Source organism: Liolophura sinensis, chromosome 13 (assembly GCF_032854445.1).
Source record: "Liolophura sinensis isolate JHLJ2023 chromosome 13, CUHK_Ljap_v2, whole genome shotgun sequence".
NCBI lineage: Eukaryota > Metazoa > Mollusca > Polyplacophora > Chitonida > Chitonidae > Liolophura > Liolophura sinensis.
The window spans coordinates 17,881,566-18,008,445 of NC_088307.1; the positions used below are offsets into that span (position 1 = coordinate 17,881,566).

Below are 126,880 nucleotides of genomic sequence, written 5' to 3' on the forward strand. Positions count from 1 at the left end.
TACGAGCAGAATTCGATGGATTTCGTAAGAAAGACGAAATAGGAGGTGATAGCCTACGTTGAATATGAAACAAAACTTTTGCGTTGCCTTGCTCGACAAGACGTTCATACAAGTAAATATGGACACCACGACAACAACACAGCTCAACAACCTGGTGTGTATGTGTGTATAATATGCTATATAATAAATATGCCTTGTAACAACAGAGGTCAAATTAAACGCCTCGCCTTCAAAGACACGTCTTGGAGATAACGGAGGACTTGGGCGGGTGGAGCCTTCGCCCTTGTGGTCGATATGCATATAACACTACAGAAGGTAATAAACATTTATCGGGACTGCAAAACGTGCTGAAACATGTAGCCATGATGCGTTTAAAATTGCATTATTTTATCTAATTAGCCTCAGGTTTTTGCTTACTCAGCTGGAAGAACTCAACGGCTACAAGGAAATGCATAGTCCCATTTACATAATCTGATTCGAGGGGAAAATGCGAGACAACCTGCGGCATGAAATGGCTTCCAACACACGCGCAGTAACCCAGGAATGCTGTATATACTAAGACATTTACAACGCTCCAAGGGCGTCTTTGAAAGTTTCAAGTTCAATGCTGCATGGCAGGCGTTCGACTTGACCTCTGCCAACAGAGGAAACCCTTGTCCACTTTCTTCACAGAAGATATCACGCGTGCTCAGCAGCGCTCCATAGTGCAGTTGGATTCAGCAGCCAGTTCATGCTGAACATGCTACTCAAAACTGAGCCGCGGCGTGAAGTGGAAAGTGGACGCTTTATCTCCCACATTATTGCACGTATATGCTATATATTCCCTGACGAAATTGAAGCCACCAGTGGATATCTATTGTGGCTAACCCTTTAAGACATATAATATTAACAATAATAATGTCGGTGACTAGCGTGTTTCTTTTTCAAAGTGGCGTCGTCCTCTTTTAACTACAACACGGCTGAACGATAACCACTGGATGTAGCTGGTATCATGTTGTGAACGAGACAAATCTGAGAATTTCCTTCCCTTTCCATAGTACATCACCAATTTCCAAGCCTGCAAATCTAGAGGAAAGCAATTTACCCAGCCATACTCCGGCGCTGAGATAGGCTCGAAATTCAGGCCTACTGTTGGAGTTAATTCGTTAATTGGGAATGTGAAGCCTGGCTGCCTACTAAAGCCCAAGTTAGAACACAGTCAGGATTCAGGATTCAGGATTGTATCTGGTATGGCTGACACGCGTCTCGTGAGCACAGATGTGAGATGTATCCCTTGCCCGATAGGCTCATATGTCTCCCAGCGCTTGGAAGTACTACAGAAAGGGCCAGGAATCACCTGCTATCACCATGATTAATAATCAATCAAAACACACAAATCATCTTCTTCCTCCTCCACCCACTACTATCAAGTTATAAAGTTACATAAAACATGGTCCCAGTTTTTTGTTAAGTTCACAGGCCTCTACTTACATATGTATCCAATGGTATATTGTGACGCATATAATAAACGCATTAAAAAAAAAAAAAAAAAAAAAAATATTCTAATTTCCTTGTTTAAAATCCAAATTATTTACCATTTTGTATAACCCCAAATTTGAAAACACCCCTACAAAATTTCATGTAACAATTTTCATGCACTTCTTGCCAATATCAACAGCAATTCAGGTCCAAGCTGTCAAATCTGCTCACTCGGATTTTGGCCATTAAGATATTACATAACACCAAAGAGTAGGGCAGCCTTGGAGAGCTGAAAAGAGGATGCACACTTATGTTCCCAATAGACAAAAATGGAACCCCCATTACATGAACATGTTTATGACAACATTTGTTGGGGACGTTTTTGAAGACCAAAAACCTAATAGTGAAGTCCATTCCCTTGTTGAATTAACATTAACATTTTAACCAAAATCTGATCATGAAAGTTTGAAGGTGTCAGTCTTCATGTTAAACACAGTTCATCATTCACTAAACTTAAAGTTCAATGGAATGTGCCTTATAAATCAGAAACCTTCCGCAGCTATAAGGTCAAAAACAAAAGGACTAGGTAAATGGGTTATTTCAAGGCCGAGAATGAAAACATGATCCACTGGATAAAAAAACAGTAAATGATGTAAAATTGGAACAGTAAGCTCTCAGTACTGCAATCCATACCAGGCTTATGGTTTGTAAAAACTTCACCACAAAATAAAACACAAACAATAACCTTCTCCATATACCCATTGCTGACACATGAGAGAAAAGAACAATAAAAGAATTCACTCCTTAGGTTAAAAGAAAAAAAAGAAAGAAAGAAAAAACAAATTTAAAATAAAAAAAAAAGAATTGGTAATTAATTAATTTGTCTATAATTTTTGTATCACAACTTTTAACCACTTGTGGAATTCAGTTCATTTGTATTATATCTATATACACACGCACTCCAATCATTTATTTATACACAACAACTATGTACAAATAAACATAAACAATGCAACAAAAACAAATATCACCTAAAAAGATAACAGTGTCACGTTCAGGAACTGAAACAGACTTTGTCACATCCACATTCTCGTCACTGACTCCTAACTGTGGACCAGTCCACTTCGAGAATAGGGACCAAAGGAATTAGCAGCTCCATTCATTCCCAGATACAACACAAAACTCTTAGACTAGAGAAGATCAGTGGGACTATATTGTGAGTTTTCTCTGCTGTTTTTACCCAGGAACAATACCAGAGATTTGTGGCCAAAATCAGCCACAAATACGTTTGCCAAAGCTAGTCTTCAGTTTAGAATAAAACAGGTGTCCATTCCACCTGCTTGAATTATACACTCTGAGCACATGGAAAAGATTCTTATTTTGAGGTACCTTTTTGAATTTTACTATCCAAACCCTTTCTGGTGGGCACAAGAGCTGCTAATTCCCAAGATGGCGGCCATCAATGTTACCCTGAACTTGATACTTGATATCTTCTTAAAAAATTTACAGGGACTGTCGCAATGATACCTTAACTCAACCCACATCATGACTGATTTACCAATAAATGGCACAATTATCACACAAATTATTTACCTTGATTTTACCATGGAGAGCGTACAGGTGCAGCATTATCATCTACTTTCACATTGACTGCACAATACTTAAAAGGTATGAAAATGATACCCAGAAAGTGAGGAGTTCATGATTTTCGTTTTTTCCTTTTTTTTCTGCCTTTTGACAGGATGAATGTTTCAAGTGAGTTGAATGAAGATATTAAAGGGCATCCCGACATCTCTACAAAGCTTCATCATATACGTACAAGTTTAAAATAGACTCTTTTTCTGACAATAAATTATGCATAAACCTGAATACCACTATTTACAATCACTAATCAGACAGGTTGAGACAACAGTTCAGGACAAGACAATCTGTCACACAAAGGAAGGTGTAGGATAAAGATCAAGGTCAGGAGAATAAAGAGAGAGAACACATATATTAGATCTGAGGTCTTGATATCCAGTGGTCTGGCGTCAGAGATCCGTGACTGTTTGGCTGTGCAATCCTTTCAGTTTCGTTTTCACTTTTCAGAAGGATCGCGACTTCCAGGCGCAGGTGTCTCGTCATTAAACAGAGGATTCTTGACCTCCATTTCCCCGGTCTGTTGGTTAAGAACGGAAATAACAATTGTTGAACAAGTCTAATTTTGTTTAGTTTTTCATGATCTTCTTGTGGCAAATCTGTCAGGACTTCACTGAGTACATGTGCAATTGATCACACAAATCGTTTTGCACCAATTGTACCCAGACGAATGATAAAATTTGTGCTCGTTCATGTACGCACATAACAACTGCTTGTCAGATATCAATAGAGGAGGGTGTTTCTGCCTATTTGAAAGTTATGTAATATGGTTACATTCCATTCCACTCCATTCCATTGCAGTAGTAATAGAAGATGGCTGCCAGCAGAGTTGGGAGAGTTCTTGTACTTGCAGGTACAAATGCACGTTTAAAGGCAAAAAAAATGCCAGAAGATATTAGTACTTTTTAGGCTGAAACTCACATTTTTCAGTGAGGTATCACCATCTCAAATCTTCAACATCTTTACAAGACAAATAGAAATCTTCTGATGAGGTAAAATGAGTAACTCTGTCATGCAGAGGTCAAAATGTTTTGTCATTTACTCAATGTTAAGAGCTCAAACTAAAAAATGACTTCAAATAAAGCAAAGGTGATTATGAATCCTGCAAATATTCCAAATTCCAGACTCATAAATGACTCTTTGTTGTACTTTATCGACTTTCATCTTGTTTCACTATCGCTCTAAGTGGAATCTTATACATTTCACAACTGAAGTCTTACTGGACGGCCTTACTGGACAACCTTACTGGACGACCTTACCGGATGACCTTACCGGATGACCTTACTGGACGGCCTTACTGGACGACCTTACTGGACGACCTTACTGGACGACCTTACCGGATGACCTTACTGGATGACCTTATTGGACGACCTTACTGGACGACCTTACTGGATGATTTTGTCAGGGTCATTATTATGAAGAACTTGAAATATCACCTATTTGGACGCATCACGTTTGAAATCTTTGATCAAACACAATAAATAAGATGGTTATACCCAAAACCTTTTTTTACGATACCAACAGCTGTATAAATATGAACTTACAGGAGCGAGACCTGGGCATTCGTAGACGGTGTAATCGCCCTCGTCATTCTCTTCCTCAGATTCCTCCTCAGACGCATCATGCTTCATCTCCCCATTAGCCCTGTGCAGGAGAGTTCAGACACACAATGAATATCTCATTACTACAAAGTCTGGCACATCATCAATCAAAATTTGTAACATGAAACAAGTTTTTTCTCATGAATTACAAAAAGTTACAAAAAAGAAAGTTTCCTTTCTTGTAAGTGCCTAATGACATGACAGGTAACATCACTTTGGTCGAACAAATCATCAATTCTCCTATTACTTCATGTCCTTAAAACAAGGCTTTTGAATCTTTAATAATGCATTTGTGAAAAGACAAGACAACAAATAGCATAACCAGAGTTATTCAGAAAGAGGGTTGAAAACAGATCTAAATGGTCACGGATATTTTTTCTGACGTGCTTGGCAGCTCTAGAAATGAAATTCTTATATAAAGGAATTCTAACCCCTCTACGGGATGCTCCATGTTAGAGCAACCGGGAAACATGATTTATTTATTTACTTGATTGGTGTTTTATGCCGTACTCAAGAATATTTCACTTACACGACGATGGCCAGCATTATGGTGGGAGGAAACCGGGCACACCCCGGGGGAAACCCACGCCCATCCGCAGGTTGCTGACACACCATCCATGTACGGCCCGAGCGGATGCTAGCATGAGCTGGACTTGGACTCACAGTAACCGCACTGGTGAAAGGCTCCTGGGTCATTATGCTGCGCTAATGCGCTAACCGACTGAGCCACGGAGCATACCCCCACCCCACCCCCACTAAAACATGATGCGGTATGGTTAAAAGGCAAAACAGGGTTTGGATGACGTAAGCAGAAACAGCTGTGTCCTGGGATTACAGAAATAACTCACATCTGACAGGATAAAGCACCTGATACCACAGTGGCGTTTGGACTGTTTCCACGTGCATGATTTTGCTTGATTTGAAATCACCAAAAATAAAAATGCTATGCTTTTTAAACTACCTATAAGATACTTTATTTAAGCACCTTATACACTGCATTAACAACAGTTGTGGTATAATGTTAACTGCATTTTGTGTTCAGCTTTTCCTCTCACACTCTCTACTCACTTTTCCATGGCTATCATCTGTTGTTTTTGATGTTGATAGTGGTACATTTGGGCGCTCTGGGCCAGTTTGCGGTCTCCTGTCGTCGGGGCCCTGTCCTTGTTTGGTCCAGTTATCCCGTATGCAGGGTAATCCACGTCACTCGCCATCTTGGCACCTTTTTGTAATCTGCAACAACAGACAGGAAAAATACTGCAAATCAAGACAGAACTAAGTACTGTACGTCAACAGAGAACTACGAGGGTACCTACATAAACCATACTGAATGTCAACATCATTTTATGGCTAGCCTTTATATGTCCATACAGCAGGTTTATAGAGACCCATAGCGCCAACATTTTAAACAGCTTATGGTTTTCCTCATGTTAAAAAAGTAAGGTTTGATCACATTTCATGGATAAGTGGTGAAATGTTTTATTTATCTTTCAAATTTAGTAAAATTGATTGTTTATGGTGTGAACATAGTTTTCAATCGAAATATGAAAGTTAAAGTACTTATAACACATAAATGTCAGTAAGACATTTACAGTGTTAAATTAACACCTGTCTTTCTCTTTTCTTCAAGTTCTTTGTAATATGGGACACTTTGTAGCATTTTATTTATTTATTTATTTAATTGGTGTTTACAACATATACCCAAGAATACTTCACTTGTACGACAGTGGCCAGCGTCATTACAGGTGGGAGGGAACTGAGCAGAAATCTGATATATATATATATATATATATATATATATATATATATATATATATATATATATATATATATATATATACATATATATATATATATATATATATATATATGAACTCAATAGGTTCCTGCTTAAGGCTACATGTGTATAAACAATACAATATATTACCATGTTCAAGTATGTGTGTCTAATTAAGCCAGGAATATGGTTCATAATGAAAACAAACAAGCATATGTCATGTGTACCTCAGCAACAAGGCCTAGCCAGACCCTAGAGCTGATGGCTGTACACTTCATTAGGGAGCATTCTGTAATTGATTACCTTGCGGAAAGGTAATGGTGCGTAATCAGATTATTAATCAAAGCTGGCCATCAGGCACTGCTGCTGTCTCCAGATACAGTACAGCTTCTACAGTTTGCAGTGCAACACAACAAGCCTGATTCTACAGGCTCACTATATGGACACAGCCAAATGTGTTTCGAGAAATAAAAGGTCAAGCTGAATGCTAACTTTCAGGATACAATATAGGCTTTTTTCGAGAGACTGTTTTTTGAAACCTCTGACTGATGAAAAACTTGTTCTTTAATAATATTACAAGAGGAACAGGACAGGGATGTTGCGGCTTGGGGGGTGGGGGGTGAGGGGGGTGAGGGGGGGAGTTAGGGGGAGGAGGGGGTTAAAAGTACAAATGTATAGTTTCCCTAAAATGTGCACAAACCATTTATTAAACCTACTGAAAAACATTTAATTAATGACCATGAACAAGATAATGGGAATGATCCCAAAACATTTCACCAAGAACCATCTGATGAAATATAAATGATCTGAAGATTATTAAGGCCCGATGATAATGTCATCCGCACCTCCATTTATATATTTTCCTACTGAACAATTTTCTCATTTGCCTGTTACTTAATGCCAAACTCAAGAGCTTTTCACTAGCTTATACAACGGTGTTGGCTATAAAATGTGACATTGTAATGAATGCCTACAATCCTACTACTTTAAATACTGTCACTAGGCAGACTGCCATACATACATGTGCACATATCATGTGACTGCATACAAAACAAACAAGATGCGGTACCATAATGGCTTCCAAATGTGTCACCGGATTCCTTTAACTGACCATACAAATAAGCTTAAGAATTAAGCCCAACAATAATGTCATTTAATCATTAACAGGGTTACCATGGCTACTTGGTATACTCTCACATTTCTATGTATATATATATATATATATATATTTATATATATATATATATATATATATATATATATATATATATATATATATATTATATATATATATATATATATTGGTAGTAATGGTCTCAAAATGCATTAGCGTAATCCATTTTCTAAGCAGACAAATAACCTGAGAATTTACAGTCAAGTCATTTACATGTACAGCTACTTGTGCACCATATTCTGTGTTCCCTTGTGCATCCCACTACACAAGCCAGCCAGTCCTTCCTTCCATCCTCCCACAACCTGACACTACACCATCTCTGGGGACATCAAATCAGCAATGATAGCCTTGTACAACATAAGCAGACAAGACTACATGTGTTCATGTATATATGCAGCAGGCAACACCTGACAATGAACAGTCAGCAGGCTACAACTCATCAGGGAAGCATCAGGATTATTTCAGGTATAGACACTCAAATTCCAGCCACACAATTTCCTTATATCTTCCCCAAAAAGTCTATTCTACAGTTTATTCTTTGTCATGAATGCTCAAAAACATGACATTTGTGACAGTGTGAAATAAAGACGAAGCCAAAGCTCTTCATATCTCTGGTTTCAATATTTTGACAATAAATGTCTCCCAGAAATGACCAAATCCCTATACATTTTGTCCCTGTCATGCCTATATATTTCATCCCTATCACACCTGTACATTTTCATCCCTATCACGCCTGTACATTTTGTCCCTGTCATGCCTGTACATTTTATCCCTATCACACTGGTATATTTTGTCTGTCTTGCTTGTACATGTTGTCCCTATCATGCCTGTACATTTTGTCCCTGTCATGCCTGTACATTTTATCCCTGTCATTCCTGTACATTTTGTCCCTGTCATGCCTGTACATTTTCTCCCTGTCATTCCTGTACTTTTTGTCCCTGTCACGCCTGTATATTTTTTCCCCTGTCAAGCCTTTACAAGCACCCGTACTTGTACGTTGACAAAACCACACAGCCTAAGACACATTTAATTAATTGGATAATTTGGAAGGGTGCAATTCTCAAAAACAGCATTTTCAGCCAGTAGATTACAGATGCGAGATTCAATAGTTTATTTGATTGGTGTTAAACCATGTTAACAAGACCTGCGAAAAAAAACCCTTGAGACAGACAATTCCTGACATGCATAGTAACACAATGGATTTCCTAAGCAACATTCTCCATAATGTTTGATACCCTGTAATAATATTAACTTGTGCCACAGGCAGCTATCTCATATAAGAGGGTACATACAGCTGTATTTGCAGACGAACACAAACGTTTGAAACATTTCTGGGTGATGCTATGATAGAATGTACTGTAAATCTTCAACCTTATCCACCTCTAAAGCACTTTGTTCCCTGGAATCTTTGCATATCATTATTATGAAAATGACCCCAAAAATGATATGTTTGTGTCACTAACGATGCAATCTTCATGAAACTATGTAGATTATTTCTATACTCCCCATGGTTCTCTCAGGATGTTTCAAATTATTGGTCGCAAAAATATATTTTTCCACATGATTTTTTTACAGCAAATAAAGCACTTCCGCTGGAAATGTTTGTTTCCTTTTTTTCATGAAAATGTATTTATTTTTTATGGCCAATCTTCATTCTACATGTTCATGTACAAGGTTAGCAAATTGGTTATTTTTTATGGCAACATCTTTAAAAAAAATCAATACCAATTTAATTAAAAGAGTTCCTGTTTCAAATTGGCAGAAAAAAAAAAATCACACGCCCACTTATTTCCAAGAGCAAAATCAAGCCTGCGACAAATGTCAGAATGACAAAATTATTCTGTCTGATGCAGTTTAATAATGGAATTCATCATAACCTCTTTCTCCAACCTTTTTTTGTACGTTCACCTGTTGCCGTTAAGGCATATTTTGAAGATATTTTTCTTCTACACTTCTTCTAGACTTCTACATTTCTAGACTGAAAAAAAAATATATTTATTGTAAAGCCCCGATGTTTACAAAACCATCAAACATAAATTATTACCATTAGCCAAAGATAAAAGTTTGATTACATTTTTTTTTTTTTTTTTTCAAGATTAAATTGGCCTTTCAACATGTGGAAAAGTTTAAGAAATAGAGTACATGTGCTTAATTTGTTGACAAACCGACATTTTCAAAACTCCTTCAGGCTGTTATTTTATCTCACTCCTACAAATAGATATACATGTGCTTGTCAAGATTACATCTATTTGTTGATACCATAAATTTAGACGCAGTGGAAAATCTTTTTAATATTAATACAGAGTTATATAAAAAGCAAAATTATACTAATAGTAATAATATTATGTACAGAAAGAGTTTCATGACACATAAACTTTCCCCACCTTTTGTAATTATTTCTGGGCAGCTCTATTGTACATGTTCCTATATTCATGGTGTTTGCAACTCTGAGCTTCATACATGCAGTTGTAGCTTATTCTAAAATGAGGCAAACAGAGGACATTAGTAATCGTAATCGTTTTTGCAGGATTTTTCCTGTTTTCCTTTTTCACATACAACAGCAAAGAGATTGATTAGGGGCATCTTTCTAGGATACAAGGTCGAGTTCACTGTTTCATAGAAACGCCAATTACGACAATTTAGGTATAGAGCACAAAGAGCCTGCAGAATTAAGGTAATAGCTTATACATGTACTTGTCTGACAACCAGCGTTCAGCGCTCGCTCTGGATCTCAGCCTGCATTCACAGAGGCGGAATCCCAGGTTCTGTGATTATAGCATTACAGCACCTAACACAAACAACCGTTCAATTAGTACCAACCGTGCACTGGGCATAACGCCACACAAAGTGAGGGGGAGTGACGTGGGTGCTGACCTACTTACCCACCACTTGGGACGAGAGGGTCTTGAGGGTGGGGCGTGATATTGGGGGAGAGGGGTCAGCTGTTATAGATCTACAGACGGGACAATATGAATTGTCCGAGATATTTTGGGGACAAGTCATGTACCAATCTTTCTTAAACCAGTTTTTACACTATAAGGAATTAACACAGTGACTATGAAATACTGTTGGTGATTTTTCCACAGCATGTATCTACATCTCAACCCCATCCTATACAAAAATATGTCAAATGATGTGGATATTAATTTTACATACAAACTCTTCAACAGTATAACCTTCTTGACCACATGGAATTAAAACCCTTTACCACTGAAACAATTTTCGGTTTTCATTATCTCCTTTTCCCATCCATAGTTAACATACACAAAATGATATATTTATAATAACGGACACCACTGCCATGAGCATTTGATCATGTATATGAAGTTACATTTGCCACGCTCACCATCTTCAAGATTACCAGAAACAAGGCACATATTTTATCAGTCTGGCCAGGATTAAGCTAATCTTGCCAACTAATGCAAATACACTACATTTAATACCCACATAGATGATAAAACAGGATGAAGACATGTTGATTTCAAATCCAAATTTTAGTTTTATACATGCACAAAACTATAATTGGTATGTTTGCCCTTGGTGACATTTTTACCATTCTGTAACGTTTGCCATTCACATGTTGTATGTATGTATGCACACGTATGTATACTTGGGGTTTTACATCATACTTAACAAGTTTTCAGTCATATAACACCAAGCAGTCATTAGGTGTGTTGTTTATATATGAGTATATGTATACTGTGTCGTGTAGTGGCAGGACGAGTCCATGCTGCCAATGTGAAGTAACAAACAACTGAAGTATCATGCCGACGACACCAAACATGACACCCCGTCCAGCTACATGTTGATGTAAATCACACAGTCAGTCCTCAACAATTAACCTCATTAAGACGTTAACTTCATCTGAGTTCCATGTCAAGCACGTCTCACCAGCTTTTCCCTGCCCAGGGGCATTTAGGTGTAATTGACTTTACGACATCGCTTGTTTTCCATCATCCATGTCCACTGAAGCTTGAAATACCATAACAGCTTTTAATGCTTTTTTTCCCCCCTTCTTTTGCTCTTTTCACCTTCATTTTATGCATGGTGTACGATTTTTTTTTCCCTTTTTTTATGAAAGTATCTAAAGGTAGATTTGTACTTGCTCAGATACTGGCCTTTAAACCACTTTGTCTCATCAGGGGAAGGGAGGGATGAGAGAGGTGTTATGTTATAAGCCCAGGTGCTAATGACATGTACAGTGTATACTGTCAATGCAAACATATTCGGGTCAAGCATGAAGACTAATGCAATTTGATCAGCCTCTCTTGTAACGTTATAGCCCTATATCAAAATAGATATTGTCAAAAAAAAAAAGAATTAAAATACAGCCATTACAGTATCAGTATAATATTACCTGTATTGCAAATTCCTCTTAACGTTTAATCGAACAGAAGATCATTACCTTTATCTTATTCCCTTAGCCACTCCGAGCTGTGACCACATACATACACACACACACACATATACACATATATATGTATATACTGTAGCCTTGCACACACTTCTCTGCAGTGTCCCCTACCTTCCTTTACAAGGACAATTCACCACCCTCCCCACCCACCCCACTTACCCCACTCACCCTGCACATTACTAATACACTAATTCCTCAACCTTTTCGCATATGAAATAGCAACTTTCAATGTCATTTTTAGTTTCGTTTTGGAAACAAATTTTAGAGCTTCATAAAATGTATAATTTTATCAATCTACACAGAATAATGCCTTCAGAATATGCTTGAATAAACACCTTGCAAATATGCAAAATGACTGAACAATTACAGTAAAATGGAATCAAATTTTATTGCTTGCATCCTGAAAAGGTCTTAATCTTTAAGACCACATACATATGTTTGATAAAGCAATCAAACTGTTGCTTTATAGTCACTTTTAATTATCTTTTCTTCAAATCTTAAATGTTACATGTTTTCAAAATACATAACATCTATTACAACTTAACTTGAGCAGATAACAATGTTTATACAAAATTCTAAAACGCTAATTCATTAACCACCCTTTATGCTTGATGTTTTCCAGCAAGCTCAGTAATATTTCACTTATTACTCTAGAGTCAAGGTCAAAGAAAAAATTACCCTTTAATATAATGAGTTGAAAACACTCCCACTCTTTCATGTCTTACAACAGCTAGTGGGAAAAACCTTCAAAAACAACTTTAGGTTCCGAAAAAAAAAAATGATGCTTTTAATTTTGTGAAAATCCATGAAGCAAATATATCCACCATTTCTCTACATAAACAACCACCATTTCTCTACATAAACAAAATTTTGTGTGGCAAAAGAGAAAAAATAGGGATAATGTACTTGCCTTATCTGCTCCTATATCCACTATTATCCTCTAATATTCTATTTTCAGACTGTTTATATTAAACCCAGCACAACAATCAGAATACATCCATTTATATTTTGCTGATCAAACAACTTTATCTCACTATATCAAATTAATCCTATCATGTAATTATCTAGTCCTGCAACCGTAAGAGTTTTCTATTTATTACTTATAATAGCAGTTATTTCAAGATTTTTTTTATCATACTAGTATTTCATAAGGGTCATATGGGTATACAACAAATCAATCTATGCCTTAGTGGAAACCATTACACCTTTTTCAACTGCATCTTAAGCTAAAATGTGTTGCCTTTAGTTCTTACTATAGCAGTTTCTTTAATACAGCAGTCTTTTTGTGCTGACTAATTTTTTTAATTCAAAATATACCTTGGTTGTATGGTTCAAAAGAAGACATGGAAATTTTAAAATTTCAAGAGGTTTCAGTCACACACAAACAAGGAGTAAAACCTTTCGAAGAATTCTGATATTGCATTTGTCCTCAAAACTCTAAGGCAAAACAAACAAGCAATTTTAGAGGATAATAAAGGTCATAAAATATTACAAAACTCACAAACTGGTATATCATTCTAGATTCCAAACAAATCTTAAGACATCTTTCTATTAGCGGAGATGATTTGAACTCTCAGAATCAGCCAAAATGAGTATAACATACAGTCATATTCAAAATATTAGGTCAAGCACAATGTTTCCTTTGAACGTTTGAAGCAAAATCAAGGAATACACATCTAGAAATGATTTTTTTTTGTGTGTAATGCAAAATTTGTGCAAAATGGTCTAACTAAAATTATCGAAATACAGAGCTTTTCACACCATATACACGTGTAGGCAATATCTGTCGTGGGGACAGGCTCACAGGCAAAGTTGTCCTTTTCCAAGGTCTTGGCACAGAGAAGTAGCTTGCATGTACATTTGGCGTTGTAGTAAATGTGCCAACTCTGGCGAGAGTTCCCAATACTGCTGGGAAATCAATATGCTCTTGTCCGTGTATACAGCCGCCCTGAGAACAGCAGCAAAGGTGACAGCCAGTCGTCGGTAACATCCTCGGGCAAAGCGACGTCGCATTGAATGGTTATTCGCCCGACGGCAGGCTTAGTGCGGAAACACGCAGCTTTACGGCTCATTCTTCCACTCACCTCTCAAACCCATCAAATACAGTGACTACAAAGAAGGCGTGGTTCATGTTTACAGAAATGACCTTTTCTGACCACATTCACCTTCATTTTAGGAATATTTCTGTTTGTACATATATATGAAATAACCTTCCCAGCAGGAATTTTGCTTGTAAGTCATTGGATTTTTTGCCTGTATATTAAAATTTAAAAGATGCGACGACATATCCCACACCACCTTCCTCTATATAACAACAGATGGGGGCGACATATCCCCCACCATCTTCCTCTGTATAACAACAGATGGGGGAGACATATCCCACACCACCTTCCTCTATATAACAACGGATGGGGGCGACATATCCCACACCATCTTCCTCTATATAACAGCAGATGGGGGCGACATATCCCCCACCATCTTCCTCTGTATAACAGATGGAGGCGACATATCCCACACCATCTTCCTCTATATGACAGATGGGCGCGACATATCCCACACCACCTTCCTCTATATAACAACAGATGGGGGCGACATATCCCACACCACCTTCCTCTATATAACAACAGATGGGGGCGACATATCCCACACCATCTTCCTCTATATAACAATAGATGGGGGCGACATATCCCACACCAACTTCCTCTATATAACAACGGATGGGGGCGACATATCCCACACCATCTTCCTCTATATAACAACAGATGGGGGAGACATATCCCACACCACCTTCCTCTGTATAACAACAGATGGGGGAGACATATCCCACACCATCTTCCTCTATATAACAACAGATGGGGGAGACATATCCCACACCACCTTCCTCTATATAACAGATGGGGGCGACATATCCCACACCACCTTCCTCTATATAACAACAGATGGGGGCGACATATCCCACACCATCTTCCTCTATATAACAACAGATGGGGGCGACATATCCCACACCATCTTCCTCTATATAACAACAGATGGGGGAGACATATCCCACACCACCTTCCTCTATATAACAGATGGGGGCGACATATCCCACACCACCTTCCTCTATATAACAACAGATGGGGGCGACATATCCCACACCATCTTCCTCTATATAACAACAGATGGGGGCGACATATCCAACATCATCTTCCTCTATATAACAGATGGGGGGCGACATATCCAAAACCATCTTCCTCTATATAACAACAGATGGGGCCGACATAACATACACCATCTTCCTCTATATAACAGCAGATGGGGGCGACATATCCCCCACCATCTTCCTCTATATAACAGATGGGGGCGACATATCCCACACCAACTTCCTCTATATAACAACGGATGGGGGCGACATATCCCACACCATCTTCCTCTATATAACAACAGATGGGGGAGACATATCCCACACCACCTTCCTCTATATAACAGATGGGGGCGACATATCCCACACCACCTTCCTCTATATAACAACAGATGGGGGCGACATATCCCACACCATCTTCCTCTATATAACAGATGGGGGCGACATATCCCACACCATCTTCCTCTATAAAACAACAGATGGGGGCGACATATCCCACATCATCTTCCTCTATATGACAGATGGGCGTGACATATCCCACACCACCTTCCTCTATATAACAATAGATGGGGGCGACATATCCCACACCAACTTCCTCTTTATAACAACAGATGGGGGCGACATATCCCACACCATCTTCCTCTATATAACAACAGATGGGGGAGACATATCCCACACCACCTTCCTCTATATAACAATAGATGGGGGCGACATATCCCACACCAACTTCCTCTTTATAACAATAGATGGGGGCGACATATCCCACACCATCTTCCTCTATATAACAACAGATGGGGGAGACATATCCCACACCACCTTCCTCTATATAACAGATGGGGGCGACATATCCCACACCACCTTCCTCTATATAACAACAGATGGGGGCGACATATCCCACACCATCTTCCTCTATATAACAGATGGGGGCGACATATCCCACACCATCTTCCTCTGTGTAACAGAAGGCTTACGTGAAATTCTCACATCGACACAACATTGCATTATAAAGGTCTCAAAAAGTGTGGGAGCTTTATTCCAATGAAGACTGCCAAAAGAAAGCCCCTATTATTTGTAAGGTATGCAAGTACAATGGCTCCAGAAAGGTAAATGAGCAGTTTCTTTATTACAGAGAGAGAGAGAGAGGGAGAGGATGAGAGTTTAAACGTTACACGCGCAAAACAGAACACATGACCATTCCCTTCAGCACCCCAACTCAAGTACACTAAACACCCTACAATGGCACCCTATACCCTCACAAACAGGCTTTTTTCAGACCTGAGTTTCTGTGTCAGAATCAATATCCCTCAATATGTTGCCTGATGGGTGATTGGTCAGTATTTTTGTGCCTGATATTGTCCTGCGGGACCTGACGTAGATCTTGAGCTGTCAGGGTGGCAGTCAGCAGGAGAACAAACCGATACTGCCAGGTTTCAATACAGACTTGGAAATCCAGGAAGTCTAGACTCCAAATATCTGCTTTATTTGAACACACGACTTTTTTCTTCTCTCATTTTTAGATGGCCTAGAGGCTCAGGCATCACATTTAGCCGGAAAACTAATGAGGAAAAAAGGCATTCTGGACGCACAGATTTTCAATGTGGCTCATAATCTCATGCTGAACCAAGGTCAGGCTGTACATAAAGATACGTGTAAACCAGCAGGGAACTCACATCAACTAGTACCGTGCCTTAGGATATAGAGACACTGAAATTCAAGAGTCTGTAACCGCCGTCAAAAAACAAAAATGCAGGCTAAAAATGAAGTGATCACGCTAGTAACAAAAAAAAGGGGGCATTTTGTCTCAAGGCTCTCCATCCTTTGTAATTTGATAGTTCTGGTTTCAGTTTCTATGGGTGCTGGGGGTGCTGGGTGAGGGGCATGAGGGGCATGAGGGGCATGAGGGAGTGAAATTTCCACTTTATCTATTCTCTTGAGTGTCCACATCAATCTTTAATATATAAAAAGGAATAATTTATTTTTTTGTGCATTACACAACAATCTAACTTTAGCATTGCTTCATGGGTCTTTATTTTTTTACTGACGTACATGTGTATGTATCTCAAGAAGAGACTAGCTTTATTTGTAATTGAGCCAATGCTAAAACAAATTTTAAAAAAAATCTGAATCAATGCAAAATTCAAAATCCTCTTTTTTGTATTGGCTGATCTTGATGTTTTCATAACATTCCTGTATTTCAAGGTTTTATGATCACATAAATATGTCTTCAACAGGAAATCTTCCTGGAACAGTCCACATTTCCCACAAATTAGATGACTTTCATGTTTTATTTTTTGTACCCTCTGGCAACAATTTAAAAAAAAAATACTCTACCCAACAAAATAAAGATTTAAACTCGTCTTATTCATGAATAAGAAAATAATCAGAAGTACATGTATGAATGTAAAATAATTTACACTGTTTTCACTGGTCACTATTTGTGAAGTTTTCCTACATTATCCATATTTCCATATCATTATAATTAACTTATGTATATATTATATACATATATATATATATATATATATATATATATATATATATATTTTGTTTTTTTTTTACAGTGACAGAACTGTAACAGTCTACATACATGTACAAGCCGTGCCAATGTTAATCATTTAGTCAGTACTTTAACCCTTTCTTTGTTACACTGTTAGCTTTAATCACTTGTCCATCCAGCTCAAACATGTTCAGTCCATGCTGGGATTAGCTAAAATACATGTATGACAACTCTGCCTAGCAACCCCCACACGGAATGATATATAATCCCTTTCCTGACTTAGATTAAAATGTACAGATAAAATATAAAAGAAAAAACACAACAAGAATCCAGGGGTCCGTTTCACCAAGCGAACATAACATTAGGTGCACCGTAACTTCCACGTCAACCAGCACTGTTTAGTATTACGCAGCCATTGGAGTTACACAGACACAGCGCTTTGTGTGCTTTGTGAGTCCTACTTTAGATGGGTTACCAATGGTTTGAAGACCAGAACCCCTTTTGTGACACATATATGTACAAAGTGCCGTAAAACAACAACACTGAGGAGCAGCGGGATAGGATACAAACCTCTGAATGCTCTCAGCATGATTTTACATACAGCTGAGAAAAGATTGACATCCTGAGCTAAGTTCTCATCTTTTTCAGGCACTATACCACCATCAATGCATTATTTAACTTCTGACGTTTGAGGAAAACACTAATCAAATCACTTATTCAACACAGAATATATTTACAGCGAAACGCAGACAGAAAGAATGAAATCTATTTTCGAAAACTGCCTCCAGTAGAAACACAGCTGGCATTTAGCAGATACAAGAACTTTGCTTTTAAAGGAAAATCCAAAAGTGAAAGAAAATCAATTGGACTTTTTTAAGGTTCTGACTTAGCTGAGGGCATGTATTTGCACGTTATCATTCATTATGTTGAAGCTTCCAAAGGCAACCAGTCAAATTGATTTTTTTTTTTTATTTCTACCTTGACCCCATGCTCAGGAATTCTAACGATATATCACGGTAGTCAGTGGGTGATAAACCAAGGTGACCAAATAAAACCACAGACTTTTGGCACGCTATTCTGGCTACCTTTCAATGTGATTTTTGGTGGACACGGTGGAAGACAGATAAATTTCATGTAAGGCCATGCAAGGAAAAACCTTCAACAGCTTATTGCCATCCAGGCTCAGAGAGCAATGGAAGCAGGTGATATCAAATGTTAAGAATTTTCCTTTTCAAGAATTCCACTGAGCCCATGTCTTGTGTGGCCTTGCAATTAGAAGGCAAGCATCTGTATGGCCACTAGAACTGTGACCTGCTCAGATCCAATAAAATTCTTTGTCTGGTACATAACAGGAAGAAGAATATAGATCACAGAGGTCAAAGATCAGCTGCACCTGCAGAGAACGTGCTGACCTATTTTCTATCAGCCCAGGAACAACAGCTTTTCATTTGATGTTATCTCTGCTCTACGATGTTGAACAGATAACATCTCAACCTTCTTGTGAACAAAACAAAACAACTTAGAATTCTATTTATCCAGCGCTAAAAATCTGAACAAAAAAAAAAAAATTTTGGGTAGAGTAGTGAAGGTCAACCTTGAGCAAAAACATACTATTAAGAAGTGTAATAATTCAGTAAAAATGTGTCAAAATCTATGGGATACTAGTACCAGTTATTGTGAAAAATATAGGTCATCTGGTTTAATCATCAGGAAAACAGTCTGTTCCATTTACGATGTTGTCTTAAGACCATATGTCACTTTCATGATCGATATACTAGAATTTTTACCGTGCAATGTTAGCAGATAAAACTCTGCCATAACAAAAACCATGCCCTAAAATGTCTATTTCTTCCACAGAGGCAAATTCCGCTATCAATACTGATCAATATAAGTGACAATGATGGACAGGCTCAAGATCCATACCGTATTGACCAAATAACGTGAATGACCACCTGGAGATAAGAGACATAAAACTTGGCTGGGAACCTTTTACTACCATCAGTGCTTTTGACACGGCTTTTCACTGCAGAATAAAATGCTCATGGGTCTGCCATTAATACATTATAAAATAAAGAAATAAATAAATGAAAAATAAATAAATAAATAAAAACAAAATATAAATAAATAAATAAATGAATAAAAAAAATACTGGATTTGCCTGAAAAATCGCCAATTTCAGAACCCTCAGCCTGAGGCGAAAAGAGAAGCATTTCAGCATTTAAGGTGTGGAATCTCAGACTTTTAGTGACCAATAATAAGGTTTAAATTTGATGACCAGCGTTTTAGGAGAAAATCAGGAAAGAAATGCTATTGACATTCTACATTTTTTACTTTTTCAGTCAAGCTTGGAACCAGGAGTTTCCACTGTTTTCCAACAGGAGTAATGAAAAAAAACATGTTTCCAGCTATAAAGAAAGCCAGTGTTATGATCGATCGAGAATAAATGATCCAATCAGATATCAATCATCTGACCTATATATGATCCGGAGAACAAAACATGCCAGAACCCACTCACAAACCTATGGATATTGATTTCTCTTCGCTGATCAGAGATTTGCATCAAAACTCTGTCGTCCCCTGAAGACATAGGAGTATTATGATACGCCCAGAGTGCCTGTCAAACAGACTACACAATCACGTAGTGCTCGAACTCTGGCCCGTAGTTAACTTGGGGCACTTAGACAGGTATATTCTCCAGGTATCTCCAATGGAGATCTTAATTGGCAAAACTTTTCCCAACTGCTTCCTTTATACCATATACATATAGAGTATTTGACCAAAAATTCACTCAAGACTAATTTATTAAGCAAATCATTTGCCACAGTTTAACTGATTTAAAGTTGATTTACAGTTTGCTTGGAAGCTTAAAATGCCACTCTGGTCAGAATACAAACTGCGTAGAAATATTACAATGATATGAAAGAAATCCTACAGAGTAGGCCTAACACTATGTTTCAATAGGATTTTGATAAATAACACTATTTAACCCACATAACTGAAGATTCCTTTAAAAAAACAAAATCTTCGGCTGTGTCCATAAAATTTTCCTGATGTGATGTGATAATATTCCCTGTATGATGTCAGATTAGGCAGATGTGACATTGAGTAAGGCATTTATGCTGGGATGACATCAAGAGCATTTGAAAGGGCACCGTCATTTGTGGATATACGTCAGCGATTGATGACGCCATGTGTTCGTGGGTGACGTCACACTAGGCAAAGTGGAAGGGACAGAAATATTTTGTTTCCGTATACTCTGACGAAACGTACAATATCGGTTTTAATTCACTGCAATATTTTCACAATTTAGGAAAGCAATTCAGACTATCACAGTCTTTATCAATTTACCTTGCTTTTAAGACAGATGTTTTGAAACCAAAGTAGCTCTTTAAGGGAGATATTGTACAGCAAAAAATGTAATTTTCATTTACCAAAAGTATTAATTTTTGCTATCAGCATGCATTTTGAAGGGGGGGGGGTATGGCAAATACAGTGTTTCTTCCGTGAGGAGAGTTTTGCGTCCATTGATCATGTTGAACGAATGAAGCATTCCCCCCCCCCCTTGTTTATTAACTCACGCTGAGCTGTAAGGTTCTGGAGAAACTTCCCCACCTTACACCTTAAGTAATTCTGGCCTACAAGCAAGTATAAGCTCGCTGAACATTGTTTTTTTCAATGACAATCCACAGCTAAATTAACCATTACTCATACACTGCAAGAGAACAATGGGCCATTGAGCTTGGACATGAACTGCCATTTTGCAGGAAAAGGAATCCCATTAGGTTCTTCCAAGTTTGCTGGATACATGTATTACGGTGGGCAAATAAGGTGATGTTAACTGTTTAGATGCACAGTATTTCTGCTTCCCATGAAACATATCCAAACATCTAGCACTTCATCTATAATAACAATATCCAAATTTACATAAAATTCAGTGTTCAACATTCAGCTATGTAAAACGACATGACTGTTTGGATGCAGTATTTAATATACATGAACAGCTTTAAAATTTGCTCTAAGACACTTTCATAAAAAGCTGAACTTACCCCATTTGAACAAAACAAACTTCTTGAAACTATGCCTTCAGAAATATGCACAGTGCTAACACAGAAAAACGTCAATGTATATCAGAGCTACTGATGACATTTCAAATGTTATACAAATAAGTCACCTTTTCCTACAAACAACAAGTATACTTTGTTTGTTTTAATGTAAAAAATTTCTGTAGTTGCGTCACAGCATTTTATTTAAAGAAAATTACCTCAAAAAATCGAAGTAGACATCATTAAATTTACCCCTTAAAACTGTGCACAAATATACTTTCATTTATTTTTTTTAGATTATTATAAAAAGAGTTAAAGGCGTTCACATATTTGAATTGTAAGGTGGGCCTAATGGACCCTGCTATCAGAGTTTGGGAACTCTGATGAAATTTTTCCAACTCTAATCACGAAACTGAATGTTAGAATAACTGTTTTTACCCATGAGTGAAAGTTTGCTGAAATAACGTCCTCAAAAATTTCTTTCTTTGATGAACATCAGGAAAAAAGGTATGTGACGTCAGAGTTGCTGGATATTGTCAGTATGGCTCATAAAGCTCTTTAAAGAATCACTCATAAAACAAATGAAAGTTTTTTACGCATAGTTTTCAGTTGTGAATATGACGAACCTTAATTTTAGCTTCCTTTTACTTTATAGGGTTTCTTGGATGTAATCAATCTCAGTTGATGTCCACGGGCATCATGGCCAGAGGCTATTCAGAGATAATGGTCACCATTACTCACAAGAAACAACCTATCCCCTGAAGCCATCAAACCTGGAATCAGTAATGGCTGACCCCATTAGCACAGATAATAGCATGGACAGAGCTGACCCAGATGCTGATTCAGCTTGACAATTTGTGGTGTACTAGTGTAACTGATGGTACACAAGACTAGTCAGGGCATGTGTCGCTATAAAATAAAAGGGTCACCACAAGAAGAGATTGGTAAAGTCATGAAGGACATTTTTAATTAACATTTTTAATTAACATTTTTACATGATCATAATTTCTATTTTACATCATGCTCAAAATTTCATATCTTTTGGGGGAAGGGGGGAGCGATGGGGAATGGTCATGTTTTTCTTTCTTTCTTATTTGCTAAGTTACATTTTACAAACACACATTCCTGGTGATTAGGTGACCCTGAGGTCAAGAGTTCAAAGCCCTGATGGGTCAATTTTCTGCACAACAAGAATTAGATTGCACATCTATAATACCTGACACCGATCTTGACACACAAAACTCCACTTTTAACCATGACCTTGCCAATCATTGCGAGCTACCATAATTCAGTCGTGCAGCAACCCTGTATTTGGTGTTGCATGTGATCTGTTAGCTGATGAAATACTCGTGGACGGGCTATACAAAAGGGTTCAAATCACAGTAGAACACATCGTTTCCTTCTGTGACACTACAGTGCTTGTGTAATACCTAGCTGTTTCACAAGAACATATACACCGATAACTGTGACATAATAAAGTAAGAACAAAAAGAGTTCAAAGCTTTAAACTGCTTTGTTATAGGCCGATATACAGATACAGGTTCCCCATTAAGGACAAAAATAAGTGCCAACTTACTTGTACCAGCAAACACCAGCCACCCCTATACCAATCACTCCTGCAACACTACAGCCTGCAACTACAGCTGAAAACAGAGTGAGAAGAAAACTAAGAATAAAGACTGAATCTAACATTTGATACACTTGTATGAAAGTGCAGACAAATTGTGGTTATATGACACAAATTTATTCAAGCTCCAAGAAAGCTTAAGAACACATGTCTATATCCATGGCAATTTCAACTCATGTGTTGTGAAAATAAGCGCTTTAATCAAATTTTGAATCTTGACTTTACTGTAAATCTTCAACCTTTTCAACCACTATAGCACTGTTTTGCAGTGGAATTTAAGCATACAATTAAAAGGATAAGTTTGTGTCACTATCAAATATGTAAGCTTCATAAAACTGTGCACATTAGTTCCCTACACCCAACAGCTCTTTCAGAATGCCAGCCTGGAAGTAGGCAGCACAACAAAGACAATGTAAGGCACCCAATAGTATACTGTCAGGCACTGACTGTTTGGTTCAGGCCGTGACAGGACAAAACTGCCATGTAAACAACAATGCAACTATTTTATAACATGAACAGCTGGATGATTTGACATCATGTCCTGCATTAACTTTAAAATTAATTTCCAGGCTGGGGATGTTTCAAAATATTGGTTGCAGAGGCAGTTGAAAAGATTGAAGTATTAAGGTATTTCAAGTCTTTCTCAGGAATGACTTCAGGGGACAATTTCACAAAGCGATTTTGGGCGTTAGGCCTTAAATTGCTATCCAAATAAAGCTCCTACTTTTACTACACATCTATTAAATTCAAAAAAGATTACATTTTGGGCTTTTAATAGCTCAAACTTTAGTCTTTAATCGAATCCAAATAAAACTCCTACACTTTACTTTACACATTTGTGAAACTGATAATTCCGTGATGTGGTCGTAAAATTTCGTCTATAAAGTTTCCATTTTCAAACATTTTGTTCTGTAAAAAACATTATGTTTTGGGCATTTAATAGCTCAAACTTTAGTCTTAAATTGTAATCCAAATAGAACTCCTACATTGTACTTTACACATCTCTGAAACTGATAATTCCATGATGTGGTCATAAAATTTCGTCTGTAAAGTTACCATTTTCAAATATTTTGCTTTGTAAAGAAGCTTAAAAACTTTTAATAGCTCAAACTGGCTATGTGAAACACGCCCCAGGGGGCCCACACGTCCGTCAATAACGGGGACCTTCCAGGGTTACAGTGACAACTCACCGACATAATAAAAATCTGTCATGGACATTGCCACCACCTGCCCATCTTTTTTCTTGTTGGGATCTTGTTGTTGCAGAGGCTGAGGTGTAGGCCCTGATTTTGATGACGACCCTGTAGTCCCATTCTTTTGACTGCTTGCGTCTGGGCGTTTTGTTGTTGGCCTGTGAGTGGCCTTATGAGTGGGCTTTTCAGTTGGAGCTTCTGTGGGATTTAAGCTGCCACCTATTAAGAGAGTAAAACAGTGATTAGCATATAGTTTCACAGATTGACTGACCGACTGACTGACAAATTATTACAAAGATTCAATGACTGATTGCTTGGTAGATCTGTTACTTTAACTCTGAATTCTAAACATACTGGTTAAGACCTGATTGATTTATTTGATCACGTTGATTAGTGTTTTACGCCGTACTCAAGAATATTCCACTTACAACAGCGTCCAGCATTACGGTGGGAGGAAACAGGACAGAGCCCAGGGGAAACACATGACCATCCACAGGTTACTGGCAACCTTACCATGTACGGCCGGAGAAGACTAATGATTAAGGGAGTATGCCCTTAATGACATTATGAGATCAAAACCACATACATGTATGCCAGTATGTATGCATAAACTCTTACATGTAACTTATAAATAGCGTGGGTGCTTCCTTATTAATAAATCCATCAATTAGCACTGTACTGCGTTATTTTTACTTCACTGAACTAACATAAAATTGTCATTCTTACAAAAGTATTAAGTACTGTTAAATAGAAATCTCAACATGATTTAAACCCACACAAAGCCTACTAAGGCCTGAACATGTCTTAAATTCAACGCAACATGTCAAGAAATAAAAGAGAAAAATTCAACTCTGCATGCTTACATATAACAGTTAAATCAGATTTTCCTCCAGAACTCAAAGCTCAACAGGGAAGTCTCAAATCAGAAAGAGAAGAAACAACTGACTTTGTACACAACTCACAATGGGAATTAACACTGACAGTGAATCACTATCTATAAGAGCCCAATGAATTCTAATTTTTACAAAAGCTTTATAACGCATTTCCATCCACTAATCCAATGTTACTATAATTATCCTTTTTTTTTTACTTCTTAAAAAAGAAAAACATCAGATAGAGTATTTCACATTTTGCACATCACACATTTTGCACATCACACATTTTGCTTGATTCTGTTCATCCACCTTTATATATGGAGGCTTTTTGAGAAGTTTGTTTGATTTCTTATCAGAAATACTTAACTTGGCATCAAAATGTCAAATGTATCATTTTGAGGCCCTCCTGAAAGTGCATTTTGACATACAGGTACCAAACTTTAGGTGAAATACAAACCCGTAATCAACCGTTGTCCTTTGAAAACATTTTCACCCATCATGGATCACAACAATTTCAGGTACATGTATCTTAAATGGCCAATTACAGTAGTGTTGATAAGTCGTAAAGAAAGAAAAAAACGGTTTAAAATTTCAAACCAAAACCACTGCATCTAGACTCAGATGAACAGAATCACTGAACAGAATCAATGAACATAAATCTTCTGAACTTCTGAACTGGAAAACTCTTTACACCTGTATGTTTCCTTGTGGGTTGGTTTTCCTGCAGGTCTTGCCCTAGGCCTGACTTTCCCCACAGCTTTTGAAGCTTCTACAAGTCCTACTACTGTCCGGAGCATTAACTGCTTTTCAAAGACAAATCATGCTTCAATCAAGTTTCCATTACAGTGGTAAAAACGTAATCCTGTACTCATAAATGAAGATAAATGCATACAAGCGGTTAGCCTAGCCTAGATTCCAAAGGCAACACGCAACCTCTATAATACACTTAGATGTGAGTTGTATATGTCCTTGACCAACAGCCTCAAAAATCAACTGTAACCCTGCTGATGTTAAAAAGCCTTACTGATATCAACAAGCCTTCATAGCTTAATGCATACAGTTTTATACAAGCACAACATGCCAGTCTTGCTCTGAAGAGTTGGATGCTTGAATGCTGAATAAAGTTAGGGTGACACACAAACAATGTACTCGTACAAGGCAAACAATAATGACAACAAAGCAGTATGTCACACCTTTTAACACGGACATGGAAAATTCAAGACTTTTGGTTTATGGCCTGTATTCTTATTTCTTGTGTTGGTCTAGGGAAATCCCATTACTTTTGGTTTCTTATTCTGTCCCTTTATAGGGAAATCCGAACTCACCATCTGCTATTCTGTCTATGTTGAAATCTGGTACAAATTCCTTGCTGATTGAGTTTGTTTCTGCGACTGGTTGAGCCGGGCCTCCTGTGAAAAAAAAACAAGAAGAAAAAAGATGGGTGAAAATGAATTTTTTTGTTTTTTATCTATTCCCAACAATCATCATGATCATGATCAGCTGTTCAGATGGTTATGTCTTTGTACCTGTCAATATTAGGGTAAGAACCAAACATTAATATAGCCTGTTGAACCTGAAACTGAAACTGAAACTGAAAACCTGAACAAATACAGTTCAAAAAAAGTGCTACCAATATTGTAAAATATCACACAATATCAGAAATGCATTAAGAACCTGAAATGAGATCATCAGTAGTACATGTATCAGAATTTAAATATCTGCAATATTTTGACAATATCACGCATAACTAATAAAAATAATATAGTCAGACAAAAACTGTCAATCTAGAAGATGTCTTAATATACATAACCGTGTATTTTTACATCTTCTTTAATTCATTACTATTAAAGGAAGCATCAGTACAAAAGGACATCTACATGCATAACAGGTTACAGTGTACACACGTAGCAAGTGTCACTGACACTACATTACAATTTGCAAAGGCCTGTAGGAATACATGCACCTATTTCTTCAGGATTCATGATCAGTTTCCTTGTACTTTCTTAGATATAGTGTCTGAATGCAACTTATTTAAAATGGCAATTGGAAAGCAGAAGTACATGTAATTCTCCAATGTAAACCTAGTAGTTGAGACGATAATGGAAATTTTGTACTTTAATTCTTCTAATTTTAGGACAGATATAAATAGTGCTGAAAACAAAGAATTACATTTCTCATCCAGCTTTTTAAAAAAGTAAAGATATGAATATGTTGATCATTAGATGGACTAGCCTTGAGAATAAAAAAAAAAAGAACTAGTCTAAATCTTCATGCCATTATACAAGTACATGTACACTGGCTAAAGAGATCAGACAACATGTTCCAAAAATTAGAAGAACTACAGTACGTAAAGTTCGTGTTCATGCAGGCACATATCCACTGCATCAAACTCTATTAAAACTAAAATAAACTATAATAACAAAGGGCAAATACTGTCCATCAGCCTATACATGTACCTTCAGTGGACTTAGGCCATTCATTAGCATGCTTTGGATAACCGGACGTATGCTGAATGTGCGAATCATAGTCCTTGCCAATTTTCACCAAATAATTCCGCAGACTGTCCAGTTGAGTTTTGCCTTGGACGAAGGTCGCCGGAAGTAAACCAAGACCAAGGTGAATAACAAACACACACGTATAGGTCAACCATGTTAGCATCTTGACTACAGACATTTTCTTCTGCTAACTGTGCCCAAGGCAAGTTCTACAGTCAATTGCTGTTCAAGAATCCAGTCAACCCACGCAGTTCACATCAAAACGCGGACTGAAAACTTGCTTCTCCCAGTGAGCATAAACAAAGCAGCTCCGTGAATCATATGCCGTTTCCACTGACAACTCAAGATTTCATAAGTTGTGGCTATCTGCATGTGTTAGTCCTGTCGGTAAAAGCTCCACAATATAGTAATGGTAAAGTCAAAGACTGTACACTATGCCTAAAGGTGTGCTAAGTAATATGTCCGTGTGAGCCTGCTGTGTAGTCTGTGGACTGTGAAACACAGGCTTTGGGCAGGAAGACACTCTAGCATCACACAATGGTCTCTCCACACTGTGATGAAATACAAGCAATCCTCAAAATACCAACAGAAGCAATCCTCAGGACAACAAACAGAGCCACTCCTCTGGATACAAACAGAAGCAATCCTCAGAATACAAACAGAAGCAATCCCCAAGAAACCAACAGAGTCTTTAGGATACAAAACCGAAGCAATCCTCAGAATACCAACAGGTGCAATCCTCAGGACACAAATAGAACCACTCCTATGGATACAAACAGAAGCTATCCACAGAACACAAACAGAAGCAATCCACAGAATACAAACAGAAGCAATCCCCAAGAAACCAACAAGAGTCTTTAGGATACAAAACAGAATCAATCCTCAGGATCCGAACAGAAGCAATCTTCAGGATACTATCAGCAGCAATCCTCACAAAAAAATGGAACTAATCCTGAGGATACAATCGGAAGCATTCGTCAAAAAAAAAACAAAAAACGGAGCAATCTTCATGATTCAATCAGAAGCAATCTTCAAGATTCAATCAGAAGCAATTCTCAGAAAACAAACGGAAGCACGTGTAACCCTATAAAAACAAATGGTAGTAATCCTCTAGATACAAACAGAAGCAATCCCCAAGAAGCAAACAGAAGCAAACCCAGGAAAACAGATAGAGGTCAGCTTCAGGAAACTAACCCCAGAGCCCCTGACACAAGACTGATCTGTTCACACTGTATGGGAACTCATGTATCTTTGTAAAGACGACAAATAGTAACCTTAGAGCAACCACTCATTAAAGCTTGGAAGCTACAAATGTACATATATACCCCAAACCCATGTCTGCCTGTGCCAAAAAGCTGTCAATATAGGACATACTTTACTAATAAGAATTTCAACAGCTTTATTTAGCCTGTAATTACTGACAAAATAAGACCTGCATGTACATGATTATTCACTTGACCGAAATGTTTGTGTTGGACAATGAAGTCAGCTTGTTTCACAAAGAAGTCATGCATCACAGGTCACTGGACGCCCCTAATCTGATATTCTGTTCCACTCAATCTGTGTGTGGTACTGCTTTTACAGCGCATTTTGTACCCCTTTATTTTATATAATTAAGACGCACAAGTCAAACAAACCATGAGCATCATCACAGCATAAAAGAAGACAAATACAAAATAAGCCCAAGAGGATGATGTATGATAATTGATGTTGTGATCAATGTGCTACTGTTCTCAATAGGGTTAAACAATATTATGCCTGTAGCGAAAAGTTGCTTAAATCAATAATACATATATGCACAATGTCACATGTTACCACTAATCAACATGTATACATACACATGCCAGCTTGTATACTGAAATTTTAATAAGGCCTGGATGTGGAAATGAATCACTGCTTGGGGTTTTCTGGTTATACAGGAGTTATGAGATCAAACTCTTGCCGCTAAGAGTAAAAAAGGTTCAATTCACTCGTTAAATATGTTTGACCACTTTTGCTAACATTAATTTTAATACCAATGACCTTAGCGCTCACACATTCCAGAGAGACAGAGGACACACTTTCCCTTCGGGAACTTTCTATAGTTCACAAATGCTTGATCAGCTCCTCTACTTTCTCCATCCAGCCTGCAAAATACCTTTTCGTGAAACTTTTTTGCAGGCCCCCATGTTATAGTATATTTCGTAAAAACAACAGATGTCTAACATTTCAGACAGGTCACACGGTACAGTAGTACTTTTTTTACTAGTACTTTAAATAGTCATAAAGGAGTTTGAACTCAAAACTTCCTTACATGTATTAACAGGTAAGCATCTTAACCATTCGGCCAAGACTTGCCCCTCAATGGTCAGATCATCTGGCTGGGTAAACAAGCTTGTATCATTAATTAAGTGGCCTATTACATCCCCTTCATCATGAACCCAGCCTAATTAACTCTACTGTTATTAACAGATTTCTCACATTTCAATCCAGCATTAATGACCTATGCCCAAGGCCAAATAACATGAACAATTGGCCTGGATGGCTTCAACAAAACCTGGCAATCAATCAATGACCAGGTGACAATGCAGACTACTCCTTACTATTAACGAGGAGAATGGACAGGTGTGCAGTTACCTGAAATATGTTTCATCCTAACAGTTGGAATCTTACACCATTATGAGAATAATTAACTTGCCCCAAAACCATGCAAGCTGCCAACAATACACGTTTCAACTCATATTTCACAAGTGGTACAGAATTACCTGTGCTTTGACTGAAGGCTGCCATAAGGTTAAAGAGACCATACACATCCCTTATCATAGATTTTTGGCAAAAAATCAATCAGCGTAACCTCCAATTGAATTAATTTAGAATAGCTCAAATAATTACCTTTCACAAAATACTAGCCTAATCTATCCAGGCATTACAGTTCAAAATAGGTAATAAAATTCCTAAACTTTATAACGTGGGTCCCTTTTTAACTTTTTCAAACTTTGGAATCGTTCATAAACGCATAGATACAAGTCTTATATTTAATATATTGAAAGGCAATATTTTGAGCTATTTTACGGTAAATACATAAAATGTCATCAGCGGTACTCCCATTGTAACACCTAAATGAGCATTCCTGTACATGTACCCATCTCAGGGCAAACTTTTAGCTCATTTACCATAACCTTACTCATACGTAGATTGGAAAGTTATCCCATATCTATACTAGGAGTTCTCCTAACAGCAGCAAAAATTCACAGAAATGGGACATTTTATCATTCCACATGCACACACAATACACTAAAGCTTGCCCCCAGATGATCAAGGCCAGGTGTCCAAACTCTTTATACCTGCAGGAACTTGTAGGCTATCCCCGGTGGCAGTAATACCGAGCTGATAATTGGGGAATCTCGATCCCTTTCATGTTTCTATGTCTTTCATGGGCAACAGTTTATAAGCAAACACGATCTGCTCCTGACAACTATCTAAACAAGCTGTCAACTCGAGTACATGCGCTACTTCACAAGTTCCGCCCCTTGACAATGATTTGATGATACATTGTATCCATATCAAAGTTCTCTGGCTTTCCAAAGCAACATGAGCAAGAGTGTTTGCAAGATTAGATATAGACGACAAAGAACCACCAATATCTTAAGTTTTTTTTTTTTTTAGCTCACCTTTCTTCAATCTGGTGTCCATGACTAAAGAGAGCACGCGTGAAAAATAGATTAGGCTTCATGTCAGTCTGCTAACCTGATTATAAGGATGATTCCAAAATGCCTGGCTATTTATATATGAAAAAGTGGTCTTCATAAAATATTCACACATGATGAAGATTCACTATTTCAATAATATCACTGATTGTGTTCAATAAATAATTCAAGCGTCTGATTGTGTTCAATAAATAATTAACATCTTTGATCATGTTCAAGAAATAATATTTCATATAAATTAAATATTCAAATTAATAAATACACATGTAAGGATTAAAAATCACCTTACTCTACCCATCCAGGTAGAGTCCCATCTATAGTGGACAGTCTATCGGAGTATAGGCCTTGTATTCACTGTTACAATTTCTATCCATTCTACCTATGTATTCTTTCCTTTGTGCACTATATACATACAGAGTACAGTTTGTTTCAGAATGCTGTGCGTGGGAAGGTCTGCCAGGAACCTGGGGATGGTCGTAGGTTTCCCCCAGGCTCTGCCGTTTTCCTCCCACCATAATGCTGGCCGCCGTCATATAAGTGAAACACTCTTGAGTACAGTGTAGAACACCAATCAAATAAATCAATAAATGTTTCAGAATAAAGAGCCTTGTTCCCACCTAGCCGAATGTTATGAGTGAATTTCAAGACAGTCTTTATACGACAGTCATGAAGTTACGAAACAGGTTGCGACGTTCTTTGAATTTTTGAAAAACTTTAAAAGAATGCACATAATACGGAAATTAATAAAAAAAAACTCCTTCACAGCAACACAAAGTAACTCCAGCATTCAACTCATGTACAGCACAGTATACACGTGCAGATTTTTCTACCTAAAACACAATTAATTCAAACATAGTTCTCAAATTCTATCATTGTTCATTTCCCTATACTTCCCGATGTTATCTTTTATGTGTACTTCATCATTTGTTAGCCAATGCCAATTAAATGTGAAGTTCCGTGATATGCGCACTTTGAAATACCAGAAATCTTTCACTTCACACATAAAATATAGCCACTTCCCAGGTCAACTTTAGTTTATTATTGTTTCTTTAGATGCTGAGCTATAAAACAATATTTTCCTCTAAAGGAATGTGCAGGCGTTTTATTGGTTTAGGAAGCCACCACACCTAGCCAGGGAAAAAACACCTGACAAACGTCTACACCTATTAAAGCCCCTACTATATACATATATGTATGTATATATACATGAGTCACAGACCCTCCAGCTGATGCATCTGTGTCTACCTGTACATACATGTATGAAGCTGTATCACTCATACAGGTGTCTCACATCCACCTTTAGAACACACAACAGTTGTTCTCACCTGAACAGGTGGGCTCCGCACAGTTATTTACAGGATCATAGCTTGTAATTTACCTTTATATACAACTACAGCCTACAGCATAGCCCTACCGTATACAATGTACAGTACAACAAAAAAGTGACCACCATACCACACGCGTGTTTATAGTGGTCACTTTTTTGTTGTACTGTATATGTATTCACACATCACTGTACATGTACAGTACTGTGAACAGTGATCACTGTATATATGCACGTGCATGTGCACAAACTGTTAAAATCAGTACAGCCTTTACACAGTTCTATCACCGTTAGTATAAACCAAGGCATAGAACTATTTAAAGTCCCGACAGAGGCAAAATTGATACATGCTAAAATTATTCAAATTTTCCATAATTTCCTGAGAAATTTAGAAAAAAACTTTTATTTAGTAAAAAAAATATATATATATAAAACAAACATCCTGAAAACCTGTATCTTCTACAACACAAACAAAAGTTTATAAGCTGTTCAAATCAGAATTATTAGCACATGTAGTACACTCCCAAAGTGTACCCAACTAGAAGAATGCTGTAACTATCTTCTTACATCTTTGTCCGTCTGAAATTGGTGTTGTCTGATTGCTGTTGAACACCATAGCCTAAAGCTTTTCACGTCTACGTGGACTCGATGGTTGGAAGAAACTGAGATGGGAGTGCCAACATAATACCGCTATTTAAAAACACTTCTGACTTGAAGCTGCGGCAGTAGCTAGAGCTGGATTTTAACATGCGATCTCATTACTCAAAGGTACTCAGCTGACAGTCACAGTGAGCCAACACTTAAACAGCCTGGCCCAATCAGGACTCCAATGAATACAAGTCATACAACAATATACATGAAGTCACAGACGTCCATGTACATTTACCTAAAACGGAAACATTTCCAGTTACGTCTGCCGAGACTCTCCTCGTGGAGAATGTTGATATAGGCTGTAATTATATCAAAGTGCTTAGATATAATTGATGATCAGTTATAATTACAACTGCAGTTCCAACCCTGCATTGTTACATAATGATGTACATGTATATTGATGTTGTGAACTAGGAGCAATACATGTATTATTAAGTGATGTTAGCACTCCAGGCTATACCCTACATTATGAAGATCTCACTTGTGACTTGTATCTATTCTCTTCCATCACAATTAATTATCCTTACAAAATAAGTCATTATGAACTTTTGAACTGGTCCAAAAAGACCAAAAAAATCAAAAAAAAAAAAAAAATATTAGTTTGTACTTTGACAATACCGTTTCTCACATGATTATGCACTCAATTTCAAAACATTATTTTATTCAAAATATGGGCCAGAGATCATCATCTAAGTGAGTCATACATTGCATGAACTGACCAAAGACTGTTTCCACAAGTCTGGCATGTCTATTGTTGGAGTCTGGAATGGTTTGAATAATTAGTTGTTTTAGCTGTTTTATGTTGCGCTCCACTATATCATTTCACTTGCCAAGACAAAATAGAGCTTTTTTAATTTGGGCACCCTTTTATGGAGGCTAATTTGGGCTAAAATATTTTCAAATATAGAGAAACCTGGACTTCATGCCTCTTATACCAAATTAGTGTCAACACTAAATACAAAGTTTTTTACAGTCAGTACACAAGAATACAAATCGTTTTTTTTTTCTATTCAAACACTACAGATAAATATTTCGCAAAATATTTCCCATAAATCGAGCTTTTTAAGGTATGCTAAAATGCACCTGTAAAAGGTATCAGAAGAGCCTTATATTTGACCATATGTACAATGGTAGTCAGTCTCGCGGTTGGAGGAGCCAGAAACAAAAGATATAACTTCTATATGGCAATCAACTGGGGGATGAAACATCAACAACTAACAAGTTTGTTACTCATCATGTTGAAACAGTATATAAATCTTCTTGCATATCAAACAGTTGAAATGACCAGCATGATTAAGTCCATGTATCTTTGCATACCTTATAAGCTACCTCAATAACTTGCACGTACAACCTTAAATGCCTTCACACCCACAACAGTCCAGTTTTTTTTTTTTATAAAACCATAAGTATAACACTAGGCAATAAATGACCAAAAAAGATAAATAAATAAATAAAAATGGAAAGACTGCTTACATTTTAACAACCTTTCCTATCTAGGTCTAAGGACCTTTTAATTTATCCACCAATTTAATTAAGGCAGTTTGAATACCCAGCTAGGACAAGCATGCAAAGCTCTGTAATTAACTCTGGAAAATATTGACCAAATTCTAAGCTGCTTTTGTAGCAGCATTGCATCCCTTCCCCCATCTCCACCCCCTCCTTTCCTGTAAGTGTGCTAGCCGGAGGCTCCCACCACCAACCTGCCATCAGCAGGCATGACAACGATATTGGCAGCTCACCCACAGCGATCAATTATTCCCTCAACAAGGCTTGCGAGTGTTTCAACAAGACGTGGGGAAATATTGGCCACTGTGGAAACAGTTCTGAAAGTGATGGTTGACCAGCCATGTGGAGTTGCCGTGGAAACTGTCAGAGAGGTTGCAATATCGGTAGAACTAGGTACCATATAACAGATTGCAAGCAAATGGCAGACATATCGTGATATCATCTTGTACAAGCTGAACGATGCCAAATCCGACTAAAACTGGTTACTTTCTTTACACGTATGACTTCATGAATGGGTTACATAGAAAAGAGATTTATTTAATTGTTTATCTGATTGGTGTCAAACATGCAGCACTCAAAGATTTTTAACCCACATATAATTATCATTTTATCATTTTTATGGGTAGGTGTAGGAGGCACTGAAATGACCTTGGTAATCCAACAAAGCTCCCAACCCAACTGTATAAAACTGCACTTTTTGTTTTTGGGGGGTTTTTTTCCTCTTTTTTTTTTATTATTAATCCTCTCAATTGATGATTTAAATTGTTTATACCACATGCTTGATAATATAATAAAATGAATGTACATCTATCAGCCCTTAAGATATTAACCCACGTCCAGCCTTTTTCCCAGTTTCTTTCAGTATTACAGTATCATACATGCATTTACATGTATGTACAGTTATTCTTCAACTTATTTTAATGTTTGCAAGATGTTTATTCATGCAGATTCTGAGGACTTCACTGTTTGGAAACTGATAAAATTATACTCTTCTGACGTTGTGAATTAAGGAACTGACCAACCCAACCAATGTTGTCCACTAAACCAAACGCTGAGGAACTAGAGTAATTTACACTACATTTATGGTGAGCTATACGAATACCATTTTCAGAGCTGACCATCTGTCATCTAATGCCTGCCACCTGTCATGAATATAACAGCTTAGTGTTCAAAGTCTTGATAAATGCTCGTTTACACTGCAAAATGTGACAAATATGGCTGGCTGCCTGTGGAGAATATCTCTGACTCTGATTTACAGAAAATAAATTTCAAATTTTAAAAACAATAGTGCATGATAAGTACATGTACATTGTAAATATACAAGGGAAAGAAACTACGACAATAGGCATTTGGACAACCAAGTTTCATAATTTCAAAGTGAAAATATATTTGTTTCTAATCTGGTTCCAGATGAATAGAAACATTGTGTGACAGCAACAGCATGCATCTGTAATTGCTGGTGGTTTTAAATATCACAGATAAGCCATAAAATTTCTTTCATATGATAATACTGATACTATATTATATAATACCGAAATTCTTTAACATTTCAATTTTCCCATGAAGGCCACTTAGGTAAATGCAACCTCCACAAGGAAATGTCATGTCCTTGATAACATGTAGATGTATTTCAAAGATAATGATAGAGGTTCAGTGACTGTGATCTGTCATACTTTGAACAGTAATGAAGAAAAGGTAAGGCATATCGGGTACAACACACTTTAGTACGAATTCTTTTGGCAATGACCGTCAGAGGGAGTAGTGTTGAATATATAAATCTTACTTACAAATGCTGTCACATCACCGATTGGTGTATTTATTTCTAGCATTTCAAATATAGGGCCTACATGTACCTGTCAAACTTTGGACAAGAATGAAACACACTGTTTGTCATCATCATGAGTGGTTTACACTAGTATTTTCTGGCTTGGATACGTATATGTAAGCCAAATTAGTCCTTGTGGTGATTATCTGTAAAACGTTTTCTGTAGCTCTCCAGAAATCCCATGGACTCGATCCTGATAATGATTATACCCTATGCTAACCACAGCCACGGGAAATTCGGCAGCTGACGTTTTCCACACGCGATTTTAAGACAAGATATTTCCAGATTTCCAGAAAAATTTTGATACTTACGTTCATGTCTTGATAGTGTGTAGTATCCTGGCAGCGACAGCAGAATAACTGCTATAACAAGTCGCCAAGACATGGTTCTTTTGCCCCCGAATTCTGTCCGTACCTTCCACTGTTCACGGCGACATCTTGCTGCTGACAATCCATATAATAGTCTCGCTATTTCTCGCGACACGCAAAACGTTACGAGACCATAATAAACAATATGGCGGCCGTGGCAGACGAGGTCATCTTTGAGGTGAGAAACTTTTTAACTGTACATTTCAGTACTTTTGGCCGACTTAAAGCCTTATTTTATGATTGACACGAATGGAGGACAGAAAGCAGAGTCTAATTATGATACGGTATTGACAAGTTAATCATGGAATATAGGGACAGTGGTGATTTTTCTTAACACGTCAACAGGTCGCTGTTCAGCTTTGCCCGGTGTTGAGATGGGTTGGGTTCAATCCGGGAGAGGACAATTAAAAAGTTATAATTTATCGTAATTTTGTTCTCCCTTATCCCATAAGTTATCATATATTGTGGAACGAATGTAAAAATTATATGACAGTTAGAACTTTGGCCTAAGTTAGCGATTCAATGGTCAAACTGACCGATTTGTTCGGGTCATTAGATCAGTCTATTTTCGGTCTGAAAACTAGGTCACGAATCCGTTATTACATTGAATGAAGGTGCAGGAAATGAAAAAGAACTTCTGTATATGACGCAGTACACGTTTTGTGTTTTTTAAAATATATTTTATGTTTCTGTTGTATATGTCACTGCCAGCCTGTTATTTGCTGTCACTGCCCGATGGTTATAAAACTTTAATCAATCAGTGCCTGAAAATAATGGACTTACAAATTTACACTCAGGCAGTATTATTTCCCATCATATACACATGTAGATCTCTCTAATTTGATTTACCTCATTGATGTTATTCTTAATTCCTAACTGGTAACTTGTTCGAGCTAATATTATAATTTTAAAATTCTTAACCTAATATACATAAGTAAATTGAAAAATGAAACTTAATATTTTAATATATATCCACATATGCAAGCAGTAAATGTCTGCTAGCGCCAGCTTGTCCATTGCTGTCCCCTCCCCCAACCCCCACACTTTTATCTGTCCCACTGACTCAAATCTCTACCCCACACCCACCCATCTTGTAAGGCTTTACCCCCTGCTATACCCTTTGGCTTAATCACATCACCATTGTCTACACATGGGTTATGTAAATATGATTCTTTGTCATTTACACAAATGAAATTCCCAAGTTGATCCAAATAAGCATTAAATAGTTTTTGATACAACCTCTGCTAGCCTTTTGTCCCAGAAATGCTTTTAGCAGCCACCTGGCTGGGTTGTGTGCCGTTACAGGGAACAGATTGTATGGTCAGGCAATCCAAAGTCTCTGACTACTAATAACATAGTTCAGAAGTTGGGGAGGGGGGTAATAAATTCTTGAATGAAGTAAAATGTTTTATCTAATGCTATGGTATGGACAGTTGAATTAATTCAGCTCATTTAATCCTAGAAATGAAAATTTTGTAAACCAGGGTTCCAAATAACCTACTAAATGTATGTTGCTGGCCAGTAGGACAAGTTTCCTATGAGATCTAGTAGTCTTTCTTACTTCTAAATATTGGTTGGCCCTTCAGTTCAATAAAGGAAACCATACCATAACTATTATACCATTTACTTTCATGTAAATGTACAGCAACTAATAGAGGACATTTTTCCTAAGATGATTTTTTCTTTGTAATGTACATGTAGGTACATCACTCATAACTGAATTAAATGTTGATGACTGAAGGGTCGGTCGCATCAGTTCATGCTCAACTGTGCTGGTCACAAGGTAAATTCCACTTGGCTCTCACTCATGCTTTTGCAACATATTTTAACCCTTTCTCCGATTAAACTGGGATAGTAAGCGACATGGAACAGCTGTTTAATCTTTGGCCTTTCACATGGTTTATATTTAGCATACTTGGTTAATAAAACTAGAATTGTATTTAATTACAAAGTGTGAGCTAATACATTAAGCCAGACTTACCCTGCAGGTAATCCAGAATGTTTCTGGATTGTTAGGATAATCATGGTTTAGTTTATCTTCTTACTACACTGTAGTTGTGGGGATGCCCATTTCAGAATTGCTTCAGTGCACATTTTAACTTAACATGTCCAACTAACTAGAATACATGACGTAATACTCACAGCTCAGTTTAATGAAAGAAAGAAGAAAAAAAAATCTCTCAGCATTGAAATATATCTTGCCATTTTTTTGGAAAGCGGTAAAATATTTTAATTCTGTCTAATATGTATATAAAAATATGAATCTTATGCTTTTAATTTTTTATGTGAAGAATTCAATCTGTGTTTTCATGTTTCAAGTTTTTCTATTTTGACTACATTTTAAACATTACATGTCACTAAATCATATGAAGTCAAGTCTTTACCAGTGTAAATACTTTCAGGGCCTGTCCCATGTATATTGGTAAACATAACTTTGACCATAATTTCCAGCCTTACAAACTTCCATGACCTATCTTTATGTATTATCCATTATGAATCTTTCAATCTAAAATTGTGTTAAAACCACTTTATTGTTAAAGTTTTGCACACATGTCTGCATGTTGTCTTAATACTACAAATGCCACTCACCTCCCCAGTCCCCCACACATCGGGGGACAGGTGGATGTTCAGTCAGCTTAACAGGCTGCGTTCAATCTCTTTCTGCCTTATTCTGTAATCCCCTCCCTGCTAGGAAATGCTCTTAAGTGCCACCCATAAATGTAAACATGTAATCCCCTCCCTGCTGGGAAGTGTTCTGAAGAGCCACCCATAAGTGTAAATATGTAAGATTTGCTTTTGGAATGTGTTGCTGTATTTAGTTGGTTTAGTTTAGCTAAAAGCTTAACCTCGCATTTAATTGCAACATAAATCTAATAAACCATCAAGTTATCCCCCTTCTGGAATTGACTCTTAAAAATGAGACTAGAAAAAAAAACATAACTTATTATTAGGGTCAGCATCTGCCTGCTTTTAAGCAAATGTGCCTGAATATCATGTCTGTTGTCACATAAGCTGAACTTTCTACAATCCTCGTGAGGTCAACATACATGGGTGGACTTGGTTTCAGTTTCGATTTGATGCTTACAAAACCATATTTAGTGCTGTAAGTAGTTGACAATGCTGGTAAGGTCTGTTGTTCTGCCTAACCTTTATGGAAGACCGGTTGTCTTTCACTAGCATGGTCATTTGGTGTGTATGTCAGGTTTACTCAATCCATTCAAAACTGACTGCCATTTATATAAGTGAAAAAAGTAAGCATGGCGTTGAACCACATGTAATAAATTTCTGATCAACATTAATCACCAGACATGTTAAGCATGTTGTTTCATACATATGATTTGTCTGGCTTTCAGTGCCCACTGCTGAAACTGAGGGGGACTCGAAAGAAAGCCATGAAGTTTGGAGGTTCTAACTCATGGCAACCCAAATACTTCTTGCTGAGGAAACAAGGGAACATCCCCTACCTGGAGTATCACAACAAGAAACCCAAGAACAAAAATGCAATTCCTAGAGGTAAGCCAGTTTTTCACAAATCTTAGCAATTGCAGGTTAGCCACTGGCTGTAAATTTGAAAGATTATCAGTTACCTCGTTGCTTGGCGAAGTGCATCATGTCAGAAATTCATCTCTCATTTTCACAAAATGCATGCATGTGAAAAAGTTTTTCTTCATTATTTTTCTGGTAATTAATGTTTCCTAATGGTGGTGCATCATTTCCTTATTAAAGTTATCTATACAACTTATGAACAACTGGAACAACTGTGTTATATTTCATGTGATATGTTGACTTTGTGTGATGTGTTTTGTGTGTTTTGGTGTGTAGACTTTATAATGTGACGTGTTAACTTTACCTGTTAACTTTATGTTTGTCTCTGATGGTTCTGTATTCGATGACTTTGTGTAATGCCTGGTGTGATGTCATTGGACTTATGTCATGTCTGGCGTGACTTGTTGACTTTATGCAAAGTCTCATAATTTTATGTTTTGTCTCTCTTGTAATAAGCTGACTGTGTTCGATAACTTTCTGTTTATGTTTCATGTCATGTGTTGACTTTGTATTTATGTCTCGCATAATGTTGGACTTTGTATTTATGTCTCACATAACGTTGGACTTTGTATTTATGTCTCACATAATGTTGGACTTTGTATTTATGTCTCATATAATGTTGGATATCGTGTTTATTTCTCATATCATGTTGACTTAGTATTTATGTCTCATATAATGTTGGATTTTGTATTTATTTCTCTTGTGTTGTATTTTAGGAAAAATACCTTTACGCCCCTCGTTCCGCGTGGAGAAAAGCATGAATGCCAAGAACCGGGCGTATGTGTTTGAGGTTATAACGCCAGCCAGACATCTCTGTCTCTCAGCAGATGAACAAAAAATCATGGATTTGTTTGTCTTCTACTTACAGAGTCAAGTCAGACTTTCTGGTGATGTTATTGGTAAGGTTATGCACATGTATCGATGTAGGAGCTTAAGAATTAACATCTGACTATAACAATACAGAATAAGAGCAGAATAGCCCTGTTGAGAAATTTTCTGTGAAATAAATTTGTTCCGTATGCCACATACTTATCACTACAGCCGCTTTCTGAAGCCACGCTATTTTGGACTCACATCAGTGGCAGCAACTTTGATGCCAGTCAACCATTGTAAAGTGGAACCTCATTAGACTGTGAAGCATGCATATCTATGAAGGAAAGTTTGCAACAACACAAATCTTTAAAGAACGAATATGGTGAGGTAAATTAAGGAAGATAATGTTGGACATCACTAACTTGATTAAATTTAGATGACTTAACCCAGATGGGCTGTAAATGACTGTGAATCTTAAGCCCTTTACTGAAAATGTCTTATAATGCCAAGACAAGGGTGAAAATTCAATAAAATAAAATGCCTCTTTTATTACCTACAGAAATAGCAATGTGGACACTTCTTATTGTCCCTTTTTTTGACAGTTTGTAGCAGTTCTTCATTTTCATATTCGTTTTTGGCAGATGATTATTTCATTGTGGAACCAGAAAACTCCGAAGCTCACAGAAGAATAGGATCTCGTGGTACTTGTTGTATATTCCATATTGCCCCATGGGGGTAACTCTGGCACTTCAGGTACTTATCCCTGTCTAGTTCTCTCCCCTTAAGACTATTAAGGGGAGAGTTAATGTTTCTGTTAAACATTGTTTTCATTATTATTCCATTTATGTCATGATGTGTTTCCTCACTGCAAAGTAAGCATAATACTGTTGTATGAAGAAGACACCAGATAAGACACCTTACTCGGTCCTAGTAAATTACCCCTGGTGAATTTATATTGGATCCTATTGTTAAGCTGAGCACCATGGAATGAAGTATATCAAGATAGCAAACGTTTTGTGACTCAACCTTATTTCATTGGCGAACACACACCTCAGACTTGCAGTTTAGAAACTAAGTGGTGTTGCATGATATTTAAATTTCTAACACATGGGTGCATTTTACAGGGATGCAGAAAAAGGGGAGATAATCACTCAACCACACCACAACCAAACAGTTATTCATTTGTTAGCTTTTCTTCTGTCCGCCTCCCCATTGATTCCGCAGAAAACATTCATTAACAAAGGTTTTTGAAAGTGGCCCTTAAATAAGGCAACAGGCACATGGTGTATTTCACCTAAAGTTTGGCCTGTAACGTTGCACTTTCAGCAGCACATTGAGAGCTTAAAATGATGTTTTTTGATGCCAACACATATGTTTTCCTGGTAAGAAAGTAATCAGGTTTCACAAAAAAGTCTTACGTGACTCTATAAGGTGAATGAATTAGTCAGAATTAAGCAGAGTGTTTCCCTTGAATAATGCCAAACTTTAGGTGAAATGCAGCTATATAAAACATGACGGCTTCGTTGTAAATAAAATTAGTTTTTTGCATGTAGGTATTTATGTAGCTTCCTTGTAGAAGCCCTGTACCGGCCACGATGCCACAGGTGGTGGAGCTTTGGCTTCGGAGGTGGTAGATCCAGGGTCAATCCTGGGTCACACCTAAGACTTCAAAAGAGGAAAATTGTAGCTTCCTCGCTTGGCGTTCAGCGTTAGTGAGAAGTGCAATGACTGGTTGACCCGTATCAGTATAATGGCCCGGGTGGGGTGACTTACTAATAATGACTGCGACGTCAACCAGTCATTGCACTTCTCATTAACGCTGAACGCCAAGCGAGGAAGCTACAATTTCCTCTTTTGAAGTCTTAGGTGTGACCCAGGATTGACCCTGGATCTACCACCTCCGAAGCCAAAGCTCCCCCACCTGTGGCATCGTGGCCGGTACAGGGCTTCTACAAGGAAGCGACATAAATACCTACATGCAAAAAACTGATTTTATTTACAACAAAGCCGTCATGTTTTTATATAGCTGCATTTCACCTAAAGTTTGGCATTATTCAAGGGAAACACTCTGCTTAATTCAGCGTATGTGATGCAAAGCAGCACTAGATAAAAAGGCGTGGGAAATCCGTCCTTCAACATGAAGGCACATTACACTATAAGGACTCCTTCATCGTCATATGACTCAAAAATTATTAAGTGCGACGTTAAACCCCAAGCACTCACTCAGTCAGTGGCACTACAACCCTTAGACAACAATATTTACAAAAACGCTGAATTCAGACCATTAATAATCGGTGACATTCTCTTCCAGAATTCTCGAGCTGTGCTAGCACAGTGGCCGCTCAAGTGCATACGGTGTTACGAGAGTAATTCTAATGGACAGTTTATCCTGGAGGCAGGTCGGATTGCCCCGATGGGGGATGGGGTTTATGTGTTCAACACCAGGCCAGGAGAAGACAATGCCATGTATGATCTGCTGGACAAGTACGTGCTAGCAGCGACAGCGGCTCTCAAGGTTTGTGCAGGAACTAGCTTTTGCTTAAATCATTATTAAGACGATTATAAGTGACCATAAAATGTACTCTGGATAGTGACGACACCCCCCCCCCACCCCTCCACAAAAAAAAACATGAAAAAATAATTTTACACGTGGAACTGCTAATCTGTTATGATGATAAATAAAGTGTATCAAATATTGGGTTGATGACATAACAGATTGTGAAACTGAAGTTATGAATTGAGACTGAACTGAGATTAAATAAGAAATATTTAATATATGAGGGAAAAATTATTTTTTGCAATGTGTTGTTACATTCAGTTATTGGCCTGTGTTTTCATGGTCAATCAATATTTCTATCAGTCAGTCAGTCATTTAAGCAGTAATCATTCTGTCAATCAGCACATGTCAGTTAATCATTCCATCAATTTGTTGGCCAATCAGTCCACTAATCAGTCAGTCAGTTAGTCTATGGATCAGTCAGTCAACCTCTGTATCAATCAGTCTGTCAGTATTTAGTCCTGTCTGTCAGTGTATTAGTCAATCTGTCAGTGCATCAGTTAGTCTGTCAGTTTATCATTTAATCTGTGTATCAATCAATCTGTAAGTGTATCAATCAATCTGTCAGTGTATCAACGAATCTCTCAGTATCTTAATCAATCTGTGAGTGCATCAGTCAATCTGTGAGTTATCAATCAATCTGTCAGTGTACCAATCAATAGTCTGTCAGTCAATCTGTCAGTGTATCAGTCAATCTGTCAGTGTATCAGTCAATCTGTCAGTGTCTCAATCAATCTGTCAGTGTACCAACCAATAGTCTGTCAGTCAATCTGTCAGTGCATCAGTCAATCTGTCAGTGTCTCAATCAATCTGTCAGTGTATCAGTCAATCTGTCAGTGTATCAGTCAATCTCTCAGTGTCTCAATCAATCTGTCAATGCATCAGTCAATCTGTCAGTGTATCAGTCAATCTCTCAGTGTACCAATCAATCTGTCAGTGTACCAACCAATAGTCTGTCAGTCAATCTGTGAGTGCATCAGTCAATCTCTCAGTGTCTCAATCAATCTGTCAATGTATCAGTCAATCTCTCAGTGTATCAGTCAGTCTCTCAGTGTCTCAATCAATCTGTCAGTGTACCAACCAATAGTCTGTCAGTCAATCTGTCAGTGCATCAGTCAATCTCTCAGTGTCTCAATCAATCTGTCAGTGTATCAGTCAATCTGTCAGTGTATCAGTCAATCTCTCAGTGTCTCAATCAATCTGTCGGTGTATCAGTCAATCTGTCAGTGTGTCAGTCAATCTGTGAGTTATCAATCAATCTGCCAGTGTACCAATCAATAGTCTGTCAATCAATCTGTGAGTGTATCAGTCAATCTGTGAGTGCATCAGTCAATCTGTGAGTTATCAATCAATCTGTCAGTGTACCAATCAATAGTCTGTCAGTCAATCTGTCAGTGTATCAGTCAATCTGTCAGTGTCTCAATCAATCTGTGAGTGTATCAGTCAATCTGTGAGTGCATCAGTCAATCTGTGAGTTATCAATCAATCTGTCAGTGTACCAATCAATCTGTCAGTGTATCAGTCAATCTCTCAGTGTATCAATCAATCTGTCAGTGTACCAATCAATAGTCTGTCAGTCAATCTGTCAATGTATCAATCAATCTGTCAGTGTACCAATCAATAGTCTGTCAGTCAATCTGTCAGTGCATCAGTCAATCTGTCAGTGTATCAATCAATCTGCCAGTGTATCAGTCAATCTGTCAGTGTATCAATCAATCTGTCAGTGTACCTATCAGTAGTCTGTCAATCAGTCTGTCAGTGTATCAGTCAGTCTGTCAGTGTATCAGTCAATCTGTCAATTTATCAGTCAATCTGTCAGTGTATAAATTAGTCTGTCATCCTGTCAGTCAGTCGATCAGTCAGTAAATCAGTCCAGCAGTCAGTTTGTCCATCAGTAAATTAATCTCTCGTTCCTTTACCTAGGGTCGCCATCCAAACAACCAGGAGCAGTTTCATGACCTACAGCTAGAACGAGATCGCCTGAATGCCTTGACAACAGTATCCACAGATACGTCACAGTGTACAGAGTTGTCACAGGCTACGCTGCAAAACTACAACCACAGGGCTGAAGGTAAGCAGCTCAGCCTAATATTAGTTGTGTTGCGGATATGCCTAAGATTATACTTTCATGATGCATGTACCTGTAAACCTTAGGCTATAAATGCATTTTATTATGGTTCAGTTTTCCGAAGTCATTAGTGACAAAGTTTTGATGATCGTTTTATTGTTTGCCAAGGATAGAGATCTCTTGTCTTGTCTTTTTGCCGTTATGAACAAATTTGTACTAATAAATCAGCTAACTTCAGATTTTACAGAAGACAGCCTTGGTCAGGAAACTGTACCACACCTGGTCACTAGAGCTCCCCCTGGTGGAAATGACACAGAATCATTAGGGTGAGATAACTCATCAGACTTTTAGGTTAATAATGTAGACAAGAATTTAGTGAAATTTGCCATGTGAATGTAAATGTATATCCCGTTGAAACTCTACAGCTTTTCATCATTGGAAATTCATTTGTGGTGACTGCTATTTGTGGCCGTTGACCTCATTTCCTCATTTTTTTTTTATTACTGATTGTGAAGTTCAAATTAGTCCTGGGGTCAAAACTCATGTTCGCTCCTTGTTCAGTTGTACATGAGGGATCTGCCAGCAACCAGTGGGTGGTTGTGGAACTCCCCAGGCTCTGCCCAGTTTCTGTCCACCATTATGCAGCCATCATGTAAATGAAGTACTCTTGAGTACATCGTAAAACTTGCCGTAAATCAAATAAATAAATATGATTAGTCCATATAAGCTTGCGTGATAAATGGATAAAACCATGAATGGAGAGATTCTAGGGCTCCCTTTGAGTCACAGATGCTAACTTTAATTTGAGGGAGAGGGTGGTTTTATGTATTTTTGTTGTTTGCTTGTTTTTCTGTTGAACCAAAAGTATTGTTCGTTTCTCTAGGTACCTACATCCTATAACCAGTAGGGCTGCTCCGCAATCTTTACAGTTGACCAATGAAATGTTTTTACAACCACGATCAGCCGACCCAAACTGTAATGTTTTAGCAGCAAGGCCACCCGTTCCTGCACCCTTCAAATCGCAAGCGGCGAAGTCTGCTAGTGAGGAAAAAGCTGCATTGGGTATCAGCGACATGGACAGTGTTGATGGATACTTTGATATGCGACAGTCGACAGAGAACTTAAACAGCACCTTGAGCCGTTCAATTAGTGTGACACCAATGTCACCTAGCAACAAAGATTGGTTCCCGCCTCCCTCCTTTGGAGAAGCGACCCAAGTGAGTGGCGGGAGCTACGCAGGCATTAAGGTCAACTCTGTTTTTGGGTCACCTCCAAGGTCTGTTCAGCAATTTGGGCCAGTTTTGCCAAAAGAGGATCAGTCTTATCTAAACCCAAGAGCATCGGAGGTAGACGATGACAGTCTTGTCAGTGAGAAGAAGAGCAAGCCTCCTTTGGCGCCTCGTGCAAAGAATAAAGATGGTGCAACAACATCACCACATCCTCGCTACAGGATGATGCGTTTGAAGTCGCGGAGCTGTGAGGACATGAGTGACTTCCACACAACCATATACATGAACAGAGCTGATGTCAACAACGAGAACAATGAAAATGATGGCAAGACCACCCCTGAACCATTTAATGACCTTGACCCTTTTGAGAACAAGCAGTACGCCACAGAACCTCGTGCAGGACGAAGATTTGTGAAGAAAGAGCGCACAAACACTAGCTTGTACGACCCGTCCACTCTGCCAGCAAGTCAGTTGCCACAGTATTACAATCACAACAACAATACAAAGCAGCCATATCTGGGTAGGTCTGTGTCTAACCCAAACTTTTTTGACCTGGAGAGTAAAGACATTATTACTAAACGAGATAAATCCCTCAAATCAACCAGCCTAGGAAAATCTCCTACTCGATCACTGGCCAGTCTTTTGCCTGGTGCGCTGAAGAGGCATTTGAGTCGGGAAAACAATGCTTCAGGCGACGGGAATGAGAGTTTGTTGGAAGGAGAGCGCCCAAGAAGTCGGTCCAATAGCTTGCGTCTTCGCTCCAACAGCGTGACGAAAAGCTCTTCTGATTTACCATCAGCATCAAACTTTGTGCGAAATTTTCGCAGATCAAGTTTTGGGTCTAAGGACAGCATATCTGCCAGCATAAAAGGGATAACGATGTCAGAAAAGTCTCGATCTTTCAGAAAACACAAGTCTGTGGATTCTAACCTGAATAGACAGACCAGTGAGTTGAGCGACTCTGTGTCGCCAACATCAGCATCGTCGCCACCTCAGTCAAGGTCCCCAGGTGCAACATCACCGACACCGATAAAGGAATCAGTTTCTCCCACAACACCATCAAGGCCAATTGCAACAGTGTCAAAACCAAATGTAAAACCAAGAGTACAAGGGCTTAGTTCAAGGTCACCTAATCTTGATTCAAGCTCTCCGGGTGTGGGTTCAAGTTCATCAGGTGAAAGTTCAAGGTCAAGAGGTATTAGTTCAAGGTCACCTGGTGCCTCTCCAAAGTCACACAGTACCTTGTCAAGCTCAAAGGGGATGCCATCTAGATCACGCGGACTGCCATGGCAGTCAGAGTACGCAAATGGTCACATGTCACCACAGGAATATGACTCTCGCAGTCTGCCAGTCAGAAGGAAGAACTTCTCCGTCATGGCAGGACGGCGACTACCCAGTCTTCCAGATGAGAAGAAAACAGAAACGGCATGTTAAGAGTTTGTGGGGCGAAATGTGCTGAAATCTGGTGTAGGCTTAGTTTTTGTGTTGTGTTATTAGTATGACTTCCACGAAAGCTTTATGAATATTTGTGCTATCACATGATTGATAGCCCAGCATAAGGAACAAAGCCTTGTGAATTATTTCCTATTATTACGTTGTGAATGAAGGCTTACAGTTCAATGTCATTTTACTTATGGAAACCACTGTGCACAGTGAATGACGAATGTTTTGTGATATCACCTATGTTTTTTTCATGGAATTTTCCCCCAGCTAATCACCCTGCTGTTCTAAGTGAGTGAGAAGTGACGTGAAATTTTATTTGATTAACGGTAAATCACATCACTTCCTATAGTTTTTTTCTGTACTGATCAGTTCCTCTCAGGCTATACGTGGGAAGGCCTGCCAGCAACTTGCAAATGGTCGTTGGTTTACACTGGGCTCTGCCTGGTTTCCTCCCGCCGTAATGCTAGTTGCCGTCATATAAGTGAAATATTCTTGAGTACGGCGTAAAACACCAATCAGATAAATAAATAAATAAACATACTGATCAACCAGTAAATGAGTTAGCACATGTATAGGAGGGCAGGTAGCTGATGAAAATTCAGTACATACAGCTTGCAAATCTATCAAATGATGTGAAGTTCTGGGCAAATAACCACCATGGGGACATAACACTTGCAGTATTGAGGCCACTTTCATGTAATTGTTTGATGCCTATATGCATAAAAAACAGGGACGTCCTTTCTATGTTCGTTAAAGGCACTTTAAGTCTTTAAAGGCAAAGAACACACTAGCTAGAAATATATGTCATATAGAAGACCATTAAACACTGTCCACAAGATTAATTTGATTCAGTTTTTAATTTTCTTTTTTTTTTCAACCAAGAAAAATGCATTTGAAACTATGGACTCTATGGTGGCCTTTTCTGACCACATTAGGACTATGTCACATTAGGTTTTTGCCACATAGCACTCATAAACTGCAAGATTTCATCATACAAAATGCATATACATACAGATCTATGAATGCATTCACCCTGTGGACTCTGAAATGACTCACTGGGTCACTCCAGACGATCATAGAATTTGATGGTTTAAAACTGTTTTGTTCTGTGGGAAAAATTCTTGAAAAATAAATTGAACTATTTTCCTGGACAGCTGTTAAAGGTCTTTCATCTGACATACATGTATAATTCATTTTAGTGTTTTCTTGACCTTTAATCGTGTTGATTTGAATGTCTTAAAACAGTTGTTTTTAGCTGTGACAAGCAGTTCTTTAATCCACTCTTTGTGTCTGTCCATTGGTTTGCTTGTCCTTCTATCGGTGGGTAAAATGTTGGACATGTTTTCATTTAGCATGAGTCATTCACTTGACAATGGGGCCTAAGGGCAAAACAACTTACATGTCTCACTTATTGCAAATTTAAATTTGTTTTCTAGTACATGTACACCTTCAACAGTCTTGTTCTAATCACATGTTCCATTATTTGATCACAAAAACTATTTACTTGGTAAATGTCTGTGAACTCTGTAGCTGTTACCACCGTTGTAAATGTAAGAAATGACATTTCGTAAATAATTCATCATGCATTTGGTATTTTTGAAAAGAAACAATTTTTTATTGTCTTCCAAAATCACCTTTTTGTTTTGTTGCTATAAATCTTGTGCCATTTATTGAAGCCTTTTGTCACCTGGTTCCTACAATCAGTGTGTTCACATTGGTGCACAAAAATAGTGTTTTGTTTTATAATGCTCTCTGTTTTGAGAAGAATATTTTTTTTTTGGTTTCCAGAATCACACATTTGCTATAAATTTTTGTCCAACTGTTGTAGCCAGTTGTTACCTGTTTCTAACACTCGCTGTCTTCACATCCGTGCTTAAAAATAGTATTATATTTGCAACATGATTGTTGATGTTTACTTCAGGCTTCCGAAGTTATTTGTAATTATGGTTGAAGCAATTCAAAAGTATTATGTACAAACGTAAGCCATTGTTTAAAAGCTTTAGATGCAAAGTGTGGTATTAAACATACAGTCTCTGAAATCTAGATTGCAGAATTGTATGAGGTTAAATTTTCTCATGTTTTGCCATGCTTCGTAGCGGTGGCTGTTCAGGAGAATTGTTTGCATATATGATCAGGGTAAAAATTTGGATTTCACTGTGCAGGTGTCCTGTGTGTGTAGCATATTGAATATAATTAAGGACCTTCTTTACGGCACTAATTTTATTTCTGTTGGATAACTAAAAACAGGTAATAGGATTACATAACGGTCAGACACGTCAGAAGAAAGAAATCCATTTCTGTTTGTCTGAAATTGTGGTGCTTTTAAGTATCATTTGTGAGTTTTACCATATGTAGGGCCATATATGTACATGAATACATGTATGTCTAGTTGCTTTCTTAGCTAATTTGAACTGTGGAATCATTAAGTGTTTGTTTTTTTCCAAAATTAAGAGTTTATGCAGTAGGTATTCAAGATGTACACGATAGTCAAGGACATCCTTGGTGAGACAACAGCGCCTTTGACCTGATAAAAACTTTACATATATACGATCACGTGGCTTCCAAAAGTTTCATTGTTATATTGTTTTGTTGTTAAGCAACACTTCCTATTGAAAAGTACCCTTAGTCATGAACAAATTGTCTTTGCGCATACCAATCTGTCAATATGGTGCCAGGGCCCTCACAAGCCAAGGGAACTAATGGCTTTTGCCTGCTCATAGCCAGTGAGGTGACAAATCCAAATCCAGTTCTTGCCAGTTTGAGGGTGACATCATGGGAGGAGGTTTTGAAAGGCGGTGGTTTACTCTGGTATTCTCTTCCCGTAGGTCAGACAACCGTCAAATATCAAGTGAACATTATTGAAAATGGCATTAATAAATAAACATGTTCAAGAAATAAATGAATATTCATGTTGCACCCCTATTCAGAGTGAAAGTGAGAGACAGAAATGGTATGTGAGAATGACTTTAACATTGTAAATAAATTGTGTGTGGATCGGTATTTCAGATTTTGGTTTTTTAAGCATGAGCAGTTTTGTAAAAGCGTGAGTAGATTTTTAAAAGCATTATTGTAAAATTGCATTTGTTTGTGAATATATAGGATTCAAATTAGTTGAATTCTAAACTATTTTGAATAGGTAAGTGTGTTACAGCAATATTAGATTTTAAATTATTTTTTAAATTTGCATATTGTGAGAGCATAGATGAAATATTAGTAGTAAAACTAACGTCAGACAATTATTTTTAATCAGTAAAGGCAACCATAAGATAATGTTTGATTTTCAATGGAGATTATTTTAAGTTCATTTTGCTCTTTCATATACATCACTGTTCAAATGTGTTTTGGTTCTATATAAAATTTTTGTATGATTTTAGTTTTTAAGCTTTGTTTTGGTGCTCTATAGTTTTAGTGGTTGGAATGTAGACAAATATATGCTTGATGTTCTTAGTTTTGGTTTCTAAGAAATACTTTTGAAGTAATGTATTGTAATACAATGTAATGTTATGAAATACATACACAATGTAGTGTAATGTAATACATGGTGGTGTGATGTAGTACAGTGTAATGTATTGGGATATCTTTTTTTTTTCGCTCTTATTGCTTCAGGTCCAAGGCCAAACACTAATGCAGTACACATAGCTTGTTATTCTTTTACCTTACAACAGTGCCAAGCAGAGTAATGTCCCTTTGTTGGAACTCGTCCTGCGCTGTAGTGTATTTAGATGCTTGTCAGTTGGATGTTTTGGCTTTCAGAGAGCCTTTAGTCCTACACGTATGTCCCTTCACCTTGAAACGGTGAACAGATATCAGAGCATTAACAACTTATCACTGTCTCATCCTTAGTCCCCTTATTAAAAGGACTAGCATTGTAACCTGTCCTTAACCCAGTCACTTCACACTTGGGGAGATGACCTCATTCTGGCCATATGACACCCCAGAGTATTTGACTGACATCAGCACATATTGACAAGATCCTGCCTGGATAATAACCATCATCTTGATCAGTTTTGATGCCATTTAGATTTGATATAAGATCTGGCACCATGGTGGTACCATTCTCTGCCAGTTTTCCAGTAGACGTTTTTGGTGTCAAGTTAACAACCATAGTTATCTAAAAGTTAATGTTCATGTCAGAATGGATATGTGATATTGTTCTGGAAAAAAAAAAACATTGGAAAATAATAAAGGCTTGAATAACATCCTTTACAGCTTGAATCTGAACTCTGTTAGGTAGGAAAAGATCCTCTGTTGTAATGCCAAGAACCTTGTCTTGAGTGATGCATGTAGATACCCTGGTCACACTGTGTGACATATGTAAGTGCTATTTTTGTTCCCCATCCAATTTATTATGCCAATACAATTGGGTATATACATTTTGATAAGGTTTTTCTGTGTTTTGCCAATAAATTGTGCATTGTTGAATGAGGTGGTACTTAGCATTTTGTTTACACCATGTCATTTCTTCAGTCCTTTTATGTGTAAAAATGCAAGCTATTACATTTAATTTTAGATAAAACTACAAGCCTTCAAGGGCTTAAAAATTGTAAACAGAGGAGAAACTGAGCTCAAGATGTAAACAGGAGAAACTGAGCTCAAGGTGTAAACAGTGGAGAAACTGTTCTCACAAAGTGTACACAGTTGTGAAACAGCTAAAGATGTAAACATAAATGGAATGGAGCCTACGGAATGTAAACACATGTGAAATTGACATCAAGATGTAATCAGAGATGAAACTGAGCTCACAAAAGGTGAAGAGTAGTGAAACAGGTCAAGATCTAAACAGGAGCGGAACTGAGCTCACAAAATGTAAACAGTTGTGAAGTAGAGCTTAAGGTGTAAACAGTAGTGATATCAGACTCACAAAATTTACCTAAATTTACAGTATCTAAATATGTAAAGTAGCCAATTGACAAAATGCAGTATTATGTTTTGTATAGTGAGACAGAGGAAGGCGTAAGTTTTGAAGTGTTTTTGTCCCCTGTTATGTATGCTGTACAGCCATCCAGCATTTTTGTACGTCATCCTTCAAATTTAGTACAGGTTCGACCATTGTCTACCTGAATACCGGTTCCTCGTTAAATACTGGTGGTGATGTATGATAGTTTTTATAGATCACATTCATGTACATTATAATAAGCTGACTGATTGTCGTCTGATTGTCATTGTGCTTTCCATGCATTTATATATCATTTAATTGTACTGTTAAACTCTACGAGTTTTTCTTTTTGCTATATTTTGTGGCTACGGTACCATTTGCTATATACAGTAAAACTGCTTCCATGCAGTCTAGTGTAATAGCCTATAGCATTATTGAGGTGGTTTTACAGACTGTTCAGAACGGCAGATCATATTTTAATAAAATTAACAATTATCATTTTATATATGTGGTACTTTGTATACATTTACAATCATTTCTTCATGCTTTTTAGAAGTTTTAAATGTTAACCTTTATGCTTTCAATCTTGAAAGTTTGCAATTCGAATGATATGGCTTGTAGGGGAATTATGTGCTCTAGTGTTTTTTTGTTTGTTTTTTTTATTAAATGTTGAGTGTGCATAATTTTTGTAATTTATAAAGGACGACACATACCCTTGTTATATTTCATGATAAGAATTCCATGTATGATTTTTGTGGTCATTTGAATTTATAAGAAGATCTGATGTAACAGAAAACAAACTATAAGATTTCATCTTTTCTGCAAGTTAAACTCAATTGATGTACCCAAACACAGAAAAGTTTTAGAAGCCCTCTTTACATTTGAAAAATATGCCAGATTTTTTTTCTATTATCCTGTTATCCTGTATCATGTGATTTAGACAATGATAATACCATTTTCAGAGGAAACATATTGCTTGATTCTGATTGGTTCATAATCAATAGGCCACTTAAGAGTTTTGGTGAAGTTTGATTAATTTCTTAGGTTGGTTTCAAAAGTAGCATTCTAAGGATTTAGTGTGCTTCCGAAAGCTCATCATATATACTAAACTTTACTAGGTGAAATTTCAGTATGTTTACATTTTACATACGTTTTTGAAAGTGTCAAAATATACACACGGACACATAAGCACTTAACCAACATCAAAGTTAAAATAGAGGACTCATATATGTACATCAGTCATGCAGAAAGGTTGAACTTTTACAGAAAGTATTCGTGTTGGTGCAATGATTTTTCCTCACCTGTTATCTTGAAGGAAACCTGAACATTTGTTGTTTTATCTTGCCAGATTTCGTGTACACCGATTCTCCTATCAAGGATTTTAGCTTGACTACACTCCTCGCCATAGACATTCTCTGCCTGACAATCAAGACAATGCACGCACCCATTACTACAGATCGTTTAACATCAGGGCCGAGTTGTTCAAAACTTTCAAGATTTATTACCAGATTTTAACTTTAAGCCAAGTGTTCAGTTTAGGAGTTAGCCCAAAAATAATCGCGTAACAATATATTAAATATAAAATATAAGCCTGCTGCTGGTATACTTTGACTTTGGATAACTGCAGTGGCTGCTGAATTTGGCTAAAATTTAAATATAAAAAGTGACTTAATACCAGTATTAGCTAATACACTTTGGGCCCAGAGTACTAGGGCAGGTGGATGCGCCCAACTTGTCCCATGTCCCCATATCCCCATATCATTTACAGATGTTCTTTTTCTGTCAACACATTACAGTAACATTCTCTGAGAATTGTACATAGAGATATGTAAACAGAAGTGTTGTAACCTTAAATCCTATGAAAGCTGTGTGTTTTGGCGGGCCTGTGTAATGATTCATATTTGGGTACTGACCTGTGGCAGATATGCATCTGATGTAGCGTTTAGAGGGATACCAAATCGATTCTGATTGGCTGGTGTAAGAGCTATGCCTTTGCCGTAGCTGAATTTCACGTATGGCACATTTGTTTAAGCGTGACCAAGCCTGCATGGATTAACCCAGGAAACCCTATCTCCACCAACAGCCAGTCAGCATGGATTCTGTATCCCTTTAACTGTAAAAAAGATAAATAACATGCAAAATATCACAAAACTATTCAGTTTTAAATTATTAATAACCATATGCTATTGATTCAGACATGAAATTCTGCATCGTAACACGACCTTCTGCCAAACCAACAGCCCCAACGCAAGACAGGCTAAGCTTGTTTCATTTGCCCCCTCAACCTCCCAAACTCCAACCTCCCAAACAAAAAATTTAGGAAAGTCTGCCACTGAGTTTAATGTGTTCAGTTTCATTTGATCATGGAAATTTTATCCATATGGTTGTGATTGTTAATAATTATCATCAGTTAAGAACGTTATATTGTACACTTGATATCACTTTATTGTTAATAAATATTTTATAATTGAAAATGATAATCGCTGAAATAATGCTGTCTTTTTGTTCATCCATGTGTATGGACACGCGTGCTGCGTGTGTGTGAGAGAGAATGTCTTTGTCTTCATTTCACATTTTTTCGCACGGATTTCATGTCATTCCATACCTGACCAGCTCTGCATCGCTTGCCTTCTAAGCGGAACTGAGACATGTTTTCGAGGCCACATTTCATCTGTTACTTGTGACCATACCATTTGGCATGTACCTATATCACACAGCCGTTGCTGTTCTACAATGCTGTAAGTCTATATTTTACCGGAAAAGTCTTGATACACGTCTTGACATGACGTTCAGCAATCGAGAGTAGACCAATCTATTACATGTACATGAAAGATAAGCTGTCAAAAACTGAACCGACTGACAGATAGGCCAACAGACAAACAGATAGGCAGATAGGCCAACAGACAAAGCGACACTGCATGCATGGAGCTGTCTGTCGCAGCTACAACTAGGGATTACTAGAAAGACGCATGAAAAGTTTTTTTTTATTTATTTCTTAAAAGGCTAATATGCTTCCCAGATTTCGTTGAGCGTAAAAATGTCTGACCACTATATGCTGTTTTCCTAAAAAGAAAAAAAAAGGCCCAAGCAGTCAGTCCGGAATTTAAGTCTAGCCTGCAGTAGTGATGTCAACGGTGATAGCTGTCGAAATAAGCTCATGACGTCATTAACGAAAATTTCCGACCACTAACGGGAAAATGTATAAACTAAAGGGTTTCTTAAGAGATTCAAAGATATGCCTCAAGGCTTTTGTTTATACTTTCCTTCTTTATGACCATTATCTTTTGGGAGTCCCTCTTCCTGTTTCCTTTGAGATTCGGAATGCTCCTGTATGGTTCATGCACGTTGGCTAATTTGCTTTCACGCATGAATGCTTGGAGCAGCGCCATGCCCTTTGCCCACTCAATTTACACCGCTCCCAATTATAATAGAATCGCACTGTTGATGATTAGGCCTGTTTTGTACCTGCTAAAACCTTTATGACATTTCTTTTTATTACTTCGCTGGTGTACAGAGCTGAATATAAACAAAGCGAACTGATCGCCTGTACAACAATACCCTATAGACGTCTGTCAGTTTAAGAATACACGCTTGACGGACCATTAGGAGAGGTGAAATGACAGCGCGAAGATGAACTATAAAACAGAAGGCCTCAATCTTAGAGGCTATTACGGGCCTAACAACTCACATTAGCCTGTCTGAATTTCTGCATCACAACAGATTGTATTTATTTATTATTTACGTCGCAATCAATAATTTTTCACTTATACCTCGCCCGTCCCAAAGTTCACGCATGCAGTTGTGTAGAATATGTTTCTTGTTTAGAATGTCTCATGGTACACGTTAGGTGACATCGGCACTGCCCACACAGTCGATTAGAAAATGTTTGATGCCGTGCCCATCATCTCACGGTACACACACGGTGACACCGGCAATTAGTCCGCATAGTTGATTAGAATATTCATTTATTTAATTGATTGATGTTTAAATTTATTCATTTGGTTATTACTTTTAATTCATTTGGTTATTACTTTTAATTCATTTGGTTTTTATGTTTAATTTATTTGGATTTTCACGCCCTGCTCAAGAATATTTCACTTATACGACGGCGGCCAGAATTATGGTGGGAGGGAACCGCGCAGAGGCAATGGGAAACCCACTACTATCCGCAAGTTACTGGCAGACCTTCCCACTTACCGCCTGATAGCTGGTTAGAAAATGTTTGGTGCCTCACCCGTCATCTCACGGTATACATTCGGTGACATCAGCAAAACCCACACAGTCGATTAGACTATGTTTGGTGCCTCACCCGTCATCTCACGGTACACATTCGGTGACATCAGCAAAACCCACACAGTCGATTAGAATATGTTTGGTGCCTCATCCGTCATCTCACGGTACACATTCGGTGACATCAGCAAAACCCACACAGTCGATTAGAATATGTTTGGTGCCTCATCCGTCATCTCACGGTACACATTCGGTGACATCAGCGAAACCCACACAATCGATAAGAATATGTCGTACCCGCCATTTCAGCCACGGCACACAGTCGGTTACAGCGAGAAACTCGCGCAGTCGATTAGAATATGTTTGATGGCTCACTCGTCATTTCACTGACGGCACACATACGGTGACATCGGCAAAGTCCACACAGTCGAACAGAATATGTTTGATGCGGTACCCAACATCTGACGGTAGATGATGTCCACACAGTCGATTAGAATATGTTTGATGCCGTACCTGTCATGTAACTGTGACCCTCGATGACATCGGCAGAGGCCACACATCCTCTCAATTAGAATATGTCAGCAGTTGCTGGCAGACCTTCACATGAACATACGACAGTGCGCAGTTGCTGGCAGACCTTCACACGAACCTACGATAGTGTGCAGTTGCTGGCAGACCTTCACATGAACCTACCACAGTGCGCAGTTGCTTGGAGACCTTCAAAATCAACCTACGACCATCCGCAGGTTGCTGCAAGACCTGTATATAAGCAGCATAAGCTGGACTTGAAAACTATTATCTTAAGACACCGATTAAATAATCGAGTAACTAGGCTGGGGCAAAGACGAATGGTATGTAACATAAATTGTGTGAGTTTACACAAATTTGATAAAAAAAAAAGAATAAAATAAAAACATATGCATACATGTATGATTACTAACAATATCAATACATTGGTTTTTTACTGGTGACAAAATTTAGACTTTCTAGCATTGTGAAATGCGTCAACTATATCTAATTACTTCTCAGTTTTACTGCGGCTGAAAAAAACACTTTTTGGTGAAGTTTCCATCAAAATAATTCCATACCTCTGTCATACAACGATACGTGTCAAATAATACACCTGTGCTCAACTGCAAGAGTTATTTCAACTCATTAGTTAATCATCGTCAGGAGAGAAATAAAACAATTATTATTTCCGTGTCAGTGGCAAAATAAATTCTGGAAAAAAAACAATCTGTTAAATTTAACAGAAATTGTGTTGTCTAATAGATGCTATTATAATATATTCTGTTGTATGAGCTGTTTAGCATGTGAAATATAGTACAAATGTTTTATTATTTTAATATAAAAACTGTATTGGACTAATAGAATACTATGTTGAATATGACAGCATAACGGAATAGAAGCACTCAGGCAAGAGATTTGCTGTTAAAAGTTTACACAAACATCATGACTTTAGAAGAACTGTGTGAAAAACCATCAAGGTGCACTATTGGCTTTTCTGGGCCAGACAGACCACGTGACTCGCAAATTCTTGTTTAAGTCTATGCTGCCGTATTACAGATTTCGCAGGAAAATACGAGAAAAGCCGGTAGTGCACCTAGCTCTGAAGAACACAGTGATGTTTATAGTAATTTGTTTGTCATCTATAATTACTCGACATTGTTGTGAAGTCATCAAATTTAATGAACGATCACATGAAAATATTGCGAAGGGGCCACGTCTCGAGAATGATTGGGCCACCAGCATCGACCAGGCCTTGGGGGTGCTTAGTCCACCAGGAGAAGTCCACCAGACATGAAGTCCAACGTACACGGTCTATATGTAAACATACTGGCTGCATACCTGTGAAAACAGAGAATAAATCCTTTTTCTAAACGATACTACGTGTATGTATCGGTGCGTGTATGTATGTATGTATGTATGTATGTATGTATGTACGTAAATATGTATGTACTGGTGTGAGCATATGAATATGTGCGTGTGTGCGCATGTATGTGTGCATGTATGCTGTCAACACAAATTGCAGCCAGACCTGACAGATGTGTGAATAGGTGACAACTGAAGGTTTAACTGAAGGTTTTTTGGTTTTTACATTGAACGTGTAACATATCATAACTCGTATAGCCATAAACACAGTCAAGCTTTGTACGTTGACACATGTCACCACCTATACACAGTGTACACTTTGTACACGCTCTACTGCGCATGCCTCCAAGCCAGGCAATACACATACGGCTATACTTATACATGCATACGTTAATTTATATATAGTAGGGGCTGATCGAGATAAGTATATAGGACAAGCTGGTTGTAAGGACACGCAGTCTTTGTGGACAAGTACCCCGTCCGTAGATGTATGTCAACTATCGTTATATTTTTTAGCTGTCGGAGGGCAGTTTAAAATAGGCTGACATATATATGCATTGCTTTTGGGATTTTGCTCCATTTTAACGCAGACACGTGCAGTGTACAAGACGGAAGTAGACGGAAGACTGAGACCAGAGGTATGTATAGAGACTGCATTGTGCGTAAATCCATCTAAGAGATACTTCCTTCAATGAGTTAATACTTCCACCTTGGAACAGTGAAACGTCTCTTGGCAGAAACGACAATTTGCGCTTTGCGCGGCGTATATATGTCTGGTCAACAAGTGAAAGCTTACAGCTAAGGTATGTCATAAATGACTGTGACTGTGGGAAATATGTAATAGCATAAACGTATAGAGTCTATTTTTATTTATTTATTTATTTATTTATTTATTTATTTATTCATTCATTCATCTGTGGTGTCAGCTTCTGTCATTTTTCAATTTGCCTGTGAGTCAGACAGGCAGAGTGACACCTTGTAACTAAGGCCTGAGACAGAACACTGTCATGCAGCTCCTCTGAAGGAAATCAAGTATCATCTTGTTCTGGCTTTAAGACCTGTCAATGAAGATCAATGAGATATTTATAGATGTATCAAACTGCTCTGCTCTGTAGTAGAGTGTGTTTCCGTTGAAGAAACTAGCTGACAATATTCTTTTGTCGAGACGAGTAAAGTGGGTAAAGAGAGAGCTAGTAGCAAAAAAAACGGCAACAAACATTGTCATCGACTGTTATATGGCGAAAGAACTAAGAAAAAATGTATTCTTTTGTTCTGTACAGGGGCGAGAGGCCGAAGTCCAGCTGAGAGTCTATCTGATGAAGTATACATTGTACATATAACGCCAACCAGAACGGATGTCTTGTATACATAGATATACTTGAGCCCACGAGTGTAAAACAGACAACCTCCAACATTAATGTACTAGTCCTACGTACGCTCCTTTGTTCTACACGAGTGTGAGATATGCATAAAGCGTTTTCAAGATAAATCATTAGCAGTGTTTCCGTTCCTGAATAGCTTTTGGAAGCCAAAATCAGTCACTAAAATCAGAATTACTGCCACGCAAAAGGAACAGCTGGAGTGGGAACAGAGCAGATCGGAAACCGAGCGGAAACGGTTCGGAAACATTGAGGCTGTGAGCGTGATCACAAGACTCAGTGTTCATCAAGTGCTACTTCTTGCGGATGAAGCGGGGTTTCCGGATTCACCGAGGGGGTTTCCTGCAGCTGGCCTGTGTGGTTGTGTCATGCTAAATTTTGATGAGTGGTGTTTGTGTGTTGGACAAGTCGGGTTACATTGTGTGTGCGTGTGAGCACCAGAGTTCAAAATCTTCGTAAAATAAGCTTACGTCTGCAAAGTTCGTGAGGGCTACAACGAGTTGCAGCTGAGACCATTTGTGTTGTCTGTTGCATGCGTGCTGACACAGGCTATATCCCTCACGAGCCCTGTAGCTGTCGTTCACATTGACGTTTTATACCGGCCTGCATGTAGGTTGGTAGCGTTTTCAATTGTCGTGTATAAGCTGCGAGTTACGGTGTACTGGCTAGTACACGGCCAGACAAACACTTATAGAACGCTGTCAAGCAAAGTGGTCGCCATGAACAAATTTCGCAATTTCGAGATCGCCCTGGACTGCCCGAATGGCTTGATCAAGGCAGGCGAGATTCTCAAAGGACGGTTGATTTTCTCCCTGACTGAGTCCATCACGCTAAAAGGTAAGAGGATTTATAACTGTATTTTAGAGTAAGACGGTGTGTCCATGAACAAGACGATGTAAAGACCGCCCGTAATAGGCGTGTATAGCATGCATCCAAGAATACGACAGGCTTAGGCTGTATTATATAAGCCCACCTGCGCAGTGCCAAGCCACTGGACACCGTTTAAGGCCAAGCCAAAAATTCCATGTAGGCTGGCATGTGTAAAGAGGTTGCAAATTTTAGATGCGTAATTAAATATTATTTACGGAACATCATTAGATTAGTAAATATTCAGAATGGTGTAGAAGTTCCGAGTTTAGAGCGGGTATAAAAATAATAACTACCATGCTTAGATAAAATAATAAACAAAAATGGGAGGTGATAAAATAATAAACAGAAATGGGAGGTGATAAAATAGTAAAGAAAAGTGGGAAGTGATATTCGATTGATTATTACATCGGTGATTTATTGCTTATCCCTGCTCATTACTTAATACCCTTCATAATCTGTCGGGGTTGGTCGCTTTATCCTTGTGTGTATATATATATATATATTTATATTATCTGCGAGTTAACTAACAATGTACAATGTATATAAATTCAGTTTCTGCCAGGAATTCTACATCTGTTCTCATCTTCAACTGTTAAATGACCTTTAGACACACATAATGGTATGACGTAATGCATTTAAAGGTTAAGGGCCGTTTCAGAACGATATTACTACAAACACACGGATAAGTGAGGGAGGTGTCTTTGAGACATATGGCACAGCTTTACAGCTGATTCGGTGTTACGTAACCTCGTATTATGCAAACTCTGACAGACGCGCATGACAAAAGACGCAGATCTTTCGACCACAGTGTCACGTGTTTCGGAGATTTATGTGTTAACACAGACGGATAGTTGGCAGCGTACACATTACAGCGCATGCGTGAATCGTTACGTTCATATTACACCACTGCCATCTCTAGCACATTTTGTACAGAAATCCAAAACAACTCCGAGGTCACTGGGGTCAAGGTGATGAGGCAGGAAGAGATGTCAAAAAATACAAAATCTCTGTCTTAAATTTTATTTCTGTTAATACTCGACGCTCATGCATTCTCTTTATCTAAAGTATGTTCATCTTGATTCCATGGGCCATCTGACACAGTATTATTAATGAGTGCTGATTACAGGTCCGCGAAAGAACACAAGTAGTGAGGCTAAGCCTAAATGAGCCCACGTGTAGACAGTGTAGTGAGGGGCACATGCGCTGTAAGGAGTATGGGCTGATAGCCGTAGTAAGCATTCTTGAACTTTTTGTCTTTACAACTTGTCCGACATTACAGCGCAATGACTTTTTGCTCTTGGATTTTGGAAGGTCGTCACCTCACGCCATATAACCGCCATGTTATATTTTTGTAAACATCAATGACGGGCCACCAATGCGGTCGCTGTGAGTTCAAGTCCAGCTCATGCTGGCTCCCTCTCCGGCCGTAAGTGGGAAGGTCTAGCAGCAACCTGCGGATGGTCGTGGGTTTCCTCCGGAGGAAACCGGACAGAGCCCAGGGGCCATCCGCAGTTGCTGTCAGACCTTCCCACGTACAGCCGGAGACGAAGCCAGCATGAGTTGGACTTGAACTCACAGCGACCGCATTGGTGAGCTCCTGGGTCATTACGTTGCTCTAGCGCGCTAACCAACTGAGGAAAACCTTTAACTGTACAGAGATATATTTAATAAGTAGTATAAAATGTCATCAGGAATCAGATTTGTTTATTGTACAACTTCAAAAATTCTAAAACTGATTAATTTTATGAAATGCGTGCAATTATACATTCACGGCATGCATGTGTCACAGATTTCCTACCCTCAATAAATTAAGTTCTTAATTTTAACAGAAAGTCTGCTGTCTGAGCGATGCAAGAATGTATTCTGTTATTATAAAACAAAATTCTGTCATATTCTACATAATATCCTGTAGCCCAGTATAATCTTCTAAATGAATAGAAAATATGTGTTATATTTAACAGATTATTATTATTATTATTATTGTTGTTGTTGTTGTTGTTGTTGTTGTTGTTGTTTTGGGAGTACATGCGCAGCAAAGTAAATAGGTTCACTGGTGCATTCCGTAAATACAATCCACATTTCTAAACCTGATATGTGTAGTCATAACTCTTGCAGTACAGAACTGACAAATTGATATACTTGAGAGCGAAGTTTACAGTTCATTGCCTTGCAGTTCATTGCCTTACAGTTCATTGCCTTACAGTTCGTTGCCTTACATGACTCATCAGGTAAAGGGACCCGGGTAAACCAATCTCCTTTATTATACCAAGATAAAAAAAACAGTGCGCCTCTAAGTCGGAGCAAATATATTTTCCGGATCAGAACGTGCTTACTTTCCATATCATGTAACAAACGTCGGAAAAGAATGCAACGAAGGTTTCCCAAACATTCTAAGCTGATATACATATAGTTGTTCACGGCCTGACAAACAAACCTATATTAGATACTGACAGTATATGCTTAGACTTAATAAATAAACCTCATTCAGTGTGATTCGATTTTTTTTTCCTGGTGCAAGTACATCAAGATTTATACACAGCCACTGGTCATGCGCATACCGACCACAGACAAAGATATTTGCTCGGAGGAATCCTATATATAGAGGGGCCTGTATTTTTTATGATCAAAGCCACAAAGAAATTCCCTCATTACCGTGTGACCCAGAGTATTGAGTTATACACACCATACTTTTTAGGGGGAGAGTGGGGGGGGGGGGGCTTACTCTTTCATTGTCATTTTGTCTATTTTTTTTTGTTTTGTTTTAAATTTCTTTTTGTCCCTCTCTTCAAGCTGATCCTGCCCAAGCATCGCCTAGGTACACGTTTATTAATATAGCAGGTCATCGGGTCAGATTACAATCTTTTGTTCCTCCAAAATAAAAAGAGGTTATGTGTATGGGAGATAATTTATATTTTCCATTAACCTGACCGACGCTTTTGTTTACTGGACCTTTACCCCGATCTGTCTGTGTTGTGTTTATAACTGTATTATATCATCGCTCAGCAACGGACTGCCTTGTACTTATACGACCAGAATGTCTCTAGGCCCTTCAGACAACATGTGGTGACAGCTATGTAAATATTCATTCGGGCTAAAACAACAAGTACACATATTACTGATGGCCTAATTAGTTTGTTTAGACATTTAACTATACATGTATTATCTACTCACTTGTATGCTGTGTACATTATACTGGTAGTTTTGAACATATTTGATTTCATTTTCTACATAGAAATTGATAAAACGACTTCAAACCGCGAGCATTCATTCATGTGTTTAGTATTGACAAAGGCATAAATCGATTCCAGCCCAGTTTATTACGTTATTGGTTTGGTAAATAACGAATACCACTCAATAAGGCGATACCCTAGTGACATGCCCATCTGGTCATTAAGAAGGCAGCTTAGATATACCCGTATACACGTCTCTTTTGCTCTTTTGAACTGTTGAAATTTGGTTAGGTTACTCATTGTGATCACTGATTGTATAGACGGCTTGTTCATTGTGGTAAAGATTAACGATAAGCAATGCCCTGGAGAAAATAATACATATATCTCATATAGATCACAAATCATTTCTGTGAACATATATAATATTCGCGGTTAAATGTCGTCGGTATTATTGAAAGAATGCCTACGGGGTATATATAGATATATACTGCGCGTAACTGAGCAGACATGCCGACATTTGCATGTAAAATGCCCCGGGTATCCAGGGATCCAAATGCAGCATTTCGGCCCGTATATCCACCCCCGGAGATATAGCATATACCTGAATGTATTTACTTGATTACCGTTTTGCACTTATACAACGGTGATGCAGTTAATGAATGACGCGCCCGGGGTAACTTTAACCATCGCCTTTTGCATGATAAACCTTCTGACTTAAGGCTACAGCCGATTCGATCCTGCGACCAGATTGGTTAGGCGCTTCAACAAGAACAAATCTTTAACGGAATGGGTCACGTGCATGGCGAAATAAAAATGTAATGTGTAGTACATACACAAGTACGGCAATACGCAATTTACAGTTTTGAGCTTGAAATGCTCCAGTACGCAATGTACAGTTCTGGGCTGGAAATGATACGATACGCAATGAACAGTTTGGGTTTGAAATACAGCAATACGCAATGAACAGTTTTGAGCGTGGAATTCTGCAGTATGTGAAGACAAGTTCTAGACTTGAAATTGTACAGTGAGAAATTACCAGCGCGGGGCGTGTAAAAATGCAATACGTAATTGAATGTCAGGACATGATATGCTACAATATTTCGCCTAAGCAATATTTTACCGCTGAACCGTTGAACCATAAACTTGTTTTGACGTATATGATTACGGGTGTTTACGGATTAAACTATGTCACTTTGGATTTATTAATAAAACAGGATAGAGAGCTTTCAGAGCTATTACAACTTGTTTGTGCATACGTCGGTATTGACCTTCCACGAGAGTTTATCATAGATACAAAGATCTGGCTCAATAATTCACGTGTTCTTGACAGCACTTCAATATCGAATTTCATTTCATCCGTTCCGGGGTGATGAATATCTGTCAGACAGGGGACAATAGACTATCGATCTTATTTCTCCCTCTCTTCCACCCTTTCTCGGGCATTACCACCACTACTTTCACTCCATACTAGTGGAGCAAGTGACTAAATTACATTCATAACTCCCAACGCGAATCCTTCAAGGCGATGGAGTAGACCGTTTTGTGCATAGCGGCAGCTCGGCAAAGTTCGGGCTGATGACGGAAATGCGCGAACACGAGACGTGCAGACAAGTGTCTGTGGTGCTATTCTTTATAGTAACATGGGCCCAAGCTATAATAATTATGAGTTATTAATAATTATAAGTTGACCGTACATTTGGATGGGCTAATTACGTGTCACGTGCCACTGTCGTTAATCTCAACATCAGCTAAACGACACCATTTAGCGTTTTGCCTCGCACGAAAATCGAGCAAACTCCCATAGCATGTTTGAATTTCCTTCCTAAAAAATGCCGACTAACGTTTTGTAAACCCTAATTTCGAGCTAGACTAATAGACCTGGATTTTGTGAAATATAAATATCTATTCAAAACAATGCCATATCATGTAGTCTGGCGTTGTCCGTATTGCCGGTAAAACTAAACCACATGTAAACAGTTAGCGTAACCTCCCTGCTTTATTAACGGTTTGATTTGACATTTTTACAGTGTATGTTTCTTTGACCTTCAGAAGTAACTGTGACAATCCATGGAAGGTCGGAGGTGAGTTTCCAGGCCGGCAAATACACGTACTCCAAGAAGGAAAAGTACATCAAAGAGGTCAAGACGTTGTTTCCGCTCAGTAAGTATGTCCTAAGGTTACTGTTATAATGGGCAATGTTTCCCGTTTAAAGTAACTTAGACCAAAGCTGTGTAGTGTATCATACATTCCTCCTACCTTCACCGTGGCGATTTGTGGGAAAAGCGGTAACGTGTTACTCTTGCATTATATGGGTACTGTGGTTAATTGGTATCGTCCCCCGAATCGCCATTGGGAAAAAGATACCCCATTGTGCGGAAACTGGATTCAGCAGTTAAGTAATTCTATCCACCATGGTATACACGAAGTATTCCTGACTGGTGCATCATTTGTCAATGAAATAAATAAATAGATAAATAAACAAATAAATGAACAATTTCCTTTGTCCACAAGAATATGTATGTGGCGGGAGCAGTCCGAAAGTATTATCAAATTTCATAGCAAAACTGTGCACGTGGGAACATATATTACATTCATACCCGGGAACCCGGTTTCCTTCATAAATAAATAAATAAATAAATAAATGACGAATTGCTTATTTTCTTCTCCCAGATGGATCCCAGGACTCAGAGCTTGGCCCGGGGGACCACAGCCTCGATTTCGAGCAATTCATACCTCCCAACGTGCCCACGTCATTCGAGGGCAAGTATGGTCACGTGAGGTACTCGATAGACGCCAAACTGGACAGGGGGATCTGGAAACCGGCCATTACCAAGATACGGAAATTCATCGTTAAAAACGAGCTGGATCTCAACAACGTGAGAGGCTCACAAGTGAGTCTTTTGAGAAATATGAGTCTTGAATGAGATGTCTTTTGTTGTTTAAAGCTTACGTTTGTAGTCAAATATATATGTTATTAGAACTGAGGTCTGGCAAATATAAAAACCCGTTATACTATGCAATTTGCGTTTTTTTTTCTGGACAATGCTCCCGGTGTTTGTCATCAAGCATACGTGACGAAAACACGGTTTTTTATACACCCGGCACTGCCAATTCCTCCAGACACTCCAGTTTCCTCCAGCCACACCGGTTTCCTCCAGCCACTCCCGTTTCCTAAATGCAATCGGTTTCCTCCAGACACTCCCGTTTCCTCCAGCCATTCCTGTGTCCTCCAGCCCTAAATCTAATCCCCGTCATATAAGTGGAAATTACTTGTATTACAGGCTTTTCCTCAATATGGCTGAAATAATCATTCATTTATTCCTTAATTTCATGACAGGAGCCCATCAGACTTGAAAGTTCCGCCGTTGATGGCTGTTGTTTTTGGCGTCGAGGTGACGTTGAGGTGTTCGTACGTCTAGCACGGAATGCTTATGTCCCTGGCGAGTCGGTGTTACTGGACGTAGATGTGCACAACTCGACGGACGGCCGGGGTCACGTCAGCGTCGACTTAGTACAGGTGAGTGGCTGAGCTGCGGTCTGGCCCAAGATCACGAGGCTGACTTAAATGAGACTTTACCTTGCCTTCAAAATTGTTTACTTCGCTAAACTTGTGACTTACGGTAGCTTGGGAATTTTATTTTGCTTAGAGTTCTCTTAGTCGTTCGTGGCAAAATGGTAATTTTTGTCTGAATGCTTAGTTATCTTATTCCTTTGTGGCAAATTTAAAAAATGTCTAAAATTTAAAATATAAGTTCAGGAATAATAGAGTAAGTTAAGACTAAGCGCGACGTAAGCCTAAGACGGCTTCGTGATCTTAAAACCTGAGTCTGGTATATAGACCTATATGGCGGGGCTCAGTTTTATCGATGAATGGAGGAAACCGTGATAAACCGTAGAAGTTGGACAAGTTACTGACGAACTTTCCCACTTGTGATGTACTTTGGCACTTGTGACGTACGTTCCCAACTGAGAGGTACGTTGCCACTTGTGAGGTACGTTGCCACTTGTGATGTACGTTACCACTTGTGAGGTACGTTGCCACTTGTGATGTACGTTGCCACTTGTGAGGTACGTTGCCACTTGTGACGTACGTTCCCTACTGTGATGTACGTTGCCACTGGTGATGTACGTTGCGACTTGTGATGTACGTTGCGACTTGTGATGTACATTGCCACTCGTGACTTACGTTGCCATTCGTGGACGTACGTTGCCTCTCCCAACGTGTGGTGTACTTTTCCGCTTGTGACGTACGGATATCCACACACTATTAATGTAAGACGAGTTGTTTTAAAAACTAGTGCGTTCGAAGCGGTTAAACGGAATGAACAGTACAGATTAAGATAAGAGATTAAGATAAAGACATTAACGTGAATAAACACCTGCATAATCTAATGTAAGTTACCTACCAAAGTACATATTAATATTGGATCTAGACAGGTGCGTAACATAATCCAAAAGATAAATTCGTGCTCCGATATGACGTAAGGTAACCCATGTATATATACTGCCAGGGTTCAGGCTTAGTGTTAAACTTGCAAGTCTGTAAGATACAGATCTAGACTTCCATAATATTGTAGGGTAAAGGTTATTGGCTCTTAAGCGGCTAAGGAATAGCGTCATATTTAATTACGTGATGTTATAAACCAGTTTAAACAAGCAACGCAGACTTAGAAATGAAGGTGTGAAGGTCAGAGCTTTACGTATAATTTGAACGAAAGCTGATTCAATCAGTCTTAAACCCCTGGTCACTGAGTATCTAAAGAAAGCTGGTTGAGATTTCCTTTTATTGATGGATTAAAGACCGCAGTTGAGTGGTTACATTTGAATCAAATGATCAGGCAGTGTACCAAAGGACTGCAGAGAATGTCATCTTTTGAAATGATTTCTTCGTTGCTCTGTTCCCTTCTCCATGTCAATAACCTTGACCTCAGTTTGTGTTTTCCTTAGTTGTGCTCTAACATCATTTAGTTTGTATATTCCAACTGACCAAAGTTCGCTTATAGATTGAATAACAGTTCCAAAACGTTAACAGTAAATCTGTACAAATTTGTACAGATTTACTAACCAAGAAACAAGAAACTGCTAGATTCAATTCAGTGCCAGTAATTAACAGTAAATCTGTACAAATTTGATTCATCTGTACAAATTTGTACAGATTTACTAACCAAGAAACAAGAAACTGCTAGATTCAATTCAGTGCCAGTAATTAACAGTAAATCTGTACAAATTTGATTCATCTGTACAAATCTGTACAGATTTACCTACCCAGAAACAAGAAACTGCTAGATTCAATTCAGTGCCAGTAATTAACAGTAAATCTGTACAAATTTGATTCATCTGTACAAATCTGTACAGATTTACCTACCCAGAAACAAGAAACTGCTAGATTCAATTCAGTGCCAGTAATTATTTCAGGGTAATAATTTTGATTCTATCAGTCAACGATTCACTTATGTATTGAATCAATTCTCTGTTTCAGTTTACAACATTCCACACCAGGTCCGGGTCAAAACGCTGGCGTCACACGATCTACACCCGCCCCCGTACGTCCTTTGCCCCGGGGGAGACGCTGGAGCTGTCTCAGGAACCTATCCCCGTCCCTCCCCTCCCACCCTCGGGGCTGCCTGGATGTAAACTAGTCGACATCATCTATACTCTTAGGGTAAGCCATCCTAATTTTAAATGTAACATGACGTCTGTATTATGGGGAAAATCAGCCATAAGATATAGATGATGAAAGAAACGGCGAGCTCGATCCGTAAAACAGGGTGGAATTTCAAACGATTTTGTCATGAAGCGACGATAGTTGACAAACTCTCGCAAGTAACGAATGAAATGAGACCTTTTGTCAATTAATCGCATTGATAGTTTTATACTTTGCGTCCATTACATAGTGCTGCAACAGACCTGGAGACGACCTGGAGACGACGTACGACTGTTCGAACAGGTGACCTCATATGTGATGTGTCTGACGCCCGCAGTGCCATAATTATGTCCGTTTGTCTTTTTCAGGTAAAAGTCAAAGTGAAAGGCTTGGAATGTAAGATTCCGATAAATCTAACCATCGGCACGATACCTCTCAGGTCCGTCTTCGGTGGACCCATTCTCACTCCTCCGCCCTACCAACAGGATCCTGAGCCGTTTTCGTTGCTATGGAACCAACCGGCGTCACCGTCTACATCATCGACGTCACCATCACCATGGGAACCACCGGTGACACCATGGGATCTGCCTCCATCACCCCCTGGATACACGCCTGTGACCAGTCCAGGACCTCTTGCAATAGGTAGGTGAATTAGGCAAGGTGCATATACTTTTAGCAGAGCTGTGTTCTGCCATTTCCTACTTTACATTCTGTACTTCTGTAGTAAGATTTAATGAACAAAATGTCTGAATAAAATGGAACATTTTACTTTAGAACAAAATTCAATGAGATGATCTTGCGCATCAGAAGAGACAGGTACGTGTCAAGTACAAGATATAAGTAGGCTACACAGCAGCCAATGTAATCATTGCAGGCTTGGATTTTGAAGTAACGTGATAATGAGTCAGACGACTTTCAAAAGAACAAATGAGTGAGAAATCGGAACACATAGAAGATTTGGGGAATTTTTTTGGACCATATTTATATGGTTTGATGACTTCGTGTTATTTGACACATTGTTGCAACATTCATACAATTATTGACATTGAATTGTTCAATTTTTTCAGAACCACCATCATATGAGGAAAGTCAACGGAGGAGTAACGCCGGGACATTCAGTTTTGATCTTTGACCTTTACCTCAGAGCGGGAGAAATAATATCAGCAACCTTGGAAGAAAGTTTTTTTCATTTGAAACTGTTGGACAGTGTTTCGGAATAGGAACAAGGGATTTTCGATTTTTTCCCTCAGGACCTGGCTGTTTCTCGATGAAAGTGAAAGAAATACAACCCCCAAGTTTGGACTGACTCTATGGATCACATGAATCTCCGTGACTAGAGACTTGGTATATCTGCAGAGAAGTTTGGTATATGTCACTAGTACGTGAAAGTACGAGTCTTTTGTGCCTTCCATAACTCGTCTCTTAATGTGGCCTTTACCCACACATACCAGCCCAGCTCCGGAATTGTAACGCCCCTCGTCGTCTTTGATAATCACATCAAATCACGGACTCCCCCGAAAGGGGCAGTGATTAATTCACAGTTTCAATGTTAAACTGTGTTAATGAGATTAATTAGTTTGTGTCAGTGCATGAAAGAGATAGCATCTCCTGGGACATCGTTATTCCATGGAAAGAAACGTTTCGTTTTCTCTTTTGTTTTTATGCTGGTCTGCATGGTGGCAATGATAGATAGAGGTGTTGACTGTACAGCATTGCGGTGTCACTGCAAAGGGTATAAACATAACTATCTAACTATTGCTGAAATGCCCCCCCCCCATTCCAACGTCCACAGACGGACAATATGACGGAAGCTTTAGGTCATCATTTTGGAGCACACCTGCAACACAAGGCAAAGTGTAATTTCGACGTACAAGATGGCGGACAGATTATTGTTTAAGTGTACAATAATGTGTGGTACATAATGTCTGCACACGAACTAAACAGCCTTTCTCTGTGTCTGCCTTTGTGGAGATGTATTAGCGTGCAGTTTGTGTTTTTGACAAGATCTCTGGAGAAGAAAAATCACCCAAGAAAGAACTACAGTGTGACGAGTCTCTTGTAAATATCCATATTTTTTTTTGCGACAAAGCTGTGATATGTCATTCTGCTTCAGTGGTTACTTCGATGAGAAATTAATAACTTTATGGGATTTTCCATATTCTTGGATTCATGTATCCACTAGCGAATGCCAGCATGAAACGTTTTGGGAACTTTATCTTACCAATATCTTGATGAGAGCAGCTCTTGGCGATTTCTTGTTGATAGCGGGTAGAAATTCCAGCGTTCGATATCAGCTGTCAGTGAAGGAAACGTTTTGGGAACTTTATCTTGGCGATATATTGGTGATACCACCAATCTGTGATACTGCCTCCAATGAGGAAACGTTCTGGGAACTCTATTTTCCAATATCTTGGTAAGAATAGCAAGAAGGTTTCAGCCTGTGATGGCCGATCTTTTAGGAATTCCATGTCTTGGTTAGAGTGGATAGATGCCGGTAATGTCCCTCGATCTGTGATATAAAGCAGAAGTTACTAAGAAATCATTTTGGAAACAGATATAAATCCCTTAGTTTGTGACCGCGACTACAAGATGTCGTTATGAGAATAGGTGAATCCCCTGTTACAAGAAACGCCAGTGAGAAAACGATTTTGACAAGATTTATCTTGGATGGAATCAATTCATATTGACATGTGCGTTTCACACAAAATACCACGAAATAATGCCATATTTCCAGGGACATTTCAGTGTAAAGGAAATCCAGAACGATATCCAGAACGACATTTTTGAACGATTACCTTTTGATAATCTGTGGACCTTTTTTCTCTGTGTGAACTTACGTCTGCTCTGTGATATGACTTTAAACTGTGTGACGCGATGACCCTCTGCTGTTTGGGGCGGAGGATTATTTTACCATCAATATGATATTAAAGATAAAAAATAGACCTACAGAATGAAAAAAATTGTATGAAATGTTTATTGTTCGAAGGAGATTTACAAGAGGTTTTTCAGAAGAAACCCATTTTTGAATTCAGGGCTCAGATGATGGTGCTTATGCTTATTGAAAGCTATAGTGTTGTAGGTCACATAACTCATTGACTCAGCTTGGCATAAAATGACAGCCACAGACAACACCTGCTCAAATGGAAGATTTGAAAACTTCCAGTGTGCAATATTGTATAAGATGTCGAGTAGTTCCGAACTTTGATGTGTTGAGCAGTTGTTTAAAAATATGGCTGATATCACGTGACCCCATAAAATATGTTATCTCAACTTAGCTTAAACTCAAGCATTAATTTTAAGTAATGAATTATATCGCAAAGTATGAGGATTATTCAAGTGAACAATGGTGCAGGTACGATGTTTGTAACAGCTGTTTCAAGTAACAAAACTGAGCAATGCCAGGTCAATATCGTATGAGGTCAGTATCGTATGAGGTCAGTATTGTACCCTGTATGTTAATTTGAGAATCCCGTTATAATGGTGTTTTTGTATAACCGTTAAATGTAGACGTGGGCAAGTGAACTTCGACTCTTTGACCACTTTTGAGATGAGGTCTTTTCCTTCCTTATCTACATTAATAGTCATTCTTTCGCAACATTTTTACCGATCACAAAGTGGAGTGCTGCCGTGTGTTGTGAAGGGGAGGTAATTTATATACAGAAAGGAAAGGATATTTACAACCTCTATAGATGAAGTATACATTCTTATCTCCCTTCTCACTTTAAGCAAGAGACCCAGGCGATCTGCACATCGCCAGAAGAATCTCAGAACCGATACATCTGTTACGTAATGAACGCAAAGTATTCCCAGGGTATTATTTTCTCACTTTATAAATAGGTCGGAATGGAACAAATATTTTTTTATTTTATGCGTGTACTAATATGTTTCTTTTTCCAGGAAAGGTCGTTGTGACAGTGCAATAATAATGCAAACAGCATAACGTGGTCATACCATTTCTGGCATATGTCTGGTATAGAAAGCAGAGAAACAATACGGCATTTATATGTCTAATGCATACAAAGTTTGTCTATATATATCTAAATATGTTTAGTTCCGAACAACACCTCTGACGGTTTTCTATTTCAACACATTGTTACATGTTGAACGTTTAAAATGCTGACAGTTTGAGTCATTTGTACATATATGACAATTTATGGAGTATATATTTGTACGTTCTTATGGTGCAAAGATTATGTATACGAAATACATAATATTGTTGCAAATAAAAAGCCATATTCATTCATTTTTCTTTATTGTGAAGTTTTTTCTATGCACCTCAACAAATCCAATTCAAAAAGTAGCTGTGCTTTTGTTTACCATCTAGCATGGGGAGATTTTCCTCACGCTTTTGGTGATAGGAACTTTGAAGCCTTTAAACCCACGTATCTTTACATGTGTAGGACAGAAAAGATCTCAAGATCTGACCAATGAAATTTGCAATTCAAATGTGAAATCATTGAACATATGACGTGATTCTTCACCAAGGTCTCTTATTCGGGGAATTAAGATGACAAAGTAAACTGTTATGGTGAACCTAACATCTTATATAGCGCATGTGTCGCTTCCTACGCTCTTTTCACTGCCTCCAATAGACAACCTTGACCTTGGATCTTGAGCTTAGCCTGACCACTACTTTCAAATTGTTTGTGGTGTCTGTTAGAATTATGTTGTGGATACCGGTACTTTAGATATAGAGAATTGTACAAAAAAACAAAGGTTGAGACACAGTGTTTGTGTTTTCTGACATCACTTCCTACCTCACCATCGTGAACTTCGTGAGCGTTGTTAAGGATTTCTGAAAAAATTGTGTTGTTCTGGGAGTGGAACGTAGAGAGCGGTGCATGCGCTATAAGGAGCCCGATGGTCCCCGTTTTATCGATGGGAGTCGATCTCCAAACACAGAACACGGGGCTGTCGTTAAGAAGAGGGAAGAAAATCTTGATGATTTAAATAAATAACAGATTGGTTGTAATACGAATAAAGTAGTGAGGTAGTTTAATATATGTTCTTTATTAACACTTTGTTATAGGTTTTTTTATTTTATTTGTACTGTAAGTTGCATAAATTTAAAACTAACTACCACTTTCACCTACCGTAATTCAGTCGCGGTGGTCAACCTCCGGCACTCCGATTTTCTCCACCCAAAGACACGGAGTAAACCGCCAACCCTTGGTAAGTTTTTGACCAACTTACCTACCTTAACGCATCTTTTTGCGCGACGTATTTGTGGAAAACAAGTGATCTTCAACGAAGATAAATTCTCACTATAGATCCCTTCAGTGTTAACAGGACTGGAACTTTTGGTAGGTAATTCGAGTTCATTTCAGTTATACGTGATGTTGTGCGTTGTTGTGACCAATCAGAATGTCTGTCTTATGTGTGCAAGGCAGACTTATGGGTACATGTGACTGAACATATCTCAACCTGCAACCGAACCCGAACTAACTGAAGCTTACATGCAGTCCAGGGAGTACCGGTAGCGAAGCCAGAAAGAAACGTTGACATTGAAAGGGTGTGAATGTAAGACTGTAAAAATCGTCGAGAGCTTAGCGTCACCAATTAAGAGCACGTATAATGACATCGGGGCATCCAGAAAATTCCCACTCTGAACGCAGGTATGTCAGAGGTTGTCTATTCATCGTGTTGAATTAGGTCGCCACGTTCCATCTATGAACAAAGGCAATCAAAGAGCGGCTGAGATACATATTTTGCTTTATCGACAACTTATGCAATAGCATGGTACACGATTTGGAGATTCGCTCAGGACATTCCTTGCGTCTTTCCAACATCAATGAAACCTAATGACTGCTTCTCTTTGCATGCATTCGTCTTAATTTCATACTTTTCTTATGTTTTTTTAGTTCTTTGATGGTTTTTGTTGACCTGGATCGTCCGTTTTAGTTGATATAAGAATGTCCTTCATCTTAGAAGTTGTGCACGTTACTCATCAGGCCTTGTACCGTTCTACGTGAGTTTTTCACCAACTGGAAAACAAACTTCAAGGGTATCGCACTTTGTCCAGATCTTGACTAAAACGTATTACACGAAACCGGAAAGCACCCCCTAACCTGTGAGGATTGTGATTGGTCAAATGTGTAGATTATCTGATTCTTGTTCAGTGCAGAGATTGCTTTTCACATAAACACAGAACTAAAGATACCATGATTACCTGTTCATTTGGAGCTTGTGTGGATGAAGCCTTAATTTTGCTTGTACTGATAGTCATTGTTCAGACCTTTCTTTGTTTCTATATTTATTTATTTACTTATTTATTTATTTATTTACTATTTATTTATTTATTTGATTGGTTTTTTACGCTGTACTCAAGAATATTTCACTTATATGACGACGGCCAGCATTATGGTAGGAGGAAACCGGACAGAGCCCTGGTGAAACCCACGAACATCCGCAGGTTGCTGGTAGACCTTCCCACATACAGCATTTCTGACAGCCGCCATTTCTGAAGTTAAAATGTCTCGAGATCTCGCCTTAAACATGTTAAGTGGTAATTTCCACTCGTTGGCATGTAACTTAACCTAACGGTAACATTCTGAGCTACACTGAATATCTGTTACATTTAATTGAATACACTCTGAATTGCAAATCGTTTTCTCATACACAGTGATTTGTAGCAGAAACAATGAAGAAATGGAAAATACCAAGTAGAAATTCTTAGTTTAAAATGTTGTCGTTTCATAAGCAATAGAAAGCGGCTCCAGTCTCTGTCCACGGCTGATTGCTGGGTGGCCCACGAGAGCATTGATTTCCTTACCATTTATTGTAGTAAATGTGTCAACTTCAACCCCAGAGATATATATCCCCTAACTTTCACGTGGTGCCATGTCATACCACCACATGCATCTGGCATTTTTCTTAATACATGTCAAAACACAACCTAGCATGAAAACCACTTGAGGTCATAACATTTTGTCACCTTGATAACCTACAAGAGTGGGCATAATAGCACTTGGCAAAACGTTTTCAGCTTATCCAAAACAGACAAAATTCTGATATATTTTAATCAGGTACGAAATAGCAGTGCAGAAATTTATAGTGTATCAACACCCTATAATGTCTTTGTGGCAGTATTATCCAGCCAGTGCCACTTAATTTTTCATTTCGAAGGCAAATCTTGGACTTGCACGAATTGCGCATATGTAACCTGAAATACGAATATGGCATATTACTGCTGTAATGTTTACTTGGTCTTGATAACTTTGAACTGGTCTGCCAGCAGCCTGCGGATGGTCGTGGGTTTCCTCCGGGCTCTGCCCGGTTTTCTTCTATCATAATGCTGGCCGCCGTCGTTTAACTGAAATATTTTTGAGTACGGCGCAAAGCACCAATCAAATAAATAAATTAATAAATTAATTAATAACGTTGAATTGAGCGTTAGCAGACCCAGTTCAAGTTTGAACACCTGCCTTTATCGTCCTTGCTGCCATTCACTGAGATATACCCAAAGATCTGAAAGTGACAGCTTTGCTTCCATTACAAATCAACAATGTAAATAAGCAACATGAGTTTGTGATTGTCAAACATGAGAAAAAGAAAAAAAAAACAATGATGAATTCTCTTGAAGTAAGAATAGAATCAATGGTGTTTTATGTATGTGCGAGCTCCAACGCCCATATCAGCCCTAGTAATTAGTTTCAGTAATTGAATAACTGAACCATTGTGGGCAAGCTGAGGAAGCCTTCAGTGCATGTTTTTTATTTGCCCTCAAGATCACACAAAAGCCTCCCACGTAATAATGATGACGTTGTTGATAACCTTCACTATTTACATTACCTCAAACGTGAACTCTGCTGGACAAACTTGGTTAAGATCGTTCTGCCTCAGTGTATTATCAAAAAGTTGATCTAATCTCTATTTTTAGTTTTTGATTTTTTTGTTTCTTATCTTAAAAACTGTTTTCAATTGATTGTGCGTCAGCTTATCAATACCATATTTTTTAGAGCAGTGATAATATCAATAGCTCCCATACAGATGAGAAAGTTCGGAAACCACTCAACCGATTTCATATCGAAAATGGATACTTTCTGAAAGAAAGTTTTTTTGAAAAGGCAAAATACAACATGCAACGAAGAAGGGGTGTTTTGCTTCGTGTTTCAAATATTCGGAGTTTAGTTTCCGATATTGAAAAATATAGCTTTACTGATCAGATTCTAAGCAAGCCTCGCAAAAGATTTGCTAAGAAAAAACCCAGGTGTAAAAAAACATAAGAATTAAATATCCTCAAATGAAAGAGCGCGAAAAGTTAGTTGGAAATGAGGTCTTCAATATTTTTCCATTTTTCTTGACAAATGATACTTGAAAATAATTTTTATACAATGGGCATATGGGACCACCTTTTGGAATATAAATATATTTGCACTAGAATTGAGCCTTTTAGGCTAACATGCGTTTGGACTTGAACTAATAAATTTACATTCAAATAAATTTATTAGACTTACATGACACCCTTGTTTAGAGCATTATTATGCAAAGACGATATATACCAAGAGGTAGTCCCAAATACCCATCATACAAAAATATTTTTAGATATCCTTTTCTCCTGAAAGGAAAAAAATTCAGGGACTATACCTGCAAATAAGTTTTCACGTTATTTCATCTAAGATTTGCTTCATTTTGATGTTTTTTTTTCTCCTTTAAATATTTTACCGATTGTGTTAGGGTTCCAGAAAGCTGTTAACATTATTTCTGCTCTGCTTGTGGCGTCACATGAAATTATTGTGTTGGCTGTTCCTTTTAGGATATCAATCAAAAATGCTTGTAAGTTTAGTTTATACTGTTCTCTGCCGTGACGTCATGGAAGTAAGGTGTGGCAGTGTGGCAAGATGTAAACCATAACGATAACGGAACCGTTCTGCAAAGGGAGATAACCATTAGTAGCCCAGTGGCTTTGGTTGTATTAACAGATATGATGGTGAAAGTACAATCCTGTAGTGTTTTCTTTGCCCCAGCAATGACTATCGCCACAGCATCTTCGTATAGCTATAGCAACGTCTGTCTTGCTACAGAATTCCCTTATTTCTGTATTATGTTACTATTGTTATAGAATCATCCAAATGCTCCAGCATTTCTCTGTGACTACATTAACACCTTATTGCTACAACATTTGCCGATGGCTATAATGACACTTATTGCTACAGAATTGTAATTTTTCTCCATCATTCCTCTATTGCCGCAGCACATCCATATTGCCATAGAGATACGATATAATGTTTAGAGAGTAAGACAGCAATGATTTACTCTTTACTATCATATACGCACACTAACAACACAAGAGAGAACATATTTTGCACTAGTGTATTTATTTATTTATTTATTTATTTATTTATTTATTTATTTGGCAGAGCCCTTGGGTAACCCACGACCACCCACAAATTGCTGCAGACCTTCCCACGTGCTGGATTGATCGCGCTAGCATGTTAACCACTCGGCCGCACCCTCTCAACCCTATAACCACCACCACCCCCCACCCCCATCACCCCCAATCTCCACCCCACAATCTCACCCTCACCCCGCAACAAGAAAGAGGTTGTCTGATTGCCAAGTAGGGCATTGTGTGCCGCGAACAAATTTAGCTAATTGGTTGTTGGTAACTGCTTGACATAAGCACACTTTGATCTAAAAGGTAAGCGTCTAGCCTTAGGATGAACAATGGGGACAAATCGCATTCACGTGTTAAATGTTTAATTAGTAGATTGTAGGTCCATTGGTTAGCCTTATAGATGCTGGACGTGGCTATATTTATGAGCCCTCAACACTGTTTGTTAAATATGACCTCAGCAACTGGGTTCGCATCAGTAGGCACATTCCATAAGGATTTAAACTATAGTATCATATAAATGAATAAAAAATATATAAATATATAGAAACACAGTCGAATGATGTGACTCAAAACAGTAACGTCAGTTTGATTATAGATATTGATCACTAGGCATCTTTTTTATTTTCACTCAATGTTTCAGATTCAGTGTTCGCGACAGTGGTCTATTTTAACTTCGCTGTGCATCAGCATCCTGTAAGTGAAACACAGTTATAACCAAAATGCATATAAATCTGAAATATACTAGCAGAAGCGTTGTGTGAGTGAGCAACCTTCCTAGAGCGTACGACTGGGGAGCGGTAGATCCAGGATCAATCCTGGGTCGAGTCACACCTAAGACTTTAAAAGAGGAAGTTGTAACTTCCTCGCTTGGTGTTCAGCATTAAGGGGACAGTGCAACGACTGGTTGACCAGTATCAGTGTAATGGCTCGGGCGGGACGGCTTACTGGCCTTCGGTAAGTGGTCTCAGTGAAGCATGATAAAAGCACTAGATAAAAGAGCGGCGTAAATACGTCCTGCAAACAAGGAGGCACATTACATACACCCTAAGGATTCCTTCGTCGTCATATGACTGAAAAATTGTTGAGTACGACGTTAAACCCCAAGCACTCACCCTGAAACTTCCACCAACGGATGGAGCCGTTACAAGCCATGCCTTTGCACTCTCCTGTGTCAGAGGCAGTGGTTAGTCGGTTCTCCTGTGCACGCTGACCCTAATGACAGCGAGGTGTTAGAAGTCGCTGTTCTTTGAATGCAGCTCTTATCAACCCTTGAGCACGAGATTCTACTCCATTTAAACAGGTCATGGCTTCGGTTTTTCTCGGAATGAAAGAAGTACCCGCTGTTTGGACTCGTTTCCGGAGTGGGGTGGTTCAATGACTTTGCATTTTTATAATGGGCAGTCTGCATGCCGAGTGAAAGTTATAATGGGTTTGTTTTTGTGCAAAACCGTACCTTGATGTGGCCTAGCTAGAAACCCTTAAAGCAAGGCGTCTTAGCGGACAGATCACAGATGGTAGCGGTAGTTATTAAGGATGCAGTAACTGTGTGGAGAGGTGAGATGCACATACATCAGTTATTTTCACAACGATGTGGACTGGAGATAGAGTAACGGGAGTCTGGTTATTGAATAGTGATGCTTCCACAGAGCAGGATAAACCTCGAATTGTCTTTGGTCAGTGTGGCTTTTTTTTGTTAGAAAAATATAACCTGGACTTTCTGACCAAGCTTAAGGTCGTCAGCGCACACCATTGTGGAATGGTTAATTATCAGTGAGCGCTTTGCCACGAGATATGGGTGTTATGTTGCCACATCAGTGTTAAGACACAATCACTCACTCAATCATTTATTCAACCAGTGGTGTTTATTCCGGCAGAATTAACCTTACTAAAAAAGAAGAAGACTCCTTGGACTATCCTCTCGTTGTTTTCTTTGCAACACTTACTATCAACCTCATCACTACACCGTAGACTCAGAAAGAGCCATGGCGAATGCTTCAGAATTTCCTGGCTTCTCAACACTCTGGTCTAACGTTTCCTCACCCCCTGCGGCTAAACCCCCGGGGGTGATCGTAGTGACTAATATGCCAGAGCCTTTCCCCTTAGCGGTGACGGTCATCGCCACACTGATTGTGTCTCTGGCAGCGGTTGTGGGGACGTTCAGTAACATCTTGGTCATCCTGGCTGTGTGCGTCAGTAGGAGCCTGCAAAATGTCCGCTCTGCCTTCATAGTGAACATGGCCATAGCGGATCTCCAGGTTACCGCCATTGCTGACCCCTTCAGCGCCATCGGTAAGTTCTGGCCAGATTTATTTATTTATTTATTTACTTGATTGTTGTTTACTTAGGGTATTAACTTACCGGTTGGCAGCCTGAACTGTGATGTGGATATTGGCTTCACGTGTTGGAAAGTTGGTCAGTAACTTGCCAAAGGTCGGTGGTTTACCCCACCCATAACAGATCTGCACATCGTATTGGTGGAAGAAAAAGAGGTATTCAAAGAACTATAAACTGCCCAAACGGCCATACGAGTGTCACAGATCGCTTATTGTCACCAAGGCTCCACAAGCAGTCAGGACGTGTAAACCCACAGATGCCGACTCCAAATATAAAAAATTATAGCATGGCTAGAAAAACCTGAGCAGCGACGACGGTGTGATAGTTGACAAATGGTAAGCGGTAAAATCTGCCCAGTTTTCAAATTTACCTCAGTTAGGGGTTTATTCCAACTGTTCATGTAAATGCTGAAATAGTAGGAACTTAGGACTTAGGAATCAGGTACAAAAAAATAAGACGACACTGGACTACAATTACTTAAATCGCTGTGTTGGCATCACATATAGTAAACAGCAACATGAGACCAATACCAACGAATCAGACTCCGAAGTCCACGAGCAGAATCCTGGTTTATGCAGGAATTCAATATGAAGACTACAGCATGCAGAATAAGACCAGAGCAGTGACGACAGTGTTATAGTGGGCACAAATTCACATGCAGCCGATGAAGTCCGACCTCTTGTCAAACTTGTTAACGTTTTATTTTAACTGTTCAATTTGTATATGCTTAAAAAGTAACAAAGTACATATCCTGTAGAACCATGGTTTAAGTTGAGTTAGGTAAAACAAACATTGATTATAGGAGCAATTATTTTAGACGTCATGGGGCCATCTTACGAAGCAGTCGCATCAAGCATCTATTGAAATGACACGTCACCATTGAAATTGGCTTTTCGATTATCGACCTAGAATGTGACATCTTGTTGACAATATGTGTACGAATGTTTCTTTGTTTTGTGTGTGTGTGTGTGTGTTTGTTTGTTTGTTTTTTGTTTTTTTTTGTTACTGTTGTTGTTTTTGTTGTTGTTTTTTCCGTTTTTTTTATATTTATTCCAATATATAGCAGGCTTTGTTGACTTGGAACTTTCTTATCTTACTTTGTCTTAGAATAATGTATGTAATTATATGAGGTTTGCTGTTTTGCCCCATTTTGTCTTCAATCTAGGGAACAGACAGTTATAATTTTGTCTGTTGTCGTCTCTATTTATGTCACCGGCCCGGATAGCACAGTTGGTAGAGAATCCGGTGCGGGAGCTGTAGATCCAGGATCAACCCTGGGTCGAGTCACACCTAAGACTTTAAAAGAGGAAGTTGTAACTTCAGCGTGAAGGGGATAGTGCAACAACTGGTTGACCCGTATTAGTGTAATGGCTCGGGTGTTACTTACCTTCGGTTAGCCGTCTCAGTGAAGCAGCACTAAATAAAAGAGCGGTGGAAATCCGTCCTGCATCAAGGAGGCACATTACACGTACGTGCACTCTAAGGATTCTTTCGTAGTCATATGACTGAAAGATTGTTGAGTACGACTTTAAACCCCAAGCACTCACTCTAAGACTTGCTTACATCGTGTCACAAGTATTTACTTCATTTCCGCGTATTGGAGACTAGCACATTTTTTTTTACCACCAACATTTATATCATGTTGTTATATAAGTGACATGCTTATTGCGTTATAACATTTTAACGTTTTTAGCATTGGATATTTTCTTATTTGAAATGTTCCGCCAGTATTTGTCTCATTTTATATTACCGACGACTTGGTTATATCATTTTGTTTTTTATTGCGTCTTGTTTTCTTTTTTAATTTTGTGTCAGTTTGGTTATTGGTGCCAGTAGTTTGACCAACCCAGTGACAGACAGACACACAGACAGACACACAGACAGACAGACACATATACAAGCAGACAGGCACTCACAGAGACAGACAGACCCAGGAAGATAGGCAGACAGAGACACAGAGAGACAGTCCGACTGACAGACACAAACATTCAGACACACAGACAGACAAACAGACAGACACACATACCCACCTCTTCTGGCCGTACGTGGGAAGGTCTGCCAGCAACCTGTGGATGGTCGTGCTTTTCATCTAGGTTCTGCCCGGTGTCCTCCCACCATAATGCTGGCCGCCGTCGTATAAGTGAAATATTCTTGAGTACGGCGTAAAACACCAATCAGATGAATAGTCACTGGCATATTCTCTGCATGTACATGTGTTAAAAGCCCATGGTAATAAAATAAGTGACTACAGATGACAGTGTTAACCTAAACAAACGACAATAAAATCCTCTCATAAGATCTAAAGCTGGTTAAACATAGCTGCTATTATCACCATATAAAGCGGGCTGTTAGCTTGGCCAAGCTATATAACGTAAAGCCCTCGAATAAAAGTAGTCTGTCTTTGTTTGTTTGTCGGGTAACTTATCCCTCATCATCGCTCCGTGGTCTTCGTGCTCGCATGCACGGATAAGTTTGATCCTGCCGCCTCCGCTAAGAGACTCTTAATCACATCGTATTCAATGCTTGTGGTCTTCGTTTTATATTCCACGGTATGGAATTATGTCGTGTGGATTAACCTCTCACGAACTGAGAGGATTTAATGGCACTTAGAGTAGATCCCAAACATCAAAGTCATCCAATGGGTCGCCTTTATATCAGGCATTGCTAAGTGATAGCTCACATCTACGTGAATCTCTCATGCACGCTTATAACCCAGTGGTCATGGCACGTCGAACGAGCATTAAATCTATGACGATGTTGCACAGCAAGATGCTATCTCCATCGTGTGGACAAGTAACAACAGCGAGGAAAAGGCGGAGGGGACATTGTCAGATTCGGCATGTCCGTTTGGTCTTAACAGTCCACTGTCTTTATGCTGAAGCCGTTTTATACAAAACTTCGGGGAATTAAGGTATATTTTGCACTGTGCATGACTGTAGGCCTATTCAGTGCAAAATCAGTGTACGGCCTCAATAAATGATAAGCTTTTCCCCCCTCATCATTGGAATGTAATGATTGTGAAAAAAAACATCTTTCATTCTATGTAGACGATCGGATATTTATTAATTTAGTTGATTGTTTGTTTGTGACAAAACAACATTTGTTTTTGATGTTGATTTGTGTTTACCCCCGTAGGCCTACTCAAGAGTAGGAGCCTTGTCCATTTAACGTAATTGGCTGTAAGCTGTGTAGTCTCTTGATAACTCCAGCCTTTCCAGAGTACAATAGTCTATTCAGCTTGGACCCGAATCCCCATTGTCATGGGAAAAGATACCCCTTTCTTTACTTTAATATATGGATGCGATTGGTTTCACGAGTGGAGAAACTGGGAGTGTCCGCTAGAAGCTAACACAATTCATCAAATGCTTGACAATATAAGGAAGACCTACAGAAAAACCAGAGCAGCGAGGACAGTGTGATATCTGGCAAATGACCAAACGTAACCGGTGAAATACGGTCCCTGATCAATTAACCTCAGCAAGGGTTTTATTCTAGCTGTTGTAAATGCTTTAACAGAAGCATATTTCACACCTCGTACCACGTAGCAAAAAAACTCTATGGTATATCAAACAACAACATGAAAAATAAACCAGAACAGCAAAGAAAGAGCGGATAAACAACTATGTACGTAAGCAGTTTAATTCGGCTTTTAGTCATTTTGTCTCCGTCACAGTTTTATTGTAACTGTTAAACAGTAGGAACTTTCACGTCCCCTAGTACTATGGCGTAAGCAGAGATAAGTAAAATTTGTTCATTTGGTTATTATTTTTAATTTATTTGGTTTTTATTTTTAATTTATTTGGATTTTTACGCCCTACACAAGAATATTTCACTTATACGACGACGGCAAGCATTATGGTGAGAGGAAACCAGACAGAGCCCGGCGAAGAATTAGATGAAACAAAATTTAGTGCTGTTAGTTACAGTTCGTTAGACGTCATTTGGTCCAGAGTTATTCAGACTCCAAAAACTGAAAATATCCACAATCGAACCCGTTCTAGCTGCATTCGAGTGTGTGAGGTAAAGTGACACGAGACCGTATTTCACCGGTTACGTGTGACCATATGCCAACTGTCACATTGTCGTCGCTGTCCTGCTCTTTCTCTCTATGCTGTAGTATTATATACTGTTCGTCTGCAGGTGGCAGAGAAATGCTTTATCGGATTCTCTACTATACAGTATGACTGTATAAACCAGGATTCATATCTCGAAGGCACCGTCTATGATACGATCAAACTCCAACATTCTGACGAGATCTCAGTGTTTGAGGGGCATTGGTGACAAGCGGTCGACAAAGCTCGAGTAGCTGTTGATGCACTCTGACGTTCGCTGGAGACCACTATTCTTTCACAAATGTGGCGTGGAGATTTGTACATCACACATACGAAATTTTACTTACTTGTTTGATTGGTGTTTTATGCCGTACTCAAGAATATTTCATTTATACGACGGAAAGAAGGAAGGAAAGAAGGAAGGAAAGCGGGCAAGGCCCGGGGGAAACCCACAACCATCCACAGGTTGCTGGCAGTCATTCGGACGTGCGACCGGAGAGGAAGTCAGCATGAGCCAGACTTGAACTCACAGCGACCGTATTGGTCACGTACGAAAGTTCATCAGTATCTTGGTAGGAACTCCGGTGTTCTCCCCCCATATAATTAATCGTCATGGTATAGGTTAAAAATCTTAAGGATGACAATCCAATAAATAAATAAATAAATAAATATATAAATACGATTCGTGAATGCTTTTGGTGAATTGATTCAGTGGAACCAATTTTATTCTTTTTTTTAAACTGATGTATCGGTTATTACACGCTTTTGTCTTCAAGACGTCATTGAAAGCTACTGACTATATTCACTTCTACAGGTAACTATCATCCATCACAATTATATCATTTTTTTTAAAAAAACATTTTCTCTTCGCACGATTCCGCCCTAATTTTGTGCTTTGTGTGCTTTTCTTAGTTTTTGGGTGGATTGTGCTAAGGTCGTTTTCTGAACTGGTCTTGCGATTATTAAACTTTAAAGTCCACCTCAGTTCACGACTGGTATACAAATGTCTATTTCGATTTATACACTCGAAAAAGTAATCTGTTTTATTTTAACAGAAAGTTTGTTATCTGAGTGATGCTAGAATGTATCCGTTATTACAAAGTATAACATTATATTGTGTCATACTGAACACAATATCTTGTTCGCCTAACAGAGTCTTTATGTTGAATTAATAGAATGCGTGTGGTACATTTCACAGAACTAACTGCCGCAGCAAAAACAGAGTACATTTCAACATAACTCAGGCAACGGATTTTCTGTTAAAAACAGATTAATTCTTTGAGTGTCGATTTAGGAATTAGACTGGACTTATTTTATCGGTTGACAATTTAATCTAATATGGATATTTCGCTGACTTTGTCACACTTTCATTGTCTTTCCATTTGTTTTTTGACAGCAAAGGTTAAAGGAAAGGCCTGGTTTGACGCTAGACCTGGTCTCTGTGACGCTCTGGGCACGTTCTGCACAATGATCTGCGTGACATCACTGCTCAGTCTGACAGGCGTTAGCGTGAACCGCTACATCCACATTTGCCACTTCCAGTTCTACGACCGGATATTCACACTGCGCAAGACCGTTTTAATGTGTGCCTGTTGCTGGATCATAGGGGGCGTTTTGGTGATGCCGAACCACTTCGGCTGGGGAGATCTTCGGTTCGATACCAAAAGCCTCGGCTGTATGTTTGACCGAACTGCGGATTACAGCTACACCGCCTTCTTCATGCTGTTCCTCGTCGGTGCACCGCTCCTCCTCATTGGCTACTCATTCGTGCGGATTTACATGAAGGTCCACAAAACTCGAATCCAGTTGGCCGGTCACGGCTCCAAGTCCAGCCGCATGGACTCCATCAAACTGGCAAAGACGCTGTTCGTCGTGTTTTTATCCTTCACCATATGCTGGTTGCCCTTTATGCTCACTCAGGTGATCGACAAGGGCAACCAGCTCCCTGCCTGGTTTTACTTGTGGGTGACAGTCCAGGCCCACATGCACTCCAGCTTTAATGGCCTGCTCTACTGTATCACGAACCTGAAATTCAGGAAAGCTTACGCCCAGGTTTTATGTCTTGACAGATGGATGGGGTCAAGGAGGGTAGGGCCCGAGAGTGGAGTCACCGGAAGTTACTCCATCAACAACACAACCCTCTCTACCATTGAGTCGACATTCCACAACGGCGGGTCCAATACCTTGAAGGTCCCCAGTCATCGGTCGATCAACAATGGGAAGTCGCCGCTGAAACCTGTGAACGAAAAAGGGATGCTGTGAAAAAAAAGATGAACGCAACCATTTGCACATAACCATGGAAAACAGAACATCTGTACGCAAATATGACTATTTCTGTCGAGTACCTAAGACATTGTAGGTAGCAAATTTTCCTTAGAAATTTAATCAGGTTTTGTGTAAGAATGCTATATCACTAGAAGTTAACAATCTACTTCATGACGTCAGAAAACGCAACAAATCTCTAACTTTGATTTCAACATTGATATATTTCAATGAAATCAAATTGTTTAAACTTTATGATTTCTGATTCCATGTCTGACATATTTTAAACTTTTGCAGATATTATATCAATGCTAAGATACATCGTATTTCAACTCGGGTGTAACTCATTTCGTATGTGGCACACATTCATGATTTACAAAAAACATCGGAATCGGAATTTTCCGAAATATTTCCTTTTTTTCTCTCCCACAGAAAGTGGTGTATTTATCTAGAGGATTGCAACTTGCCAGAAGCATATATTGAATATGACATCTCATAACCATGGTGGGAATATATGATACATAGATATCAAATTGTCCTGTTATCATTGTTAAGAATAGAGGAATTTTCGAATATTTGATGACAAATGTGTTACCACTGAATTTTCCAGCACGTATATGGCACAGGAATAAACTATAGTTTCTCCCATGTAGTATAGCAAGACAGGATGCCTAAAGATATTGGAGGTTAACAACTCTTCGTGCCCATAGAGAGAAAATGGTGATCGCAGCTCCTGGATGTATAGCTAGCGGAATTTCTTGACAATGACATTTTGCTCAGAAAAAAAGGGGTTGACTTGAATTGAACTAAGCTGAATTTCTTGACAATGACATTTTGTTCAACAAGAAAAGTGTTGAGTTGAAATGAACTAAGCTGAATTTCTTGACAATGACATTTTGTTCAACAAAAAAAAATGTTGGGTTGAAATGAACTAAGCTGAATTTCTTGAGAGTGACATTTTGTTCAGCCAGAAAGGTATCGAGTTGTGATGAGCTAAACTTATTCTTGGCGTGATGACTGGTATATGGATGTACACATACGGTGAAACAAGATGCCTTGATGTTGTTATGCCCCACTTACAAATACATTTTGTTTCTGTTGATGGATGTGCTGTACGTTTGCACGTGTAGTATTCCGCACTTGCACGGTTTAGGTTTTTGTATCACTGAGCGAGTGAGTATTATTATGGTATGGAATAGACCGTGGGAGTGTCCAGTTACTCAACAGTGTTCTGTTTTCATTTAGATGTCTTTAATACTTAAATCAGTACAAAGACACAACAATTGGCGACGAGAATATCGCCAGAGCATTGGACCTGCCTGCCGTACCTCCATTTGACGTCCACGATGATCAGACGAGCCTCGCACAGCGATGGGAAAAGTGGGCCAAGCGTTTCAGGTGCTACACCGTAGCTACCGGCATCACTGATGCTAAACACAAACGTGCCGTTCTTCTGCATTTGGTTGCAGCCGACGTCCAGGATATATTTGAGACTTTCAATGACACTGGCAATGATCACGACACAGCTTTTGCCAAATTGTCTGAGTATTTCAAGCCGAAGCAAAGCATTCACTACGAGCGTCACGTTCCGTAATGCAGTACCAGCTGAAGGCGAGACTACCGATCTCTATGTGACAAGATTACGATCCCTAGCTCAGAACTGTGAATTTGGTGATCTAACCGAGGGCGTGATCAGAGATCAAGTAATAGAAACATGTTGTTCTAATCGGTTACGGAGACGTTTTCTGCGTGAACCTGAACTAACTTTGGACAAACTCTTATCCATTGCACGCACTGTAGAAGCGTCTGGACAACAAGCCAACAAAATTGATGGTGCTGTGAGCGTGAATAAATTGACAACAGACGTTAATTCACTCCATATCAATCGAACTGCTAGATCGTAAAACACAGAAAGTACAGGTAGAGCGAAACAGCCGTCCAAGTGTAATCATGGCTACCAAGCACGGGAAAATCAAAACCCTAAGTCACACAAAAAACGAAAACGGACTCAAAATGGCTCTCACAACCAAAATCAATGTTACAGATGTGGTGAAACTTCACATAATACCAGAGACTGTCACGCGAGAAACCACAGGTGTAATCGGTGCAATTTCATTGGCCATTACCAGGTCATGTGTAAAAGACAGCCATAGAATTTTCTGCCTCCCCCAAATAAAGGAGGGACCGCTGGACACGCGAATTTCGTGCAGTCACAAGTCAATGCAAGTTCCTCTTCAGACGATGAATATGTGTTCATTCTTCACAGCAACAATTCAAATGGACAGATCAACGTGAATATCGCGAACATTAACGTGCTGATGTTAATCGATTCTCGAACAAGCGTTAACATTGTTGATATGTCCGCGTGGGAACAAATAAAGAACACTGGTGTAACATTAGAACAATGCTCAAAGAAAGTGTTTCCCTATGGTTCGACCACGCCCTTGGAATTACTGGGAAAATGCAGCGCAAACGTTCGTTTCGGAGACAGAACCGCGAAAACCGAATTCTTGATAACGTCAACGAGTACCAGATCACTGCTAGGTAAAGAGACCGCAACTTGGTGTATTGAAAATTGTACGCGTTGAGTGACAAAACCAGCCAATTAAGGAACATATACACAGACTGTTTCACGGGTCTTGGCAAACTGTCCAACTATCAGTTGAATTTACATGTAGATTCATCCGTCAAACCAGCTGCGCAGCCAATTAGGCATCTTCCATATTTCGTACGAGGTAAAGTCGAAAAACCGAAACAGTTACAGGGCCTTGACGTAATCGAACTAGTATCCGGACCGACAGAATGGGTTTCACCGTCAATGCTTGTCCCCAAACCAAATGGTGAGGTTAGGATTTGTGTAGACATGGTGAGACATGCGCATGGTGAGACAGCGTCACCCGATTCCGAGGGTGGACGACATTCTACATGAAATGAATGGCGCAAAAGTCTTCTCCAAGATTAATCTTAAATGGGGATATCACCAAATCGAGTTGAATGAAGAATCGCGTAACATCACAGCGTTCGTGACTCACAAAGGCTTGTTTCGATACGAACGGCTTATGTTTGGAATTTCCGCCGCACAAGAACTGTATCAACACGTAATTAGTCAACTTTTTGAAGGGCGTGAGGATGTTCGAAACTTGTCCTACGATATTATCGTATGCGGCAAAGACCACAGTGAGCATGACCAACGCGTGGATGCAAGCCCGGTTGGTCTTGGAGCGGTTTTGGGTCAACAGCAGCCAGACAGTGAGTATCGACATGTTACGCCGTATTGGCCTCAAGCAAACAGTGAGATTGAGAGACTTAACCGGACTCTATTGAAAGCGATTCGAAAAAGCCACACGGAACGCAAAGATTGACGTTAGGAACAATCGACATTCCTAATGGCTTATCGCAGTACACCCCATGTGGTAACCGGTTTGAGTCCAGCTGAGATGTTATTCAACAGAAAAATCCGAACAAAACTTCCGTCTCAGCCACTTACCCCCGAGCCGCCGCAGTCGTTCGACACCGAGACTCTACCCAAAAGGAGAAAGGGAAACAGTATGCCGACAAACGTCGTCGCGCGAAAGTTCAAACATTCAAAACTGGTGACCGAGTTCTACTTTGCCAGAAGAAGTTCAGCAAGCTGTCCGCAACGTTCGAATCGACGCCTTACACTGTTGTAAGTTAAAACGAGCAACATGATTCGCGACAACCGCGGGAAGTTCAAGAAACGCCATGTGTCCTTCTTCAAACTGTTCAACGGAAACAACCCAAATTCCGAGTGGTTAACCGATCAACAGGATTCCGATAGTGAACCCGAATTGATCATTCCTTGATCATTCAGATGATGACTTACCACAACCTATGAATCCGCCTGTCCCGAGTTCCATCTTACCTGAATGACTATGTCTGACGCTGAGAGCTCTAACTTGGATTCATGGACAGGGTGGTAAACCGTGAAATTGGTGATCATGTGATAAATGCGTTTATTTCAGATTATTAACTGAAACAGTCAGACTGTGAACTATCGTTTCATTTAAAGACTTTATTTGAATGGTGATTCAGTGAGCTAACCTTGAACATCTATTTCAGTTAATGGTGGAATTGCAAGTTGAACTCTATATCGTTCCATGACTAACATATGCCAAATAGTACATGTTTACCTGCAACGCTCAAGGGACTGTTAGAGCTTGGACTTGAAAAGACTTCAACACACACATTCTTTCTAGTTACATGTGCTTAAAAGTTGTTCTTGATCAACCAACATGTTAGTCGAACGTAATGACGTTTTCAGGTTAAGCCGGTTTGAATTGTTGTTGTACTTTGAGTAATTGTAATTCTTACGATTGAGTTAATTAGTTTAACGGAAGGTTTTATCTTAAACAGGGAGGGATGTAGTGTTCCACACATGCACAAGTTAATTTTTTTATCACCGAGCGAGTGAGTATTATGGTATGGAATAGACCATGGCAGTGTGCAGTTACACAACAGTGTTCTGTCTTCATTTAGATGTCTTTAATAGTTAAATCAGTACAAAGACATAACAGCACGTTGTTATGTATGACTATTTAACGTTTTCATGTACTGTTAGCCTGCGGACCTTTGTGTTAAGCATAACAGGCCCTGTTATATATGTACAGCGCGGACCGGATGGAAAGCACCTTGTTCAATGCTTTGTTTATTTCACTGGCTGTTCATTGGCTGTTAATTCTGTGTTTAAAAATAGTTGAATCCACCTGGGACGTATATAAGCCGTGTTTTCTGTGCAGAGTGGAGGTATTTTTGCTGCATCCACTGGGAGCCAGGAGAGTGTGCGACGCTCTCGTATCGAGTCCATTATATTGATATGAGCTGGTGATGCCAGTTTCATTTGGGAGGACAGATTTTTATGCCGGCACCGTTTGTGTACCACAGTAGTACTGATGTCTGGTTTATGTGAATTTCTGCGGAAGTCACGTTTATTGGTGTTCGGATCTTTATTATGATTATACAGTGTGGACTGTGTAATTTGTTTAACACGCTGACCTCACCTGACCGACAAGGTCGTCAAGGACTCTAAACTGAAGTTTTCAGTTTTGCAAAGGACGTTCGTTCTGCCACAAGGTGACATTACTCTACGTCTCTGAACGGTGAGTTTGTGAGTTTCTGCGGGAGCTGTGGCCGTTCTAAAGTGGATTATACCTCCATGTCTGTATTTACCCTGTGTTGTGCTCTGCGGGTGTGACGTCATTCAAAGGCTTGACTGTTCCAGTTCTGTGTAACCTGTGTGCTGTGTTCGCGTTCGCTAACCTAGCGAAGTACCTGACTGGGACAGTTTGTGACTTGTGTGAATTGTGTGTTTATCCCATGGTCTTTACGTTGGATCTCCTGGAATACGTTCCTTGGGATGCAAAGGTGAACTGGAAACTTTTAAAGACCGGTAATACGGTCTGATGTGTATGTTTTTTTATGTTGTTGTGTATGTTTTTTTTATGTTGTTGTTGTTGAACTGTCTGTAAAACTGTACGTCTCATTTTATATATAAAGCCATTGTTTACATTGTAATATTGAGTCACTGAGTCTGTTTTCTGTTGCTGTTTACAATACCGTAACAACGTACCTTAATCGTATGAGCAAACTATCTAAACAAACTAGTAAAGTAAAACTGTTTAGGTTTGGTACATACGTTTTCACCCTTATTGTAACGATCTTATTTATTTTTGGAGAATATCTCCTTTTTGGAATTTTTAATTCTACTCACGCCAGATGTTTTACACCGAGCAGTTACTTGGTGAGAGTTCACCTGACACCATTTCCATTTAAAAATGGCTGAAACATGAATTTAGTCAATACTTTAAAAGCACGAAAGCACAGCCGCTAGAACGTCTCGGGGCGCCGTCACCGCAGTCAGTTCGTGAAATTTCTCATCTTTATTTAATGACATGAAGTACGGTATGTCATTAAATATTTATCATAAAGTTTCTGCTATTAACGAACGCAGAAAAAACACTAATTATTCAACTTTTTCATCTGCTTCTGCAACCAATATTTTTAAACATTCTGAGATAGCTTGGCACAGTTTCAGGAAGCTTGCATCTTTATTGACACAAAAAAATCATAAATAAACGAAGTGTCTACTATAACGAAAGTAGAAAAACACTGTAACATTTTGATTAATATCTGTATTTCTAAAACGCGCGTGTCTTTAATGTGGTTTTATGGCAGATGTCACGACAGAACAGCATTTTGAGAAATACTAGACCAGTGACGTCTAATAAATCGCACTTAACATCATTCTACTTTTTTAACAAATTTTGCTCAAGCCATGGTGCTAGGGGCGTGTAAATTGCTACTATTTATGCATTTACATGAACAGTTAGAACAAAACCCTGAACTGTATACGATGTAAATTGAGGTAAATTGTCAAGAGGCCATATTTCACCAGTTACGTGTGATCATTTGCCAGCTATTATAGCGTCGTCGCTGCTCTGACCTTACTCTCTGTGTTGTACGTCTTTATTACATATGTTTAGTCGTCCATTTAGTCTTGTGACAGGAAGGGATTTCTGTAGAATACAACTATGGCTTCGCTGAGTCTTATCCCTCAGTGTTATATTGTCCCGCGGGTTGGTGCTTCAGGGCTAATTGCAGTTCCGAAGGACTTTCATTCCGCGGTATCTTTCACATGTGCCACCAGTAACAATAGTGAGTACAGGACGTCTTGTAGAACCTATTCTGCAGAAAAAGTTTTGATATAGAAGATCTATTTCTGGATGAAACCTTACAGGGTATGAACAATGACCTTATTTTTAACAAGTATACCAGCTATAATAATTACCGCACCTAATACACTTTTTGTATAGACATTGTGACGTTAAAAGGCTTGTTAAGTATTCGAATTTTTTGTACCGTTATATAAAATGACTTGCTTTTTCAACACATTCATTAACATTGCATTGATGTTGATTTTGAACAATTTCTTTGTAGTTCTCACTCTGAGAACCATTTCTGATAGTCAATCCATCATTTATTTGACTGGAATGTTACATCAAGATTATGTTATATGTATGCACATGATTGCAATAAGGGATCATTTCTTCACGTCGGGCTCCAGCTGGATCGAACAGGAATGACGTCAACGCTGACGCCAGACGTGGTGTCAGGGACCAAGTCTGAGATCCGTTTTACAAACTAATTCTGATTTGAAGGTAAAAAATTGTCTAATTTACTGACTTATTTGATTAGTGTTTTACGTCGTACTCAAGAACATTTCACATATACCACTGCGGTCAGCATTAGGCCTATACTTTGTCTATTGAGGGTATAACTTACGTCAAACGTAACTGTTGAGATGATACACACGGTACATAGAGAAACTTCGCAGTGGTAGTTACGTTTGAAATAGTGTAACACCCTTTGTATAAAACGGACACCTGAAGGCTTGGTGAACACTTTTTGAGGTTTTGTTTTCATCAGAAGCGTCATTGTGATAGTAAGCAATAAGTCACACCTAACAGGTGAAATCCGGCATGGTGCTTGGGGATGTGTAATTTAGCTGCTATTTTAGCATTTACATAAAGTTATAATAAAAACCTAACTGAGGTAAATTGACAAGAGACCGTATTTCACCGGATACGTGTGACCATTTGCCAACTATCACACTGTTTTCGACGCTCTGGTTTTACTTTTCTGTGCTGTTGCGGATTTACCTCAATTAGTGACTTTTTCTTTTTGTTCAGTTAAATCTTTGCGTAGAAGCAGACATTCCTATACCAGCGGTCAACCAAAATGAACGTTCCAGGTCAATAATCGCAAGGCGAATTACCAAAATAACGTTCAACACAAACAACCATAAGAAAGTATATGAAGTATGACATTAAGACAGATTCAGGCAAAGAGAAGCAGTCAACAGTTTTGAAGGATGTTGGAAAGACGCGAGGAATGCTCTACGTGACTGAATGAAATCACTGTGCAAATCGTGTACCATGCCAGTATTTAAGCTGTAGAAGATCCAAATACGTATCTCAGTTGCGCTTTGATTGCAACTGTTCATATACCCAACGTGGTTATCTAATTCCCATAGTCTCGGATTAAGCAACTTATACGCCTCCTGTCGCCATGGATTAAGCAAAATTAAGTCAAAAAAAACATGCAGTGGTGTTAATAGAGATTTATTGCATGTCATTTATCTAGAACTTCTCAAAATGCGATCTTTTAATAATCCAGACACAATCTCTAGCTTCAGCACTACTGTGCCGATCAAATACAAAACAGACGTTTTGCAGCTAAGCTTATGTAAATGTTAGTGATGTTATAAACGTCATGTATGATGGTTATAACAACAACGATGGTAAATGTTCTCGCCCATGGGAAGGTTAAAATACATAATGTTATGAAACAAAGACCAGATTGATGATTCTGAATCAGTGTTGTGGCATGCTGGTAATGGCACAATTAAGGGACTTGTGAAGAAAACATTGACTGTTGGCATACCTTGTTAGAAAGGTCAAAAGGTCGGCCCGATGTGTTCCTCCACCATGTCTGTCCTCGTTTTGACATTGGTATTTCTGCTTCCGGAATACGTCGAATTCTATCCCCATGCACCACGTGTCAACTGTTGCTGAATGCCGGACTGTAATATGCGTTTTCGCCATCGCAGTTTATGGAAGATTATAACGAACAGATAAACCACCTACAGTAAGTTTGCCGTACATTTGAAACATTCGCTTGTGGAGGGAAGGCGGGGGGGGGATAGATTTCCTGAAATAGAGGGAGCGATATCAAAACGAAGCCAAACATGGGCGGGGCGTGCTGGAAAAAAGTTTTGACGTTTATCTTTGGGTTTCTATCTAACAAAGTGAGCCGGCGACCACATAATATGTTGGTTTTATTAAGAATACATGTAGGAACACTCAGAGAATAACTTTAATGGAGCACTGTGAGTGCTTCAGTGCAATCTCACCTTCCATCGGGTTAAAGCATTGTGAATTGATACCTAGAACTATGATACATCTCGCCCAGCTAGTGAGGCCCACTGAGATGTAAATGTGAACTAATGTCACTGATCGAATGCCGGGAATCCCATACGACCCACAGAGGGTTTCCGATTTACGACGACAGCCTTCGCAAAGCATCATCGTATACAGTTACTCAAAAAGCGTCTCAAGTTATAGAGAAGGTACGGTAATTAAACAATTTAAGCGACTTGCAAAGAAGGTAGGATATTCATTAAAAAGAATAATTTGTAATGAGGGTGTGGATGGATGAAGAGATTGCTAATATCATTGTACCATGAAATTTTACTTTGTCTTTGACACAAAACCAACGAATTTTATGCAAACTATAGATTCAGTTATGCGTACACGCGATGTGTAGGGCATATCTATCGGTTAGTTACTGTCAACAAGAATTGAAAACGCACGTTTTGAACGATTGAGTCTACGTAGGCGGTGGACAAATCGTGGTGATTAACATCAAACAGCATGCATTGTCAACTTATTCCATTATAATGAATACAAACAGAGAGAGTCAGTGTTTACTATATGGATATCAGTATCTTAAATTAAACCATCTAAGTACACGGTGTATTTCTTATGCTAACGATTTGACGATTTCAGGTAAAGAAGAGCGCAGGCAAGGGGAAGCACCCATGCAATTCTTATTTCAGTTCACAAACGAACTTCACTTCCCAAATTTCGGAAGGAAAAATTTTATTGGATAAATGACATTCCATTACCAGGACCCTTGTTAGCCGTCCTACTCTAGCAACATAGGTCAATTGGGTTGAACGCCTGGACTAGGATAAATGACAGACGAGCGAAAAGTAGGTGTTTTGCCAGATCTCTATAGTCAATTTAGGAATTACGCAAAGTCTTGCAACGTATACGAAATGACATATCCTGTAACGAAGAGAATGAGCCATACGAATCCCTGTTCGTTGATATTGAATTGACTATCAAAAATAAATACCTCGAAGGAATAACATCACCCCCGCCCCGGAAAAGACGTTCAACTCTTCAGTAAAATGCATTTTACTTGGTGACTTTAACATTGACCTTTTTAAAACAGACAAGTTTACGCCCACCACATGTTTCCTTGATATTATGAAATGTAATTACTTCCTACCGTAAATAACTAAACCAACCCATGTTAAACAACCTTGGCGGCCTTGGTTGATAATATTTTCACGAACAGAATTTTTTTTCGGGTATACTACTAACTGATATAAGTGACCATTTTCTTTTGATTCACATTTTTAAGATCAATATTCAACCATTCCCGACACAAGGAAAAACAATTAAAAATACTCAGTGGCATGAGATCCTTGAGAAGGATTATACAAATAAAGTGCTTTCTTTAATTCACTCGTTATTTACAAACATTTACGATGAGCATTTTCCAGTTGTATCATTTCGCTCACTAGAACACAGAATAAATTTGTCGAGAATAACTACTTCGTCCCAACAAAGGAAATCACTATCGAACTGTCACAAACAAACTTAATAAACTAATATCGAGAACCAGAAAAGAATATTATGAGCGTAAATTTAATAAGGCAAATAACGACATAAAAGGTACATGGACGGTTTTGAACGAACTCCTAAGACGAAATAAAGGTGACATACCAACAAATTTTACTAATGAACACAATGACCTCTTGGATAATCGATTCCATAGCAAATAACTTCAACAAATATTTCAGCACTGTTGCAGCAGATCTAAAACAAACTATCCCTGAAACCTTGACATCTCCTCTTGATTTTCTGCAACAAGTATCTAACGCAAATTTTAACCTGTCACCAGTCACACCGAGCGATGTTAAATGTATTATCCGCAAACTACGATTCTCCTGTCCCAGGTACTGATGGCGTATGTATGTCTGTGTTGAATCAGTCTCAGACTATATCTCAGTGCCCTTTTCTCATACAATTAACCTTTCCTTAAGAACTCTCATTATTCCAAAATTGTTTAAAAACAGGTAAAAGACCACACTTTAAATCTGGTGATAACCCCCCTTACGATAACTACAGGCCGATTCCGTACTACCTGCTGTCAGCTAGATTGTAGAAAAATTAGTTGCCCTTCAAATAGTTGGCTTTCTGGACAAAAATGCCATAATAAAAAATACTCAATACGGATTTCGACCTAGCCATTCCACTGCACAAGGAAGTTTCGGCCAAGGAACAGCGCAAATTCAGTGACAAGTGAGCTGGAGTCAATAAAGTTTTACTAAATATTAACAAAACTAAATGCATGATCATTAAACCATACAAGAAATCACTCCCTTCAGACATCCCGAAACTAAAAATAGGCAGCTTTGAAATAGAGTTTGTTGATGATTTCAAGTTTCTTGGCGTTGTTTTCAGCGCTAACCTATCATCGACATTACACGTTATATATATATTTCAATACATACATACACGCAACATAGGAATTATAAAGAAACTTAAGAACAAAAAACACTTCTGATACTGTGTATCTCCCTCATTCTACCCTACATTTTTTATGCAAATGCACTTTGGGGTAACACCTACAGGACTCACCTAAATCCCTTGTATATTTTGTAAAAGCGGACAATCCGCATTATCACTTCCTCACACTGATTTGCACACACCCAGCTATTATCCATTAACTGAAAATCCTAGATTTATTTCAACTCCACACCTTCTCTTGCCTCCAGAATGTCCATAAGTTTATATATAGACCCTTTTACCTGTCAACAACGTTATGCCAACAAACCATTTTTAACGTGCAGTCTAATGTACACTTTTACCCTAAACGAAATCAAAAACTAAATCTCCATAAACCATTCACAAGAAATAACCTCTCCATATATTCCATCCATTCAAAAACTTCCCAAATATCTCAAAAGTATCAACTCTTTTTCTCCTTTTTAAAAATAAATCAAAGGATTGTATGTACATGTATAACGGGATAGAACAAGTCCACCCGTACTTTATTCCTGCATTGCAGTCATTTAAACATTTGTTTATAATCATAAATGTTTATACTAATATCATCTTTATTATATCTTTGTATACATCTGTATTCTGACTGTTTGTGAATAAACAAACAGACATACAAACAAACCCCAAGGAAATGTTGCTAAGAAGCGGCTGTATGCACGGTCATTCAGTGTTTTATTACCTGTAGAGCTACTTTCATTATATGTGTACGTGACAATTAAAAGACTATGTCAGATCTTTGTTCTCGTCCCTGCACGAAATACTTAGAGCTCTGTTGTCCCAGTTATGCAGGTAAATGCTGTTGCGAGATGTTAACTTACGTGTAGTGTTGACCAGTTTGAAGGTTTCTTTGCGGATCACTCCAGGGCAAATTGGTACCATCGAAGTCAACATATGAAACAAGGAACGTACTGCGTGCTGTTAAGCTTTTGTGGACAAACTAGGGGAGTTAGCCATTCTTTATTAATGCATACTCACTCCATCTCACATGTGCTAGCTTAGCCGGAGGTCAACTTACTAAACACAGGACATGTATGCCAACATTTGAAAAGCTGAAATACCGTGACATGCATGGAGATGGAAATCGAACACCGTTCAGTCGGGAACCTTCCATGTACATAAAGTATTTCTGGCCAGAGCTAGTCCATTTTCCATTCTTACTTTTATGATGTGGGCAAGCTAGTATTCATGTATTAAAAGAGTGCAATGTCAGTTTGGTTTGGACCTAGACGTCATTGCGCAGGAAAAGGTTCGACTGCGTATCATTGCAATCATTCCCTTGTGAAATATTTTTCACAGTCTCTGAATGTTGTATTTCCTTGAACGATTTATTTCACACCTTCCTCTAAGACATACATATATGATTTATTTATTTGATCGTTGTTTTACTTATATACACTGAAAAAAACAAATGTTTCTCATTTAAACAGATCTCTGACACAGATAATAAACGGGGTTAACAAATGAATGCCTTGCTGTGAATATCGGACTATTATACTATTTAGAGCATTAAAATGATTCCAAAGTATCAAAAAGCTATAATTTGATCCCTTTTATACATTTAAGAAAATTCATAAACATTTACTTTGAACATGTTCAAGGCATGCTTATTTTTCAGATAAGGGGCCTCCGTGGCTCACTTGGTTAGCGAGCAGGACCAAGGAGTCTCTCACCAATGCGGTCGCTGTGAGTTCAAGTCCAACTCATGCTGGCTTCTTCTCCGGCCGACTGTGGGAAAATCTTCCAGCAACCTGCGGATGGTCGTGGGTTTCCCCTGGGCTGTGCCCGGTTTCCACCCACCATAATGCTGGCCACCGTCGTATAAGTGAAATACTCTTGAGTACGGCGTAAAACACCAATCAAACAAATAAATCAAATTTTTCAGATACACGCGTATGTTTCATAAATATATTGACTTATTTTATAAATATCCAGTATTTTATAAATACTCACATTTATAGCATAAATGCAATAATTTATAAATTAAATTTTGTAAATTGAATGGGTTTATTGCTTAACCGGAATGATTTAAACTTTTCAATGTATATGATCAATATTATAAAGCGGTCTTATTATCAGTTGTTTGATAAACTTGAACGCCCAAGAAACAAACACTGAAACACGTCGAGATCCCTCATGACGAGTACATATGCCCCTCCCCCCCCCATTAACTAAAGCGCCCCCCCCCCCCCCCCCCGCCGCAACTAATTGAACAAATTCCCCTACTACCACAGAGCGGCCGCTCTCGACCGCATAATGAGCTCTAACAAAGGGGCAATACTCTGCCATGGGCGCTATTATAAGGCAGCAGAAAAAACTTAATACGCTCTTGAGTCGAGAGTAACAATGATGACAGAGCATTCACATATAAGGGCGAATCTGGAATAGTTGATGAGATATCTCGCAAAAACTTAAGTCAAAGACTTTGCTCGGCTTTTGGTGAGATCGATGACACTCATATAGTTACACAGACAAGTCAGTATGGGAGCAGCTACTATATCTAACTGTAGTAAGATTTTAGTTTTACTTCAGTTACTGTTATGGACAAGTCAGTAGAGGGAGCAGCTATTAGATCCGACTTTAATGAGATCGAGATTAACCCAAATATTCCCTTATCCAGGAACTATCGTACACAAGCACCTTGGCTTTTAACAATGTCTTTAATTCATTTCCATCAGACAGGGGTCCATCGATAAGTGTATAAATAACACTGTAAATATGTCGAGATACCTGAAACGGTCGTCAAACACCAATGGCATCAATAAAACACAGATTAACTCACCTGTGAAATATACTTAGGTTTTGCTTGTGATTTGATATAAACCAATATAAATACTCAGATGGCCGTGCAGATAACCGTACACAGCCAGGAGAAACCAAGCGCACTTTGCCTTAAACCTGACACACCTACATCCTGACTAAAGGCACCGCCCAAACCAACAACAGCTGGGTTTAAGCCAATTTTGACCATATCTCTGACTTCGGCTTCGACCGAGGTATCTCCAGGTATCTTTATGAAATCTTCTAGTATAAAAGAGTACAGTACATGAGCAGTGATGATAATTGACAACTGGTCACACGTAACCTTTGAAATGCGGACTCTTGTTAATTTACGTCAGCTAGGGTTTTTTCTCTAATTGTCCATGTCAATGCATAAATAGTAGCACAATTACTCGTAAAATAATGCAGTGATGTCAATCGCAATTTATTACACGTCACTGGTCTAAAAATAATTGAAATGCTGTCTTGTGAAGAAACAATCACATGAAAATCACAAGGGACTAGACGTCCAGGATGCTAACTTTAACAGCAGAGCTTTTTAACTTTTGTGATGGTAAATATATTCAAAATGTAAAACCTTTATTTTTGATGAATAGGACACGAATTCATTAAAAATTGTATTGATATACTGTATATAGAATCTGAGAAATCTTTGATAGTCGAAAAAGATTAATCCTCGATTTTATTGGATAAGCTGTCCGTGAGGTCTGGGTCCGACCAATCAAATACAGGATTCGTGCGATTCAAACGTCAAATCACTGAACATTTGCCTGACTCTTTACCGGGATTCCTTATATGTGAAAAAAATGTCCTTGTAAAATGACGGTGTGGCGCCGTCTCAACTAAGGCAGATGTTTGATTCTATTTCAGGATGGGTTTAAACCTGTGATCTCATTGGCCAAGGAGTAGGGGACTTCCGTCGGTCATGGAGGGTACGTGGCTGTGGAAAGAAGCAGAGTGAATATATATGCACATAAATTTAAGTCCAAGAATAAAGCTGATTGCATTTGTTAATACCAAACCCACTAGATAACAACTACGCGCAACGCTCTGAGGCAAAGCCATCGAGACGTTTCTGTATCAGAACCGGGTCAAGTTATGGCCGCTAGGTGAGATTGTCTGCACACCAGTCCACTACCCCTCAACCCCCATCCCTAACCCACCCCCACACCTGCCCCTGGGAGCTCCACCACCCAGAAACAGTAGCATACACAACGATTACACTGAATGATTGATATACCAAGAGTCAGAAGTCTATGTCGTTTATATTTTGCACTGTTGGTTTTCTGACAGACCGCTCAAAGCCGTCTAAGCACCGTGCACGTAAGTGATTATGAAGCGGTTTTGCACGCGACAAGTGGTCATCTTCACTGGTGGGTACACCACACACAACTTTACATCAAGAGAATAGGCGTATTTAAACACTTATTCATTGACATAAGGAAATGTAGTCCCATACAAATATCTGATGCGTGGCCCGAAGCCTTAATTTAACGACTTATATACTATAAGCACAACGTCCATTTTGTACCCTCATGCCTATTTGCTTTTTCACTTTTGTTTCATCTTTGCTATGTGCGTCAAATCAGACATTCGTATACCAGCCGTCAACCAAAATGGTCGTTCCAGGTCGCACGGCTAATTCCCAAAGCATTCTTTCAACACAAGCCACCAATACACTGAGAAATTATATAAAGCATGGAATTAAGATTCGTTTATACAAAGAAATGAGTTTTCAGTAATAATGGAAAGAGTCAAGGAAGGTTCTAGGCGAATTAATTAAATCATTAAATCAGTAAGCCCTAAAGCTGTTTCTTAAAATTTTTAATCTTAGCCTTTGAATCTACATAAAGTACACCTCGGCCCACCTAATGTCATTGTTTACCATATGTGATGGCATCACAGTATTTTTGAGGATTTCTAGACCAGTGCATGGCATCTAATAAATAACCCTATGCTTTAACTAATCCTGCTCCGAACCCTGGAATAAAACCCTAACCAAGATAAAGTGACAAGAAGCTGGATTCCACTGGTGAGCATTTGCCAACTGTTACACTGCCTGCATTGTTTTGGATTTACACTCTGTATGCTGTAGCCCTGTATGCTGCAACAATACGCCGTGATTGGGTAGGTCGACGTAACTGACCACAAGTTCTCCAAGCTGTTTAAGTCAGGCTGCCATAGCTTGTGATGTTATTCCTGATCTATTTTACTTTTGTCATCTAAGTCCAAGAGAACTCTTTGTAATAAAACACAAATTTTGAGGCAATTTCTGACTTAAATCTAAGACAGTTTCTTATGTCAGACTTAGTCTCAGCTTGTGATATTATCCTTTGAAATTAAAATCTAATTTTCATTTTAGTTATGAAGGTATAGGAAGTCCTGGTACAAACACATAAATTCCTAAGACAATTCACAGTTTTCGTGCAGTAAACTGTTTTGATTTATTAATTTTATTTATTTGACCGCTGTTTTACGTCGGACTCAAGAATATTTCACTTATTCAACGGCGACCAGCACTATGGTGGGACAAAACTGGGCAGACCGGGGGGTGTCTGCAAACCCACGACCATTCGCAGGTTAAACTGTTTTGAAGTTAGGGTTAAACCAGAGCCTAAGACAGCTTTCGTGATTCTGGCCCTCTGCCTGCTGTACAAGTCTGCATTGAGCATGGCTTGATACGAGGAAATGGCATCAAGGTAATATTATATAAAAGACTACAAAGAGTAAAACCAGAAGAGTGGCGACGGTCGCCGCTCGCACATTACCGGTGAAATATGGCCTCGTACCAATTTAATTCTTTCATGGTTCATTCCGATTGTTCATGTATGTGCCAAGAAAGTAGCTATTAACACGCCCTTAGTATCATGACTTAAACAGAATTAGGTAAAAAAAAACAAAATACAGTGATGTTAACTGTAATATATTAGACGTTACCGGTCACTGTGACACAAATAGCTTTGCAGCCAGCGTTTGACCCGGACAAAATATAAACTAGAAACAGTCCTTTTATACTACGGTGTTAAGATTAGTCTTTGATGGTAATTGCGTGTTGCTGGTTACACTTTCACAAAACTTTGTCAATATATATTTCATAAGCTTTCGAGTGAAAAGTGCTGTGGTATGGCACAAAATTAACCCAGTATGCAACGTCTTTTACGAAAGAAGGCAACGAGAATTTTGATTTACGAAGCTTTGTGGAAGTACTTCCAGGTTGACTGATATACCTGGGGAAAAAACCTTGACATATACCCTTAGTGTATAAGCTGGATTCGAATCTGTCACCTTACAGTTGCCTACATCCACACAATGATTGCATATAGGCCTAGGGGAAAAACCGACACCGAAGCTACGTTTTGAAGTCATATCCGGGCACCCTGAGTTCCTTCGCCCGTAAAACGGACAGCCGTTCTTATATGGCGTTAAAATAAATAAACATATATACACGAGACTACGCCATGGACCAATGGGGTCGCATGTTTGAGTCCAGCTCTCGCTGTTTCCGCTGCAGCTTTGTCAAGAGTTTCCTCCACGGTTTCCTCCTCATAAATCTGACGGCCCCCATGTACATTGCAAGTTAAACATTCTTGAGCGCGGTGTTAGCCACCAATCCAGTAAAAAAGTAAATAAGCATAAGGCAACCGAGAAGAAGAATTTGGAGACAAATCTGCTAACAGTCTAGTGGCTTACATTTACCCCAGGGGACGGGGTGAATAGATAGTAATCAGCTCTTGTTAACCCACGCGGGGGGGGAACAAGGAATGTAGTTGAATAGCCTGAACAATAGTACTGTTCAGTTTATCAATAATTTCCTACTCACGATCCCTCCGGTTATCCAGGTAACACGCAATATTATCATGCTGTCAAACATCATTAGAAAATGCTCAGTTGGTTAACACGCTAGTGCAGCGTAATGACTCAGGAGTCTCTCACCAATGCGGTCGATTTGAGTTCAAGTCCAGCTCATGCAGTCTTCCTCTCCGGCCGTATGTGAGAAGGTCTTTCAGCAACTTGCGGATGGTCGTGGGTTTCCCTGGGCTGTGCCCGGTTTCCTCTCACCATAATGCTGGCCGCCGTCGGATAAGTGAAATATTCTTGACTACGGCGTTAAATACCAATCAAATAAATAAATAAATCATTAGAAAATGTGAATGTGAAATCATGTTAGTTTGCGTACATTTCTGGGTAAATTGTTTCGATCAATTCATGGCAGTAGTACTAATCCCTTTCAACAATTCAACAATTCTGTAATAGAATAGGTATAATTTTGTTTAAGGTAACGGTTTTGTTATTTTGAAAACTGGAATGTTATTGAAGGCTATGTGGCAGACGTATTAACATAAGAATGTGCTAAAATTAACAGTATTTACGGAATTGCAAATATGTGAACTAACATAGCATTGTACATTGTCTCTTCAAATACATTTAATTCGGAATACATTCAGAGCAAAATGATTTTTTTTAAATGCAGACCAATATTATTTTACAAACAGTAGGTTCGTTCTACCGTTAAATGTGAGTTATTTCTCATTGGAGAAAACTGGGCAGTACCACGGACAGGAATCCAGCATGAGATGGACTTGAACTCACAACAAGTTCATTGTTCTTGAGATCTTGGCGGCAATCATCGTCATTTTATCAAATCAGACACTTAGCATTATTATGTTTAATTCTCTCGATCCAACAGACGGGAATGACCTATTCACCCGGTTTAAATCTGATGAATATTAATGTAAATACAATATCCAATCAGATAGTAGTTTCCCTAATGATGGACAACTAGACTAAACAACAGCAACGTGCACACGTTGTCCGCACACACGGTTGATGTCAGGTAAAATCTCACCTACACAGAAGCACTCTACACCCTTTACGAGTGAGGTCAAAACAGACAGAAAGAGCGTTCGACCGACTGATCATTGTGGCCCGTCACGTGTTTAAGAGCTTTCAGTTGATTTGATTGACATGTCTGAAGTTTCTCTTTGCATAAATACTTTGCCAACCTGAGAAGGTAGGCCTGAATATTTGATTGGATAACGATGACGGTTTGGCTAGTTCCGATAGGAACATTTTTGCGTAATTGTCGGTTTATAGTGGTAAACGGAGTGGTACAAAAGCGTAGAACGCTATGTAATATAAATAAAGGTGTACAGCATGGAGAGTAAGTCAGACCAGCGGCGACAGTGTGATAACTGATCGATCATTTTGAGTAATTCTAGACCATTGACGGTTAATAAATTGAAATTAACATCACTGCATTTTTTTTACCTAATTCTGCTTAAGCCATGGTGCTATGTAATTTGCTACCCTTTATGCATTTACATGAACAGTTAGAATAAAATCCTAACTGAGGTAAAATGACAAGAGGTTGTATTTCACCGGTTACGGGTGACCCCTTGTCAACTATCACACAGTCGTCGCTGCTCTGGATTTACGCCCTATAATGTACGTCTTTTATAGTATTCTAGTCAGTTTACCGCAGTAAGGGCTTTATTCTATCTGTCCATGTAAATACGTATACACTAGCAAAGTACACGCCCTCTAGCACCATGGCTTAAGCAGAATTTGGTTTTAAAAAAAAGCATATGCATTGATGTTAACTGCATCATGTTAGACGTCACTGGTTTAGAATTACCTTTCTGGTCAATGGTTTAGAGTCACTTATCCCTCTTAAGATCACAGTCAATGAACCCTCCTTTAATGTAAACACGGAGACTTTGAAGACATATACTAGTACCTTACGTCCTGTTTTCAACAGCATTTTGAATTTTCTTTCATATATATACTTTACAGAAAAGTATTTTCCAAGGTACGCAAGCTCTTGTTACCATTGATGTAATGGTGTCTAGCTGTTTCAGTTCATCCATTTTCTTGTAGACTAGAGCTGGACTTCGGCCCTTTTGTCCTTTCTTTCTTGCCTACAATGATTTATTTTATTTATTTATTTGATTGGTGTTTTACGCCGTACTTTCAAGAATATTTCTCTTATATGACGGCAGCCAGCATTATGGTGGGTGGAAACCGGGCAGAGCCCGGAGGAAACCCACAACCATCCGCAGGCTGCCGACAGACTTTCCCACGTAAGGCCGGAGAAGAAGCCAGCATAAGCTGGACTTGAACTCACAGCGACCGCATTTGTGAGAGGCTCCTGGGTCATTACGCTGCGCTAGCGCGCTAACCAACTGATACACGGAGGCCCTTACAATGTTTGAGATAGTTGACCTGGGCAGGATATCTATGTTTTCCCCCCAGATTTCACCATTTGTGAGATCTAGGTGACAATCATCATATCATACTCAACCTTTTCTAAAGATCAGCTGGAATCTATCTACTAGAGTCCGGTCACCGTATGTACGGGCGCAAGTACAATCATAGTCCAGACTAGATACAACCAAGCTACAAACACAACAAACACAACCCGATGGTAAAAACTGTGACCCGCCTACACCATTTGTGGCAGGCCTTTCTCTGTTATTTGCAAAAACATGACAAAAAAAACACATACACATGACTGGAATATGCTCTAAAACTATACACAATACTGTACCAAAAATACATACACATAATTTATATATCTGCAGTTCACAAACTGTGTAATTTTTAAAAACCCACAAATTATGTACCACTGATACACATATCATTGTGGATGTGAAAATTTGTACACAGTCTTTCATGTAGCGTAAATCTGTTTCAATCACTGTAGGCAGTATACTGGTTCTTTTTTGAATTAAATAAAAACACTTGGGTAACAGGGCTACGAAGAAAATATACACAGTTTGAACAAAACTAGAGACAGTTCCGGTGGTACGTTTTATAAATGCATCTTTATGTGTACAAAAATTACCATGGTTTCCTCTTTTGTCACATTTCTGACAACCAGCACAACGGCCGTATTTGTAGATATCAGCAAAACGTTGAGCATCTCTGGGCCTACATTCAAAAAACTTCGTACATGGATTTTTCGTAACATTTCTCCCAACACCGTCTGATGGGGCTATAGCACATTAAAAGTTATGTTTCAGACAAGAAATTAAATTTACGACTTTTTGTGAAACTGTGTTCTTGCTCTCTACTTCATTGTTGTCTATTGGTAAAGGACGGACTTTTAGGACTAATGCAATCCGTCTTGCTCATAAATACCGGGGCTCGAAGACACGATGGGTAAGTTCACATCATAGCGTGTTATATTAGCCCCAGAAGGAACGTAAAAGTACCAATGCCCTATTGCGATAAGTGTGTCTGGTGCCTGTTTGATATTGATAGGGGGCGTGTAAGTTGCTAATATTTACACATATAAATTAACAGTCAGAATAAAACCCTATATGAGGTAAATTGACAAGAGGTTGTATTTCACAGCATTTTGAGTAATTCTAGACCAGCGAAGTTTAATAAATTGCATTTAACATTACTGTATGTTTTTTTTTTTAATTCTGCTGAAGCCATGGTGCCGGATGGCGTGCAAATTGCTTCTATTTATGCATTTAAATGAACAATCGAGGTAAACTGACAAAAAGTCGTATTTCACCGGTTACGTGTGATCATTTGCCAACTATAACACTGTAGTCGCTGCTCTGGTTTTACTCTCTATGCTGTTGTCTTTTATAGGAGATGGGCAATCTTGTTGCAACTCCACTTGGGACTGAAGAATCCCAACTTTCCCTGAGGTGTCCTGCCAAGATAACAGTTTTTACTTGACACAAATAAAAAAACTCTTTTTCTTTTTGTATTTTAGTACAGAATATTTAGTTTAGATTATTTAATTTGAAGACTCAAATTTTATTTTTCTGCCGACGCATAAAGTTGTGGTTGTGGCTGTTGTGACTGAAGTCCTGACTTTACACTCAAAAAATAATCTGTTTATTTTAACAGAAACTATAGCGTCTGAGTGATGCCAGAATGTATTCTGTTAATGTAACAGATTATTCTGTTAATTACAACATACATATTCTATTAATTCAACATAAAGATTATATTACATTAGCAAAATATCATGTTGAATATAACACAGTATTATGTTATAATAACAGAATACATCCTAACGTAACTCAGACAACAGATTTTCTGTTAAAATTGACAGACTTTTTATTGAGTGTAATTCGTGTGTATTTAAAATAATAATTAAAGAAATCGTGGAAAAAATGTAGTGTATTTTTCACAATAGGCACATAGCGGATCATAATGTAAATGTGTCCGTCTTCTTTACTTCGCTCTCTTATTTTCTTGATTTTTTGTCTATCAATTGCAATGTTAAAGTTATAAAAAGCCAATTGGCTCAAAACCAACCACCATACAGCAATAAGAGTGGCACTAAAATTTCGAGGTTATACCGTAATCACAGGTGGAGAGCTGTAAACACGTTAATGGGAACATAGCGAGGTTGCCGGGTGAAGACGGGGCGAGAGGATCAAATCTTGTAACAGCCCAGCTATCTTAAACCTAGGGATCCTTACACGAGACAGCGTCTGTGTTTTAAATCGACGCCATCTTGCGCCAAGACAGCCAACGCATTGAAACAAAGAGATATTTTGATACCTATTTTTAGCATTTCTGCCCGAATCAGTTCAATAAAACATACAGGTTAACTCTACTTATTCTTTTTTTTTATATTTATTTATACCATCGTGCTAAATGCTATACTAAAGAATATGGCAGACGACACGTATATAGCTGGACGAAACCGAGAAGAACATGAGGGACCCAATGCATACAAGCCTACACCAGGGTCTGTCATTGGAGTTGTCAGGTGACAGAGGTGAAACGAACGAAACAAATTTGTCACACAGTTTAACAGTGCAAACGCGACTTAAGGGCACCTAGTTATTGCCAAGTGGCCCTTCACTTTTCATGCGAACGAGGAGCCCAATAATGATGTCATTTGTCTACTGTGTGTGCTTTTATGACCTGGTCCGCGAGCCTCTCTTCGCAACGACCCTGATGCCACGGAGAATGTGTGCTCGGCTCATTAAAAATGCCGAAATCATAAAAGCCCATTGGACTAGGCTGTGAAAGTCAACTCTCTTACGATGTGCAAGTTTAACTGACCGCTCAAGGTGAACTCTGGGGGCAAACATTTGTAAATCACGGGGTGGTTAAAGGTTCTCTAAGTATATATATTGCCATGTTACCAGTGAATGTATGTATATAAACATTAACACAGTTTTAACTAAGCCTCCGTATGTATAAGTCAAGTTTGGTATAATTTAGCGATACCAGCATTTAGAGTACCACTGTATTGGACTGAAAACCCCTTGGATTTTTACGCCGATCCAGCTCAAAGAAGCAACTTGGTAAGAAAGTTAACTGTTATACGTAGTCTACAACAATGAAAATATAAACAGCTCATTGAAATTTAAGTTCTTGAAGAAGTTTAAAGAAGCAAGATTTAGAATTAATTTACCACATCAGGAAGTTTGCCAGGTACCTGCTCAAAGGCGGTGGTTTATTTCGGACAGTCCAGTTCCTTCCACCTCTGAATCAAACAAATGGTTCAAATAAAACTATTGCACTACACAAATAGCGCCACTTCACGATACTTAAAACATTGTCATATGTGAAACCGGTGTCAGAGAATCCATTCCGAAAATCTGACTGTCAGCCTTCGAGGCAATCCACAATAATATTCCTGTCACAACGGAAGTACTTCCATGATAAAAAAAATCATCATTATAATACACAGTATGTTTCCATTGTCAAAAGTTTAGATGTATACACAGAAGTCATATGAAACATTCCCTTTTCGTAGCTACCCCTTCTTTCAGAAGCAGGAAATGAAAGAACACTTAATATCACTGACGCACAGGTACCACCTTTTCATATCCCTGTCTTGATAAACTGGCATATGCAGGAGTGCTTTCAACAAGTACCAGCGTATGTCAACATCACACGAATGTATGGTCAGGGACCAACTTCACAAAGTCATCATAAGCTAAGTTGATTATATCTGCCATACAGCAAAACTTGTATGAAAAATGCATTTAAATGTCTTTTTATTTGTTTATTTATTCGTTTGATTAATGTTTAATGTTCAACTCAAGAATTTATTTTTCGGTGGTCAGTTTTATGGTTGGAGGAAACTAAAATGCTTGAAGTAAGTCACTGCACTTTGTCAAAAGTGACAAACCTCATGACTAAAAGGCGACACCGAAGCAGCGAGAGTTGGATTCGAGAGCATTATTTCGTGCCTAAAAAGCTGACCTTTTGATGTTGATAAAAGATGACTTTTGCTTTCCTTTGATGGCAGCGCTGTTTGGATAGGTATATATTTCTTTCTGACAAACACCACAAAAGATTGTTTCTGGGTGTATGTAGTACAATGCACGACGGTTTCACTGCGTTCACAATGTAAAAAAACGACAACAAACAATCTGTATACACGCTTGTATGGAAGCGGTGGTAGCCACGCTTTTATTATGTTCCCCACGATGCGACTGGAGTATGCATTTTTCAAGCAAGTAAATATGAAAAGGCTACGCATATAGAGAGTAATACCAGTACAGCGACGGCAGTGTGATAGCTGGCAAATGGTCACACATAACCGGTGAAATATGGCCTCTTGTCGACGACGGCAGTGTGATAGCTGGCAAATGGTCACACATAACCGGTGAAATACGGCTTCTTGTCAATTTACCTCAATCAGGGATTTATTCAAACTGTTCACATAAATGCTTAACTAGTGGTAAATTTATAAAGATCATTTTTGTTTACACTTGTCCATGTAGACGCCTGCGAAATTACAGACTCTACACAATTATTCTGATCGCCGTCGTATAAGTGAAATATTCTTGAGTACGGCGTAAAACACCAATCAAATAAATAAATAAATATTATACACAGGATAACATATCAGTTACGCTCTGTGCATACGTTTGAAATAAATCGTAAATAACATATCAGTCACGCTCTGTGTATACGTTTGAAAGAAATCGTAAATAACATATCAGTCACGCTCTGTGTATACGTTTGAAAGAAATCGTAAACAACATATCAGTCACGTTCTGTGTATACGTTTGAAAGAAATCGTAAATAACATATCAGTCACGCTCTGTGTATACGTCTGAAAGAAATCGTAAATAACAGCGTGAGAAACTTTTATTGTGGAAATAGTAATTTTCATTTTTTGAATTTCTATCACAACCTAGTAATCTAGTCGTCATAAAATTATTTGACCTATCACTTTTGTTTTATTTTATTTAACCCGCCACCCTTTTCCCCCGTAGCTTTCTTTTATACGGCTCTCTTAAATGTATTTTTATACCATTTTCGCTCTGGACCTACAAAACTATGATATCTTCTGTACTTAGGTCCGTTGGTGAACGGTTTAGATAAACTATGCTAATTAAAATAACAGCTAAAGATGTAAAAAGAGAAGTCATATGGAAGCAGTAACAGTATGGCAATTATGACTCAAGTAGTTGGGCCTATATACGGCAAAATGCTGGCCTAATGTAGGCATTCAAAATTTCTAAATTTCCTCATCTAAAGATCAGACACGATCAGTTCCTGTCAAGACTGGAACGTTGGATTTACAGAGCCTTAAATTGTTTCTTGATGATGGGGCGTGGTAATTTCACCTGCGTCCAAATTTATAATTCTGAAAATTAATGATAATAATTAGTTGTATGCTTGAGCACACTTTACCGCACCTTACCAAAATTTGAACGGTATCAGATAAAAATGAAACAATCAAAATGTATGGAAGCCAGATAACGCCATCATCGTAGTAGCGCTTCGGATCATGATAAAGCGATGGCTTGATGCAAATTATCATAATACTTTTTCAATAAGACTTCTGTCCAACAATTGTTAACCAGTCACCAGTGAATGAAATCATTAAGTAAAGTTAAAGCCCAAAACTGCACCAGGTAAGAAGATTAAACCGAATTTAAGTGAAAGTCTCGGCACACACATTTATACCGAGAATGAAACATTTAAGTTTCATCTTCCTTTTAAAATGATACCGGTACCATCTAAAAAAAGGAAAACTGAAAAAAGCTGCTCAGTGCAGCAAAATAAAATATATGGTAGAAAAACATGGTCGAGGATTAAATTTTATTAAACCCGGAAGTGTAAAGTTTGGTATGCGAAAGAGATTAAGGCCTAACCCAACGCGCTGTTGGGTCCCTATGTAGAGGTCATATATTAAAGCGCTCTTGTAAGCGAAATAACGACGCGACTTAACTGGAGTTGTACTCCAGCCGTTAGCACGGGAGCTTAAGATCCAACTCGGCTCATCTCGAATTGTACGTCGTGTCCTAAATGCTCGTGTATGCGACACTACAGAACTGGTGTTGTACCGCCAGTTGATAAGTGTTACGTGTATATGTTTGCATCTGGTCGCAGATTACTGGTGGATCATCTCGTCACACACAACCATGTGGATTACGGAACAGACTTAAGTAGTACGACCTATATACGGCAAAATACTGACTTAATTTAGGCGGTCAGAGTTTATTAATTTCCCCATCTGGAACTCAAGAGCCATATCCCTACAAATGCTCATTTATGTACACAAAACCATGCAGAAACCACTCACCCACTCGGCCATGGCAATGATGTTCCAGAGCTCCAGCACCATATCTAACATATATACACGCGTCAAAACGACGTGTAACAAAGGCAGTTAGGCATTTTGGGCATAAGCATAATATTCGAAAATTTAATACCAGCAATTCATTGCATAAAGAACCGCTCTTGGTGTTATGCGACGTAGTCAAGAATATTTCTCTTATACGATGACAGTCAGAATTATGTTGGAGAGAGCCCGGTGGAAGACACATTCTTTGTAAAGTAATCTGCACATTTATTGAATAAATGAATAAAATTGGTTTAACGCCACTTTGACAGTATTTAAGCCATGTATATAGTGGCAAAAATGTTTATTGAAGCATTATTTTGCGAGTTTTACGCTTTTAATAATCTCTGTATTTTTTCATCTTTTTCAGAACATGAGAATGCTCTAGCCGCGAACAACGGAGAACTGGTTTGCCAGCGTGCTTTTGAAGGGATTTTATATATCAAAAAGACGAAAAGTCCAAGTCTTATGAATAGGTCAATTTTGAAACCCTAAACCCTCCTGCAGAAAGGTGACTTGAGAAGGCAGACATGCCTGGTGAAAGAGGTTTGAAGAGAGGTCACGATACGAACAGATCAAATAAGGACAAGAAAGAAAATACAGACAAGAAAGAAAAGAAAGACAAAAAGGACAAGAAAGGTCAAAAAGAGACAAAAGGAAAGAAAATGGAGGCGCCACCTTCAAGAGAAAAGGAGCATAAAATAATCGTGAACGCGGCTAATGATATAGCCGGTGAGATTCAGAAATTTTCCAAAAGGTTTTTCTCGAAAAACAAAGCAGACATGGACTTCCAACAAGCGATAGAAGCGCTTCAAAAGGTGTATGAGATGTGGAACATGGAAACAGTGGACGAAATTCCGTCGTGGAAGGATTTCATCGCCGCCCAGGGCACAAAAAAGATCGACAGAGCTACGCGCGAGACTGAAGGTTTTGCCACCGTAGAAAAGCTTTGTGAGCGAGCACGCCATTTTGAGACACTCATCCCCAAGATCAGAAAGAAACTCATGGCCTGTCTGCAATATCATCTATTCAAATACTGTCGGAGTTTTGAAGAGCTGACGGAAGGTTACGAGATCCGACCGGTCAGGGAATACGAAGAGTTCATCAAGGACAACAAATCTGAAATCGACTCAAAGTTGGACGCGATTAATGATAATATCATCAAATACGGAGAGCTCAAAAAGCCGTTTGCAAATTTTGTGCGCGAAGGGCATGCCCATGGGCAACTGATCAAAGAGATCTGTCTAAACATTGTAGAAATCTGTCATCTGGGTAAAGCGTGGGTGAAGCAAGACATTGAATATCCGGAGAGGCTGTATGAGGAGTCTCAGTTCAGCAGCTCCTATTACGAGAAGCTAATGGACGACAGCAACAATTTGACCTGGAAGCGACAACAGAGTCTGGAGATGCTCGCGAGACGAGAACGTTTCTTGTGGCGCCTGGAGGTCGACCACGACGCGAAATGGCGCGAAAGGCGCAAATTGAAGAAGAGCAAGGACACCGTCGAAGGACTGCTGGAGAAAGCTGAAAAAGCCATAACTGATAAGGAGTACGAAATCGAAGTGCTGAAAGATGAAAAGACCGGCGGCGTGTCGCCGAGAAACAAAAGCATCGCCTCCGAAGATCTGGACGTGGCGCGACGGGATCTCGTCAAGCTCAGCGAGCGCAAGACGTCGCTTCAGAAGCAGCTGGAGCGCATGGAGCGAGATTACGAAGCGGCGTCCAAGCGCCACGATGAGGCAAAGCAGGACTTGGACGATAACGACAATGCCATAGAGGATCTTCGCACCAGCGTCAGTGACATCGACCTTGAGCTGAAGAACATTAACGAGAGGACGGGCGCCCTTTCGACCAAGATCGCCTTGATTCGTTACATACGGGATCTGACGCTTTCATCTCAGACCCTAAGGAAAATCGAACAGAAGCGTCGGGAGAGACAGGTCCAGCAAGAACAGAGGGAGAGAGGTAAGGGTAGGTGGAGGAAGTAGAAGAGTGAAGGAGGGAATGGGAGTGGGGGCCATGAGCATAGAGCAAATTAGATCCATACATAATACAACAGTCTCAGAGTAAATCTAAACTAGAAGGTAGCAAATGGTGACCCCCCCCCCTTTCGTTAATTTACATCAGCCAAGTTCTATTCTAATGTACGCACTTCAGCTCCTTAGCACCACGGCTTACGCAGAATTAGGTAAAAAAATGCAGCGATTATTATTATTATTTGCAATTTATTAAATGTCGCTGGTTTATAATTACTTAAAATGCTGTATTGTCATCACATTTTACTCAGGAATGCTTAGTCCACAAGCAGATTTCCGGTTTATGCCTTTATACAACACAAAAAGACTACAGTGGAGTATAAGTGTGACAGATGCCAAATGGTCACAGGTAACAGGTGAAATCCGGTCTCTTGTCAATTTACCTCAGTCAGGGTTTTATTCTAACGGTTTGGCGCCATTGATCTACACTTACTCAAAATGTTGTGTGATCAACACATTTTATAAACATTTACATGAAAATAATGTAACAGAACCAGGCCGAGTGGATGAAGTCTACCAGCAGAATTCTGATTTATGCAAACGTTCACACGTAGCCGGTGAAATATGACCTCCAGTCAATTCACCTCCGTCATAGAAAATACTTGATGATTTATTTGATTTGTATGGTGTTAAACGCCATACTCAAGATCTTATCTGACAACGGTTACGTTGTTAACGCGGTGCTCAAGAGGTGTATGGGTGCTTCTTTATACACTAATGTCAGTTCCTATGGCCACTAATGGTGTAAAGATTAAAAAATGAGTTGCAATTATAGTTTTCAGGCCAAGAAATGGAGTTCACAAACAGGTAGTCTGTCAGGTTTCGCCCAGCTTGATGCTGTTTATGGTTCTAATGAATGCTAGGTTGCCATTTCCGAAACAGCGTTCAACTAAAAAACTATAAAAAAAGTTAATGAATATGAGTCATGTACAGAGAAGCAGCCAACAATTCTCAATCGAAACGAAAAGAGGCAGGAAATGTTTCAGTTACCTACATTTAACCAGTATCTAAATTGTGCATTTCATTATAAAAAGACGCATATTTCAGTCTGTGCAACGTTTCCGTGATCATAGAACACCAGGGTTCGTGGACTGACACGATAAGAGGATCAATCTGTCAGTCTTTTTTTCTACAGTAACCAGGATTCTGCTGGTGGACTAATCATCCCTGAGGCCGTATTCCTTTACTGTGTTTTAATATTGTTGTACGATAAACACACGTGATGACCACACAGCATTTTATGTAAGCCTGGACAAGTAACGCCTAAAAAATTACGTCAGTGCATCCTTTAAATAATTCTGCTTAAGTCATGGTGCGCGGAGGAGGGAGGGGGGCATTGTTAGCATTCAGTCACCTATAAATCCCTAACTGAAGTAAACTGACAAGACTCTGTGTTTCACAGGTTACCAATTGCCGGTATCACACTGTCGTCGCTGCTTTGGTTGTATCCTCTATCCTTTAAGTCTTTTAATATATCGTAACGATCCCTACACAATACATCTGTAAATTTAGGTAATACCACATACTGAAAGTGTGACAAATAGACTTCGAGTAATATTCTTCTCATTAATAGAGTCCGAACTCTCAACGCTTACGATAATAGAGACCGTTAGTTAGAAGTCACAAGTTCAACTTGTAACTTGTAACTAGAATAGGTAAACTAATTCTGATTTGAAGTTACAAGTTAAAAAGTTTCATCTTGTAACTGAAGTCCCTGATGTTCTTTAGAATAACTGGAGTTTCACGTCAAATATAAGTCCGTGATGAGCAGTTTTCTGTCAGAAATTGAATGCATACAAAGGCTCTTCCTGAGCCAAAGTAGAAAGTCCTTTAAAGGATCTCCCCCGCGCATGCGGCTTGTATAATTAGTTCGTCACGTATACTTGTAACTGTGGTTTCAGCATAGAGAAAGATAACGTTGATGGCCTTAATTCCTGACAAACTGAATTCTGATTTGAGCAAATCGTTTATTCGTTAATGCATGACTTTAAGTGCCATGCAGACATATTTATAGTGCACTATCTACATATTTATATGTAATTGTGGAACCTTGACTACATATTTATAGTGCAGCGCCTACACATTGACAATGTCATGCCTTTATATTGACAGTGCCATGCCTACATATTTATGGTACAATGGATGCTTCTGTTTAATGGTTTCTCACTGGAAAAACGTGGCGATACGACCGGTCACATTGTCAATAAGACATCGAGTCTATCAATACTTGTTCCGGTATGCTTATGATGAGTGGCAAGTCAGTGAGGAAGCTGTGATATTGCCGAATATTGATTAATAAAGTTTGTAAAGGCTGGCTTAGTTCTTATAAAAATCACACAGGCTATTTACAATGCTTTTTTCGTTTGCTTTCAGCTTCGGAACCACTGGATGAGGCTTGTAAATTTGTTGCTGACAAAATCGGAAACGATTGGAAGAAGCTGTATCCAAGGTTACCCTTTTGTCCAACCAGAGACCAGATAAAGCGTTACAATGATATCTCGCTCATTTCCAGCATAGCCGCGAAAAATGATTGGACAGACGACAAGCAAGCGATGCATAGTTTCTCAAAATGGCGGAACTTCAACCGTCGCTGTGACGTCGCCCAGTTGACGCGCAGTTTGAAAATGGTTCAGATGAAAGATCTGGCGAAGAAAGTAGAAACACACTTCTTGGTCAAGTCACAGGATTAACAGGAAATCTAATGAGTAAAAGAAACATCTTCATTTTAGATGTTAGCGCATGGTGTGTGAACGGTTTGGGTGTTCGGACGCAAAATGAACACTTGGAGCAAAAAAACTGAGAGAGACGTTTGAACTGGTGCATCAAGGTCGCGCTGCAATCAGGACTGATGTGCTTCTAGAAATCTCACATGTTAAACGTGCGCATGCGTTTGATGATAATGAAAGAAATTCGACGCCTACTATTCGAGAGAATTTGACCCTACCTGCTGTCCCAAAAATTATTTTTATGAGGATCAATCAAAGGCGATATTAGTATTACATCAAGACTTGTAGCAAAAACTAATGACGTATTTATTCTCAAATGGCGGTCTGTCAAACTAGAACGTGTATTACTGAAACTGTCCATGCACATTTTGGAAATGAGCCACAAACAAACGGAGATAATGAAATCGGCTTCCTCCAAAACATCACATATATATTCTTGAAATTTCTTCCTTATTTGCTGTTTAAAGCCGTGTACGGGAAGAAAAATTGGAGTGCCCGGATAACTAAGCACTGTCCTCCGTAATCTGACACACACCATTACTTTAAAGCGTGGAACAATTTCCCTACCTTTAATGACATAAAACTGTTGACAAAGCTTTTCCCATATATATACACATTATACTCAGTTAAAAATTTTGAGAAATCAGATGATGGGCCACACCATCATGCTATAAACTTCTATTTACTTTATGTAGTTATTCATTTGATTGGTCTTTTACGCCGTAGTCAAGAATATTTCACTTATACGACGCCGGTCAGCATTATGGTGGGAAGAAAAAGGGCATGAGTTCAAAAGAAGCTCACGACCATCCACAGGTTTCTGACTGACCTTCACCCGTACGGCTGGAGAGGGAGCCAGCATGAGCTGGACTTGAACTCACAGCGACCGCATTGGTGACATTATCCAAGTAGTTCTTGATTTTAATTTGATTTTCTTTTTCGTGGCTTTGGATATTCATGTGATATACGATTTGTGTGGTATAAATATCTCTTTATGAAAGGCTTGAAAAGGCAAGCAGATAATATTTCGGTAATTTGTGATTTTCTGAAAATCCGGTAATGAAACGACAGTCAAGAATCTGTCATACAGAAATGAGAAATAAACGGTACCCATGTACAGTCCTGACATAAAAAGATGAAGTGCCCAATGACAATCCACAGTTAAGGTTTTGCAAATGCTAACTATCATTCTATAAAATCATATTTACTGTGAAATCAGTTATTTAGTTAAAGAATATATGGAGTTTTAAACCGTGGGTGTGAAATTTTAACCCGGAGCCGCAGGCGAATTTCACTTACACAGTTCTCAATTTAAACGGACACCTTATATGGATATATACCATTTTACTTGGTACATTTTCATTCAAATTTTCGGGGCCTCCGTAGCTCAGTCGGTTAAAGTGCTAGCGCAGCGTAATGACCCAGGAGTCTCTCACCAATGCGGTCGCTTTGAGTTCAAGTCCAGCTCGTGCTGGCTTCCTCTCCGGACGTACGTGGGATGGTCTCTCAGCAACCTGCAGATGTTTCCTCCCACCATAATGCTGGCCGCCGTCGTATAAGTGAAATATTCTTGAGTACGGCGTAAAACACCAATCAAATAAATAAATAAATTCAAATTTTCTCATTTGCAGTACCAAACCTTTTTCATCCGCGTAACCTCTTTTTGTAATACATTAGTTATTGCTGCATCACAAGACCGACCGCATTGCTTATAACTACACGAGCCGCCATCGTTATTCATTTATTTATCTACCCAGGTGCGACCTGAGAGGAGCCATCATTGTTTACTTATTTATTGATTGATTGATTGTTGTTTCACGCAATACTCAAGAATTTTTCTCTCACATATGGTGGCGGGGAATTTCAGTGGAGAAAACTGAAGTATCCGGGTAACCCACAGCCATATCAGCTGGACCACAATGAGTTATTTTTCACCCTCAACCTACCCCTCTTATTCGGTTCACTCAAAATGTAATCTGTTCATTTTAACAAAAGGTCTGTTGTTTGGGTGATGTTGGAATGTACTCTGTTATTATAACATACTACTGTGTAATATTTAACATAACATCCTGTTTGTCTAAGAGAATTTTTATGATAAATTAATAGAAATTAACAGGCTAATCTGCTGCAATGACATTCTAGCATCACCTAGACATCTGACTTTCTGTAAAATTTAACGATTATTTTTAACCCCAACGTTGTCAAATGTCAGCGTTTGGCGACGATGGTCAAAGAGGGTTCGTAAAAAAGAAAGAGCTTAACAAAAACTAAAACTAAAATTGTGGACAAAGTCCTTAATACCACAGGGTTACACAAGTCACGATCCTCTAAGGCTAAAAAACAGAACGAAATTTTGCCAGATGTTTTGCCATCATTTGCCAATGATAGCGAAAACAGCCAAGACACGACTGATACGATGACAAGCAAATTAAATCATCAGCCAAAATATTCGCAAAAAAGAAAGTAAGGCAGAAACCACAGAAACTGACAACCATATTAACTTGAAAAGCGCTAAATCTATAGCGGAATCAGTTCATGTGCTTGTGCATTTACAGTTGAACGTCGCTTCCGAAAAAATGTCGGTCAGATTTTATGAAGGCGTCTCCTATACTAGCAGTTCGATTCCAGTGCCGAAATACTTATTGTGCAGTTATCTCGCGGCAAACATGCTGGTTTTCTCTCAGATCGTGAGAAGGTCTGCCAGAAGCCTACGGAGGGTCGTAGGTTTCTCCCAGGTTCTGTTCGGTTCACTCCCGCCATAATGCTGATCGCCGTCGTATTAGTGAAATATTCGTGTGTACGGCGTAAAACAGATAAATGCGCACAACTTCACAAGAAATGGGCAATAATCATATGAAGGCTTACATCAGGCTCCAAGCGGTGCATAAACATCATTTTGTGCTATAAGGCTGCCGTGCTGTAACGCTGCCGTGCTGTAACGTTGCCGTGCTATATGAATGACCTCACTGCTTCACCAGCAAAACTACCGTAATTCACTTAATGATTGGTATGTGAAAATACACGTCCAGAAGCACATAATGGTATTGAAATGATCCTTCGATTCCAGGTGAATGGATCAATTAGAATCAAGCAAAATGTCACACTTAAAAAAGCTAAACTTTGGATGAAATACAGTATATACAGTGACGTTTTTTCACAAAAGAAGGAAAAGAATGTGGGAGTACCTTTTGGAAAACTTACTAGTTTTAAGGGGACAATGATGATCCTTATTGAAAGACTATCCCAGACTAATACAGTCTGCTCTCAAAAAAGTAATCTGTCAAACTTAACAGAAAGTCTATTGTTTGAGTGATGCTAGAATAAATCTGTTATTGCTGAAGATCAGTTATTTATTTATTTTTTTTGATTGGTATTTTACGCCATACTCAAGAATATTTCACCTATACAACGGCGGCCAGCGTTATGGTGGGTGAAAACAGGGCAGAGCCATCCGCAGGTTGCTAACAGACCTTCCCACGTCCGGCCGAAGAGGAAATCAGCATGAGCTGGACTTGAACTCACAGCGACCGCATTGGTGAGAAGCTCCTGGGTCATTAGGCTGCGTTAGCGCGCTAACCAACTGAGCCACGGGGGTCCCGCTGCCGAATAGAATAAATCCTGATATTGCTGCAGATTGTTCTCATAAACATAACACACATACTGTATTAGTTCAACATAACCATCCTATTAGACTGTTAGGTATTATGTTGAATATATCTCCGTATTATCTTATAAGAAAAGAACACATTCTAGAACCACTCGTGCAAGCAGACTTCCTGTTAAAATTAAGAGATTCATTTTTGAAGTGTATTATAAAATTCTCCGGATTAACAAAACGGAGACCACATACGGAAAAGTAAGCTCTAGACATAAAAACGTGCTCAAACTATCGCAGTCCAGTAGAATTATCACGAACTTATTGGATTCATGATAGCAGAAGCCATACAGAACATCGTACTCAAAGACATATTAATAATAATCATATTAATTCACCTGCCTGTTTATCCTGGACTCAAAGATCCAAATCCGAAAAACCAGAGCATAATCTTTTATTCATCAACAGAGCCGTCTTTGTTCGTTACTTGTCCGTGTCTCCATATAGTCACGAGATCGTGATGGCTAATCATCAACGTCATTTTGACCTGAATGTTCACGATACCACTTCATCCCCGTGTTCATGAACGCTGTGAAGGCTAAGACATTCATTTATGTACACATGCAAGCCTACTTCCTTAAAGGACACATGATATTGTCTGGGAGCTGGGCCAGGTTTAATTAAAATGGAAGGTACAAAAGTTCTGAGGCGAAGGGGGTGTAGTACTACCCAGCTTTTACACAGAACAGCCATTCTTACGTTCCGAAGGTGGTGGGTGTGATAGGGATGGGGGGGGGGGGGGGGTGGCACCCGAAAATCCCCAATATTGGATTTAATTAACTTTAGTGATTCTCAAGCAGGCAACCACCCTCTACATTCCTGATGTGGTTCCATACTTGTACCTTTCATGTTAATTAAAACCTTAAATAGTGCTAATTAGCGTCGTTCTCAAGTGATCTTTTCACCAGAGATTCCATTGTCACCTTGCAGATTTGGATTAAATGTGGTGCCCATAATCACTTGACATAGAAATGAAATTTGTACCTTTTTCATGTTTATTAAATCCAGTTTTGGGGCTTTTTGGGTGGCGCCCCCTATCACACCCACCACCTCCAGAACGTAAGAATGGCTGTTCTGTGTAAAGGCTAGGTAGTACTACACCCCCTTCACCTCAAACTTTTTGTACCTTCCATGTTAATTAAATCTCGCCCAGCTCCAAGACTAATAAGGTACTACTTAAATACAAAAGTGTGTCATGTCAGATACGCTGTAAAAATGAGAAGAAATGTTTCCCTTTTGAGGCATATTTGGTATTTCTTAATAAGCCCCTGTTCCCTGTCTATTTTCCGTGGTCGGGAATATTCGGTAATGACGTCATCCTTGTCAGCACGTGCGGCCGCAGAGGAAGCCAGCAAGAGCTGGACTTTACACCACAACAACTGCAGTGGTGAGAGGCTCGTAGGTCATTGCGCTGCGCTGGCATGCTAACCATCTAGGCCCCGAAACTGTAGGTTTAAAAAAAAAGTCCTTTTTATACCCGAAGAAGAAAGCGGGGAGCTTTTTTGTGCTTTTATATGTTAGAACAAACCCTAAGCTCCACATTAAGAAACAAAAACCAAGCGTTTCAAGTAACAGGATTACATGACCAAAGGCTTTAGCAGTAATGTTGCAGGAATATTGCTTATAACGGGAATTGCATTTGTTTTCACATCTTCGGCTGTTCATTGTAAAAAGCAGCTTCACGATGATGATAACGTCATAGTGTCTACCAGAACCACGTGGCAAAAGCAGCTTTACAACGATGCTAACGTCATGGTCTCTACCAGCACCACGTGGCAAAAGCAGCTTTACAACGATGCTAACGTCATAGTCTCTACCGGCACCTGATAAAAGCATCACACTAGTTTTCACAGCTCCTCTTTTCACAAACCATACAACATTTGTTTTCACCGAAACATCTTATAATTTCGTATTTTACACCTTTAAAAAATGCGATAAACGGTAGCGTGAGTGAAATGGGGAAATTACAATCTGCCAACAAGCAGACAAGCATTACAGCAAGGAACTATTTCAATAGTTTGATTAGCAGATGGAGATCACAACCGCCTGGGTACGATGGGTTTTTACATTGCTTGGGACCATGTAGTGGACCTACCCTAGATCTGGGATTTGTTTCATTTCTCCCAGCTTAGCCTACTGTACTCTTCTATTTACTAACCTGCAACTTGGTCTTTTCCAGTGCGCTGACCTCAACGTGTCAAAACTATCCGATACAAAAACAGCATTCTTTTAGCAATACGACAATTCGCCTCAGAATGGTCAAGCCAGACGGCCCCGGAAAAGTGAGATAAACCAACAGCCAGGGTCCACGGCAAATTCCCGGTGGGAGGTCTAGGAGGGCAAGGCCCCAATAAAAAAAATGGTTTTGTGTATTTTAACTGTACTTTGGAAGCCTTTGTTAGCAAGTATACACGTCGTTATTTCATCACTGTGTGACATGAAAACATCATGCATTATATGCCACAAAAACGCGTCATATTTCATACACTCAAACGGAGAACATTTTTAATTAATAAAGCGAGAGTCGATAGGTATGTCATCTAGTTCTTCACGAATAATAAAGACCATTATGTCACAAAGAACACAAATGTACCTGTAGCATCGAAAGCATGCCAAAGATTGCTAATTAACCGCCATTTTCTATAGGAGTCAGTCACACTCGGCATCATCCAGAAAAAATATATATCTGTCGATCCTCTGGATGCACGCCATTAGAACGGAAGA

General features: G+C 38.9%; 5 protein-coding genes across 5 annotated transcripts; 4 read left to right on the top strand and 1 right to left on the bottom strand.

The window, feature by feature from the left end:
* Window positions 1–3,198: 3,198 nt before the first annotated feature.
* LOC135480333 (neural proliferation differentiation and control protein 1-like) lies at window positions 3,199–37,333 on the bottom strand. Its single transcript, XM_064760156.1, has 7 exons — window positions 37,217–37,333; window positions 26,744–26,827; window positions 24,541–24,762; window positions 23,300–23,366; window positions 5,766–5,930; window positions 4,641–4,740; window positions 3,199–3,616 (listed from the first exon to the last, which is right to left on the bottom strand). Exons 1-7 carry the CDS (start codon window positions 37,287–37,289, stop codon window positions 3,536–3,538), a joined length of 792 nt encoding a protein of 263 aa, XP_064616226.1. The 5' UTR covers window positions 37,290–37,333; the 3' UTR covers window positions 3,199–3,535.
* Window positions 37,334–37,437: 104 nt separating this feature from the next.
* Window positions 37,438–49,571, top strand: LOC135480937 (uncharacterized). The gene is made up of 9 exons (XM_064760868.1): window positions 37,438–37,451; window positions 40,627–40,786; window positions 41,536–41,718; window positions 42,274–42,367; window positions 43,510–43,570; window positions 43,944–44,147; window positions 46,113–46,260; window positions 46,496–46,583; window positions 47,141–49,571. The coding sequence occupies exons 2-9, from the start codon at window positions 40,666–40,668 to the stop codon at window positions 48,918–48,920; spliced, it is 2,679 nt and encodes an 892-aa protein (XP_064616938.1). The 5' UTR covers window positions 37,438–37,451; window positions 40,627–40,665; the 3' UTR covers window positions 48,921–49,571.
* An 11,627-nt stretch (window positions 49,572–61,198) lies between these two features.
* LOC135480411 (arrestin domain-containing protein 2-like) lies at window positions 61,199–72,741 on the top strand. Its single transcript, XM_064760241.1, has 7 exons — window positions 61,199–62,123; window positions 67,376–67,486; window positions 67,997–68,217; window positions 68,664–68,843; window positions 70,806–70,988; window positions 71,339–71,612; window positions 72,038–72,741. The coding sequence occupies exons 1-7, from the start codon at window positions 62,006–62,008 to the stop codon at window positions 72,100–72,102; spliced, it is 1,152 nt and encodes a 383-aa protein (XP_064616311.1). The 5' UTR covers window positions 61,199–62,005; the 3' UTR covers window positions 72,103–72,741.
* Window positions 72,742–82,289: 9,548 nt separating this feature from the next.
* Window positions 82,290–88,955, top strand: LOC135480938 (melatonin receptor type 1B-B-like). The gene is made up of 2 exons (XM_064760869.1): window positions 82,290–82,596; window positions 88,090–88,955. Exons 1-2 carry the CDS (start codon window positions 82,290–82,292, stop codon window positions 88,953–88,955), a joined length of 1,173 nt encoding a protein of 390 aa, XP_064616939.1.
* A 27,314-nt stretch (window positions 88,956–116,269) lies between these two features.
* LOC135480939 (uncharacterized) lies at window positions 116,270–120,465 on the top strand. The gene is made up of 2 exons (XM_064760870.1): window positions 116,270–117,704; window positions 120,149–120,465. The coding sequence occupies exons 1-2, from the start codon at window positions 116,270–116,272 to the stop codon at window positions 120,463–120,465; spliced, it is 1,752 nt and encodes a 583-aa protein (XP_064616940.1).
* Window positions 120,466–126,880: the final 6,415 nt, after the last annotated feature.

Coding starts and splice junctions, on each gene's coding strand:
- LOC135480937 (XM_064760868.1), top strand. CDS start 40,666: ATGAAGTTTGGAGGTTCTAACTCATGGCAACCCAAATACTTCTTGCTG. Junction 43,571..43,943: donor CACCTGTGGCATCGTGGCCG/GTACAGGGCTTC, acceptor ATTCTCTTCCAG/AATTCTCGAGCTGTGCTAGC. Junction 46,584..47,140: donor AATGACACAGAATCATTAGG/GTGAGATAACTC, acceptor TCGTTTCTCTAG/GTACCTACATCCTATAACCA.
- LOC135480939 (XM_064760870.1), top strand. CDS start 116,270: ATGCCTGGTGAAAGAGGTTTGAAGAGAGGTCACGATACGAACAGATCA. Junction 117,705..120,148: donor GCAAGAACAGAGGGAGAGAG/GTAAGGGTAGGT, acceptor GTTTGCTTTCAG/CTTCGGAACCACTGGATGAG.
- LOC135480333 (XM_064760156.1), bottom strand. CDS start 37,289: ATGTCTTGGCGACTTGTTATAGCAGTTATTCTGCTGTCGCTGCCAGGA. Junction 23,367..24,540: donor GACAGATTTTTATTATGTCG/GTGAGTTGTCAC, acceptor CTCTGTTTTCAG/CTGTAGTTGCAGGCTGTAGT. Junction 4,741..5,765: donor CAGATGATAGCCATGGAAAA/GTGAGTAGAGAG, acceptor TCTCCTGCACAG/GGCTAATGGGGAGATGAAGC.
- LOC135480938 (XM_064760869.1), top strand. CDS start 82,290: ATGGCGAATGCTTCAGAATTTCCTGGCTTCTCAACACTCTGGTCTAAC. Junction 82,597..88,089: donor TGACCCCTTCAGCGCCATCG/GTAAGTTCTGGC, acceptor GTTTTTTGACAG/CAAAGGTTAAAGGAAAGGCC.
- LOC135480411 (XM_064760241.1), top strand. CDS start 62,006: ATGAACAAATTTCGCAATTTCGAGATCGCCCTGGACTGCCCGAATGGC. Junction 68,218..68,663: donor ACAACGTGAGAGGCTCACAA/GTGAGTCTTTTG, acceptor ATTTCATGACAG/GAGCCCATCAGACTTGAAAG. Junction 71,613..72,037: donor TCCAGGACCTCTTGCAATAG/GTAGGTGAATTA, acceptor CAATTTTTTCAG/AACCACCATCATATGAGGAA.